At 47.4% G+C, this 143,505-nt stretch overlaps 2 protein-coding genes across 3 annotated transcripts in view; one reads left to right on the top strand and one right to left on the bottom strand.

The window, feature by feature from the left end:
* Positions 1–50,255, top strand: part of Pfdn1 (prefoldin subunit 1) — a 59,013-nt gene extending 8,758 nt beyond the window's left edge. Inside the window, exons 3-4 of the mRNA XM_028886748.1 lie at positions 15,019–15,103; positions 49,897–50,255. Of these exons, the coding sequence (XP_028742581.1) occupies positions 15,019–15,103; positions 49,897–49,980 (169 nt within the window). The 3' untranslated portion in view covers positions 49,981–50,255. The remainder of the gene's footprint in view (positions 1–15,018; positions 15,104–49,896) is intronic.
* A 996-nt stretch (positions 50,256–51,251) lies between these two features.
* Positions 51,252–113,340, bottom strand: Cystm1 (cysteine rich transmembrane module containing 1). Of its 2 annotated transcripts, none has more exons than XM_028886751.2 (3): positions 113,152–113,296; positions 91,494–91,711; positions 51,252–51,742 (listed from the first exon to the last, which is right to left on the bottom strand). In XM_028886751.2, exons 2-3 carry the CDS (start codon positions 91,690–91,692, stop codon positions 51,636–51,638), a joined length of 306 nt encoding a protein of 101 aa, XP_028742584.1. In that variant the 5' UTR covers positions 91,693–91,711; positions 113,152–113,296; the 3' UTR covers positions 51,252–51,635. The 2 variants fall into 2 exon arrangements, with proteins under 2 accessions (XP_028742584.1, XP_028742582.1); XM_028886749.1 differs by lacking the exon at positions 51,252–51,742 and adding an exon at positions 62,913–63,096 and having other exon boundaries at positions 113,152–113,340.
* Between the last annotated feature and the right edge of the window lie 30,165 nt (positions 113,341–143,505).

Genomic DNA, 143,505 nt, shown 5'->3' with positions numbered 1-143,505 from the left:
TTGCTGGTGGGGAGTGTGGGCTATTTCTACTTGTTGAAGTAATTTTACGGTTGATCTTTGTTGCTTGAAAGATCTAGAAGTGTAAGCTTAAGTTAAACGCTGCATAGGTAGAAAGTAAAATAGTAGGTGCACTCCCGATAGCCAAGAGTTAGTTGCTTTGTAAAAAACGCCCAAGCAAGTTTTCAGCTAATTAGGGTAAAGAAATCTAAACTCTTCACCACAGCTCGGTCAGTTTGCCTTTTGTCTAAAACCGTAATGTTGTCCATGCTGTTGTCTTATTCGTCGGTGTGACTGTTGACATGTCATTTCACTGTGACGTCCGGTAAGGGGAGGACAGTGGTTTCCGTACGTTAGATATTAACGTAGGTGATAGTTTGCCAGCTCATGTTTGCAGCCCTTTTATAGTTTCATGTGTCTCTATAGAGCTTATCTTCCAGTTAAAGTGAGGTCACTTTAAAATTGAAGAAAGTAATATTTTATTCCCAAGAGGTAAGAAAAAAATTTAAAAAGTGTAGCACAGCAGACATTGTTGACTTTGTTTATACTGCTGTTGTGGTACAATAAACATAATCTATGCTTTTGCTCTTACCAGAATCAGGTTTAGCTATTTATTATTATTTTTAAGGATTTATTTATTTGTGCATTTTGTCTGCATGTACACTTCCACAACAGAAGAGGGTGTCAGATATAGTGGATCCACAGTTATAGCTGGTTGTGAGCCTCCATGTGGTTGCTGGGAATTGAACTCAGGGTCTGTCTGGAAGAGCAGCAGCCAGTGCTCTTAACTGTTGAGCCGTCTCTCCAGCCCCAGGTGTAGATATTTGATGCTAAGTACAGAAGGGAAAAATGTGTCGATTACTTTTGGTGGGAGAGCCCTATTGCAAATGCAAATTTGTAAGTTCCTTTCATATTCTCTCCCGAGGGATTAACCTGTATTTTAGGGTTTTAGAAAGCAATGCAAAGATGATTTTTAGAGGTAATCTTTTTATCTTTTTACTTTAAAACATTTTTACTTTTAAAAGAAGAGAGGTCCTTGCTGTTCAGCTGCTTTGACTAATAGAACCCGACTCACCCTTCTTAGGTTTTATACAGAGCCATTTAAAGTCCTGGCTTCCATTGCTCAGAGTTCTGAGGAAAAGCAAAACATCTTTTCCCGCTGTGTGTTTGGGAAAAATGACTCCAGCTGTGTTGATGTCGAATCTGTATAGAACCCCAGATGGGCGCATCTCTGGAGAGAGGGGACCTTTGAGTAATCTCCCTCATTTTCTTAAGTTGTCAATGACTTAAAAGTCTGATGCTCATTATGACCTGTTCCCCTGCTGTGTACAGTGACGTCATTGTTTTCAGGCTGCAGAGCCTAGCAGACATTTGCGTAAGACTTACACAGTCTTGTTTCTCCTGCAGAAGACGTCTTTAATAATTCCTTACTGTCTTCCCTCCCATCTCCTCCAGAATGTAAACATTCCCACTGAAACACAGGAAATTAGCTTAGAAAGTGTTGTGCTAATTAGAGCCAATTGTTAAAAAAGTCTCTTGTCTTAACTAGTGCGAACACGCTAAAATGAATTGTTATTTATGTGTCCTTCTTATGGGGTGCTTATTTTTAGGCTTTAAGGTTTTTTGTTGTTTTTTCTTTTTTTAAGAGTCTAATTCACTCATTCTGTTACTTAGCATCTACAATTCCTGACACCAGCAGACGTGACATAGGGGCTGGAGAGATGACTCAGTGGTTGGGGGCACTGGCTGCTCGTTCTTCCAGAGGACCAGGGTTCACTTCCCGCACCTACGTGGTGGCTCACAACCATCTGTAACTCCAGGGCATCTGATGTCCTCTTCTGTCCTCCATGAGCTCCAGGCCCACACGTGGTACATGTAGCAAAACACTCAAACACATAAAATAGAAAGAGCTTTTTAAAAAAAGACCCGATAAACGGTTTGGTTTTTTTTTTGTTGTTGTTGTTGTTGTTGTTGTCTGTCTTTTCCACAGAAGGGATTAAACATAGTCTGCCTTTGCCGTATGAAGGTAGCAGGCATTCAACGACGCAGCAGGACCCCGCGGTGTGTCCAGGTTGATGACAGACAAGAATCCACAGAGTTAGCTCAGGGAGGCGTCCAGTGCCACTTGCAGACGCTTGCAGCGACCTGTGTTACTCTGTCGCTGAGGAATTGTATTCGAGCTGACTTATCTGAGAAAAAAAACAGTCCATTTCAAGTTGTACTAAAGAATTTTCACTGCCGCTTATGTCAGAGGGACAAATTTAGGGACAGCTTGCTGTCTAATCTGAATGAGATGGCTGACATGCTTGTGTCAAGAACTGTGCCTGTTCAGTGAAATTCCCAAAAAGGAAAGAACTGACCTAGAGTGTGAGACCGATGACTTGCTAGCATTCTCTTCTTTCTTGATACTTGTATCCGGAATTGCTGGGATCTAGGTGTGATGACACACTCCTGTAACCTGTTGCTGGGCCCTGGAGCTGAGACCACAGGACTGAGAGTGAGTGGCGCGTGAGAGAATAGCTCATCGTCTTGGTCAGGAATTCTTTTTTTTTTTTTTTTAATTTATTATTATAAAGGGAAAACATTTAATGGGGTGGCTCACAGTCCATTATCATCATAGTGTGACATGGAGTCGTGCAAGCAGACATGGTGCTGGCGAAGGAGCTGAGGGCCCTGCATCTTGACGCACAGGCAACGGGAAGTGAACTGACAGTGGGTGTAGCTTGAGCACAGGAGACCTCAAAGCCCGCCCCCACAGTGACACGCTGCCTCCAGCAAGGCATACCTACTGGTCAGGAATTCTTACTACCTCTCTCTCTCTCTTTTTTAATTAATTTTTTTTTTTCATTTTACATACCAACCCCTGTTCCCCCTCCCCCTTCTCTTACTCCCCCTACCTCCGCCCATCCATACCCCTATCCCCTCTTCATAGGAGGTCAGGCCTCCCTTGGGCAGTCAACACAGGATGGCGGACCAAGTTGGGGCAGGACCAAGCCCCTCCCCACTGCATCCCGGTTAAGTAAGGCATTGGGAATTGGGCTCTAAAAAGCCAGTTTGTGTACCCAGTTTGTGTATCCTGGTCTCATTGCCAGTGGACCCACAAACACATCGAGCCACGCTATTGATTACCTCTCTTTTAAAAAAAAATTATTATTTGTGTGTGTGTGTGTGTGTGTGTGTGTGTGTGTGCGCGCGCGCGCGCGCGCGCGCGCATGCATGTGCACATGTGCAGGAAGATGTCGTTGTGTCCTCTAGAGTTCCAGTGGCTGTGAGCTGCCTCATGTGGGTTCTGGGAACTGAACTTGGGTTCATTGGAACTGCAGCAAGTACTCTTGACCACTGCTCGGTCTTTCCAGCCCCTGTCTCTCTTTTTTAAAATAATCATTTTAATGAGTTAATTAATCTCTTGTATGTGGGAACACATGTGGTAGTCAGGACAGCTTGAGGGAGTCACTCCCCTCTATCCACCACGTGGGTCCCAGGAATTGAAGTCAGGTGGTCAGGCCCGATGGCAGGTGCTTTTACCTGCTGAGCATCCTTCTTGTCTGGAGGCATATCAATTACCTTGAAATGGAGCGGGTGTTTGGAAGACATTATTAGCCTTCTGGCTTCAAAGAGAACTTAAATTATTCTGATATCAAAACTTTCAAGCATCTAGAGCCTAGTATTAAAAATCTGTCTCTAAATAGGTAAGAACTCATGACTGCTCTCTGCCTATCTTTTGATGTTGTCTGAGAGTAAAAGATTTGGATGGCAATGTGCATTCTATTTTTTGTTTTGTTTTGCTTCATTTTGAGACATCTTCTCACACAGTAGCCTAGTCTGGCTTGGAGGAATTTACTGTGTAGATCAGGCTAGTCTCAAACCAACGTTGATTTTCCTGACTCAGATTCCCAAGAACTAGGATTGCTACACCAGCTTCCAATATACATCCTTCATGTATGTTTCTGACTTTTGACATATGTTAGAAATACTTTTTATAGGGGATTGGAGAGATGGCTCACCAATTAAGAGCACCGGCTGCTCTTCCAGAGGACCTGGATTCAATTCTCAGCACTCCCATGGCGGATCAGTTCTGGGGGATCTGATACCTTCATACCAGTGCACATGAAACAAAGTTAAATAAATTATCAAAAAATACTTTTTGTGACTTTCTGCTCTTTTATCAGTTTTCTGTCTCTATATGTCTATCAGTACTCATAGAATAGTAACATTTTTCATTATCCTTGAGTATATTTTTTCCAGTATTTTAAGCTGCTAGTGAAATAAAGATCACATCTTAAGAAAAAAAGAAGTAAGCTTTCTTACTACTTACTTCAACATTTGTGGTTTGATGAGGCCAGAATAAAAGTGGTAAACATCAGAGGTGAGTGTTTACCAGAATACTTAGAATGCCAAATAGTAACCCAAAATAAACATCTGTTTGAAAATAGACTAACGTATTACGGCTTCCATTTCAGGAGTAATGGTCTTGACTTAAAAATAGACGGTGTTTTTAAAATTAGTACAGACTGAACCTTGCAGTGTACCTTGCATATCTAGATCACAGGGCGTTTGTAGGTGGGGCCGGGGTCCTCAGGAGCCGTGACTGTCCAGTCCCTGCCGTGGGTTCTCAGTCTTCACTTCACCCACCAGGAAGGAGTCCAGTGTGCTTTTTTTTTGTTTTTTCGAGACAGGGTTTCTCTGTGTAGATTTTCCCCCCTCTTTTATATTTAATTGTCTTACTGGGATTCATTCTCTCTCTCTCTCTCTGAGACAGAGTATCATATGTAGCCCAGGCTAACCTTGAAGTTCCTTGTGTGTGTCTGTACATGTTCGCATGCGTGCCTGTGTGTGAAGATGTAGGTCCTGTGAAAGCAGCACATGCTCTTAACCACCTGAGATCCATCTCCCCAGACCTACCCCCCCCCCCTTTTTTTTTTGTCCCGAGACAAGATTTCACTGAACCTAGAATTCAACAGTTCATCAAGACTAGTTGGTCAGTGAGCTCCAGGAATCCTCCTGTCTGCCTCCCCAGCCCTGGGGTCACAAGGTGTGCAGTGCTAGGTCTGGCTTTTTACGTGAGTGCTGTGGGTCTGAACTCAGGTCCTCATGCTTCCAGAGTGTGTCTCCAGCCCAGACTTTAAATCTGTGACTCACTTGCCTCGACATCCTAAGTGCTGAGTTTATAGGTGTGTGCTACCTACCATACCTGGCTTACGGTTCAGGAGTTTGAACCCAGGACTTTTTGCATATCAGGCAGGTGTCTAATGACTCAACTACATCACCAGCCTCCAGATGTCGTCTTCTATACTGACAAGTCCCCCATTTTTACTTTAACTTAGGCTGCCTTCCTGAATTCTGAACTTGTTTATCCAGCTGTCCGCTCTACGTCTCTGTTGGTGGTCTAATATGTATGTCAGGGTTAGCTTGGCCAACATAAAGTTCTTGTCTTTGTGAATAAGCCATGTTGCTCAGTCTTCCTCATTTTAGCAAATGGCTTTTCCATCCTTCTAGTGCTGCCACGTCTTGGAGAATTCCTTTTTTATTTGATCTTAGAGCCAATCCAATAGCAAATACTATTGTTTCTCTGAATTTAGCCCATAATCTGACTCTTCTACTTAACACTACCCCAGTCAAGACTGCCCTGGATTATAACACTTGCCTCTGATTGGGCTCTATCTTTACCATTGTATAGCTTTCTTTCTTTCGACCTCCCTCCCTCCCTCCCTCCTTCCCTCCCTCCCTCCCTTCCTCCCTCCCTCCCTTCCTTCCTCCCTTCCTTCTTTCCTTTTTTCTTTTCTTGGAGTGTGTTTTTTGTTTTTGGAGACAGTGTTTCTCTTTGTAGCCTTGGCTGTCCTGGATCTGGCTCTGTAGACCAATCCAGCCTCGAACTCACAGAGATCCACCTGCTTCTGCCTCCCAAGTGCTAGGATTAAAGGCATGTATCACCACTGCCTGGCTTTGGTCTTATTTTCTATAAACACGTTTTAGAAAAGATTTATTTATCACTTTATTTTATGTGTATGAATGTTCTGCTCACATGTATGTCTGTGCGCTATGTGCATGCCCAGCGTCCATGGAGGTCAGAAGAGGGTGGTAGATCTCCTGTAACTGGAGTTATAGATGGTTGTGAACCACCATGTGGATGCTGGGAATTGAACCCCAGTTCTCTGCAAGAACAAATGCTTTTAACCACTGAGCCATCTCTCCAGCCCCTGTAGCATTCTTTTCAACAGAGCAGTCAAAAATGTAAGTCAGATAACCCTAGTATAAACCTATTACACAGATTTTCACTATGTAGTCCTTGGATGTCCTGGAACTGGCTTTCTAGACCAGGCTGACTTCTACCTGCCTCTGCCTCTCGAGTGCTGGAATTAAAGGTGTGTGCCACACCCAGCCTATTATGACATTTCAGTACAAACTTGCAATATGTAATGATTGGATTAGAGAAATTGGCACATGCTTCAGACATAATCTCTTTGTTTTGGTAACATTCAAAATCATCTATGTGTTTTGAAAGATTTCATTACAAGTTATTTCTCCTTTTTTAGTGCTAATTAAGACATCGATGCCTTCCTCTTTAAAGCTTAGCTTCCCTTAGTTCCTCCATTGTAGAAGAGGCAGTGGAAAGAATGTAAGAGCCTGAGTATAGGGAGAAGGGCTGTGAGGCTGTGAAATGCATTTAAGTGCTGTAATTTATTTATACATGTGGCGTGTGTGTGTGTGTGTGTGTGTGTGTGTGTGTGTGTGTGTATGTATGTGTGTGTCAGGGTTAGGGACATGCAAGTGTATGGAGATCAGAGGGTAGCTGGTGGGAGTTGGTTCTCTTGTTCCAGGATTGAACTCAGGCTGTCAGTCTCGGCAGCAGGTGTTTTTCTCCTGCCCGCCATCTTGCCAGCTCTTGTATGATATTAGAGGGACCAGCCTTAATATTATACATCCCAGGGGCTCAGGAGAGAGAACTACTAACGGCGAGGATTATTTTCAGGAAATAGAATCTCAGCACACCGAGCTCTATAGTCCACTTCCTTTAATTCCTCTGGCATAACATCCTTTATACACAGCTTCAGTTCTGTTCTCATGTCTAGCTCCTTTCTTGCCTAATTTCTCTCTATATTTATCTACTGCTTCCTCTAAGTTCTATCTTAATTCTCTTGTCTTAACTCTGCCTCATCTATGTCCTTTTCATCTTGTTCTTACCTAGCTAGTACTTCCCCATCTGACTCTTCCTCATCTTCCATCTCGTTCCTCTGGTCCTCTCTTCTAGCCCTACAACCTAGTTCTTCCCCATCTCAGTTTGTTCCTTTCAAGTTCTTACCCATCTAGTTCTTCCATTCTCTCTTCTCTTCTCCATATCCCGTGCCCTGGAAGTCCTGGTATATAAAGCCAGGCTTCCAGGGTCAAACGGAGGGGTGATAAGAATCACATTGAGAGGCAATAACCATTAATTATCATTTGCAACCCCAAAGGGAAGTGACCAATGGGGAAATGAATTAACTAAAGGCTAAATTCAGGTAATATCTAAGAAGAGGGATCTTATGTGCTCAACTATTAAACTCTTAAATGTCATTAGTAGAAAATGTTAAGAATTTCTAAGTTGCTAGGTCAATGGGAAAAAACCTGTCTTCTTTTTTCCTGTGGCTCCTATCTGTCCAAGCTATCTGCTGTTTTTCTGCAGGGTGGGGGAAAGTGTGCTCAGTCGCTAGGCAACCTGTGTACAGCTAGATGCCTCTGGTGATAGTTAAAGGGAGATCTGGAACCAGAGGTAAGATTTGGGAAAGGAGGAAGTAGAGCTTAATTGGTACATCTGCCAGACCTTCTCAAACAGGTAGCCTGGATGCTTAAGTCTGTTGTTCTTAGAAGGTATAGAAGTAACTCTGATAAGGTACTTTCCCCCATCTGGGGATGGACCTGGATGCAGCCAATGATGATAATTACAGGGAGGCTTGAACTGGGGTTCTGGCTGAGCATAGCTGTCAGCACAGAAGGTTATCTAAATATTCCTAGAGGTGGTTAGGTAAGGAGTTAGAGGTCCATAAAGCTAGTAAAGCTGTAAGAAAGGAGGGTCTGAGCTAAATTGTGTAAAGCTATTACTTAACGTCCACCTGACCTAGGTGGTGTCTCCTTGTGGAATTTACCTTAAATCAGGAGACTTGCATGTGGACTGTTATTACTGCTAGTCCTTGAAAGTGGCCAAGGGAGATTCCAGAGAAAGCCTTTCCTGAGGCTGTTCTCCAAATACCTGGAATGTGTATGTCCAGAGAGTGATCAGTCTACAATGTTAGCCCTTCTTAGGGAAAAGTCAATTGGGAAAACTATGAAGGCACACATGATTTTCATAACAGAATACAGCTGATATATAACAAGTCAAGTAACACCAAAAACTCCTTGGGATTTGGCTTCTTCTGGAGGAATTCCTTGATCCCTCCAGGTAGTGACTTTGCCATAACTAGCTGAGTTCTTATGATATATTCCTGCAGCCTTCAGCAGCCAGCCCTAATTCTCTTTGTAGTTGAGGATGACCTTGAACTTCTGATCCCCCTGCTTCCACTACCCTAGTGTAGGGATTATAAGCACCAAAGCTGGTTTATGGGATGATAGTGCTTGGACCCAGTGTCTCATACATGAAAGGCAAGTGCTCTACCATCTGAGCTATACACCTAGCTCCAGGGGATGATTTCAGTTCTCTGTATTCTCGGTGTTGACCCTTTTCACATAACAGTTGAAAATATTCTTTCTCGCCAGGCGGTAGTGGCACACGCCTTTAATCCCAGCACTCGGGAGGCAGAGCCCAGGCCTCTGTGAGTTTGAGGCCAGCCTGGGCTACCAAGTGAGTTCCAGGAAAGGCACAAAGCTGCACAGAGAAACCCTGTCTCCAAAAACAAAAACAACAACAACAAAAAAATCTCATTCTATAGATTGGTTCTTCACTGTTGGTTATTTCCTTGTTGTGCAGATGATTATTAGTTTAATGGACTAGCATCTTGTTTCCCATGATGTTGGAGGGGAGGCGGTCCTGTCCAGGAAGTCATTCTGTCTCTATTTCTTTTTATTTGAGACAGGATGTCCCACTTATCACTCAGGCTGGAATTTATTGTGTATTCTAGGCTGGCTTTGAATTTATAGTGATCTTCCTGTATGAGACTGCTGGGATTACAGGTATGAGTCCCCCCACCAGAACACCCAAACTGTAACAGTGTCTTGATGTTCCCTCTGCTTACCTCAGGTAGTTTAAGACTGATCTCGATCTTGGGTGCAGTTTTGTATGGGATAAGAGATAGGAATCGAGTCTGATCTGCTGCGTTTGTATTTCCCGTTTTCCCAGCACCATTTACTCAACAGGCTGTCTTTTCTCCAGTGTGTATTTTTGGTGCCTTTGAGAATTAGCTGGTTGTGGAGAAGTGCAGTTTGTCTGTCTTGCAGACAGGGTCTTTGTAGCCAGGGTTTGCCTAGAGCTCACTGTGTGCCAGGCTGTCCTCAAACATAATCCTATTGCGTTCCCTCTTCCAAGTGCTGGAGATTGAACCCAGGGTCTTACACATGCCAGGAGGGCAAGTACTCTGCTGAGTAGCCATGTCCCCAGCCTTTGGGCTTCTCTGGTTAATACTTTTTTTTTTTGTACTCTGAAAATGTCATGCCATTGTCTTCTTACATGGTTTATATTATAATTCTTATCTCTGAATATAATGTGTCATTTTTCTGGCTGCCCTTAAGACTGTCATTATCTTTGGTTTGCAGTAGTTTATACTTTGTCTAGTTCTTTGTGTGTTTTCATTTTCGAAACTGGCTGGGACTCTGAGTGTCCTAGAGTGGTGGTTTATTAGTTTTAGAAAGTGCAAGTTCATGATCTCTTTAATGGTTTCTTTCCTTGTCTCTTTTTTCCTCCTAGGTCTAACTACATTACATAACTTGAGGCCTTTTTGTGTGTGTGTTTTATTATTCATTTTTCTTACTTGACATAAATAGGAGAAGGTTAATTGTTTTTGTTTTTATTTATATTTATGTATGTGTATATGTGTATAACACATGTTTTTGGGGCCTGCAGAGGCTGGAAGAGGGAGTTTTATCTTCTGGAGTTTATCATAGGTGGTTGTTAGCCATTGTGGGTGCTGGGAACATAACTCAGTCCTCTAGAAGAACAAGTACTCTTTTTTTTTTTTTTTTTTGTCAGAGCTGAGGACCGAACCCAGGGCCTTGCAGTTGCTAGGCAAGCACTCTACCACTGAGCTAAATCCCCAACCCAAAAACAAGTACTCTTAACTGCTGAGCCATCCCTCCAGCTCCTATGGTAGTCATTTTTTTTTTTTATTGAGATGGGGGGATAGGGCATGTGTGTATGCCATGGCATGAGTATGCAAGTCAAAAGACCGCTTTGTGGAGTTGGTTCTCCTCACCTTCATGTGGGTTCTGAAGATCAAACTCAGGTCCTTCGGCTCCCACAGCATTTGTTTTATCCGCTGAGCTGTCTTGTCAGCCCCTAGAGTCCGTTTTATTAGCCTTTCTTATAGTTAACTTTGTAGTTGGATGTTTCTCTTCCACCTGCTAGTTCCAAAATAGCCACTCAAGGGCTGAATATTACTTATAAATGCTTGACAGATAGCTCAGGTTTGTTACTAGCTAACTCTTACACTTAAATTAGCCCATATTTCTTATCTATGCTTCACCATGTGGCCCATGGCTTGTTGCCTCATTTTCTACATGCCCTGCTTCCTCAGTGGCTGGCTGGCATCTCCCCTGACTCCTCCCTTCTTCATCCTAGTATCCTCAGTTTGATTGTCCCATCTAACTTCATCCTTCCTTGTTATAGGCCAATCAGCTTCTTTATTAACCAGTGAGAGTAATACATATTCACAGTGTACAGAGGGATTATTCCACAGCATAACTTGAATTGTGCCACTTGTCTAACTAGGAGCAACTGTATGTTAAGTTTTGAATTTAACAAATTTGGGGATCTGTAGTTGTTGACTACTTTGAGAAAGCTGGCTAATGGTTATTGCCGTGGCCCATGTGCCTGGGTGCTGGAAACCTGAGTGGGAGCAAAGGGAGACTAAGAAAGACAGGCACAATTAATGTGAAGCTGGGATTGGGCGGGCTGTGCTCTCAGATAGAGGTGCACCAACAGCTGGATACTAAATGTGTTCATTATGTACACCGTGAAGGAGGAGGTGGGCTATCTGATTTTGGTAGGAGTCTCTGTAGGGAAGTGTTGGGGGGCCATCATGTAGCCGTCCAGTAGAAGAAGGCTGAGGCTGGCAATTTTTGCAGATACTGTTTTTAGCTAAAGATTGGTCATTTCTCAGCATTTGTTGTTCTTGGACCAGGGGGAGCCTTGCCCTTCCCATGAATCTGAGGCATTGGCATCCTTGACATGACTCTGCTCATACGTGAATGCTTGTTCACACAGAGGCACACTCACTCCCCACAGGCGCTTTTTTTTTTTTTTTTTTTTTTTTTGATTCAATTTTTGTTGTTGTTTGTGTGTTTTTTGAGACAGGGTTTCTCTGTGTGACCCTGGCTGTCCTGGGAACTCGCTCTGTAGACCAGGCTGACTCGAACTTCAGAGATCTGCCTGCCTCTGCCTCCCAAGTGTTGGCCTTAAAGGTGTGTGCCACCACCGCCCAGCTTAGATTATTTTTTATTACTTTAAATTTTGTGTTTGTGTGTCTTTGGGGTGTGTGTGCACATGTGTCAGAGGCCAGAAGTGTTGGATCCTGGAGCTGGACTTCCAGGTGGTAGTGAACTCTCTCACATGGATGCTGAGAGTCAAACTCAGTCCTTTGTGAGATTGGTGTGCTGTCTTCATGGCTGAGCCATCTCTCCAGCCCCTCTGTAGATGGATGGATGTATATATTTTTAAGATTATTTTCTTTAATGTATGAGTGTTTTGCTTGCATGTATGTATGTGCACACGTGCATGTCTGATGCTCTCAGGGTTTGGAAGAGGGCACCAGATCCACTGGAACTGGAGTTATAGGTGGTTGTGACTCATTATATGGATGCTAGGAATCAAATCTGGGTCTCTAGAAGAGCAGCGAGTGCTCTTAACCACTGAGCCATTGCTCCAGCTCCTGGTAATATATTCTTTTTTGTTTGTTTGTTTTGTTTGCTTGTTTTGAGAGAGGGTCTCACTGTGTAGCTCTGGCTGTCCTGGAATTTACTATGTAGACCAGACTGGCCTCAAGTTTACAGAGATCTGTCTGTTTCTGTCTCCCAAGTGCTGGGATTAAAGGTGTTCACCACCACCCAGCTTCAACTCCAGAATCTTTACTTATTTGTTTATAGAAACAATTGGGCAGTATCTCTGTGAGATTCTCTTTTAGAAACTGTGTTTAATGCTTGTGATAATAAGACATGTAATAATAAGATACATTGTCTCCAAATTATTCACTGCCTCTTAGATCATAGATAAATTATTTCCTAAGGACTTTTCAAAAATCTTAGCCTTTTGGAGATCTTTCTAATAGTTGTATAGAGTAGAGTATTCGCAGCACTGTTTGAATTGAGGGCTCAAAAAACTTTCCATACATTTTGTATATGAATTTTTTACGTAACAACCATTTTAGGCAAACATTTGGGCTTAGAAAATTCTCATCTTGTTTAAAATCTGGATGGCCGAGATGTTTTAGGCTCACAGTAGTAGATTGGCTGGGTCTGACCTGTGAAGTTGGCCTGGCTAACATAGCGACCTTAGGTATGTGTGGCCATGGACAACATGTTTCTGTTGTTTACTGTTCTTGCTTTCTAGTGACTTTATTTTCTGCTCAAGGGATTTAGTATCTGTTCAGATAACTTTCTTTTTAAAGGCCACATAAAGTAATGACCTCTAATCTTAGCCTTGAAAATTTCCCAGACCTATGATTTGAAATTCTACTCAATGGTAGACAACCAGTGCTGTTTGAAAATGTGTATTTTACTTTGAAAATTACTTCCATGCCTAAATGACTTTAATTAGCAAAATGGGGCATGAATGTCGTGATTGGCAGCTCCTGGACCTTGCCTTGTGTGATGCTTGTCATGTCCTGTCACTAAGACCCAGTGCAGTTCAGAAGAGCACTTCCTGAGCAACGTCACCAGATTCTGAGTGAAAACTCCCTTCAGTGTGATACAGGCTTATCTGAAATAGCACTTGTCTTTTGGATCCAGTAAGAACGTTTAGACATGATAGGTTCTATAGGGAAAGACCTACAATTAATCAATTTTTATGAGTGTGAACAGTCTTTCCAGGACACAATAAACAAAAATAGTTAAGATAGCTGAACTGCAGGCGGTGTGGCGCACGCCTTTGATCCCAGCACTCGGGAGGCAGAGCCAGGTGGATCTCTGTGAGTTTGAGGCCAGCCTGGGCTACAGAGCAAGATTCAGGACAGGCACCAGAACTACACAGAGAAACCCTGTCTCAAAAAGGAAAAAAAGGAAGGAAGGAAGGAAGAAAGAAAAGATAGCTGACCTGGGGACTAGAGAGGTGGCTCAGCCATTAAGAGCACCTGTTGCTCTTACAGAGGACCCTGGTTCATTTCCCAGCACCACATGGTAGCTCACTACCATTTTTACCTGCAGTTCTCGGCATCCAATGTCCTTTCTTTTTTTTTTTTTTTTTTTTTTTTCGAGACAGGGTTTCTCTGTTAGTTTTGCGTCTTCCTGAACTCACTGGTAGCCAGCTGGTCTCGAACTCACAGAGATCCGCCTGGCTCTGCCTTCCCAGTGCTGGGATTAAAGGCGTGTGCCACCGCCGCCCGGCTCCAATGTCCTCTTCTAACCTCCACGGATGCCAGGCACATATACAGTGTACACAGAGACACACAGGCAAAACACTCATACACATAAAAGTAAAATAAATTAAAAAAAAAGATATATGGGCAATTAGTGACATGATAAAGAGTTCATGGGATTGCATTGATATGCATGGTAAGGTGTATTCACGAAGGAGAAGAAGAAACAGTTTTTCTCGGTGTCAGATCTCTAGTTGCCTGGTAGTCTCCTTTCACTGTCTAGTAGCCACGATCATAGGGCTTCTTGGTGAGGTCCCACCTAGGCACAGTGATGTTTCTTTGAAGTTGGCAGAGAAAATTACATGTGGTTACCTTGATTTGTTTGACTTTTTTATTAAAAAGAATGTTTAGTTCTTTGCTGCTGAATCCTTAAATGCAAAGAGGTGAAATCATGCTCTTAAGTAATTGCAATTGTTACTTGGAATCCATTTTGGCCCAGTTAAACAATCCTGAAAGTGATTTGAGTAACTGGGGTTTTTCCGTGGTTCCAGTAGAAGAGAAATGCTTCTTTCAACTCTCTTACTTGAGGCAGTGAAACGGTTAGTTCTTCCATTCCCTGCAGCAGGAATTAGGAACATAACGCCCCAAAACAGATTCAGTGTTAATACATAAAGCTTCCCCATATTTGGATCCTCAGCAGTGGTAAATAATGTGCCCGACTGTGAAATGGAAAAAGTTAAAACTTTGTGTTTGTGCATTTTGAGCTTTTCAGAGGTATTACACACTCTGGGAATAATAATAAAAGACAGGCAGGCTTATAGAATGCCTTTGTGTGAGGAGCTCATAGAGACACTAAGGCATTGATCTTAACACAGTACTTGATTGTGACTTTAAAAGGTCATGAGTTACTGCTGTTACAAAAAACCAAGGAGATGGAAGGACGCTGCAATTTACAAATACTGCTTTAAAAAGTCTACACAAAAGTTAGACAGCTCAAGTTACCGGAAGTTTTGGTAGCTTATATGTTGACTTTATGATGGTTTTTTTGTTTTTGATGCTTTCGCCATATTTTTCTATCTGGAAATATTTTCAATGTCAGATTGTCTCTTAAATAAGAAAGCAGAATGTGCTTTTAACTCTTTATTTTTCCTTGGCCAAGAAAGCTTAAAAACCATCATGGTTTCCAAAGTATTTAATGTAACAGGTTTTGTTTTGTTCCCCCCTGAATCTAGAGCTCATCCTTTTGTCTTGTTAATATCTGTGGCGTGTAACTATTGATTTTTGAATACAGTGGCCATGTGGCTTAATTTTCAACTGTTTTGTTTTCTAGGTTTATTTTACAATCCAAGGAAGTAATTCACAACCAGCTGTTAGAAAAACAGAAAACAGCAGAAGAAAAAATTAAAGAGCTGGAGGTATGTCAACTTGTAGGGGAAAGAAGTGATGACCCCATGTGTCATATTAAATGAAAACACATGGCTGACAGTTTAGGTCATATTTCCGTTTTATCTAATTTATTTTAATTGTGTTAAAACCATGGAACAGCCATATTCATGGCAGTATTTGAAGATAAGAAACAAACTGTCTTTTTTTTTTTTTTTTTAAACTGTGGGCAATTTTAAAGATAAGGTGTTGATTTAAATGTATTTTCTCCATTGCCCTTTACTGGACAGTTTCTTTAAGAAAAAAAAAAGCCATAGACAAAAGAGTGCTTCATTGTTTAAATAGTAGATTGTGTCAGAGGGGCAGACTAGTGGGCAGTAGTTAACAGCTGCTGGGGGGCTTGCTAGACTGTCTCTTTTACATGCAGTTCTTTTGTCTTAGATTGGGGTTTTAGACAGTCATGAAGTAGGGAGCCATAGTTAATAAACAGTCTGAGGGGTGGTGTGTACTCCTTCAAGGAAAACAAACAACTTTAAAACTTGGGTAAACGATAATAGATTAGGAAAGTGCTGGGAAACTCAAGCTTATTACAGTTTCCTTATGTGTTGAGACCTTTGATGGGATTTTTTTTTTTCTGGGGCTTTGGTGAAGGGTCTGTCCTCTATATCACAGAGGTTAGATTAGACCCAAAAATTGGCTGTTTCTTAGGCACCAAGATTTCCTGTGGTCAGGGTGGACACACCATGATTTCATAGGTCGCGTGATCTAATTTCTGTCAGAACTGTTGAGGCAGTGGTTTAGAATGTGATTCAGTCCTCTGCTGAATTGAGGAAACATCCTCTCTAGTCTGTGGGGATTTCTCAGGGCACTGGTTTGTCATGGCCTGGGAGTATCTTTTTAGACTTACTTTAGCTTAACTGATAGCTTAAACTAACTTGATATATTAGTGGCTTGGAAAGATGCAATGTAAAAATAAAACAAAACAAAAACTATAAAGGAAAACCCCATCAGCCTATTGTAACCTCATCTGTTGCCTTTATGCCTTGCAGCTGCTTTAGAGTAGATATCCTTTCTGTTGGTTTCACTCAGAAAAAACCAAAAGTATTTAAAAAAAACCCAAATGAAACTATTTCATATAGGTTAAACAAAAAAGTTGTTTTTTGCAGCTGAGTAAATCTAGAAATCGTTCTGATGAATAAACAGCAGAGTACAATTTTTTTCCTCTGTGTGTGTGTGTGTGTGTGTGTGTGTGTGTGTGTGTGTGTGTATTATGTGTTCATGTGCATGTGTGTTTGTGTTATGTGTTTGTGTGCATGTGGGGCCTGGGGACAACATTCTCTGTCGTTCTCTAGTTTTTGAGGCAGAGTCTCTCACTGAACCTGGAGCTCACTGATTTGTCTAGACTGTCTGGCCGGCCACTCCAGGAATCCACGTCTGCCTTCTCAGCTCTGGTGTTAGCGGTGGACACCATCACACTTGGCTTCTTTCCATGGGTGCTGGGGATCCGAACTCAGGTCCTCATGCTTGTGTGGCAGACACTTTGCCAACAGAGCCAGCTCCTCAGCCCCATCTGGTTAATTGTTTTATGGAAACAAACCAGAACCAAAGCCACTGCTACGTGTCTAAATTTTGTTGTGTTTTGGCTTTTGAGACTGAGTTTGGTTTAGTCCATACTGGACTTTTAACTTGCTATGTAGCCAGAGATGACCTTGAACTTCTGATCTTCCTGTCTCTGATTCCTAAGTTCTGAAATTGCAAGTATGTGCCGACACTCTTGGCTTTTGAGTGTTTGAAATGTTATGTAAAACTATATATTAGGTGGTTACTGTAAAGGAAATGACTTACGGCATAAGGGTAAGATGATTTTTTTTCTTTCAAAATTATATTTATTTCTTTGTGTGGTGGTGGGGCATGCACATGCTATGGCTTGTGTGTGGAAGTCAGAGGACAACCTTCAAGAGTCGGTTGTCTCCTTTGCCCTGAGGGACCTAGAGCTTGAACTGAGGTCGTCAGGCTTGTTGGCGAGTGCCTTTAACTGCAGAGCTGTCTCACTGGCCCGGGTTGAATAAATGATAAGTATATGTTAACTATTTTGTGCAGAATTTATCTGATTGTCTGTTTGTTTGTTTGTTTGTTTGTTTATTGTTGTGTGTGTGTGTACTATGACACTTGTGTGGAGATCAGGGGCAGCCTTTGAGAATGGTTCTGTGGGTTTTGGGGTTCAGACTCAGGTGGCCAGGCTTGTGTGGCAGGTGGTATACCCTCTGCTCTTAACCGTTTTCTGTGTAGCTTTTTTGATACTGTAGCCAGTGGCTAATCAAGATCGTGCTCTTCCGAGTGTGGATTAGCGTGCGCACCATTAGCTTTTATACTTAAACGTTTTCCAAGGAGGCTGAGGGATGTTCGTGAGTTTGAGCATGGGCAGCTCCTGCAGGACGCCTCTGTTCAGTCCCAGCACCCACGGCAAGTGGCTCACAACCACCCAAAGCTCCCGATCTAGAAGATCCAATGCCCTCCTCTTGCCTCTGTGTGCCTCTGCATTCAGTCTCTCTCGTTCTCTCTCACACACACAGGTTACCAAGGTAAAATCACCACAGGTGATGCCAGCTCACTGCCCAGTTGTAATGAGCACTAGGGAGTTTACTTGCAGAGCTTTCCTTTCAATCTCCCAGACACTGCTGGGTAGCTTGTGTTTTAGAAGCAAGTTAGGGCCATGGGGCCTATCTGAAAGGCTGATTAAAGCTACAGAAAACTACCAGGGCTAAATCATCTACTCTAGGAAGTTAATTTCCTTCTCAGATCTTTAGTTTTGCATGTTATTTATATTATAAAAATAATATGTCTACACTAAAAAGGCAAAAAATTCAAACAACAGAAAAAAATTAAATATGAAAAAATAATCTTCTTGCTTTCCTGTATTCCTCTGTTACATGCACAGTTTGGTATGTCTTATTTTAAACTTCGTTCAGTGTAAATATTTTTATACATAATACATATATACACCATACATTAAAAAATAAAACATTGTTCTATGTCACTTGATAATTGTTGATAGCTTTCTGGTTTAATAATGTAAATTTGCATTTGATTTCTTTTCTTTTTTTTTTTTTTTTTTTTTTTTTGGTTGGTTTTTCAAGACAGGGTTTCTTTGTGTAACAGCCCTAGCTGTCCTGGAACTCACTCTGTAGACCAGGCTGGCCTTGAATTTGGAGATCTGCCTGCCTCTGCCTCCCAAGTGCTGGAATTAAAGGCGTGCACCACCACCGCCTGCTTTTTAAAGATATATTTATTTATTATGCATGCAGTATTGTGCCTTCAGGCTGGAAGAGGGAACTGGATCTCATTACAGATGGTTGTGAGCCACCACGTGGTTGCTGGGAATTGAACTCAGAACCTCTGGAAGAGTAGCCAGTGCTCTTAACTTCTGAGCCATCTCTCCAGCCCTGCATTTGATTTCTTAATTCCCATTTCTCCCACTGTTGCTGGCTCTTACTACCTCTACATTCAATTATTGCCGGAGCCTTATGTCTGCATTAGCATACAGACAGGCCTTGAAGATTTCCCAGATTTTGGTAACAATAAAGCATATATTATTAAGCATATATTATAAAGGTTAAAATGATCATTTTGTTTTTGTTTCCCAGTGCCTATGAGAGTTGTGTTTGTATCATACTTTACCATAACTAGCATCTTATATCATTTTATTTAGAAAATGCGTATGCCTTAACTTTTAAAATGCTTTATCAGGGCTGGAAAAACACGTCATTGGTTAAGAGCACTTGTTCCTGCAGAGGATCCAGTGTGGGTTCCCAGCACCCACATGACAGCTGCCGACTATCTGTAACTCCAGTTCTAGACCCCCTCTGACCTCTGTTGTCACTAGGCACATAGACATCCATGCAAGCCAAACACCCATACCACATAAGATCAATAAATTTTAAAAGAAGATTTAAAAATGCTCTGTTGCAGGAAAGTGTGAGTGATCATTTGAACCTCTGGTGAGTGACTCTTTTTCATGCCGGAAGGTCTGTGTTGAATGTAGATGGTTGCTGACTACCAGGGTGGTGGTTGCAGAATGTTGGGGTGGCTGTGGCAACTTTGAGAGACAATGAAGTTTGCCATATTAGGGCTCAGTGGATAGAGTGAGTGAGTGAGTGCTTGCCAAGCATACCCAAAGCCCTGGGTTCATAAACAGCATAAACTCAGCACTCTAGTTCTGTAAGAAAGTTCTGCTGTAGGCAGAATGCTTTCAGACAGGATCGTGTGTCACATTTAAGAGCCAATCAATGTAGCAATTTTTTGAGTCAAGTAGCCTAGGCTAACCTTTAATTCACTGTATAGCTGACAGCAACCTTGAACTTCTTTTTTTGAAGTTTTTATTAGTTTTAATTTATGTGTATGATGTTTTGCTTGCATATGTGTATGTACAGCATATGCATGTGCTTGGTGCCTGAGGAAGACAGAAGAGGTGTCAGGTCCCCTGGGACTGGGGTTTCAGATGGTCATGGGCTGCCATGTAGGTGCTGGGATTTGAACCCAGGTCCTGTGCAAAGAACAAGTGCTCTTGACCTCTGAGCTATCTCCCCAGCCCCAACCTCGAGCTTCTGAATGCTGAGGTTACCAGCGTGTTTATCCACCACATCCAGTTTTATGTGTTCTGGCTTACGCTGTGCTGGAGATCCATTCCAGGACGCTGTGAGTGGTAGGGAAGCACTGCCAGCCGAGCTCTGTCCCCAGCCAGCCTGCAGACTTCGGGTAACCTTGATGTTTCAGCTTTCTCCTGCGAACTACCCGTGCTCCTAATGGCCTCGAGGACGATGAGTCCTTTCAGTTTACCCTGTCCGGGTCCATCAGAGACGGGCCATCTGGGACAGCTGTGATGTACAGCTGTGCTCAGGCCCTTGTCCAGGCACTCCTCTCTCTCTTCACTGTTGCCAGTGAACAACAGTTATCAGTTACAGTTGCCATCTTATGTGGACATCGTTTGTAGTGTCCTAAACAATTAAGACTAGCGATATCAAAGGTCACCAATCTTGGCTCAGCAGTTAAGAGCGCTTGCTGCTTTTGCAGAGGAACCAGGTTCAGTTTCCAGCACCTGTCTGTAACTCTAAACGGCCGCCTTACGCACCGCATAAAGGTGGTGCACATACATGCACGCCAGGCACAAGCCTCATGTACAGGAAATAAAAATAAATAAATCTAAACTCTGAAAAAGCTTGCTGCCGAGCTTAGATCACCAGTAGCAGAATAATGAGTGAGGACGTCGGAAGTATCCCGACGAGCACTACAACATGACACGGACAGAAGCTAGCATATACTGTTGAAGAAGGGTGTACACGTCCAACGCAGGCTTGCAGGAGACCTTGGGTGTTAGACGAGGTCAGTGAGGTGGCTCAGAGAGTAGAGGTGACTGTTCCTGGGTCAGGTGACAGTTCCTGGGATCCACCCAGGGCACCAGAGACCAGCGCCCAAAGTTGTCCGCTTGACCTCCACACACACACACACACACACACACACACACACACACACACACTCACACTCGCACACACTCGCTCTTTCAATAATTGTATTTTAAAAAAGTAAATAAAAGAAATGCACTAGCCACAAAACAGTGACATGAGATGCCTTCACTTTCCATCTCTGTCTGTAACCCCTGATTTTTGTTTTTCGAGACAGAGTTTCTTTGTGTACCAGGCCGGCCTCAAACTCACAGAGATCTACCTGCCTCTGCCTCTGCCTCTTTTTTTTTATTTTTTTGCTTTTTGAGACAGGGTTTCTCTGTAGTTTTGGTGCCTGTCCTGGATCTCGCTCTGTAGACCAGGCTGGCCTTGAACTCAACAGAGATCCGCCTAGTTCTGCCTCCTAAGTGCTGGAATTAAAGGTGTGTGCCACCAATGCCTGGCCAATGAACCCTGTTTTTAACATCAGCCACTACATTCTCCTTTTCTTTCCTGAAGCAGTTTTTCCTGGGGGAAAAAAAAATCCTTATTTTTTTTTTTTTTTTTTTTTTTTTTTTTTTTTTCCCCTTTGATTTGGTTTGGGTTTGGGTTTTTGAAACAGAGTTTCTCTGTGTAGTCCTGGCTGTCCTGGAACTCACTCTGTAGTCCAGTCTGGCCTCAGACTCACAGAGATCCTCCTGCCTCTGCCTCCCAGGTGCTGGATTAAAGGCGTGCACTACCTTGGCCTGTTTCTTAGGTCCTTTGTAACTGCACATATTAATAGTCTGTCCCTGCGTCCTGAAGTCCACTTGTGCACCTGAACAGACTCACACTAACTGTAATAACTGTAGTAATTCTCTCTGCTTCTGATTTTTCTTCTCTTACTCAGTTAGTGATGAGAGATTGGTGGGATCTCCTTCTCTGAGTGTATTGAGGAATATACCTTTCATCCGTCAGTCTAGTGGACAGTGGGACTTACAGACTGTTGCAGGTGTGAGTGTCCATGGTTACTGCTTGCACACCTCAGAGCACACATTTGATATTTTTAGGGATTTCTCAGCCCTTCTAAGGTAACACTCCACTGGTTTCTGGCATCCATCGTCGGAGTTGTCAATCTAATTGTTGTAAATGTGTCTCTGTGCTTTTCTGTGTTTCCCAGGTGCTCTTTCAGGGTCTCTGGTTGTGTGGACTGTTGAGGCTGGACCCTCTCTATGCTCGCTTTCCGCTTTTAGGCACATCTGTATGCTCTTTTGCGCCGCCTTTTCCTTCCCTCTCCACCAGGGTTACCACCCTTTCCACCGCCCTGGTTAGCTCAGCGGTGACAGAAGCAGTGAGGAGATGCAGGCCTCTGGCCCTCGGCTTAGTGCCGTCTCCGAGGCAGAGTGTTGCAATATTAGGGTTGTTGCAATACTCCGTAGCCCAGGCTACACGTAAAATCCAAAACATTTTACTAAATCCTGAAGAAAAGTGATGCGTGAACTAGATAGGAGGTGTCTGATACTGCAGCTGGCTTAGCTCTCATCCCCGATGAGAACATATTTTGGAGGAATTCCACAGTTTAGGAAATTGTACTCTTCCCATCCCGTTGAGGGTCATGTTTTCCAGAGCACAGGTGGCATTTGGATGGACGTCCAGTTTTTGCTGTAAGTACCTCATTTTTGAGCTGGCACTGGCTGTGTGATGGGACCTGTCTTTGGAGGTCCTTGGAATGTTTTAAAAACATAGAGCATGAGGGCTGGAGAGATGGCTCAGTGCTGAAGAGCATGCCCTTCCCTTCAGGACCTGAGTTCAGATCCCTGGTCAGGCCTCTCCCAACTGCCTGTAACTGCAACTCAAGGGCATTGAGACTTCTGGCCTCTCTCAGCACCTGCACTCACACGCACACCCCCTCCCCACCCCCACAATTAGAAATCAAATCATTCTTTAAAAAAACCAACACAAAACTTAGGCCTAGACTCTACCCAGTTCATCTGCTTGCATAACTCAGTTTAGAATCCATTACAGTTTTAGTCTATTTATTTTGTAATGAGATTTGGAATTCAAAGAAATATGTATTAAATATAGTTTAAGAATACTCATAATACTTACAATAATACTCACAATACTCATAATAATTAAAAGCTGAGAAATCAAATATGGACAAGACACCCAGAATGTTGGTTTCTCACCCCCTGTTACACTGCCATTCCCCTCTGCCCCCTCCCCACAGGCAGCTGCCACTCTTTTTGAGACAGGGTCTCACTTTATATCCCTGGCTGGCCTGCAACTTGCTATAGATACATCAGGCTAGCTTCAAGCTCACAGAGATCCTCCTGCCTCTGCCTCTTGAGTTCAGGGTTTAAAGGTGTGCGCCACCATGCCTGGTCACTATCTTACCTTTCTTCCCCCCTTTTATTCTCAAGACAAGGTTTCTCTACATAGCTCTGTCTGTCCAGCTCCTCTGTTAGACAAGGTTGGTCTAGAACTCAAGAGATCTACCTGCCTCTGCCTCCCAGTGCTGGCATTAAAGGCATGTGTCAGCATGCCTGACTTTAAAAAAAAATTAATTAGTTAATTATTTTCACTACCCTAACTTTTGAGGTAACCATTTCATTTTTCAAAAAAGATTTATTTTGCTGGGCGGTGGCGGCGCATGCCTTTAATCCCAGCACTCAGGAGGCAGAGCCAAGAGGATCTTTGTGAGTTCGAGGCCAGCCTGGCCTACAGAGCAAGATTCAGGACAGGCATCAAAACTGCACAGAGAAACCCTGTCTCGGAAAACCAAAAAAAAAAAAAAAAAGATTTATTTTGAGGCTGGAGAGATGGCCTAGCACTGGCTGCTCGTGCAGAGGACCCAGGTTCAGTTCCCGGTACCCATGTCAGCTCAACCATCCAAACTCAGTTTTAGGGGTCTGACATCCTTTTCCAAATTCCAAAGGTACCAGGCATGCATGTGGTTCACATACATGAGCACATGCAAAACATTCCTACACATAAGATAAATTAAAAAAAAAAATCTAAAACAAATTTTTAAGTTTTATTTTAAATGATTTATGTATGTGTGTGTGTCAGCGTGTGTGTGTGTGTGTGTGTGTGTGTGTGTGTGTGTGTGTGTGTGTGTGTGTGTGTGTGTGTGTGTGTGTGTGTACATGGGAGTGCAGGTGCCCGAGGGGGCCAGTGTCAGATCCCCTGGAGCTGGGATTCCAGGCACTTCGGGATGCTGGGAATCAGTCTGGGTCCTCTGCAGGGGCAGTCAGTGCTTTTAACACCTGAGCGTCTCTTCAGCCCCAACTGTTTCACTCTTTATGGCCCAGCGAGGTTGTTCAGCCATTAAGAGCACTGGCTACCCTTCCACAGGACCCAGGTTCAATTCCCAGCACCCACGTGGCAGCTCACAGCTGTCTGTAACTCCAGTTCCAGGGGATCTGGAGCCCCTTCTGGCTTCTGTGGGCATTAGGCATGTACATGGGACACAGGTAGACATCGAGGCAAAACACCCATACACATAGAATAGAAATTTTAGTATTGTTACCTGTCAATGTGTCCTAAAAGTACTGTAACTTAACCTCTTATTGGACTTTATAAACAAAATTACTCTATATTCTTTTTTCCCTTGTTTCTTCTGCGTAGTGTGTGTGAGGTTTTGTTATGCTATTGGAGGTGACTGTTGACTCTCCTTCTGTCTGGTTTGTCCTTATATCACATCATATAGACGTTCTAGCAGACAGTCCATTCTTCTCCTTAGAGAGCTCAAAGTGCAGGGCAGCTTATGTCACAGTCTTGCTGAGGAGGGGGCCTTTTTCTTTTCTTTCTTTTTTTTTTTTTTTTTTTTTTTTTGACCCTACCCTTGATTTTCCCCCCAGCAGAATTTGAGTCCTGGAAAGAAATAGAAAATGTGTCAAAATTAACTACAAACTTCTAGCTTTCAGTAGTAGCTAGATAACAAGGCACTTATAGCTAGATTTCTTTTTTTTTTTTTTTTTTTTTTGGTTTTTCGAGACAGGTTTCTCTGTGTACTTTGCGCCTTTTCCTGAACTCACTTGTAGCCAGCTGGCCTCGAACTCACAGAGATCTGCTGCTCTGCTCCCGAGTGCTGGGATTAAAGGCGTGCGCCACCACTGCCCGGCTAGATTTCTTTTTTTATTTTTAAAAAATGCAAAAGCTGAGTTTCCAGCCAAGTCCTTTGTTTTCACTTGGAATTTTGGACTATGTGATGTCTTCTGGTGCTTCGTACATTGAGATTTCAGATGCGGCTGGCTAGTTCTTGGTAGAGTTCATTTACATTCTCAGCATTTACAAAAGTGGGTGTTCATTTTAAAATAGTTTTTGATTATTTAAGATATAAGTGTAAAAGAGCCTGGTGGGTGGAAACCCCAAGTTGATGAACTCTGTGATCCTTGTGTCCTGATGTCATAAGGAGTAATGTAGCTCAGGGTCACCTGCTGTAGCCTTCAGAAGTGGTGTAGACATAGGTCTCTCAAAGCCCACAGATATTCTTGTTTTCATCAAGTGTTCCCTGTATCATTATTATTCCCAGTGCCTCAGTGTGTGTGTGTGTAAAGTTGGCCAAGTAGAAACTTGGTATATCTCATATCCTCAGTAGAAATATTTTTGGTCTGAGAAGAATTTAGATGTAAAGAGTTCAAAAGGACTGTTCCTTTTAACTAGACAACTCTTATTATTTATCTATCTGTAAAATACACATTACAGATATTTTATATATGCACATACCTTTGATTCGCTTTGATATGCCACCACGCCCGACCTCTGCTTTTGTTTTTAAGAAAATACTTGTGAGCGTGGAACAGTATTTCAGTTCAGGAAGCCTTATCAGTTTCCACTGGTGCTTTATTCTGAAATGCTGTTTTTATATGTGACTGACTCCAAGGGGTCAAACTGTGTGATGCTGTAATGATGTGGAAAATGATTCTTTCTTATGGATGGAGGAAGTGGTGACTTGGTTGTTGTTTTTTGCTGGTCGTTTCTGATCCTCCCCTCCCCTTAGCTGTTCCAGGCTGCTTTAGTTGTAAGGCGGTGTCCACTAGCTTGCTAAAAATAACAAGCAAGCGGAGGGAGTCCTAAGACCTTTGCCGACCAGCTACAGTGTGTAGTGTGCAGTTTAGGTCACTCTAGGGAACCTGGCACCGTTCTCTTTGAATGGGTTTGTTTGTTTGTTTGTTTGTTTAAAATACTCACAGAAACACTGAGCGCTCTTCCGGTCTCAACCCCATAGGGCTGTATTCTCACGTCTGTTTACAGCGAGAGCCAGAGCCTAGGGGCTCAGAGAGCGTGCCGTGACTCAGTTTCGTGCTAGAGACTAGCCATGCAGTCGTGGTCTTGTGCTCAGGGCTCTCGATAGTGGGCATGTTCTGCAAGAGAGGGAGCGCGTGTGTGGAGAGAGAAAGCTGGCAGGCAGATGAAAAAGAAATGTACTTGGTCCTAACCAGGTGTTTCGAGTCGGGTTGTTTAAAAAGAAGTTAACCACTCACGTGACTCTAGTACACCTGCATTGTATTTAAAAGTGTAAACATTATTTATTTTGTATGTGTTTGTGTGTGATCAAGCACAGGTCCTGCTTGCTGTCGTTCACCCGTGGTCATCTGAGGAGAACTTGACAGAGGAGTCAGTTCTGTCCTCCCTGGGGACCAAACCCAGGCCCTGCAGCAGGCTCCTTGCCTCACTGAGCCATCTCGCTGGCCCATCCTGCATTTGATTTTCTTTTCAGCTATTTTTTTTAGAGCACTTAATTAATTTTACATTCCAGTGAGTTTCCTCTCCCCCCACTCCCCCCCCAGTGCCCCCCACTCCAGTCCACCCCTCCTTTCCTGTTGGAAAAGGGCCGGCCTCCCGTGGATACCGACAGTCAGGGCACATCAAGTTGCAGTAAGACTAAGCACCTGGCCTTGTATTAAGGCTGGCCAAGGCAACCCAGTATGCGGAGTAGGGGCCCAAGAGCCAGTAAAAGAGTCAGAGACAGCCCCAGTGGAAAGCTGTGCCTGGCTTTGTCTGGGTCTCTGGTCTCCACTTCTAATTGAAATAATTCGGTCAAGGAGATCCAGCAGTCTGCGTGTCTGTGAAGCTGTTGAAGGATCCGTAGATGCCTCTCCTGTCCCCTCTGTGTGTCACAGAGGTGGAGTGTGTGAAAACCAGGAAGACTTTGTTATGCTTCTGGTGTTCTACATTTTCTCTTGACTTAACTGACTGAGGACATCCTTGGGTTTTCATATTCTCAGGTTACTAAAGTCTCATCTGAAATCCTTTTCTTTGCATAATTCCTGTTTTGATCTGGAGTGGGCTAGTGTCTGAGTTTGATCACTTGAATACCAGAGCCAGAAAATGGGTGGTTTTTACAGATTTTTTTTTTTGGACGGAGGACTTGGGCATGTCTGAGAGAAGCCTGATGTTCGTGTGAAGCTTTGCACTCTGAGTCCTTGGATACTGCAGGCTGTGCTTGCGTTTACAAACCCCCCTCTCTCCTTTCTCTCTCTTTTTTTTGGGGGGGGCACAGACTCTCACTATGTAGCCCTGGCTTTCCTGAAACTCACTGTGTAGATTAGACTGGCCTCCATGCCTGCCTCTGCCTCCCGAGTGCTGCGATTAGAGGTGTGCTCCACCATGCCCGGCTTTTACTCGTCTCTTAAATTCCCTCCCTGCTCGCTTCAGTAAATAGTTTGCTGTAGGCTTCTGCGTCATCCAGGTGGGAGGTGCTGGCCTCTTGGGCTCTGGCGGTGGCTGTACACGTAGTCAAGTGGATAAATTTGAAGGCAGAGAAAAGACGATTGTGTCTTAAGTATGAAAGAGAGGAGCCAGTCATGGCTGGAATTTTGCCCTGTGATCCTGGAATCATCTCTTCCTCCTGCATTTTACATTCGTTCTCTTGTTGGAGAGGGTCTGGGACGGGTTTATGAGATGGAGACATTCTCCATCCTTTAAGGCCTGGTGGAATTTTTTGGTTTGGTTTTGTGGTTGCCTCGCTGTGTAGCTGAGGAAGAAATGAGCTCCTGATCCTTCAGTCTCTACCTCCCGAGTAGGACTGTAGACATGTGGTACAGTGCCAGCTGATAAACCGGAACTTTGTACAGATCTGAGCTCTCTGGGGGAAGTGTCACTGACGACTGGGATAGAGCAGGCAGTAAACAGCACAGTGCCATCAGGTTAGGGCTGGCGGTCTCATCTCCACAGCTGGAGGGGGCTGAGGCGGAGCAGGGGACTTAAATCACAGATGATGGGGGCCCTGCCATGTATAGTGGGAAGGTCTGGGGGGAGTTGGAGTTCAAAGGAAACAGGCACCCACCGTCACTTTCACTCACTCTGAGCGCTGATTCTGAGTAGGCAGCTGCTCCTGTGCCAGTGTGATTCACTCGCGGTGGTTTGCACACACTGTCCCACGTGCCCTGGGCTCACAGAGGTGAGCCACTGTAGTTATTCCACGTGTTCATAGGAGCAGATATTGCTAACCTGTACACCGGTGTTTCCTGGTCAATCTTGAAGTTTCAAAACTAATTTTAAAAGGAAACTGAGGCAGGACAGTCAATTTTGAAGTTAGCCTGGACTGTACAGTGAATTTTGGGCTAACCCGGCTTACGTAGTTCTCCCAAGTGGATATAATACAATTTAAAAAAAAAAATAAGGAGGAGGATTGTCTTAGGGCTAGAGAGCTGCTCAGTGGTTAAGAAGGCAGGTGTACTGCTTTTCCAGATGGCTTGGCTCAGTTCCCAGCACCCACATGGTAGCTCACAGCCATCTGTAACTTCATTTCCTGGGGATCCAGCACCCTCTTCTGGCCTCTGCAGGTACCAGGCACACAAGTAATGCCTGTAGGTTTAACATTTAGGCAAAACTCTTGAGCCTATAAAATAAGAATCTTCAAAATAAAACATTTAAAAAAGAATCGTCTCGAGGATCCAGGCTGTGTAGCTCCTGGCTAGAGTGCATTCTTAGTGTGGCAGTGGTCCCTAACTCCAGACCAGCAACAACAAAAGGATTCTCCATAAACTGAGAACTCACAGACAGCATTGAAAGTTACAGAACTTGGGGCTGGAGAGATGGTTAAGTGATGAAGAACAGAGGCTGTTCTTCCAGAGGACCACATGGCAGCTCACAGCCCAGTCCCAGGGCATCCTGTGCCCTCTTACGGTCACCACAGGCACCAGGCACACTTGTGGAATGCAGACAAAACACGAATACACAAAATGAACAAATTAATTAAAATATCAAATTAATAAAGTTATGGAACTAGCTTAATTAAAAGAAAAGAATAGCAGGGCGTGATGGTGCATGCTTCTAATACTGTTACTTGGAAGGCTGAGGCAGGAGGATGATTGTGAATCCCAAGTGGGGTGTCAGGATTCAGGCACTGAGCCCTGGGTTACTGCAGTGAAATAGAGACTCCAGAGAACTGAATGAGTGTCTGCTGTGGGCAAGCTTCTGGCTGCTGGTGAGAGCATCTGTGCTAAAGGATAGCTCCATCCTCAGTTAGAGGTGTTTCTCCGTGGGTCTGTGCTAAAGGATAGCTCCGTCCACAGTTAGAGGGGTGCTTCTCCGTGGGTCTGTGCTAAAGGATAGCCCCATCCACAGTTAGAGGGGTGCTTCTCCGTGGGTCTGTGCTAAAGGATAGCCCCATCCACAGTTAGAGGGGTGCTTCTCCGTGGGTCTGTGCTAAAGGATAGCCCCATCCACAGTTAGAGGTGCTTCTCCGTGGGTTTTAGAGCAGCAGAGCCTGTCTGCTTTCGTTTGCTTGTTTATTTCTGTTTTGTTTTCCTGTGTGTGCGCACCTTGGGGTGCTGGGAATTGAACTCAGAGCTCATACGCTAGGCAAGCACTCTACAGCTGAGCTCCAGTCCCAGTTCGAGGGCTGTCAGTTTTCAGCCCTGACCTGCAGATACCTTTTCTAGCTTTCCATCACTTGCACTGACCCTGGAGCTGGCCACACCTAGTTTGGCTGAGGGAAGCAGGTTTGCTCTTAGTTAGGAATGCAGAAGGTGAAAGTTGACATCAAGTTAGCTTCTGAGCTGAGTGTGTGTTCGTGGGACACATGGGAGGGAATCACAGAAGACATTAGCATCTCTTTTTTTAAAAAATAATTTATTCATATATTTTTATGTAATTTGCATGTATGCCTGCATGACTGAAGAGAGCATCAGAGAGAAGAGAGGCTCAGATTACATGACAGATGGTTGTGAGCCACCATGTGGGTGCTGGGAACTGAACCCAGGTCCTCTGGAAGAGCAGCCAGTGCTCTTCACTGCTGAGCCATCTCAGACATTAGCATCTCTTTAGGGGCCTTTTAGGCTTCAGAACTAGAGGTGTGCTTCCTCTTGACAAAGGAAATGCCACCTCCACAAATTTACTGATGATATCACAGAGATGGCACAGTTTTCTGTTTGTTTGATTTGTTTATTGAGGTAGAGGTTCACCTTGTAGCCCAGGCTGGCCTGGAAAATCTCTGTCCTCCTGCCTCAGCCTTTCGTGTGTTGGGGTCTTTCACCCCACACACTTAAAAAGAAACAAGTCCTTTTCTTTCTGTGCACAGTCACACATGTGCATGTACATCTATGTGCACAGTCACACATGCATGTACATCTTTCTGTGCACAGTCACACATGTGCATGTACATCTTTCTGTGCACAGTCACACATGTGCATATACATCTTTCTGTGCACAGTCACACATATGCATGTACATTTTTCTGTGCACAGTCACACATGTGCATGTACATTTTTCTGTGCACAGTCACACATATGCATGTACATCTTTGTATGCACAGTCACACATATGCATGTACATCTTTTTTTTTTTGTTTGTTTGTTTTTTGGTTTTTCGAGACGGGGTTTCTCTGTGTAGCTTTGTGCCTTTCCTGGAGCTCACTTGGTAGCCCAGGCTGGCCTCGAACTCACAGAGATCCGCCTGGCTCTGCCTCCCGAGTGCTGGGATTAAAGGCGTGCGCCACCACCGCCCGGCCGCATGTACATCTTTCTATGCACAGTCACACATATGCATGTACATTTTTCTATGCACACTCACACAATGCATGTACATTTTTCTCAAGATTCAAGTATGTACTAAAAACCTTCAACTTTCTCGAATAATTTGTCTACTTTTGAAGAGTCTTAGCCTGTCATGGCTGCTGTTTGCTGTGACACACACTATTAATAGATGAGCTTGTGAACTCTTGGAGTAGGATGTGTAAGAACAAGAACTCTCTCACTTATTACTGTGTTGAGTAAATTACTGCTTCTGAGCCCAAATACACTTGTGTGAAGTGTTCTGGAATGGAGGTGAGAATAGAGAGTAAAGAAATTTCCCACCGGGAATGGAACTAGTTGAAAGTGGGATGAATATTGAAGCCTCATCTTCTTTGTTTGTTTGTTTTTCAAGACAGGATTTCTCTGTGTAGCCCTGGCTGTCCTGGAACTCGCTCTGTACACCAGGCTGGCCTCGAACTCACAGAGATCCACCTGCCTCTGCCTCCCAAGCGCTGGGATTAAAGGCGTGCGCCACCACCGCCCAGCTGGAGCCTCATCTTAAAAAGCAATTTTACCTTCCTTGTTGATGAGGTCAGGTTGAAGGGGTGGTGTAATGTGCAGCGCTAACATGGCTCTGATAGTGCTCCAGAATTAGGTGTATAGTTGAAGGGTGCGGCAGCCATGGGTCTGCAGAGGGAGACGGAGCCTGTCCAGTCAGAAGGAAACTGTGTGCTTCGCAAGTGAGTCTCCTCTCCTGAGTCAGTCAGCAGTGCCAGTGGTTTCTCAAGACCATACCTAATGGGAGTGGGGCAAGGAGGAAGGCATGTCTCCTTATAAAATGTGTAAACTGCTTAGTGCTGAGCCTGCACGGGAATACTTTAGTATTTACTCATGGTATAAGCCTGACACCGATTTTTTTTTTTGTTAGGTTTTTTTTTTTTTTCTTTTATGTTTTTTTCAAGTCAGGGTCTCAACTTGGTAGTCATGGCTGTCCTGAAACTCGCTCTGTAGACCAGGTTGGCCTCAAACTCACAGAAATCTTCCTGCCTCAGCCTCCTGAGTGCTGGAATTAAAGGTGCTGGTCACGACACCTGTTTACTGATCATGCATATTGTCATCTAGTGTTTATAAAAGCTTTTTTTTTTATTGGAAAAGAATCAAGACACATAGATATGCAAAATTTAACTAACGTTGGGGACTGGGATGTATCTCAGTTCTGAATTTGGTCAGCAGTGCCCTTTAGACCAGGTATGGGGTCACAGGCTTGCCATCCCAGCATTCAAGAGGAAGGTGAGAAATTGAAGGTCGTGGCTAACTAGTGATTTTGAGGGAAGCATGAGTCATGTGTCTCAACAAACAAACATGTACTTACCACCCAGAATTAAGAAGGGAAAGCTTTTCCCTTTGGCCGTGCTGGAGATTGAACCCCGGGCCTTGCACGTGCTAGACCAGCCCTCTGCCACCGAGCCACACTCCAGCCTCAGTATTTTCTAGTGTTCACTATAGTTTTGGTTTTTACAAATCCAAAGCTGGATGCAGAGACACACACCTTTCAGTACTCTGGAGATAGAGGCAGGCCAGCCTGGTCTGCAGAGTGAATTCCAGGCCAGTTGGGGCTACGTAGTGAGACAAAACAAAACGACTTAAAAAGAAACCCAAACAGCCCAAACAAACAACCCCCTTCCTACCATACACACAACCCCCCCCCCAACACTGATGGGATTGGAGTCTTTGAAAATGCCCCCCCCCCAACGTTAGTCTCATTGTTTGCCAGCAGCAGCTACCGTCAGGAGTGCTGGCTGTTTTAGTGCCACATCTGCATGATGGAGGACAAGTCGTTCATAGTTAACAACTTCGTTTTTTCACGTAATAGCAGGATTTAAAGCTCTAACTACATAAGTACATGCAGCTCGTTGATATTAAACTGTGGTAGTAAATTCCACAAGAAAAAGTAATTTTCTGTATTTTATTTATTCGAAGAATCTACTGTTGGTACCATAGTTTACCCCACATGAGTGTGGCGATTGGGTCTTAAGACTTCTTTGAGAGACATAAACTCCTAGAGCCGTGATTGTTAGGGCTGGCTGCTGAGTTTGAAGATGTAAATGTGGTATCTGCTCCCCTGATTTCTTAATAGCCATGGAGAATGGAGAAAACTGTCTGGTGAATTGGTGTCTTTTGCCCATAGTTGGGAAATAAAGATCACATGTGCTTTTCAGGGCTAGAATCATTCAGAGAAAGAGAGGGATATCAGAGTAGGAACCCAGGATTCTGGGTTCTAGACCCCAACTGAAGCTATCATTCTCTTTGGCTCTAAAGAAATGAAAATTATTTCAAAGATCTCTCTCTCTCTCTCTCTCTCTCTCTCTCTCTCTCTCTCTCTCTCTCTCTCTCTCTCTCTCTGTTGGTTCTCTCCCACTTTGTGGGTTTCAGAGATTTGTAGCAGGCACCTTTCTTTACTCTGAGCCATCTTACCAGCCCAAGAAGTGGGAATTCTATGGAATGCTTGAATGTTCTAGGATTTTTGATCTTTTTATAAAATGATAATTCTCTTAAAACCTCAGCTCTGAGCTGGGCGGTGGTGGCGCACACCTTTGATCCCAGCACTCGGGATGCAGAGCCAGGCAAATCTCTGTGAGTTTGAAGGCCAGCCTGGTCTACAGAGCGAGATCCAGGAAAGACGCAAAGCTACACAGAGAAACCCTGTCTCGGAAAAACAAAAAACAAAAAAAACCCTCAGCTCTGAGTGGAGATTATGCATGGTTTCTACACAGCCCAGCATCTAGGGGTTGAAGAAAGGGCAACACGAACCCACCCCTTGAATCATGTTTGCATAGAGAATTGTGCCAAGAACGCGTTTATTACTCCCGAGTCATTATAAACTTAATTGGTATTATGTCAGCTACTTAGATCAGAGCTAATAGCACATGAAACTCAGTCTGTTTACACCAGCTCCATGGTAGCATAGGTGGGTGTGGATCTGGGGACAAGTGACACGGTGACGTTTGATCCATGAATGATTTCATCATGGTCTGAACTCTGTATCAATCACCCTGGACGGAGAAGTGGGTGATGTGGACCTGGTCTTTCCATCAGAGCACTTGGCTGGGAACAAGGCCCTGGTTGCTTGTCTAGCCTGGAAGTTTGCTTTAGAGACAGCAGTGTTTCCTGGGGTGATACGGACAGGTATTACTATGTGAGCCTCCTTCCTTTCCATTTGATGAAGCAGGAGCCAAGGTTTTTGGAAAGCTTTATAAATAGCCTTTGATATCGGAGTGGGTTTGTAGCCTCTGTTGACCCACACAGATCAGCCAGGCGGTGCCTGTGACTCATGCATCTGTGCTTGCCATGGCTTTGAGCTTGTTTTCACCGTCTCCAGGTCCTTTTATGGGTTTCCGGTTGCCGTATCTCTATTTTTTCAGTTGTATAAATATGTTAACTCAATTGGGGAGTAGTAATGTGATCACATGGAAGTTTCCTTGTCTTTGTTTGCTCATTGGCTCTCCGAGATCCCTATTAATTCATTAGTCTATATGCTTAGTGCTTCTGCTCACAGCATTCAAGTTAATTTTCAGAAATCAGTGTGTTGGTTTGTCTTCCTGGCCACTGTGTGCATGGGTCATTTGAGTTGCTGGGTGGCTGCAGGTTGCTTGGGTTATAGCTGGGGAGCAGTCTAGGAGCCCCTTTTCTGCTGCAGCAGGAAGCCTAACCTGTGTGGTGCACTGGTTTGAGAAGACTTTTCTTTTCTTTTTTTTTTTTTTTTTTTTTTTTTTTTGGTTTTTCGAGACAGGGTTTCTCTGTGTAGCTTTGCGCCTTTCCTGGAGCTCACTTGGTAGCCCAGCCTGGCCTCGAACTCACAGAGATCTGCCTGGCTCTGCCTCCCGAGTGCTGGGATTAAAGGCGTGCGCCACCAACGGCCGGTGAGAAGACTTTTCTTAATTGAGTTAAAATGCAGCTGACACAAAACTGTTGCTAACCATCACTGCCGTGATCCCAGAAGAGCCCGTCTTGCTTACTGCTACTGCTTCCTGCCTTCTGTCTCCACAGGGCGGCCATTCATCTTTTTCCTGTTTCTAGGTTGCCTGATTTTTCTTTAAAAATTTCACTGCACCTTTATTTATTCGTTGATGTGCACACACATGTGCATTGTGTATAGGTATACTTGTGCTGTGGCATCTGTGGTGAGTCAGGGGACAGTTTTTGGGAGTCCGTTCTCTCCTGTTGTGTGGGTTCCAGGAACTGAATTCAGGCTGTGGTGGCGCTTGGCTCCAGCCACCTTTACCTGCCAAGTTCATGTCCTAGATTATTTTGTATAACATGGCTGTTGGGGGTTAGCTAATTGTTTTCAGGGTTTATCTGTGATGTAGCATTTTTGAATACTTCCCCCCTCATTTTTGTCTGAATAATAATCCATAGTGTGAACATTCCATAATGTCTTAAACATTCGTGGGCATGTGCACTGTTTCTGCTTTTGGTCATGGAAAGTCTGCAGCAGGCATTCTCAGATTCCTTTTGAATACCTGGGTTTGTTTTCCTTGGTATTTACCTTCCTGTGAAAATTGTGATATGATTTAATGTTTGACCTTCTCCCAAGCTGTTTCCCATGGCATCTGCACTGCTTATATTCTTACCATCAGTACATGGGGTCCAGTTTCCCTGTATCCTCACCAACACTGGTTATTTTCTCATTTTGATTATAGTGGTCCCAGGGAATGTAAAACGGTATCACACTGTGATACTAGGTATTTGTGGTATTTGCAATTTTGTAATAAATAATGATGTCGAACATTTTTCATGTGCTGTTTGGTCATTAATATGTCATTTTAAAAAAGAAATGGCTCAGGGGTTAAGAGCACCGGCTGCTCTTCCAGAGATCCTGAGTTCAAGTCCCAGCAACCACATGGTGGCTCACAACCATCTGTAATGAGATCTAGCTCCCTCTTCTGGTGTGCAGGTATATATGCAGGCAGAACACTGTATACACAGTAAATTATTAATTTTTTTTTTTTAAAGAAAGAAATGTCTGTTCACATCCTTTGGTTTAATTTATAAATTTCATTTATTTATTATGTATGATGGTGTGGGGCGGGGAGTGTGGAGGTCAGGGGACAATTTGCCATGGTGAGTCTGCCCTTCACCTTGTGAGCCGGGATTGAATTCAGATCATCTGGTTTGGCGACAAGTGAGTGCACTTCTCACAGAGCTCTCTCTCCGGCCGGCCGGCCCGTCGCCTGTCTTTTTAATTGCTCTTTTTGTTGTTGAGCTGTAAGGAACCAGCAGTTCTTGATTTAGTTGGAGCAGAGATCCTGGCCACAAGTCCGACACACCTGCGGGACTCCTACCCCCAACTGAGCTGAGTCAGTCACACCCCCGCCTCTAAGAATGTGAGGTGTTGGCTCCTGCTTTCTCTCCCAGCCCTGGCACGCCCCAGCCACCCTGCTTTACTGTGCCTTCAGGCCAAACTCTACCAAGAACACTTGATTTCTGGATCCTTCCAAGGCTGACAGGGTAGAGACTGGCAGTCACTGGCCTTGGTATGACTGCTGCTGGAATTTGAGAATCCCTCCATCCTTTTTACTGAGACCTTTATTTTCTTTTTAAAACTCCGTGAAACAATTGATGGTGTCTGTGTATGTGTATGCCGTGTATGTGTAGGTGCCCAGGGAGGCAAGAAAAGGGTGTCTGATCCTCTGCAGCTAGAGTCGCTGGTGGTTGAGTCACCAGACAATGTGGGTGCTGGGAACTGAACTCGGGAAGAACAGAAAGCATGCTCAGTTGCCTAGCCATCTGTCCAACCCTATGAGCTGGTTCTTAATCTTGGAAAGACAAAAGTAATATATATTAAGAAAATTCTTGTGTGTGTGTGTGTGTGTGTGTGTGTGTGTGTGTGTGTGTGTGTGTCTCCATGTTCCTTATTGTACACCAAGTACTTGTGTTTTTCTCCTGTGGAAGAGGTGTGGTGTGTAGGCTGTTACGTTCATCAGCTGAGAACCGGATCACACAGGGTTTCTTTGGGGATGGAGGGAGTTCTCTGGACTGCCTTTTGCTGATCTCCAAGTACTTAATGAGATTCTCAGCCTTGGCCTTGTGTGGTCTCTGAGGACGTTCTCTTGGCTGCTTCATTTCCTGAACAAAGCAGTTCAGCCTTCCCAGCACTTCTAGGTGTGATTATACCCGTGCTTCTGCAGCAGTCCTGGGTCTTTGCAAGACCTGGTGTCTCACTGGGAAAAAACTGACACTTAAAATATTGCCTAATTTCTTTCATGAAACTTTGGGGTCAGGCCTCAAGGTAGAAAGAAGATTGTTAGAAATAGTATATAACACTCCCCCCGCTTCCTGCACAGCCCAGCTTCCCCTCCATCTCTCCTTTCTTCCTCTCTTCCTCCGATGGTTTTGTTATGTTTTCTGAGACAGGGTCTGATGTGTCCCTGGCCTGAGCCTTTCTAACCTTTCTCAGCCTCCTGGAGGGCTGGGATTACAGGGGTGTGACCACCTCAGGGCTGGGATTACAGGGGTGTGACCACGTCAGGCACTGCTGTGACATTGTCTCTGCTCCCGTTGTCTGATCTCCTGTCCATTCCTATTCCTCCAGCCATAAAATGTCGAATGTCTTTAAGGTTAAATCCCCCCCCCCACTCTTAAGAGTTTTATCCTTCCTCATGACTTCAGATGTCACATATATTTTCTTAATTTATTTTAACTTTGAACATGTTTATCTGTGGCGGTGGGTGTGCACATGCCAGTGTGTGTGTGTGTTGTGTGTGTGTGTGTGTGTGTGTGTGTGTGTGTGTGTAAGTCAGAGGACAGTTTGCAGGAGTGGGTTCTCTCTTCCATCACGTGAGACTTGTATCAAACCAGGTGGTCGTAGCAGCAGGCACACTCACCTACTGAACTATCCTGCTGCCCATACATACATAAATATATGTGTGTGTGACAAAGAGATTTCACTTATCTCTTGGTGGTACTGGGGACTGAATCCAGGGCTCCACATGTACCAGGCAAGCTCTCTGCTCTGAACTACATTTCATCCTTAACCTCCCAAGTTATACTCCCCAACTTTCTGTTTTATTTTTTTGAGTCAGGGTCTCACTATGTATTTCTAGCTAGCCTGCTAGCCTGGAACTCACTGTATAGCCCAGGCTGGTTTCAGACTCAAAGATCCTTTGGCCTCAGCCTCCTCTGAGGGCTGGGAATAAGGGCGTGCATCACTTTTTAATGCTTTGTTTGTTCATGTGTGTGCAGGCGCTTGTGTGCATGCACACATGTGTGTGGAGGCCAGAAGTCAGCCTTGGGTGTCATTCCTCATATTTTGAGACAGGGCCTCTCATGGCCTGGAGCTCACCAAGTAGACTAGGTTGGTTGGTCTGTGAGTAAGCCCCAGGGATCCGCCGGCTCTGCCTCTGCAGTTCTGGGGAGTGTGTACCACTGTCCATGGTCCAGCCCACAGGTTCTTGGGATTGAACTTGGGTTCTCATACTTGCACAGCAAGCAGTTTCCTAACCAAGCTCTCTCCCTGACCCTAAAAGCCACATCTTTGGCTGGCTCTCCTCCATGAACTTCAGGTCAGTCTGGTCCTCATCTCACACCCACCTTGGGTATGTTACAGGTGCCTCATACATAGTATGTGGAAAATAAAGTTTGTAGTCTTCCCTTGCAGTCCTGGTCCTGGGTTCCTCCGCTCAGTAAAGGTCACACCAGCCAGCCAGCGTGCAAGTCCAAGCGAGGTGTGTTGGGAGAGCCTTGCTGTCCTGTCCTCTTCCCCGACGTCTGCTGCCTAGTGCGGGTTACAGTGAAGGTCTTGGTGAAATTCTGTTATTACTCCTCCTCCTCCTCGGGAGTAGTTCTTAAGTCTCTCTACGTTTCTTTATGTTCACTGTCACCGCTAAGATACCGGCCCTTGTTTGTTTGTTTGTTTTGTTTTTTGAGACAGGGTTTCTCTGTGTAGCCCTGGCTGTCCCAGAACTCCTCTGTATACCAGGCTGGCCTTGAACTCACAGATCCACCTGCCTCTCCTCTTAAGTGCTGGGATGATGAGCACCACCATCGACTGGCTTTTTTTTCTTCGGGAGGTGATAAGATGTCTTTTAAAGACTGTTTAAGCACCCTCTAATAAATTTCCAGCACTCACAACGTGTGTTCTGTAAACAACATCTCTAAAGTACAGAACTCAGACAACTAACTGGTCCAGGATGCTCAGCTGTGACATCACCTTTGCTGCTCTGGACAGAGTCAGTCTGGGGGACAAAGAGACACTATCTTGAGCACACCTGTTACCTGTTCATGACTCATAGGCTTTTCTGAGGAAAGCTGTTTTCATTCTGAGCTTCAGTCAGAAGGAGGCTTTGGAAAAGATTTGACTTTTCTCAGCAGAGTTTAAAACCAAGTGGCTTTATTTTGCTTTTAAGATAAATACCAAAACTTTGGTGGCTTAAGACCTTGTATAATTGATTGGGCATAGTGATGTATGCCTTTAATCCCAGCACTCAGGAGGCAGAGGCAGGTGGATCTGTGTTGTGTTCCAGGCTAGCCTGGGCTATATAGTGAGTTCCAGGATAGCCAGAGCTATGTAGATAGATCTTTCCTTTAAAAAAATAAAGGAGAGAAAGAGAGAGTACCCTGAAGCGATTACTTATATTGTTCTATTATTAAGTAAAACTCGGGGTCAGATGTCTGGGTAAAAACTTGGTTGATCCAAGAAGCAACCAGTGACCTCCTTTCTTTCTCCTTCCTTGATCCAAAAAAGGCCCTTGACTCTTTCTAAGCCCCTCCCTATTACTTCCTGTATCTCTCTATATGTCCTTGGTCCTCCAAAACCTCGCTAATTCTGGTCAGCTGGTAGCTAGCTCTGCCCTCTGATTCATGGTAAACTCTATTGGCCGTCTCGGGAGTGTCAGAGTGTGATCAGAATATCCCACAACAAGACCCTGTATAATTTGACGGATTCTCGCTCGCCCCATCTCGGTGCTTTGGTTTGATTAATACCCAGTTCTCCAAACACACCTGCTCTGTTCTGTGTTCAAAACACCTCTGCCACAGCCTTGATTACCTCAGATGCTTCCTCCTGTAGACTGTGCCTTCCCTCAGAGCCCTCATTGCGTTCTGTGGCGGCTTAAATAAGAATGGCCCCCTTGGGTTCTATGTTTGAGCGCTTAGGGAGTGGCATTAGGAAGTGGTTCTGTTTGAGAAGGATTAGGGGGTGTGGCCTTGTTGCAGGAAGTGTTTCACTAGGGGCGGGCTTTGCGGTTTCAGAACCCACACCAGGCCAAGTGTGTCTTCACCTCTCCCCTTTAAAACATCTTTAAAATTCACCTGTATTTATTTTGTTTTGGAGTGCCCTTCCTTATGCTAGGAGTTCACTGTTGTGTGTGCCCTGCCTGGGACGGTGAGTACCAGTGTGACTTGCTCACTCTTCTTCTCCCTGTGCTCTGTGGGCCTGCAGTGTGCTGGCTGCTTACTGAGTGTTGGCTAAATGACTTGTGTACCAGTTCTTGTGCTAGGGGTGCAGTGTTCGCCCGGCAGACAGGTTGCCTACTCCTACAGGGTTTGTGTGGATATACAGACACACAGTGAGCTAGAGACCACACGGGGAGAGGCATGTTTAGAGTTTCTTGGGGCGGCCTTAGTTGAGTGTTTAGGGAAGGTTGTTCTTATCTTTTGAGACAGATCTCACTGTAGTTCTGGCTGACCTGGACTTGCTCTGGAGACCATCCTGGCCTCGAACTCACAGAGATCCGCCTGCCTCTGCCTCCAGAGTGCTGGGATTAAAGGCATAAGCCACCACACCTGGATGCTATTTAGTTTTTTAATTTTTAAAAATTGAGCGACTGGGTAAGTGCCATCTACTGAGCGAAGATGCCCGAAGAGAGTAAGTATAAATCAGTTGCCTTTGTTGTAAGCAGAGAGGATGTTCTATTACAAACACACAAACAAACAAACATGCGTGATCAGGCATGATAAGATATTTAAATGTCTGAGACTGAGAACGGCAAGGTTGGCTGAGCAGTAGGAGAAGAGTTCGGGACGACTTCTGGGAGCGACGAGGCAGCGGAGGAGGGCTCTCAGGAGGGAGCACTCAGCCGGGGAAGCAGGGATGTAGGAGGTGATGTCTGGCGGCCGTGAGAGCTAAGACAGTCATGATGAATGCCGGTGCTCCTAGAGAAGTCCCAGTGCTCGGGCCGCGGGCCCCCAGGGCTAGACTGCAGGTCCTGCGGAGGTCGATCAGAGAGGGCTGAGGAGCAAGTAGGAGGCGGGGCAGCTCTGAAACCAAAGCCGCTGTTAGGGGTGCTCCACTCGAGAATGCGAGCACTTTGGGATCCTGAAGCAGGAGGATCACTGTGAGTTCCAAGACTACAGAAAGAGGCTCTCAAGAAACAAAACAGGACTAGGCATGGTGGTGCACACCTTTATTTAATCCCAGCACTTGGGAAGCAGATGGATCTCTGTGAGTTCAAGGCCAGCCTGATCTACATAGTGAGTTCCAAGTCAGTCCAGCTCCATTGAGACTCTGTCTCAAAGAAAACAAGCAAAAGCTCCTGCCTCGGGGGCGGGGGTGGGGGGTGGGGGTTCCTGTCCCACACTTAGAATTTTTGCTAAGAGGAGGAGAATAAAGAGGCAGTGTCTACATGGTGCCCTGAGACCAAAAAAGTTTGGTTTTCAAGTGTGTATGTGTGTGCATGCGTCGTGAGGCTTGCCTGTGTGAATGCCACATGTGTGCAGATGTCCCACATCTGTGCAGATGTCAGAAGAAGGTGTTGGATTCGCTGGAGGTAGTTACAGGCAGTTGTAAGCCACCGATGTGGGTTCTGGGAACCAAACTGGGGGCCCCTACAAGAAGAGCAAGGATTCTTAACCTTTCTCTAGCTCCCCAAAGTTGTTTTTTTTTTTAACTGAATTTTATGATACGTGTACCTGAGTGTGAGCACACAGCATGGCACCCATGTGGAGGTCAGGAAGCTGCTGCCCACCCCTCTCATCCTGTTGGGCAGGGTCTCTCTTCCTCCTGTGCCGTGAGCACCCAGGTGATTCTCCTGTCTCTGTAAGAGGGCCAGGCTGTAGATCTCGGCCCCTAGCTGGGCTCTGCTGTTCTCGGTTGGTCCTGGGGACTGAGCTCGGCTTCTCAGGCTTACGCGGCAAGAGCTTTTCCCACCGAGCATCTTGGTGGCCCTCGGGAAACGTTTTCAATATTTTATTTTTAATGATTTTCCTCTTCAGGGAAGGATCTGAAACAGCTTAATAAGAAAGAGAGGCTGGCTGGGAGTGGGCTTCTGGGAAGGCATGCAGGATTGCAGTCTGTGCTGTCTATTCTAACAAGGGGAGAGGTGGGGCGCACGCATGGCCTGATTAGATCCAGCAGTAGAAAGCAGTGGTGGCTGGATTTTCTTTCCTCTTGGTGAACTGAGGGAGAATGGAGAATAGATTCGGGAAGACAGACAGAGTATGAACTTGTTTGGAGCGCAGACAGGTGGACACAGTGGACTTGAACAGGGTTTCTGGCCAGTGGATATCCACTGAGGGTCACGGTCTGTGGAACTGCTCCACACATTGGAACGTTTTCCTCCAGCGGTGCCCAGCCACTGTCGGCATGGGTAGTGACTGGGTTCAGCACAGGCTAACATTTCCCAGGGAAGCGCAGCAGAGGGAGAGGGCTGAAGAGGAAAATGTGTGCGTGGGGAGAAGGTGGGGTTTTGCGTTTTGTTTTTTTGTTTAAGATTTATTTATTTATTTTATGTGTATGAGTGCTCTATCTGCATGTACACCATGTACACCAGACGAGGGCATCAGACCCCCTCTATAGATGGCTGTGGCCACCATGTGGTTGCTGGGAATTGATCTCAGGTCCTCTGGAAGAGCAGCCAGTGCTCTTAACCGCTGAGCCATCTCTCCAGCCCACATTGGCTTTGTTTTGTTATTTTATTTTATTTTTGAGACAGGGTTTCTCTGTAATAGCCTTGGCTGTCCTGGAACTCTCTTCATAGACCAAGCCGGCCTCAAGCTCACAGAGATCCTTCTGCCTCTGCCTCCTGGGTGCTGGGATTAAAGGAGCGCACCACCGCACCTGGCCTGTTTTTGTTTTTTAATGAAAATTTAAAAATCCTTTGCTGGTCTGTGGCCTCTGAGCTGGGTAGGTAGGAAAGGGACAATGAGAGCGATGGGGCTGGGGACCGCCAGAGGGGAGCGCCAGGCAGCAGCTGTCCAGGCGTCTGGTTGTGGTCGTGAGAGCCCAGCCTGGAGGGGGCAGGCTGCTGTGGTTGTGGAGTCTAATGGATGCCCTGAGCTAGGTGGGAAGTGGGGGACTGTCGTCTGCTTTTCAGGCGAAGTCACTTGATGATGCGGCCTTCGTAGGCAGGACGGCAGAAAACCCGCAGTGAATGGGGGCTCGCCCAGGCAGTTGGGAGTGGGGTGCCGTGAATGTCTGGCACCAGGATTGTGGGAAAAGTAGGCAAGGCTGTTCCATGAAGTGAGCTGAATGACCGAGTGAATGAAGGGAGAGATGAGTGGAAATCGACAGCTTTGTTCGCTTTCATTGAAAGTTCAGAGTCACTGCGCTGTCTCGCTGCGATGCTCATTCCACCCTGGAAAGCGCCGTCTTTTTAAGGAGAGACGCTTGGCAAAAAAATGGTTGGCAAATTATTGCTTCTGCTGAGCAGGTCTGAGCTTCAGTCCCTTCCCAAAGGCCCGCTGTGCCCGTTAGTGAGGTCACAGCACTGGCTCATTGTCCATGGCCACTTGTGTGTTACTGGGACAGACAGCCCCATAAAACAGAAGCTATTTATTATCTGGCCTTTTATTGGAAAAATTTACTGACTCCTGATTTGGAGCAGTGGCTCTGAGACTTCAGCAGGTTTTGGAATCACCGGATGGCTGTAAAAACACAGATTACTGGCCTCAACCCAGAGTTTCTGATTCAGTGAGTCTTGGTTGGGGCCCAAGAATGTGCATTTCTGACAAGTTCCCTGCTGCTGCTGTGCTTCTGGGGTGGGAACCACATGAGAACCACTGCCCTTCAGGTCCCTTCTCCCCTTAATCTTTGCTGAACCAAAAGCCCCAGCCTGTCTCCGTGCCGGCCGGGACATCTGGGTTTTCATCCTCGCTTTAAGCCGCTTGCCTACTGCTGATGGCCCTTTGGATGGAGCCTGTCCGTCTGCCATGGACAAGTTGCCCCTTCTGGCCCTGCGCTCCCTGTAAGCTTTCCTTCGCCCTGGTCTCTTCCAGCTTTCTTGGAGCTTAAATGGGAGTCTTAGGCAAGGCAGCAGTTGAGGTCACATGACCTGGGGGTGCTGAGGGTCTAGCCACTGGTGTAGAAGAAGAAAGCTTTCTCCCCCTGCGATCCGGCTCTGACGTGCTAGAGCAGTGTAGCCCTTTGTCGTGATGGATTGTGTCGAACAGGGAGTAGAGGGCCCAGGCGGCTTGGGGTTCGACCCCACGTGGGAGCAGCATCAGCTTCTCTTCAGAACTGCAGTCTGTGTTTCCTGAACAAGTCATGGGTCCCTGTCCTTGAGCAGAACGGCCTGCAGAGGCTGTTGCTAACATGGTGTCTACTGTGCCTTGCTGAGGTGCTTGCTTCCTTTGAGCATGTCCCTCAACTCAGTGCTGTGGTTCCTCAGTCGCTGCGGGGCCTGGCATCTTCAGTGGGAGTTCACAGAGTCAGATCCTGACTCCTGTCCTTGAGATGCTCTCTTCGACAGTTCAGGTTACAGACATCCTTGCTGTCCGAGATGCTCCCTCTGGCCGTGGAGGCCTCTCATTTTGCCTCCTACTTCCTGTCCTGCCTTCTGTGTCTTCCCTTTTCTTCCTCTCCCCCTGGCTTTCCACATTGGCTTCCTGTCTGTCAAGACATGCTCCCTTCCCCACAGCACACCTTGGCCTTTTCCCAGCTTCGTTAGAGTGGGCACTGCCGTCCCCTGACCAGCTACACTCCTGAAGACTGAGGAGACGAAAATCTGCGGACTGTGTTTATGTGTGCCCGTCTGCATGTACACCAGCGTGTGAGTGTGGGTGGAGGCCAGAGGTCAACACTGGCTGTCTTCGTTAGTTGCTCTCCACCTTAGCCTTCGAAGCAGGGTCTCTCAGTGGGCCTGGAGCTTGTCCATTTGCCTAGACTGGCTGGCCAGTGGAATCCAGGGGTGCTCCTGTCTTCCTCTCTACTACAAGGATCACGGGCATGTGCTGCCACACCCAGCTTTATAAGTATGTGCTGAGAATCCAAACTTGACCAACTGGCCACCTCTGCAACCCATGTTTTTGTTATTTCTTTTTCCTTCCTCTTTGTTTCTTTGTTCTTTCTTTCTCTCTCTCTTTCTTTCTTTCTTTCTTTCTTTCTTTCTTTCTTTCTTTCTTTCTTTCTTTCTCTCTCTCTATCTCTCTTTCTTTCTCTTCCTTCCTTCTTTCCTTCTTTCTTTTCTTTCTTTGTTGTTTTTTGAGACAGAGTTTCTCTGTGTAGCTTTGGTGCCTGTCCTGGATCTCACTCTGTAGACCAGGCTGGCCTCGAACTCACAGAGATCCACCTGGCTCTGCCTCCTGAGTGCTGGGATTAAAGGCGTGCGCCGCCGCCGCCGCCGCCCGCCGCCGCGCCGCCACCACCACCACCCAGCTTCCTTCTTTTTTTTAAAAACTCACAATTGGGTGCTGGGTTCATAAGCATGGGCCACCATACTTGTTTCTTGGACTTTTAATCTGGGACATTGAGGGACAGATGAGGAGAGGCTAGCCTTTGCCTTCAGTTTCTGATGAGTAGGAAAGCCTGAAGCTGGCAGGGGTCTAGAGAAGCTGGAAGCCAGGATTCACCGTAAGGACAGAGTCTGTGGCTGGGAGAGGCAGAGGGTCTCAGAGGACACGAATCTTACAAAATACCTCAGGCAGAAGAGGCCTGAGTCGACCCTGCCTGCTGCCTGTGCAGCCTGGATTGCAGGCATAGGGCTAGCCGGAGGAGGCCTGCTTTGGAGCTAAGGAGAGAGCGACATTTGAGAGGCATAGTGAGGGTCATGTGGAAACCCTAGAAAGAGCAGAGCCTCAAAGAGGGGAACTTAAAATAGCTGGTGTGGCAGTGCACACCTGTATCCCCAACATTTGGGAGGCAGAGGCAGAAGGATTGTGAGTTTAAAGGCAGCCTGGGCTAAAAGAAAGAAAAAAAAAAAAGAAGGAAAAAAACAAAACCTTTCTTTTTTATGTCCTAAGGCATGAGAAACAGGAAGGGGAAAAGTACAGATTTAGAAGAGAGTTAGGGATCAAGTTCCTAAGAGAGAATCCTGTAGAGAGTCACAGGGTGAATTACCTCAGCAGTCTGTCTGAGAGACTGTGTCATGTTGGGAAAGTTCTGGGGACTTGAGTGTTGTCCCCCGATGAGACTGAAAAACCAGCCTCAGACTGTCTCCCAGAAAAAGAAACTTGGATCTGTGAGCAATAACTCCGGCCGGCAATGTCACTTCCCTGGCCATGCTGAGCCGCACAGGAAGTCTCAGAAATTCTTACCCAAAGAAGGTTCCATAAGAATGTTCGCCGCCACCCCCAGCTCTGTGGTTTGATGGACTAGAGAATTCCCTGGGGAAGGGTTCTGAGGGGAACTCTGAGAGACGGGTGTGTGTGTGTGTGTGTGTGTGTCTCTGCGTGTGTGGCTGCAGGAAGGACATGCCTGTTCAGGACTGCTGCTGCTGCTGCTGCTGTTGCGAGGTGTGGATGGGGGCGGGGCGGGGGGCTGGCTCTTCCAGGGGACCACTGTCCGAGTGTCTTACAGATTCCAGAGTCTGAAACCTGGGAACTTGAGAAGGTTTGCTTTATAGCTATAATAGTTGGCCTGCCAGAGTCTAAGGGCCTGCTGTGTTTGTGAGAGCAAGGCTCTGATGTCCCTGTTGGCATAAGTGAATATTTAGTTTAAGTCTTTATATCCAGGGGAAAAGATTAGGGGCCAGAGCCCACACAGGAAAGCCACTGTGAAGGACGGTCACTGTGTGCCCTTGCTCCCTCTGGTGCGTGGTCCCCATTTATTGACCGTGAGAGGGAAACAAGAACAGTGTGTGTGCTAGTGCTCCCAAGACGTCCTCCCGGTGAGTGCTCCACATGCAGCCAGCCAGCCCTGCCTCTAGACTCGAGGACCCAGGCATGGACAGAACCAGGTCTTGCCCACTGGACATTCCCTTCTCGGATAAGGTGATACTGGAGGAGCTGGGGTGGGAAGTGATTAGATCATGGGGATGGAGCCCTTTCAATGGGATCAGTGCTTTACAAGAGACTAAGGAGCTCACGTGCACACTGTTAGGAAGGAGGTACTGTCGTGGGCCAGACAGTGCCAACCAGATCCTCAATCTGCCTTGGTGTTGGCCGCAGCCGGCAGAACATTTGTGTTTAAAGGCCACACAGGCTATGCTCTCCAGACTTCGCAGCCCACAGACAAATAGCTTTGCCTTTCCTCTAAGATAGAAAGCTTTTGGAGAGAAAGCTTTGAGTGTAAAAAGAAGCCCCCGGCCACGATGTCGAGGTCAGGAGCAGAAGAAAGACACTTCAAAGGAGGCACTTCATGATACTTCTGAGTTCCAGATACTTCTGAGACAGGGCTAGCAAAGCGTGACCGACTCCAGGACGGTGCACAGTGCACAGTGCACAGTGCAGAGCCAATTCAAGAAAGGAGCTGACTTTCTGATCCTTTTAGGAATAAACTATAGAGAGTCGAGCGAGAAGCGGCTCGCTAAGTCTTGCCTCCTTCATTTCCTTTATCCTCTTTATCCTTTCATTTCTTTATCATCGCTTATGGTTTCCTTTGTGTTTTTGGTCGGTCTTCTCCCAGGTGTTTTTGAGAGAAGTAGAGACATTTACCAGTTGATGTGGCCAGAGGTGTAGCCACATAGGGTCCTTTAGGTTCAGAGGGGTCTTTGGTGTGCACTGTGTCTGGGACACACATCTTCTCAGGTACTGTGCTGATTTCTTAGCGACATGAGAAGTCACCACAAATTCAGATTGCAGGCTGAGTCCAGAATGAAGCATGGTAGACCTGTGCTTCCGGTGAATGCTTGCTCTGCCCTTCCAGCTTCTAGACAGAGCACTCAGGTCTCTCCTTGGAGCACATGTGACATCCTCCCCGGGTGTCTTCACATCACCTTCCTTCAAGGACATTAGCTGGATTTAGAATCCATAATGGGATCAAATCTGGAGACCTCTGTTCCCAATTAAAAGTGTGTTCTGGGGTAGTAGGGATTAGAACTTCAGGACACCTTTTGTGAGAGTTCACCTTCCAGCAGGTGCTGTGGTCTGGGGTGGATGTCATTGGGTTTAGTTGTACTTGAGGCTTAGATAGGAATTATTGAGTTAGTGATTGTTGGTTTTTTTGTTTGGTGTTTTTGTTTTGTTTTTAGAATTCTCCATTAAATTTAAACTGAAGATTTAAAGGGCTGAGTTTGATGGTGCACACCTGTAATATCAGTACTTGCAAGACCTAGGCAGGAGGATTACTACAAATTCGGAGCAAGCACAGGCCACATACTGAGTACCAGGATAGCCCAGGTCACACAGGCTGTTCTGCTTCTAGAAACAAAAACCAGGGTGGTGGTGGTGGCCTTTAATTCTACCATTTGGGAGGCAGAGGCAGGTGGATCTCTGAGTTCGAGGCCAGCCAAGTCTACAGAGCGAGTTCCAGGACAGCCAGGGCTACATAGAGAATCCCTGTCTCAAAAAAGAAGTTAAAAAAAGAAACAACAAAAATAAAAAAAACAACCAGACAATGAGATTTAAAGAGAGATAAACTTATTTAATTATCTTTAAAAAAGATGATTGAAGAAAAAAAATGTCATGGGATAAAAAAGCATTCATGCTGAGGGTTATAACCTGCATTTGTTCAGAAGCCTGGACAGGATGTAGGGGCCCTTATGATGTTCTAGGTTTATGGCTTTGCCATCTGTGACCTTGTTAGAGCAAAGGCAACAGACCCAGGTCCCTAAGCGTTAGCTGTGGCAGCGAGAGTCCTGCTTTCTCCACCAGCCCTGTCTGCACCTCCCATGAGGCCGGGTCCAAGGTGCCCAGGTGGTATGTGGCACCGTGACTAGCTCTCCTATGCGGGCACATTCTTCAGTGATGAGGCAGCAGTTATCAGTGTGTGCCTCTTAAACTCAAACTCAAAGGGTTGTTTATCAAAGGAAGTTCAATCCCCAAGCTATCACAGTGATAGGCTGTATCAGGGTTAGCAGTGCACTTAAACAAAATTCCTTAGCAACAGTACACATTTGGGGCCGCTGAATTGTCACCGTCCTGGTGGCTTTTATGGTACTCCTGGTGTTGTAAGGAAGTGGATGAGTCAGGGGACTGGGCTTTTCCTGCCCAAGAGGAGGTTTGACTGGAAGGTCAGCTGGAGACAGGCTCACACAGGAGCTGATGCAGGTTGGTGTCGCTTCTGCAGAGTGAGCCTTGGAATCAGTCTTATCTGGCCAAATGGGACAAGTTTAAGGCAGAGACCTGCAGAGCATACACCAGAGGTTCGATGCAAAGGGGCACGTTGTAGACACGCACTTTCCCTGTCTGTCCCTTCAGTTCCCAAGGGAGGGCCTGCCAAGCAGTTGGGATGTCCCCTGCCTTAGGCGTTCCCTGGGTCACTTTGAGTGAAGTGGGGAGGGCAGGAAGGAGGCTGCTGGTGGCACCAACCCCAGCGTGGCTCCCTCGGTCATGCGCATCCTGAAGGGAATGGTTCCGAGAGTCCTTTGGAGACGTGTGTGCCATCCCTCTAACGGGCACTGTCATGTCTGCTAAGTGGAAACAGCCACAGCTTGGTTCCCAGGGCAGGAGGCTGTGGTCAAGCCACCATACTTTTGGAATGAGCACAGGGCAAATATGCACACCCATCATTTCCTTTGACTAATCTCTGTGGTCCTGTCCTGATGTGTCTTCTGAAACTGTGTTTCTTTGTTGAAGTTGGGATGTTTAATTGAGGACCCAGATGGGACAGAAGGGGAGCTTCTCTAACTGCTTTACTAAACTGTGTGTCATTGCTCTGGATTGCGGCGGTGGCGGTGGCGGCGGCAGCAGATTCAGTAGATTCAGTAGAAAAGCAGATTGCACCCTGACTCATCTGCCTGCCTGAGCTGTGCAGCCGACTGCCCTGGGCTCGCCGGACGGTGTGTGCATGCTGTCTGCTCAGCACACCGGCAGGGGCTGTGGATGCCTGGCTCAGGCCATGGAAAACCCTCAGAGGAGACAGCCCATCGAGGGCCAGGAGCTCTGTCCTGGAATTGTCTGGCCTTTATCTGGTGTAATCTCATGTGCTTCCTTTTGGGTAAGGGTGCTATGGCCTGCCCTCTACGGGGCACTGGTGCTTCCTGTACCAGGCTAGGTCCTCCTGCTGCCCGAGGGGAGTGCTGTGGGCAGGGGAGCTTACTTGCCTTTTATTTGGGGAAGGACACCAGAACCTGTGGCTGTAAGGGCTGCGCCTGCCCACTTTGGTCCTAACCCTTGTCTCTCACATCACAGCAGAAAAAGTCCTACCTGGAGCGGAGTGTGAAGGAAGCAGAGGACAACATCCGAGAGATGCTGATGGCGCGGAGGGCGCACTAGGAGCTGCTGGCAGCCTCCCTCCACCCGACCTCTCCCATCCTGGCAGGCGGGGGCTCCGCAGGCTCCTGTCCCCCGCGGCCCCTCACTCTCTCCAACACCTGGAGCCCCCTTCGGGCCCCACCCGAACGTCTGCCACCCCTGCCCGGGACACTGTTCTCCGGGGGCAAGCCAGGAGCTCTCCACGGAGGGGAGACTGGAGGCCGATGGAGAAGGCTGCCCAAGCCTGCCACGAGGCATGTGGGTTAGACCAATAAAAGGCTGCGTCTTGCTCTGTGGCATCTGCTTTTCTCCAGCTGAGGAGGGAGTGAGAAGCAGGGGTCTTCCTCAGCTCTCGTTCCTCTTCTCTTCCCTTTCTGGGCCTTGGACGGGTAGTTCGCGGGCCTCCATGGGGCATAGGAGGGAGGAGGAGGAGGAACATGCTACAGTTGCCCTGAGATCTCGTCCCCATTTTCCCCCCAGATTCCCAAACCAAATCTGACAGCAAGCAGCATCTCCTTGGCTCTGTCTGGTCTGGCCATGGTGGGCCAGTGGTTCTGCCTCCTCGCATCCCCCAAGGGAACAGTGAGGAGGGAGATGGCTTGCACATTCTCGGGACAGCTCAGTCATCGTATAGCTTTCAGGAATTTTATTGCAGGTTGGTTTAACACAACTGTTACTGAAAACTAGATGTCAACTTAAGTCAACATTCAGAACTCGTCCCTTCCTGCTGCCCCGCACTTGGCCACTGCAGGAACTCCAGTTGCTGAGTCCAGACAGGGTGTTAGGATTTGGTGGTGGTGGTGGGCTTTGTGCCTCAATAAATTGGGAGTGTTGATCCGGTGTCTAACGAGATAAAATTGTGGGTTATTTCTGAGATATGACACTCACTGTTTGGCCACAGGCAGCCCTCACTTCCTGATGCTGGACACACACGTCCCTCCCTCCCTGCACCCTGTCCTCTCCACTGCTGCTCTGCAGCCACGGAAACTCTGACTTGTTTTTTGACAGCTTAGCGACACCCTGTGGCCAATTGTGAGGTGAACAGGTTGGTTCACTTGTTTAGGAGGGGATGGGAGCAGGAAGACCCTGTGACTGTGGAGTCCTGGAGAGCAGCCCGGGCAGGCTGTCACCCAGAGCTATGTTGGCAGATAGGCCTGCCCAAGCCATCTGTCTGTGAGGAGATTCTTTATGAACTGGACAGTGGTCACAGCCGAACTGCTCACCTCTTACAAGCTCTGGTGGACAGAATACAACAGAGTCCAGCCCCAGGTGGTTTAAATTATCTAGACTAATTCAGACAGCAGGGTTTGGACAGATTTATTGAAACATACAGGGTGTGAGCAGAGAGATCTAGTGGTGTATCACATATTGCCATTACCTTGGGTGTATAATTTAAACATTATAAATATATATTTCATAACTAAGCCTTTGGCCAAAAAAAAGTAAAATTATTTAGCACATTTGTTAAGGATCAGTAAGAAATGACTTTTGAACATTAAAAAGATCAAGTCACTGAATGAAACAGCAGTACCCCTCACTAATCTAAGACTCCGGAGGGCTGAAGGGAGAGGTGTCTGCGCAGAGCTAGCCGCTTATTTCAGCAATCAGAAGAGTGGGGGCAGGCACACCGATCGGAGGCAGGCGCAGAGCGGCCAGGCAGCGGAGAGCTGGGCTCATCAGGTGAGCATGTCCCAGAGGCAGCAGCAACAGAGAGCAGTCCAGCAGGCTGTGAGGCAGGTGGATGGGCCCAGGTCATCTCTTCTTTGGTCTTCTACCACATACACTGGAGAGGGAAAGGAAAGGAGCGTGAGAAGGGCCTGCTGTAAACCCGGGCCCTGCAGGGCCCTCCAGGACCAGAGCAGATGCACAGCTGAGGTGCCCTGCAGCTGCTTCTCCTGCCCTTGCCAAGGATGGATAGAGGAAGGGCGGCTCACCCCTCCTTCCTCTCCCCGTCACTCGAGGACAGCGTTCTTCCTCTAGAGATGAATACTAGGGACACTACAGAATGACCCTAAGCCAGGGCAGTGAAGCTGGCGGACCCTAGGCGGCGGCGAAGGCAGGAAGTCCTGGCCTGCTCTGCAGAGCTCGTGGGCAGGGACACTCCTTCAGTTCAGCGAAGCCACCACAATTCAAATCTGTGCCTTCAGGAATAATTGGGAGTTACAAACAAACACTTGAGTGCTGCTCAGTAGCAAAGTACACTGTGAAGCGGGCAGGTCACGTGGGGCTGGAGGCCTTCAGAATGGAGTTGAAATCTGGGCCTACGCTGTGTACGTACGCCTCAGTTTCTCTTCTAGGGCCCTATTCTGAATGGTGGGTGGCTGCTGCTTTCACCTGAGAACAGTCATCAAATCCATAAGCAGTAAGGACTTCAGACTTGCAGAGCAGTGTGGCCTTCAGCTCCAGTTTTGTGTTTTCTGTCTATTTTTATACCTTGGCCACTCTGGAGCTGGTATAGGAGAGTGCCCTGGCTTGCCAGGGATCTGGCACAGATTGAATGCCAGACCACTTGGCCCCACAGTCTCCAGCTATCACCCATTGGGTGGTTGCTCACAATGCCAAAACTTAGTCCAAAGCCCACACAGTGTCATCCAGTCCTCCACGTCTTTGAAGGACGGGCATGGGGCACCAGGCACAGGGCTTCCCTCCTGTGAGAACCAGTGGACCTTGAGCTCGCTCAGCTACATCAACACAAATACCAAATCCTGCTTCCTTCACTGCTTCCTCTCCAGATCAGCTAGGGTCATTCCTCACAGGGCTCAGTTCACAAATTCCTAGAAACCTGGGGCCTAGAAACTTCCAGCTCATTCCTCCTAGACTGCTGACGGAGGTTAAAAGATGCCCAAGGCGCCCGTTTCCAGAGGACAGAGTCTTCCAAAGCCCTGACTCCCCTTCCCCCACACAGAGGCTAGGAGGACAGGGACGGGGACAAGGTGGGGTCTAGCCGCCTCTTTCTTGCTTTCGAGTTAACCAAGGCATCAGTGGCCCAGGAGCAAGTCTGAAGGAAGTCCTTCCCGATCCTCGTAGCACGGCTGTGGGCCTAGAAATGGTAAATCTTCCAACAGTACCTTCTAGATGCCCACCTGCTCATGGGGGAAGGCCTTGTGTTTCCAGAGGGTGTCTCCTGTACTGAATAGCAAGGCCTGGTCTCGGCCTCAGGATCTCTGTCCACCCAGGGGCCTCACAGCTCTGTCTTCTGTGTTTCCACTGTCTGTCACCTCTGTGAGGGGATCTGCCTGAGAGTTCTCACACCTTCCCGTCATCGAATCAATCGTGTATCCCTGCTCTGTGGGCACGGACTGAAGCTGAGAGTACCAGTCAGTCATACAGCAGGTCATGCAGCGGAGATGGCTCCAGCCCGGGTGTCCACACCAAGTCAGATGGACTGTCCTGGCAAATGCCTTCTCTAGCCAAAGCAGAGTGTGTGCTGCTGGGTACCTTTGTAAGCTGTGCCAGCTCTGTGGGATTTCCCCCCATACCTCCCTCAGTCTTTTTCTTTTAAAAGAAGGAAAGGGGGTTGGGAGTCAAAAGCAATGGGTGGGTGTGGGTGCGGCCTGGAAGGAGGTTCTGGCACTGCAGAGCTTGCTCAGTTGGAGATCAAGCGCCCCCTTGTGGCCAGACTTGAGACAAAGGCTGGGTGCTAGGTCCTGTGCTTACATTCACACCAGCCTAAGTACTAACTTGGTTCATTCACTGGGGACAGAGATCAACCTGTTCAACCATTAGCAGGGGCCTCTCTGCTGGTCCCCGCAAGGAGAGTCTGCAGGGCTCTGTTTCTTCTGACCAGGCTGGGCGATATCAGATGTAGGCTCCTGTACTGTCTTGCCTCTTGTGTTGAAGCCATCCCTCCCCCTTGAACCAGCGTCGGTTTTCTCAGCCCCAGTCTGGTATGGGGTCTACAGAGGGACGGGTACCTAGAACTCTGCAATCTGGGTGCAAATGCAAGGTTGGTGGTGGGGTAGGCCTAAAGGCCAGGTGAGGGTCAGAGTGGTGGGAACAGCCCCAGAGGCCCTGGGTGCAGAGCAAGTTTGGGAGGACTCTGTCTATTACAGGAAGGACAGTTACCCGTCTTGCCTTTGTGCTAGAAGGAAGGTAAACAGGCCATGCTAGGAGGCACAGAGCTTCTTCTGTGACCACGTGTCTACTCACCTCTCCCTGGGGCTTTCTCCAGGGCCACCTGACACACTACACTAGAAAGTCCCTTGGTCCCAGGATAGGCTACGACCTCACAGGTGTCATTTACGAGGGCAGGCAGTGGGCAAGTGGGACGGGGCAGGAGTGAGTCACAAGAATGTGAGCAGAGGCTTCTCAGGTGATGTCAGCTGGCATCTGAACCTTCACTGGCTCGGCTCTGACCTTCTAAATGATTAATCCGAGGCCCTGGCATGCTGCTGGGGCCTCAGTGCTCACAGACGCATGCTCGTGAGTGCATCTGAGCGGACTGACTGACCTAAGAGTGCCGAGGAGAGGCACGCCGTCTGCCCTCCCTCACACAGGGGTCTGATGCCACAGGCCTTTTCTACAAGGAACAAGGGCCTTCAACAGGAAGTGAGGCTGCACCTTGAAGTGTCATGTCCCACACCAGTGACAGGCTGGGGCAGGGGTCCTCAACGGTAAGGACCACAGAGCCACAGTACCCCCCTGAGAAGGGGAGTCTGAGTTGCCATCTCACACACACACACACACACACACACACACACACACACACACCCGTGAGGCATCGAGATAAACAGAAGGCGGCTAACTAGCCCAACCTTCCGGAGGCTACAGAAGATGCCAGAATGCCTCTACTGCGTAGCCCAAGGCAAAGGAGAGATCCTAAGCATCTTCATTGTAAGTAGAACCTCGGGCAGCACAGCATGGTTTGCAGCCCTCGTGCAGGGCAGGGGAGGGGAGGGGAGGACATGGAGCCTGAAGGGGCTCTGCCCTGCCTCACCCTTTGGAGGATGTCCATGCCAGTGACATCACTTGCTGCCAGTACAAAGGGGTCCCACTGCTGACAACAAAATGCTCACAGGTACCTGCTTAGCCCACCAGCGGCAAGTAAGTGAGGGAGGGAGGTGGGCACGTGCATGGTGACCGGGACTGCAGCGGGCAGACCCGGCCTCCCCACCCCCAGGACTCAGCTGGGCAGGCTAAGTCTGCGATGTTGACTCTGGACTCCCAGGCTGAGGGTGGAGAGGTTAGGAGACGCTTCCACACGCTGTCTCTCCCATAGGATATGGTGCGGTCAGGACTCGGCACAGCCTCAGCCAAGTCTGGGACCACAGCTACCTTCGCCTGCTGAGCCTGGCTGTTCCCAGCCCCCTGTGCCTTCCCTGCCCCTGTATCTCTTCCTTTTTTATTAAATTTATTTTACATACCAACCAGTCCCCCCACACCTCCTCCCATTGCCTCCCCCACCTCCTGTCTACTCTGCCCCCATCCACTCCTCCTCTGTCCAGAAAGGCCTGCTCCTCTATTTCAAGATGCCCCCGGAAGCTTCAGTCCTGGTCTCCTAGATTCCTTTCCTCTCAGTGTCCCAGGATACGCTGAGGCGGAGCGGCCAAGGAGGCCGACCAGCAGCTCTCCACTGATCTAGCAATCCTCTGACTGCCAACCACTTGCTTCCATGTGAGGCCAGGGTTCATGGACTGGTTTGGGAAACAGTGCTGACCTGGGCATGGGTCCTGTGCCCAGCCTGAGTGAGTGCCACCATCCTATCTGAGAGGCTGAGGGAACAAACCTAGTGAACCCCTGGGTCATCCAGATGAGCCCCCAAACAATCCCACCTTTGCCCAAGGCTCAGGCACAAGGTCAGCGTGCTGGATAGCAGTCCACCCCCAGCGCTGTGAGCAGAACACCGGACGGTGACTTCTGGATAAACAAACACCTGAAAGCTGAGGGGCAGGCAGCACACCCCTATAAGCTCAGCACTCGAGGCTACACAGTGCAGCCCTATCCGAAACCCTAAACCACAACTGAGTGCATCTGTACGGACAGTACCGCACCGCCCCCTCTAGCCAAGCACAGGACAGAGCTGGCCACAAGAAATCTGAGACTCCGTGGTGAGTTAAAGGTGGGTCCTCACCTGTTCATTCCACCCTACTGCCTCCTAGACATCAGGACGGCTGGCCTCAGAAGACAAGCAGTCTGGCTACACATGCCATGGGATGTGACTCTTGTGACAGGAGAAGGCTGTCTCCTTGCTGTGCCTCCTCCCTTTGAGGCCAACCAAGGGTCAGCATGGTGGTCAAGATCTAGCTTGTGCCCTGCTCCAGAATGCGCTCTGGAGTCGGGGCCCATTTCCCAAGAAGGACCTGCTCCAGTGGTCAACTGTGACTGTGAACTTCCTCCACGCCTCGTGAATGGGTGCCCTGCGGCCCCGCAAGAGATCTCGTTTAGCTCTTCCTCTGCTGCCTGACTCCTCCCTGGGGCTGAGAATGGCGGTTATATACACAGGCTCCAGTGTCAATTCTGACCGCCACAGACTCACTAATAATAATATGGAACAGGTCAGCGTTCTGACCTCCTCACAAATCACAAAGTAACACGTACGAAGGGCATTAGGAACAAAATGAGGGGGTGAAGTGTTTGCTGGGACATCACATGGGGTTGAGAAGGGAGGACATCCCAGGAGCTTCAATGAGATGACACTCTATGGGACAAATTATGAAAGTACAGGTTTTCTTATTCTGGATCTGTGGAGGAAGGGGCTTCTATCAACCTATATTAAGACGTGTTTCTAAGTGTGCTTCCATGTTATTAAAGGGTGACAAAGCAGTCTAGGCACAGGAGGAAGCGTGTGTATGTGTGGGGGAGGGAGCACAGATGATTTGCGATCATCCTTTGTGTGGCGGCCAGGGTAGCAGGCAGGCCCACAGCTTTAGCTGGTGAGATCCTGCAGGGACCGGAGAGGGTAAAATATCCAGATGTTTATTTCTTTGGATAAAAGGAAGGAGAACCTCACATAGACACGAGACATCTCCCTGGGTGTGGTGTCCACAACATCACTAACACACCAATACTACGTTCTGACGAGCACAGGAGACTGGGCAGTGACATCAGCATTTAAGGGGCAGGGAGCTGGCTCGGTCGGTGAGGTGCTTGTCACACAGTTGTGGGAACCTGAGTTCCATCCCCAGCGTCCCTGTAAAGAAGCCAAGTGCGGTGCCGTGTGCCTGTTACCCTCGCACTGGAGAGGTGGAGACAGGACAGTCTCCGGCGCTCACTGGCCAGCTGGTCCACTCAAGGGTGAGTCCCAAGGTCACTGGACAACCTCGTCTCGAAAGGAAAGAAGAAAGGACATTTAGAGCTACTGCGCTCGGGTCTTCACGGTTGCGTGGCAAGCACTATACAGCCTCCTCAGCTTCATTTCACTTTGTTTTTTTTTTTTTTTTTTTTTTTTTTTCATTTTCTATTACTTTGGCTTTTAACTCATGGTGCAGTCTCTCAGATCTGCCTGCCTCCCTCCCTGCGACGTCCCCCCCCCCCCCTTTGTAACCAGGGTCTCTCACTGCACCTGCAGCTCACCAGTTGACCAGATGGGCTGGGCAGTGAACTCTAAGATCCCCCTGTTCCCACCTCCTCCCCAGGGCTGATGCCACCACACCCAGCTTTTTGGGTGCTGGGAATGGAACCCTGGTCTTCACGCTCGCATGGCAAGTGCTTTGCCGACAGAGCTGTTTTTTAAAGGCTAATCAAATGTGAGCAGTCTGAATGAGAATGTAAAATCTTCCAGCAAGCCTTGGGAGAGCAAGAGGCTAGAGCACCCCAAGTGCTTACTATTCTCCAGTGAAGATGATGCTCCAGGGTAAGCAGGTAGTACTCCATGTAAATAGAGAAGGTAAGGGCTTTGGTTAGAAGTTCGGGGACTTGACAGGGTTGAGTTGAGGTGCCAGAACTATTCTTCTGTAGCCGAAGGGCCTCTTTGAAAAGCCTCTGCCTGCTCTACTATGAAAGAGAGGACAAAGTTGTGGAAACTACTACCCAGGCTAACACAGCAAGATGCTGCTGAAGAAGAGGTAGTATTACTAAGGTCAAAAATAAAAGCTTTATATAATAAAGGCTTTATATTTGTGCACTCAATTTCTTAAGCACCTTTCAAGAGTGTCTTTCTTTTCCTTATTTTTATTACATTTTTAAATGCTGGAAGTGGGCTGCATGCCACTGTGTGTGTGTGTGTGTGTGTGTGTGTGTGTGTGTGTGTGGAGGTCGGAGGACAACCTGCAGGATTTGGGTCTCTCCTTCCACCATGTGGGTCCTGGGGATCAAACCCAGGTTGGGAGCAAGCACCATTACCCACTGAGCAACCTTGCCAGCCCAGAGTGGCTTCCTTGACCTGGTGGACATTACACTGTTTTGCCTGACAGACACTGGAGCGTGGCGAGCCCCCCAGTACGGCACAGTACATGCAAATCTTGGCTTTGCAAACTCCGCAGCAAACACCACAGCAAAGCCCTCACACTGTGCCTGCCACACCCTGCGCATCAGCTGCCCAGGGCTCCATCCAGATGTGTGGATAAAATGAAAGGCTTACACTTTGACTTAAGTAAAACAAAGAATTCATTTTGCTTTTGTAAGTCAGAGAATTTCCCGTGCTGTTGAGAGAAGGAAACAAGCCACAAAGAGAATCTCAGATGGCCATTTCCTGCCCCAGACCTTGGCTGAGCACTCTGATCTGCCCCAAAGGGAAGAGACCCTTAGCAAATAGTGCTTCACATTTAGTGAGACAGAAACCCAGCTTCCTTTGATCCTGAGGTCAGCCAGAAGACTTCATGGGGGCCATGGGGGAAGAAGACCAACTCCGAAGGGCCTTCTGGACCACGGCTGACACTCAGCTCAGACTGGAGGAAATGAGTGGGGACTGGGAAGATGTCACTGTGGGGATCAAATGGGAAGGAGGCAACAAGTCTGGAGTTCCAAAGTGCACTTGGGAAGGAGACTGACCACTGCTGAAAACCCAGCCACGGGTAACATTACAGCAGACAGCAGAGGATCTATGTCTCCTGTTACAAACAGATCCTAATGCAGGAATTTTGCTGCTTCGTGCTTTGAGACAGGGTCTGTGTAGCCCTAACTGGACCGACCACCACTCACTATGTAAACCAAACTGGCCTTGAACTCAGAAATCTGACCACCTCTGTTTCCAAGTGCTGGGACGAAAGGCTTGTGCTAGCACACCTGGCTGGCTCTAATGCAGTGTTTAGAGAAATAACTGTGACTGTGTCTGTTAATAGTAGGCAGAAAGCATTCAGATCCAGCCTGCTCATGCCTACTGCACAACAGCTGTGTGTCCTGACCGCACGAACCCTGTACCTCATATGCTGCCAGGTTTCAATAGAAACCTACGTCATCAAAACGGGCCTTAACGCCAGTCACCACGCACAGCAAGTGAATGAAATGAGCAAGTTGCCTGTGTCATATAAAACAAGCGAAAGATCCATTTAAATACCCGTCAGGATGGGGTCTCAGCCAGGGCTACACAGTAAGACCCTGTCTCAAGTAAATAAGTGAAAATAAGATCAGGCTTCACAGTGATCTAGATTTAATGCCAATTCCAACAGAAATCACAAGACAGATCATAGATAAAATGTAAGGAAAAGCAAGAGAACATGATCATGAAATCAAGATTCCCTATATAGTTATAGTAGTCAAGACAGTTAACTGTACTGATGAATGGTATCTATGTCTCCATGGGTTAAGAACAGAGACCAGAAAGACTGGCATGAACTTGGCTGGCTGGCTCACAAACATGCAGGGCAGGCTCTGAGGAAGGGGAGCTTCTTCATAAAGAATGCTGAAAACCAAACAATCCTAAACTATCTGATTGATTGACTGACTGACTGACTGATTGATTGATTGATAGATACAAGGTAGCCTTGGCTGTCTTGAAACTCACTCTGTAGTCCAGGCTGGCCTAGAACTCAGATTTGCCTGCCTCTGCCTCCCAAGTGCTGGGATTAAAGGTATGTGCCACGTCTGGTCCCACCCCAGAACTAAAGCATTACATTTTATTTAAAAAAAATTAACTTTAGCTGGGCAGTGGTGGCCCAAGCCTTAATCCCAGCATTCTTGGGACAGAGGCAGGTGGGTCTCTGTGAGTTGGAGGCCAACCTGGTCTACAGAGTCAGTCCCAGGACAGCCAGGGTGACACAAAGAAACCTTGTTAAAGGAAAAAAAAAATAACTTTAAATGGATCATGAATCGAACTATATAATAAGAAAATTTTAGGAAAAACAACAAAATCCTCATTACCTTAGTTTAGCATTATCTATAAAAGAAAATTTGGTAAACTGAATTTTATCAAAAATAAAAGCTTTTATTGTGTAACATACTGTTAGGATAAAATGGTAGACATAAGGTATAATCCCAGCATTGTGGGGTAGAGGCAGGAGTATCAGGAGCTCATGGTTATCCTTAGTTCCATCACCAGTCCAAGGGTAGCCAGGGCTACATGAAACTATCTCCAATAAACATACACAGCAAAAACCAAACACGAGGCTGGGTGACCATGCAGTGGTTAAGAGCCTTTGCTCTTCCAGAGGACCCAGGTTCAGTTCCCAGCACCCACATGGTGGCTCACAACCATCCATAACTCCAGTTCCAGGAAACCTGAAGCCCTCCTCTGTCCTCTGTGGACACAGGCATGCACAGTTGCCCATACACATAAGTGTAGGCAAAACAGTCACACATAAGATAATTTTTTTTTTTAAAGCCGGGCATAGTGGTACACACTTTTAATCCCAGCACTCAGGAGCAGAGACAGGTGGATCTCTATGAGTTCAAAGCCAGCCTGATCTACATCAAGTCCCAAAACAGTCAGTCAGGGCTACATAGAGAGACCCTGTCTCTAAAAAGAAAAAAGAAATACCTCAAAACAAAGACCTGCAGCGGATCCGTGCCATACTGACATGTCTAGGGGTCTTGATCAGGTTCCTGATTTCTTCCAGTTAAAGAATTAAAGGAGCCGGTAAAGCAGACACTTACATTCCTTTTTATTTATGGGAACTTGGAAGAAGGCAAATCTTATTTCAAATTAATGGGGAAGGGATATATGTTTTGTCTGTAGCTTATAACTTCTTCCCAGGGCAGCAAAGACACTGGGATTTCTCTTCAAGGCAGGTCAGGGAAGTTAATCTACCCCACCCCCACCCTCGGCCCTGGGTCTGGAGCTGGCCATGGAGAAATTCTGTGCTTTCCCCTGTCTGAGTAATAATTAGGAAGGAAGGAATTCTGCATGGAGAGGCCAGCCTGGCGGGGTTCCTCACTCAGTCTGTGGGTATTAGACCAGACCCCTTCCTTCCAGTCCCACCATACATACAGCCACTCCACTATAGTGACGTCTCCAGGAAAATCTAAAAGGGGGTTCAGAAAACCCAGTATGTAGAGGCTCCTAAAGGGTAATGAACTCAGGAAAAGGCACAAAGGCTCAGCAGCCCCTCCTCCACTTCCCCTGCATCTCTTCATCAGCTCCCTCCAACTGTCTGTAATGTCTTCATAATAAACCAGTCAGCAGGACCCCTGAGCTCTGTGAGCCACTTACGGAAAGGCTATGGGAATGATTTATGTCGCTGGTATCAGAAGCACCAGGAAAGCTTCCTGAGGCTTGGGCCTGCCATCCACTATGGGGCCAGTCCTGATAACCCCCACCCCACCCCCACGTGTGGATCTAATGCCATCTCCTGACAGCATCACCAGAATGGACGGAGTTGAGGACACTAGGCTGCTATCTGCCTCTGCTGCATAAACTGCTTGCTTGGTGCCTAGAAAACTTCCCACATCTAGTGTCAGAAGTGACCTCTGTTGTGACAGCATAGGGAGGAACCTGATTCAGGGTCTATTTTTTCTACCAACAACTCAATCAAAACCAGGGCTGTGGATGGTGGCACATGCTTGTAACCCAGCACTTGAGAGGCGGAGGCAGGAAAACTGAAGCTGAGGCCAGTTTAACTACACAGTGAACAACAGACCATATGGACCGAAGAGTCGATGTTAAGAGGACTGGAGAGATGCTCAGTGGTGAGGGTGTGAACATGAGGACTAGAGTTCAGATCCCAGCACCCCGGGACAACTACGTGTCCTGTGCCCAGCACTGCTCAGGGAACAGAAACTGTATCCCTGGGACCTACTGGCTTCCAACTCAGAAACAAAACCAAACCCAAAACACCAGCTCAGGTTCAGGTAGAGTCCCTACCTCAAAGAAATCGAAGGAAAATGATAGAGAAAGACATAAGAGGCTTTCCTCTGGCCTCCACAGAGATACACATACACACAAAGTTAGAAAAACAACACCTCAAAGCACACTATAAACAAGTTAAGAACCCGAGAGAAGACATTTGTAAGCCTGCAAGCTTATAAACCAGACAAGCATTGTATCAGAAAGAGACTTCTCAGCTGGGCACAATGGCACACGCCTTTAATTCCAGCACTTGGGAGGCAGAGACAGGTGGATCTCTGTGAGTCTGAGGTCAGTCTGTTCTACATAGTAAATTCCAGGACAGCCAGAGCTACATAGTGAGACCCTCTCTCAAAACAAGCAAACAAAACAAATCAGGCTTCTCTAAAACTGAGCAGGAAAAGACAAATTAATAGGAAAAAATACTCTACGAATATGTCCAGGGGGCTGAAGGGAGGGCTCCGTGGGTAGGTAGAGACACGCACCACACCAAGTTCACCTCCTGGGATCCACGTGGTGACCAGAGAGAACCAGCTCCTGCAAGTTGTCTCTGACCTCCACGTGTGTGTCACGGCACATAAACACACGGGCACATGCACACACATAAATATAAAACGAAATTTAAATATATAAACAATAATACATCTATACATGGTATCTGTTCAAGGTCAATGGTAATCTGGAAGGTAAAAGAGAAATACTATTTCACACCCATTTACAGGTGCTAAAATTTTAAAGTCTGCAGATTAGATTTTTTTTTTCCAAAGAAAGAAAAAAAAATTGAACTTGTGTAACACTAGCTGTTTATTCCAGTAACAGGAGCAGCAGCGGCGGCGGCAGCGGCGGGGAGAACTGGATCTTGGCTACTCAGTCCAAGCTGTCCAGGAGGCAGCAGCAGCAGAGTGCAGCCCAGCACGCAGCCAGGACTGCCTGACACCCGCCATCCATGTCCGACTTCCTTTCCCGTTCCAAAACGTACACTGGGAGGGGTGGGCGGGGGAGAGAGAGACCAGTTAAGAAGGGGCTTGGAGCACTGGTGGTCCGGCAGCACTTACCACACTCTAAGACTCACACAAAGCTGTCCGCTCCGTGAGGGCAGGACAGGGAGCATCCAGTGTCTGGCACTCATCAGAAGCTGTCAGACCACTGATTGCAGCCACCTCACTTTCCACGCGTTCTGGAACCCCACCCAGCACTTCATTCCAGGTGTGTGGCTTTGGGAAAGCTTTACCGTTCTCATTTAATCCTTACAACACTGTATTGCTACCATCGCGGTGACATGCCCAGACGCCTTGTGGGGGAGGGCATGGCCGTCTGGGAAGGGAAATTTGCAGGGATAGGATACAACTTTGCCTAAGGGGGAAAAAAATCAGTATCTAGACTTTTCCCTAGAGTCCAGTCAGCTAAAGGAAGACAAAGCACAGAGCAGAACACCAGTCTTTGAGGAGAGCTGGGTCGGTCTTCATGTGGCCAATAGCGTAAGAAAGGGAGGGATATAGAAATGCTGTCATATTGTGTATATGGAAAGGGCTACCCATGCTTCTGAGACAATGTAAGAAACTTAAGTGTCAGGGTATGGCGAAGAATAGAGGGTTTTACTTCACTGTTTCACTTTGCTTAAATCTAGGCTTATTGGATGCCAAAGCCACATTCAAAGGTGCTCCTCTAGCTAAAACGGAAGAGCGAAGGGGAGCAGAGAAGGAAGGTAACTCTCTGGTTTGGGCTGTCTTGGACACACCCTCCCGTCCTCTCTGCAAGTTCCAGACCTGGTGCTGACTGACCTGGACTCCTTCCCAAGTCACTGTCATTGAAGTCCCCCTTGGCCCAGCTGCACCCAATCTATGCCCCCCTCAGCCACACCGGCATCTCTGATCCCTGTCCCGTCCATCCAAAGGCCTCAATTCTAGTTGGGCTCCTCCAGACCTTGCTGCCTATGGGCCCTGGGTGAGCACAAGGGCTCAGGCCAGGCCGCAGAAGCCCGATCAGATTACCAGCCCTCTGCAGAAGCAGCTCAGGGCCTAGAGGGCGAGCATCCAGGTACTTGTCAATCCTAGGGCTGGGCCCTGTGAGTACAAATACAACCCCATGCGCCATGGCCCAGACATAGTACTGTCAGGGTTTCTATCGAACCCTCCTTCCCCTCCAAGGAGCACTCAATATCAGCTACAGCAAAGCCAGCCTTACCCTCTTTTCTCTGGGTTTTGTAGGGAGCTGAGAGCTCAGCTGAGCTGGGTCATGAGGAAGAGAGCACAGGAAGTGGTCTGCTGTGAACATCCAGGAGGATTCCAGATCCCGGATCCCTTCTCTGCTCACCTCAGTATAAGGTGCATGTTCTTCTCCCATCCTAAGTAGAATCCCTGCATCTCAACTCCAGTTTCGGTCACTCTCCACTGCGGCAGCCTGGTTCCTTAGGGTACCCTATCAGGAGAAACTCCAAAGCCTACTCACTTCGCATCCAAACTGAGCTCAGCCACTACAAACATCACCATTTGATGCTCCTTCTAGGTCATCCTCCAGCATGTGGAACACTAGGGTACTAGGCCCAGACACGGCCTTCGTAATTTATCATCACCATCACTTTTATCATCACTTTTATCATCACCATCACGGGGCCCACGCCCATGAAGCCCTGCACATTTACAGGTGGCCAGCATACTGTGGTCCAATTTTACAGAGAAGGAAACCACTTCAGGTAGAGTTACGTGATTTTGTCCAAAGTCAGCTGTCAGCATCTCCATGCCAGTCTCCCAGCTAATCCGAGGCACCATCCCACTGTTCCATTTAGCGCACCAACCCCGGCACCCACTTGCTCAATCCCACCCAGGCTCGCTCTCACAGCACTCTTTCCTTTACTGCCTGCACTGTTCAGACTCCATGGATCCTGTGGGTGTGGCGGGCCTCAGATGCCTCAGAGCAAGTGTCCTTCCTTGCACTTGAAAGACCTGGATCTGACCGGTCTGTCCCCGAGGCAGGCTGCTTAGCGGCATGACTACAGCACAGCCCCTTAGGGAGGCCTTGCAGTGACCACGGAGGAGAGCAGGACCAGCAAGGCTCAAGGAACCTAATTCCAGGCATGCGTGCAGTGCAAAAGCCAAGTACCAGGCTGGGAACGATCCAAAGAGAAGTGTGAAGTTCACATGATAAAATTCTGTTTCCAGCACGGAGGCCTGTGTTGGTAGCTGTGGAACTCTGTGGAACTCTGGTCTCTGCAAGCGAGGTGAAGGGGGCTGCTCTGAGGTAGCCAGTGTGCTTGGGGTTTATATCAGAGATTAAAGGCAAAGTCTGCCAGACAGGGGCCAGCATGGCTCACATGTAATGTGTGCATTAGCATATTCTCCCAGGGCCCGGCCAGCTCTGGTGAGCACAGGACATCCAAGCGCCTGAAATAGTAGGCCCTAGCCCTGGCCTGCAACATGCAAAAATGCAGCCCCTAACTACATTTTCAAGATCCCTCTGTCTTATCTCTCGGCCTTTCTCCTTACCTCAGGAACCTGAGGTACAGCAGGAAGTAGGAAGTATGGGGGGTGGAAGGGGCGGTAGGTTCTGCCAAGACTCTGGAGATAGAAATTCAGATAAAAGCAGAGAAGGAAGCCTTCTTACGTGGCAACTGTAGATAGAAGGATGTGATATCCCATTAGTTCTGTCCCGTCTCTGGCTCCTAACTTCCTCCAGAGGCAAGCCCAGAAACTAGGACTTCTCGGCCCTAAGCCAGGTTCACAGACATACTAAGCCTTCTCCGCCTTTTAGTCTTGGAGCTGGCTATAAAGAATGAACTCCCTCAGGGCCGAGCATGGTGGCACACACCTTTAATCCTAGTATTTGTGAGTTCGAGGCCAGCCTGGAACTCTACATAGTGAGTTCCAGACAGTCAGGGCTACACAGTGAGACCTTGTCTCCAAAAAAAAAAAAAAAAAAAACCAGAACACAAACAAAAATGAACTCTGGCGTACCTTGAGGTCAGAAGACCCTTCTCATTCCCTGAAGGTCCTGCCCAACACCCTGGAGGGCGGAATGCTTCGCTGACAAGCCATGCTGGTTTTCCTGCTCTGTGTGTGTTCTGTCTGACCCTTTAGTCCAATCATAGCCACACGGTTCCCTGTGAAATGTCTCCATAAGGCATTCCAAAGAGCAGAATTTGGGGCTTCTGGGCAGCTCTTCATGGCAGTCCCTGGAAGGGTCAGGCCTGGAGAGGGCACAGAAGTACCACTTTCTGCAATTTCCATGTGCCACACCTCTTCACCCATATCTCTGTACTGGCTTTTATAACAAGTCAGCAAACAGACGTGTTCCCTGAGACAAACAAACAAATGAACAAGAGGAAGGCTGTGGGACTCCTGTTAAAAGCAAGTTGATCGGAACCACAGGCAAAGTGAACAGACCAAGACTGGCATCTAGAAGGGGCATACTTAGAGACTGAGCCTTCAACCTCGCTGGGATCTGATGCCATTCTGGGTGGACAGCTTGAGAAGCAGATCAGGAGATGCCCAAGGCTGACGTCTGATGCTACAGAATCAGATGCCTGCCTGTTTGGTGGGAGAGCCCCCCATGTTGTTAGAAGTCACAGAAGTGATAAGGGAACATATGGAAAGGGGTGCTTTGGTTTTCCTGGGTGTCCTAAAGGGATGTTGTGTTGATTGTTTTTGCCAACTTGACACAAGTTAGAGTCACCTGGGAAGAGGAGGCCTCAGCTGAGAAACTGTCTGGACTGTCCACAAGTCTATGGGGCATCTTCTTGACGGATGATTGATTGGGGGGGAGGGCAGCTCACTGTGGGTGGTGCCCTTCCTGGTCAGGTGGTCCTGGAATGTGCAAGAAAGCAGGCTGAGCTAGCCATAGAGAACAAGCCAAGAGGAGCAGATCCCTAAATTTAGGGCCTCTGCTGGAGTTCCTGCCTTGGTGTCCCTCAGTGATGGACTGTGATGAGGATGTGTAAGACAAACCCTCTCCTCCCTGCCTGCATTTGACCATGGTCTTTATCACAGCAACACAAACGAGGACAGATGTCCTCAATCCAGGTCATAAGCCTCGAGACTCTGTGTCTCAATTTTGTGGGAGGATTTCAGAATAGTGATTTTAATAAAACATCAAATTGAATACAGTCATCTACTTCCTAGGCAAGTAATCTTGGGCAGATAGATGACAATCTCTTCTAGCCTCGGTTCCCTCTGCTGTAGGAGAGGGTAATAATCTTCCACAGAACTGCTGAATTGTTACAGAATTCTACAGAGAGGTGTTGGAAGATTATGAGACCATACATGTCAGCGTGGCGTGGCGCTAGCATACTGTGAATCACTCAGTAAACTCACTGAGCTCTCATTGTTATTCACATGACTGTGAGCTTTCAGGCAGGTCCCCTCCTAATCAAGTGAGGAATGCTCTTGCTGTGTAGCACAGGCTAGCCTTGAACTCTCAATCCTCTTGCCTCAGACTCCCAAATGATGGGATGACAGGCATGTACCGCCATGCCAGGCAAGAGTAGGCCTCTTTAGGCAGATCTAGATAAGAATAATACAGAGGGGCTCCCTTGGACTCTGGGAAGAAGCTTCTGAAGTCAACAGGAGGCCAGGGGGCAAAGCCACATGCTGTTCCAAAAGCAAGGGGCCCCATGTAATTAGAAAAGGACAGTTCCTGTGTGAGGAAAGAATGTGCCACCATGAGGGACGAGGGAATGCAGGTCAGAGCTGGTAGATGTGGTGATATATTGTGCACCCTAGTAAACTTGCCTGAGGATCAGAAGACAGAGCCAGCCACTAGATTAGACATACAGGTCAGGCAGTGGTGGCACACACCCTTAATCCCAGCACTTGAGATCTCATGCCTGTGCTTGGGAAGCACACATGCCTTTAATCCCAGAAAGTAAGATGCTAGGGCAGAGAAAGGTATATAAACTATGAGGAAACAGGAACTCACTCTCTTCAGGCTGAGGATTTCGTAGAGGTAAGAACTAGTGGCTGGCTGCTCTGCTTCTCTGATCTTTCAGCTTTCACCCTGATATCTGGCTCTGGGTTTTTTTTTTTTTTTTATTAAAAGACCATCTAAGATTCGAACAACAGGTAGATCCATGGGAGGAGGATGGAAGAATGTTAGCTTGGGGGTAGCCTTGAAATCAAAGTCTTGTCTATGTATCTTCCCTCGCTCCAACACACACACATCTCCACACAGTTCCTGTCATTTTTCCTTTGGCCTCAATATAACTGGAGTCCAGGTCACACCTTTGGAAAGCCCAACTCTTAGAAGTCCAGGCAAGACCCAGGCACAGGACTTCCAAGGGCAGTGGAGGGGATCTACATACTAAGCCTGAACCACGGGAACCATTGGGAGGGAGGCACAGGGGCTATACCTGAGGGACACAGAGATCGCTAGAGCCAGACTGACAGGTCCAAGCTCACCCACGGAGGGCCTGGGTATCCTGGGCACCCCAGCAGGAACCCTGCTCCTCCCATGGATTTTACCTGCACCTGCCTAGACCACCTGCTAGGCCTCAGCCTTTCAAAGCGCCAGAATGGGCGGTAGCACCTGTGAATAAACATGCCTGTCCACCTCCAGGAACTGGTCGGGCCGCATACCCTTTGAATAACCCTTCTTTCTCCTTTCCATGTCAAAGGAATGGACTGCAGGGCTCAGGGCAGAAAGTACCCCCGCTCTGAGTCAGCTCCCAAACCAGCTGCCTGATTCATTAGCTGGTTCCACCCAAGCTGATGCTGGAAACTCAGTTCAAGGTTGGGTCACCTCAGGAATATCCTCCTTACCCTCTGCCCCCGTGAGACCTCTGATCCTGAGATATCTGATTGCCCTCTAGCATTCAAGACGAACTCAAGACAAGAGCAGGGCATAATCCAGGCCACAGCCCTACAGGTCCCTTATCTAGCTCAGCTCTGCCTTACGCCCCTGCCTTCCCTGGCTCAGGCTCTATCAGCCCTGCTCCTAACTTGGAATGCCCTTGTCACCTCTCAGAATTGAGATTGCTGCTTTGTAACGAGTGCCCAAGATGAGACTGTCTTGTCAACAAAATACCACCTGGTTATTTTATTCTCCTGTTCCCGCAGCCATGTGCCAAGCGTGGGAAAAGGGGGCTGCTCCTCCCCTGCTCTGCACCATGTAGGATCTGGCAGCTTCCTGGAGGAGCCTTCCTTGCCGTCTCCAGCCCGTCAAGACTCTTTGGGGCCTGAGACTCCTGCAAGCAAGCTGTCGCTTGCAATCATGCAAAACCAGCCCTATCAGCTGAGCACTGGGGCAGAGAGGGCTGGGTGAACATTCAGATGAGAAAGGCCGACTCCAGGCCAGTCCAAGCTGCACCGCACAGCTGCAGGAAAGAGTGCGCTGGAGTAATGCAGACTATGCCGGTGATGCTTTCCTCTCTGCTCTTGTCAGAACACAAGAACACAGGACTATCCGAGACGTCCTCACATCCTAACGGGAGTCTGAGTTCTTGGTTCACATGCTGCCCCCGCGGGGCCTGAGATCCAAGGAAGGGTGGCAATGACGGGGGCTGGCAGGATCTCTGCACCATTCATGTAGGCTGTGTGGCCACAGTCTAGGTCCTCACCTCATGTCTGTGGCTATACAAAAGAAGTCTGGGTGGCTCATCTGTGGGTCTAGAGAATTAAAAATTAACACAGAAAACACCAATGACCATTAAGACCACAGCTTCACACAACCAGCCATGTCCATTTCCAGCACCAATGCCAGGTGAATACAGAGGGACACAAGTCCAGGAAGCCTTATCTGTGACAGGACAGCTGCAGCCATATAAAGCCCACTCCCATGTGGGTATGTCATTAGCCAGCGCAACCAGTCCAGTGGCAATTCCCAATGTCAAGGAACTTTACAGGTGGACCGGATTTCCTCAGGGAACATCTACATGTAAATCTACGATTCTCCATGTCCTCTAAGAACCAGCTGAAACAAAAGCAGACCAGAGCATTCAAACTGGGGGACACTGGCATGCCTACACAAAGCTGCCACGAGTAGAAGACAAGAGTCCCCAGGCTTCAGCAGCTCATGGTTTCAAGTCCCCAGATGGAGCCATTTCTAGGGACAAGCCCAAAAGAGAAGCAGGGTTCTGTCTAGTCCAAGGCCGCCCGCTGAATGTCAAGGGTACGCCCACAGTTACAAGGAAATCACCAACTCAAGAGCCCTCCATGGAAGGTGATATGTAAAACTACAGCTGCAGCCTGTTATGAAAGCCGATCAAATATCAAAATGTAGTGTGATGCTGAGGTGACCACTCATGGGTATACTGCAGTCTAAATTTAGAAGGTGAGTCCTCAGTAGAGAAAGGTAACTCATCAGCAACTAATCTTTAAAGATATCTTGCTTTAATATCCTCATCCAATATAACTGAATGAAAGGACCTGAACAAATATTGTATACCTATTATCATTATTTACACTATATGAAATTATTTACAACAGCTGAAAGGTGAACACAACTCAATATTCACCATGAATGAATAAACTAAATGTGGAATATATCTTCAATGGAATATTATTCAGACTCAAAAAGGAAGAAAATTTGGACACATGCTGTAACATGGATAAACACTAAAGACACGCTACACAAAATCAACCAATCCAGAAGGGCAGATACTACATGATTATGATTATATTTACCTGAAATACATACAGCAGTCAAATCCACAGGCAAAAAGTAGAATGGGGCTGTCAGGGGCAGGACAAAGAAGGGTATGGGGTCTGTTATTCAAGAGCTGCCAAGTTTCAGTTTAGGAAGAAAAGTTTTGGAGACAGTGACTGACCAACCATGTGAGTGCAGCTAACATTAGCCAAAGAGCTATGTCCTTAGACAAGGTCAAAAGAGCAGGTTTTATGTTATAAATATTTAACTACACATCCTTTCAAGGATCCTGAGTGGTATCAAAACCTACATTCTTTTTTTTTTTTTTTTTTTTTTTTTTTGGTTTTTCGAGACAGGGTTTCTCTGTGTAGCTCTGCGCCTTTCCTGGAACTCACTTGGTAGTCCAGGCTGGCCTCCAACTCACAGAGATCTGCCTGCCTCTGCCTCCCGAGTGCTGGGATTAAAGGCGTACGCCACCACCGCCCGGCAAAACCTACATTCTTTAGTCTTCTACTGATTCATGAGGCTTCTAGGGCTCTCCACATTCAGGAAGTCAGGACACACAGCTTAGTTCACAGAGGCGAAAATCTGGTGGTACAGGGTCATTTTGTCCCAGCACCAGCTTCGATTCTCCTCTGTCTTGTACCCCCCCTTCCCGCGCCCCCCCCCCTCCATGGCTAGCCTGGACTCCAGTCAGCCAGAGGCATGTCATGGTTACCAAAAAACCAAGTTTGTCTGGTGCCTGCCTGTTCTGCTGGTAGACTGTTCCCGACTGCTCCCCTCCGAGCACCGCCCAGTGCTCCAGGGGAACCGTGGCTGCCGACACTTGGCTCACTCAGTCTCCTACTTCTTCACATGCCTGCTTCTCTTCTCCTGACACAGCCAACCCTGGAGGGGAGGAGTCTAGAAAAAGAAGACACTGTCCCACACAGGGAGTCCCCAGAACACTCGGAGAGAAGAAACGGAGCGGGTGCACACAGGCACACACTAGGAGGCACAGGCAGAATCAACAGGAGACAACTGAAATTCCCAGTCAGGAAAGGGGCTTCTCATAATGAGCTGGGGGGTGATGTCAATCCTGTGTCTCTTTTGATTGGCCCTGTCTTCTTCTGACTAATACAGCCCTCACAGTCTGGTGGTCCCATCCTCCCAGGATGACATGGTGGGGAGGGTGGTGAACACATGACCTATGACTATACTGTATATAGCAGCAGGAAAGATGTTTGGAACCAGAGAACCCTGGGGGGGGGGGAGGAAGGAGGAAGAAGGAGAACAGAAACATGAAGTAACTTAGCAAGCCAGGCCTGGTGGCTGGGGTAGGAGGATTGCCGAACTTAAGGCCAGCTTGAACTTGAACTTTTAGACTAGCCCAGAGAACTTTGAGACCCTGTCTCAAAATTAAAATTAAAAAATGTTTTAAAAGAACTGGAGATGTAGCTCCAGTAGAGTCTGCCCAGGCTCTAATGTGGGTGGCCCTGAAAATAAGACTGCCACAGTGATTTTAGAGAGCTAACCAGAAATCGGAGAAATGGTCGTTTTCTTGGTTTTCAGGTCCTGGGTTACAGGAAAAGGGGAAATGGAGAGGTTACTTGGAGGGGAGCTGGCACTTTGGAACCTGCCAAATGGGCAGAGCTCACCAAGGAGGAAGCTGCTGGCTCTTACCTGCTGGTGTCCAGGCACAGAAGGGCACAGGCAGCCGTTATCAGCAATGTCAGCCCGACTCATATGCAGTGCCAGCCCCAGGAGTCTCATTCAAACAGTATCTGCCACATTCTCCAGGGGAGCAAACACAACCATATCATTTCTACTGAACACAAAGCATGTTTTATCTTAGGTATACAGCCCACAACTGGCTTCCACCCGGAGCAGATTTCCAGGTTACTAATTAACAGCTCCCGCAGATGTATTTATGCAAAAACACCCCAGGCTGTTTTCTCCCCTGACCAGCAGACATAATTATATGACAGTAAAAACAGCTCTTTTCTCCTGAATGCAGTTAGAGCCCCGGTCACAGTGAGTTTTGAGGTCAAGAATGGGACAGGATGACACTGTCAATGGATACGATGAGAAGGTACAGACCTCACTGGTAAGAACTGACTGGTCCATGCCTCACCTCTGTGTACTGAGCACAATGCCCAGAGTTAGGAACAAAGGTTATCCTTGCACATCTGGAAAGAACCATGTGGGGAGCCCCGTTAGTCACAAATGCTGTTGTTCTCGTAACACGATGACAAGCAGCGTCCACTTGAAGGTCAATGACGAAGGTCCCGAACACCCTCCCTTGCTCACACAGACACACTATTTGTCAAAGGAGAGGCCCCAGGTTTCCCCAGTGGAGAAAGGAGACAGAGGCCGTGCTGGGCTTTATGACTGGAACGCTGCTAGCCTAGGAGACAGAGCCAGCATTCAGAGAAACACCTTCCTCCCATGATCAGTCTGGCCAGCTTGTCACTGAGGCAGTCAAAAGAGCACCACCATCACATTCCCACTGAAACAGTCCACCAATCTGTGCCATAAAACCCTGAAGTGGTTTGGCCTTGGAGGTGAAGCAGGTTTACATGGAGTCTCCACTCTGCCAGGAAGGCTAGAACCCATTTGATTTCTCACAAACTAGTGAGGGGAACCCAGCTGCCCAGGGCAGTGGGCTTATTTATAGCCTCGCCCATTTGGGTTAGGGAAACTAGAAACAGAACAAAAGCACTCAGGACGTCCACCAGGTCCACACACTCACCCTGGGGCATACTCTTGGGCCTTCTGCAACATTCCACCATCTGCCTGTGCACAGCAGACCGGTCTCCCACCTGGCAACCAGCCCTGCCAAGGGACACTGCAGAGAAAGGAGAGCCAGCCCAAGGCCACTCCGAAGAAGCAATCGTTTCTCCCAGCTTTAGTTCCCATCTGTAAGATGCACAGTATCCTCACAGAGTTAACCCACGCAGGCCAGTGTCCAGGACACATCAAGTGTTCAGTGTACATTAGCTGCTGTTGCTACTCCCCAGACAGACACCCAAAGAGGGAAAGGCAGAGCCCCCCCCCTCCCGCCCCTCCCAGGGGTTGAGACATCTGGAAGCACCATGGGCTTTCCTTAAAGCTGGTAGAGCCTATACATACTTCAATACAACGGACTAACTTGTTTCTGAAGAACCAACGAGACAAGGAACTGAGGTATCAATGCCGGGTACCTGGGTGACAATCCAGGCCAGGAGTGCTGCCTCCCAGTAAGGAAAATTCACAACCACACACTGTCCTCCTTAGTACTTCTGCCCACAGTACCAGAGGGCCAGAGTTGGCTGGCATCAAGAATTCTTCTACCTACCCTCATCACTCTTCTCTCAGGACTAAAGGGGCAATGATCATATTTAGGAATCCTTTTGTCTTCAAGAACCTTGGTGAGCTTCCAGCTCCGAGTTCTACCTGGGTAAAACTGCTCAGGTCTTTAATGCCAGTTTCCACTCTGCCCATAACCCACCAGAGGGAATTCAGTGGGCCTAGCACACAGAAGACACCAAATGAATAAATGAATTAGCAGTTTGCTTGCTGCCTGTTTCTGCCACTGTAATTGCTGCTATTCAAGCCTCACTTGGAAGCAAGCTGCAGGTATATATTTAGCTGGTTGCTCTCTGAAGAACTATAAATATTAGTAAGAAAAAAGCACCCAAACCAACCAGCCTCAAGTGCTTAAAGAAAGACAGTTATCCATAAAACTTTTTTTTTTTTTGACAAGGCCTCATTACACAATCCAGGCTAGGCTCAAACTCACAACCCCCTGCTTCGGCCTCTAGACGCTAGAACTGCACGCTCACCTGCCATTCCCCTTCTCTCGGCAGACACGCTTCCAACAAGATCTGGGCACACCCTAACGTTTCTGTATGGGGGTTGACGGCAGCCCCGCACCAGGACCGTCACTTTAGACCGTGGAGAGACCGTGGGAGAGATCAAGCAAGCCAATGGAGCTCAGAGGAGGGGGTGGTGCTGAGTTGTTGGCCAGGGAGAGCCGGCCTTGAGCCACAGAATGCACCTTCCCACGGGGGCCTTTTCCAAACCTTTCCTTCAGTTCTGGAGCCCCGGAATATCCTGCCCACAGCTCTAGGAAATGCATGGTTACTCAAAGGCTCACAGAGGGTCTTGGAAAGGAGTTTGGGGGGGACTCCAGAGTAAGGGAAAGGAACTGTAGTCCTTCACAAATGACCTACGATACACAGGTACATGATATAATCAAAAAATCATTCTGCTCATTTAAGAACTCACAACACAATCTTTTGGGGTTGGTTGTTTGCTTGCTTTTTGAAACAGGGTCTCATTATGTAGCCCTGGCTGTCCTAGAACTCACTATCACTATTTAGACGAGGCTGGCCTCTTAACTCACAAGTACCTGCCTCTGCTTCCCAAGTACCCAAGTGGTGGGATTAACGGTGTATGCCACCATGCCTGGCCTTCACATGCCTGGCCTTCACATGCCTGGCCTTCACAATTCAACCTTGTACTGCCTCGGTAAAATCCTCTCAGCTAGGCAAGTGCTTGAGAGTTGGTGGTGTGGCTCTGTGGTAAGCATATATGAGATCCTGGGTACTATCTTCAAAGTTCAGAGAGAATCTAGATACTATCAAAATCAAATAAAGATGTAAGGAGATTCTACCTTCAAGAAAAGTATAAATGAAAGGCATAAAAATCTTTTCTAGGGGCCTAGCAAGATGGCTCAGTGCTTAATATCACTGTTTGCTCCTGCAAAGAACCTGAGTCAATTCCCAGCACCCACATGGTGGCTCACAACCCACTGGAACTGAAGTTCCAGGGGTCTGATGCCTTTTTCTGGCCTCACTCAATGGGCACCAGGCATGTACATGTTACATATACATACATGTAGGCAAAACACCCATTCACATAAAATAAAAGTAGATAAACATTAAAAAAAAAAAAAAAGCCTTTCTAGGCTGCTCCTATGGTCTCTGGAAAGGGATATCTTAGTTAAAGGGGAAAGGTCTGACGTCAAGAAGAAACCTGGGCTATACTCCAAGAACAGGACATTGTGAGAACACATGCAATCTGCTCTTCCCCCATGCTTCAAAAAGCTCCTAATGTCTAAAATGCCAAGAGTGAGTCAGACCAGCTCTAGGAGGAGGATCTTTTCCAATCAGTATCCCAGTCTAAAGGCATAAGCCAATTCCCCCAGCAGGGGAGGAAAAAGAAGAGCATCCTATTGGCTTCCCAAAACTCAGGATGGCAGCTTTGATGGCACAGAGCAGCAGGCTTCCTGGCGCAAGCTGGTCAGGCTTACCTAAGAGTTGATAGGAAACTATTCCCTGGAGACGAGCCCTACTCTTCCAGGAGTCGAGGCAGAGCAAGAGGATGAGGGCACAGCCTCGAGGACTCGGGGTCCATTCACTGCGTCTGTTTCTGTGGACCCCAGGCCCCTGCCAGCTTCGCTTGGCTCAGGGGAAGGTAGGCCTCGTCAGTTCCGTGTGCCCAAGGTCCAGCTCTTACAGACACATGGATTTAGGTTATGCTTAAAACATTTGCCATAGTCCATTTCAGTCAACTGCAAGTCCCTCACCCTCTCTGTGGCTCCATTTCCTCTCCTGAAAAATGGCTACACTGAGAGCACCAACCTCTGAGGACAGTTATAAAGCTCTTATGAGATACTCCCTGAGAAGCAGTTAGATAGCACCCAGCACAAAACAGAAGAGAAATCATGGCTGATACTGTTGTCATTCTTTCTAAATTAGTCAAGGGCTAAAAGGAAAGGCAGTCTTTCTGTAGTGTGTGACACCGCTTTGAGATTAAAAACAAAACAACTGGTCAGTAAGGTGCTTGCTGTACAGACATGGGACGTGAATTCAGAGCCGCAAGCCCCACATACAAAGCTAGTCCTGATGGTACAGTCCTATGACCCCGGCACTTGGAGATGGCGGCTATGGAGCAGGCAGAGCCTGGGGGCTTACTGCCAGCCAGTCTAGCAGAAGCAGTGAACTCCAGGTTCAGTAAGAGATCCCGTCTCGAGTAACAAGGCTGAGAAACAACTGGGGAAGACAGCCCAATATCAACATCACAGGTGAGGCACTTACTTGGTAGACTGGGGTGGCGGGAAACACAGTCAGCAGAGCAAGGCTAACCTCTGAAACGGAGCCCTCAGTAAAAACTGACACCCCTTCCTGAAGGCTCACATTCTCAGGGGCCAAGACAGCCAAAGTCAGCCTTGACAATTTAAAATGGAAACAAGAACATCACAACACCCAGAACGCTTGCTTCTGTGATTACAGGACTAGCTTCAACTCTATCCCCTGGACGAAGACCATGTATTAGATGAATTTCAAAAGGGGCTGCATCACAGACTGGAGAGACCATGGCTCAGCCAGGAAAGCCTGCTGCCAAGTCTGACGGAGTTCGATCCCCGGAACTCACGTGATGGAATGAGGTGAATGCTGGCCACGGGCTCTACCACTCACCCATTGCCGGCTCTTCCCCAACTCAGGAAGACACGGCTGTGTAACATATGAGGTTATTTTCAATGATTTATTTTTACTGTTTTTAATTATGTGCATGTGTGTGTATCTGTGTGCAGGTGTGTGTATGTGAGTGCAGAGGCCCATGGAGACTAGAAGCATCTGATGTCCCTAGAGCTGGAGTTACAGGAGGTTGTAGCCATTGTATATGAGTGCTGGGAACAGAACTCAGTCTTCTGGATGGGCAGTACTTTCTCTTAACCACTGAGTCATCTCTCCAGCCTCCACAAAATTATTTTTTTTTAAAGTGCCAGGTTTCTTGGTATAAGAACTCAGGCCTAACCAGAGACAGAAGCCCTGGGTGTTAGGAGAGATAACTAAGCTGGGCTTTGGAAGAAACCAGCTCTCCTGGCCACAGATGATTCTGGATTCAGCTTTTCAATTGCTACTGTCTGCCAGGCTAAGTCCACACTCAGTAGTACAGACACCAATCATTGCTGTTTTCTTTGTCAGCAGTCCAATGAGAATCATCCTGTGGCACATCCCAAATTGTAGAGCATCTCAACTCGGGGAGCCAGGACATTGCCAGAGTGCAGACTTTGAAAAAGGCATCATTCCTGGGGAGCCAGTTCTCCTGAAAGTGACTTTCATGAAAACCCACGGGAGACATCAGTTGTAAAGAGGTCTTCCTTGGGTTTCCAATATGGCTAACCACACTGACCACTGGGCAGATGGTGCTAGGTGGCTTCGGGCATTGTGCCACATGGGCGGCTGGTGTGACAAGAGCCACATTGCTCTGTGTAAGCCCTGGAGCCTAGGTCCTTGAAGTGCAGCTAATGTCTTATTATTATTCAGAAGGAAGTATCCAGGGGAGATGCCTGTCACCCCAGTGTCCCCAGAACTAGTGAGCTGAAGCATTGGTCCTGCTCAGTAGAGTGCAGCCTGCAAAGAGAAATTCCAACAGTGTGTGCTCAGCCAGTTTTTCTGAGACTGACGCACTCCATCTCACCCACAGCTTAGACTGCCTTAGTGTTTTTTTGCGATTTGTTTTCCTTGCCCACCAGACCCGTGTCCTCATTGTTTCTACCGGCCTAACTATAAAAAGCTATGTGAAAAGTGAAGGATATGTGAGCATTTTGTTCTCAAGATGAGGCAGAGTAATACTGGAGCAGAAATCTGGGCTGTATGTGGGTAAAGGGAGGCTAAGAATGCAGTGAGTGAACTGGTCTCAACAGCCCAAGCCTGCTTTCAGTCAGCAGGCACTGGATGTAGCCACCAGCTAGCCAAGGCAAAGGAAATCTACAGGGAGGAGGAGTTGTGTTTTCATACTCCATGACCTCCGAGAGCTGGGCAAGCCAAGCCCTTCGAAAAGAAACACACAGTATCGCGTATAAAGCATGGGTCCAACGTACAGTGTGTCTTGTCCCCAGAGAAGGGGAAAGAGGGGCCATCTTTAGTAGCCTGTAGTCCCCTGGTGTCCTCATAGCTAGACTGTCTTTTTGTTTGCTTGTATTTTGAGGCAGGGTTTCCCTGTGTAGCCCTAGCTGTCTTGGAAATCATTCTGTAGACTAGGCTGGCCTCAAACTAGGAGATCTGCCTGCCTCAGCGTCCTGAGAGCTGGGATTAGAACCATGTACACAGCCGGGCACGGTGGCACACGCCTTTAATCCCAGTACTCAGGAGGCAGAGCCAGGCAGATCTCTGTGAGTTCGAGGCCAGCCTGGTCTACAGAGCGAGATCCAGGACAGGCAACAAGACTACACAGAGAAACCCTGTCTTGGGGGGGGGAGTGCCACCACACTTGGCTAGGCTGTCTTTACATAACCCACAGGTCCATGAGACTTAGCACAGTTACCGAGGAGACCACACTTAAAGTGCTGGGCCTAGCTGGTGCTAAGTCCTCAGGAGCCTCCTAACGGCCATCCTCATCTGCCTCTGTGAAGTTGCCCACTGAGTGCCACCTGAGAGAACTCACCAACAAGTCCTTTACAAGTGTGTGCTATTGCTAACGCTGTATTTAGAGGCTATTCCTTCAATGCAAAAGGGCCTAGAAGTTAGAAAGCAGCTTGAAACTAGACAGATGTGGGTACCAAGTCAGGCAGGCTCAACTAGCTACTATTTCAACAGACTGTAGGAAAGGCATTTTATCCTCTCTCTCCTCTGGGGCTGCCGCATGGGTTAAGAAGGATAATGTTCACAAAACACTCGAATAAGGTCTGATTAGACACAGTGACATTTGTGACTGGCCCTAAATAACAAGATACACATAACGGGCGTCTACTGAAAGAGTGTGACTCCAAAGTTATGCACTTCTTAATCTTTTAAACTTATTTGTGTGGAGGGGTAGGTGGGGGCCCTGAGGAAGTTCTCTCCTCCACCACACGGTCCTGGGGCTCAAACTCAGGCCATCAGGCTTGGTGGGAAGCACATTTACTCACTGTGCATGTCCCGTAATGTATGTATGCATGTATGTATGTATGTATGTATATGTATGTATGTATGTATGTATGTATGTATGTATGTATGTATGTTTGTGCATAGGAGGCCACGTGATACACGGAAGCAAGTCAAGCCTTTGACCAGAGTCCCGAGGGCCACAGCAAGACCTTATAGATTCTGTAAGTCCCTGGTCTCACATGGATATTGCCATGTGCCCTGAAGGACTGTTTTTAAGAAATCAGAGATTAATCAGCCCAGAACCAGGGACTGCAATAGGTGCTCTGTGAAGTGGCCAGCGCCAAGGATCCAGTCAGACTGCTGCAGCTGAATCTCAGCTCTACCAGATCTTTCCTGCCCAGGGACATGCTGGCCCTTGCACTTATCCATATGGCAGCGATAACAAGAAGGCTTACCTCAGGGAGTTGCTCTTAGGACTAAATGAGTTCGCATATAAAATCACCCATCATACGTAACTAGTCAGCAAATATTTGCTCTGTTATTTAGCTATTATTTATTCTTTAATAAAAGAACTACTTAATATTTAATATTAAAAACAGAACAAAAACACTGGCCTGAAACTTTTTGTTCTAATGGCTTTAATACAGGAATTGATAGCATCCAGCTCTCTAGCCCCAGACTGCATAGAAACTCAGAAATGAAGCCTGTCCAGACCAGAAGTTCTACATAACTTCAAATTTCACCAGCAGGCCAACAGGACACGTCCTGTGTTTTTCAGGAGCTGACAAAGCAGGATAGGAAGGCCTTTTCCTTCTCTGGGCTCAAAGGCAATGATCCACCAAAATGTTTAATGATCCAGACTCTACAGCAGTGGCTCTCAAGGGAGGGTGATGTGGGCCCTTGGAGGGCATTTGGTAAGATCTGGAGACATAACTAGAGAACCTCTGCTGGCAGCCAGCAGCTAAAGCACAGGAATGCTGCTGATCATACCACAATGCTGCAGGAAAACACCCATAAAATATTTCTGGTAGGAGGGTCAATAATGCTGAGAAATCCTGTCCTACAGGAAAGTTGCCTGTAACAAATACACAATGGTATCCACGATATAATAGCACAGTGTCAGCCGGATACAAAGGACATGTGCATGTAAGCAAGAACTGCCCAGGAAATAACATGAGAATGAATGGAGATGATGGAGTATCTGGATCATAAGTGGAATTTTTTAAAGGTCTAGGACTATTATTAGTCTGTTGAGACTGAAAAGAGGGGGAGCTGGAACGCAGTAGGTTATGAATGCCCACAGCTACACCTCTTGGTTCAGCTTCCTCAGACATTCACGACTGCTGGTGTCTTAACAACGCTCCAGGCTCCGCTATACAGTAAATGCTCTGTTCTAGTCTCAGACCAAAAGTGAATAAGGGACAGGAAGGAAGTGTCCAGTCTTCTCTGCAAAGTCAAGCTGGCTTTAACAACTTAAAAAGGCTCTTCCAGTTTCCCTCTGTGCTGTCCTACATATCTCTAAATGATTCGTTTTCTCTCTCTTTTATATTTTTAAAATTTTCTGAGACAGGATCTTTCTGCATAGCCCTGTTTGCCCTAGAACTTGTCATGTAAAGCAAGCTGGCCTCAAACTCAGAGTGTGCCTGCTTCTGCCTCTGCCCTCTGCCTCCCTAGTGTTGATAGTAAAAGCATGCACCACCATGCCCAGCTAATGGTTCATTTTAAAATCACTTCCAAATAGTTACTGGGGAATCCAGTGGTCAGTCATATTGGACAATATCTACCATGAAGCTTTTAGATCAGAAAAAAAGAATTCTTTAACTAAAGGCAAGGTTATGAAACTCTGAATGAAGACAGCAGAATGAAGGACAGAAACCTAACTCCAACTGGGAGGTGGCCACAGTCATGTTAAGGACCAATGCCACAGACCCATGGGAAAATGCAAAGTCTTTCCCATCCCCAGGCTCAGAATGGCAAAAGCCTTTCTCAGGTTCAAATGTGAATGTTTAGGACAATTGACCAGTGTGTGCAAAAACTAGCAGCTGTGGCTTCTTCCTCCCAGATGTTTACAAAGACTGGCTAACCCTCCCCCCTACACACACACACACACACACACACACACACACACACACACACACACACTGTGCTGTATATAGCAACCATGCTGAGGTTCCAGGTTGTGTGGCAGTTGGAGCCATTACATCAGCGTGCACACAGCCCATGTGAGCCCAGCATTTCTGTACATATTTCTGTCCTTTCCTCATTCCCTTGATGCTCCAGTCAGGATAGGAACACAAAGAAGTCACAGGGACTACCTCTATCCAGCCCGTCAGAGAGGGGTGAAGATGTCCCAGGCAATACAGAGGAAATGGTATTTGTAAAAGCTCTGTGGGAATGGGTGAGACCAAAGAACAAACACTGAGCCTGAAGCAGGGTACACCAGGGCTGGTCTCAGGTCCTCTGAATGCTGGCTATTATTCTAAGAATAGAAATGCATTTGAGGGAAGACTTGTGGTGTTTTATATTCAGCTCCTCCCACCTGTCACATGCAGTGACAAGTCCATGCAGTGGGTAGAGCCTCCACCTTGGGAGGGCAACGGAACATTGCAAGGAGGCAGGAAAGGGCTTCCTTCCACATCCAGGATCAGAAAGTTTCTCTGGTGCAGAGGAAGTTTCTAAGATGACCATGAGGATGAACTAGGGTCAGAGCCCCTATCAAATGCCACAAACCTTGGAAGGATCCCATAAGCAACCTGTTTTCTTCCAGCTGAGAGGCCAGAGCAGGTGGTCCTGATGGCCACCAAGAGCTCCATGTCTCCATTCTAGCAAAAGGATGTGTCCAGACCCATGTGCTGGGTCAGGCAGCAAAAACATCTGCACCTGTGACATGCCCAGATACCATCTTAAGAGATGCTGTTCAGGCCAGGGGGAACTTTCCCAAAGGATTCTACTAATATATCCTTTGAGCTTTGGAACACTCAAACCAATGTTCTGGGATAGGAGTTAAGAAATAGGAAGGTGGGAGCTGAAGAGATGGCCCAGTGGTTCAGAGCACATGCTGCTCTTCCTGAGGATCTGAGTTCGATTCCCAGCACCATCAGGTGGCTTAAATTGCCCGTAAGCACAGCCCAGAGGGATCTGACACCTCTGACCTCGGTAGGCACTTGCACTCATGTGCACATACCCCTCCCCATACACATAATTAAAATAATAAAAATAAATCTTTAAAAAAGAGGCCCAAGTGCAACCACAGACGGATCTGGAGTAGGCCGGCAACAATGGAGTAAGCAGAGTCCAAAGGAGCTGGCCGCCTCTCCTGGAGGTGGGGGTGGGGCGGCCAAGGCAGAGCCCAGGAGAACAGGCTCCAAGCCACACACTGCTATCAGATGCCTGCTCCACCCCGCTAGCTCACAGACCAGCGTCTTCACCAGGCTCCTCCACCTTCTGCAGGTGTAACTGCCCTGCCGATTAAATGATGAGGCTATGTGTGCAGGGCTCAGCACCAGGCCTGATGCATGACAGTGACCCAGGAGGTTCGGTCCAAGTAAGACCAGAGGAAAAGGGAAGGCCTGGGACAGAACTGCACAAGACACCCTAGGGGTCCTCAGAATCCAGCAGTGACCCTAACATGAAGACGACCCTGGTGACAAAAGGCCAGCCTTTCTCAAACAACAACAACAAAGACACACGGAAGCCCTGCCCTTCAAGGAGCTTACATTACATGGGGGGAAGGGACAGCAATGGGCCGGTAAGCAGTGTCCGGGAGGGAGCAGGTGGACAGACGAGACGGGATGGGACGGGACGGGGGTGGGGGGGGGATAGTTTGAGTGCTGTACACAAGGGACTAAGGGAGAAAGAAAGAAGCAACTGGAAGGCTGTTCTAGCTGTAACAGGTAAGCAAGAACCAAAAGAGAGCAAGGCTTTGCGGCAGACACAGCCTGGGGATGGGAACAACCTAATTCTAAACTCCAGGCAAGTTTCTTAAACTCTCTGGCCTTTGACTGTACCCCACCTCCACTTGCAAGTCTCACAAAGGCAGTTTCTTCTTTTGTCTCTTCTAGAACAGTGCTGAGTACATGGTATAAATAGGTATGTATGGACATGCAGAACTGACATGCACATACATACACATACACTCAGTAATATGTGTCAGGTGAATGGAAATGTTCCAAAGGTGGCTGTGAATTTGTTAGGTGACTGGGCCCCTCCCCATTCTGTCTCTGTAGTGAGGCCTGGCACCTGCCCAGGGTGGCCGTCCAAGAGCACAGCAGCGAGCAGCGGGCTGAGGAGTGGGAGGGTGGCAGCAGCCAGCTCACACGGGGCCTTGCTGGGTACCCTGCAAGGACCCTGGCTTTCACCTGAGTGAAATGGAAGCTACTCGGGGGTCTGGGTAGGAGATACACAGCCAGGCGACAAGCAGAGGGAGGGAAGGCCAGCTACAGGCTATGATTACAGGGGAGGTGACTCGGGGACCATCTCCTGTGCCCCAGGCCAGTGGATCCTGCAGAGTAATCTGGAACCAGCAACCAGTCTCTCCTTTCCAGAGCACTCCCTGCTGCTCCCCCACACTGCTCTTCATCTACAAACAAAAGCTAAACAGTCCACTGATGTGTCCTTTGCCCAGGAAGTTGCATTCCTTGATTTATTTTTACCATGGGTCTATAACCCCATTTTTACAGGATAGGAAGCTGGCGTCCACAAACTAGATAAATGCTACTTGGAGTACTAAATTAATGTGGCTTTTGGTGTCACTCTTCAGTGTCCTTGCGGAGACATTCTGTCATCTGACACCTACCAAAAAAAAAAAAAAAAAAAGGAAGCACCAGACTGTCTGGCCAGGAGGCTTCTCAGGGAACGAGAAACTGCCTGCTCCGAGTTTCTGAAGAAAGACAGCATGAAAGGCTCACACAGTGCAGGCTGCAGCCCCACACCCTGGACAATTAGCCAGAGGGGTCAGAAACATCACATTCCAGTCCCTTCTATCCCCACACGAACTGATGAAAGTAGGTGAGACCTCAAGAATGGAGCACATAAAGAGAAACACGTGTCTCCATCGCCTCCCCACAGTTCTGACTCGCTTTTTATTAGCCAAGAGAAGGCAACCCCAGAAAACACACTCCCATTCCTTCCCTCAGATTACAAAGGACCGAAATGGGGTCAATGGGAGGTTCCCAACTTAGAAACCTAATTCCAGGGCCAGTTGGGCTTTGTAGCTCCACATGGGCATCCCAAAGGATGGTGCTCTAAGTAAAATCCATTTTAAATCAGCACATTGTCAAATATCACAGTTCTGTCCTAGAAGACTAGGTATAAAACCAGGTCTTGTGGCTAAACAGCAAGAGAAGGATCTCAGAGACAGAATGGGGAGGGGCCCAGTCACCTAACAAATTCACAGCCACCTTTTGGAACATTCCATTCACCTAACACATATTTACTGAGTGTATGTGTATGTATGTGCATGTCAGTTCTGCATGTCCATACATACCTATTTATACCATGTACTCAGCACTGTTCTAGAAGAGACAAAAGAAGAAACTGCCTTTATGAGACTTCCAAGTGGAGGTGGGGCATAGTCAAAGACCAGAGAGTTTAAGAAACTTGCCTGGATTTTAGAATTAGTAAGGGGATACGAGTCTAGTTTACCAGATGCTAACTTACTTCTGCTATCAAGAAACTAATATCTAGCATGGTGGTGCATGCCATTGATCTCAGGACTTGTGAGGCAGAAGCAGGCAGGATCTCTAATTCAAGGCCAGCCTGGTCTATATAATGAGTTTCAGGACAGCTAGGGCTACATGGTGAGACGCTGTCTTTAAATAAATAAATAAGTAAATAAATAAATAAATAAATAAATAAGGAGAGGGAAGAGGACGAAGAAGAGGATTAAATTTTTGGCCTTTTGGTTTTTTTGGGTCTTGTTTGTTTGTTTGTTTGTTTTTCAAGACAGGGTTTCTCTGTGTAGTTTTGGTGCCTGTCCTGGATCTTGCTCTGTAGACCAGGCTGGCCTCGAACTCACAGAGATCCGCCTGGCTCTGCCTCCTGAGTGCTGGGATTAAAGACATGCTCCATCACTGCCCGACACTTTTGGCCTATTATAATGATCAGATATTTATTTTATATGTCTGTGTTGTGAGGGACAGTTTAGAGGGAGACAAGACCAATAATTTCCTTTGGTGGGTGCTTCAGAATGTCTGGCAAACATGTGTTGGGTTTCCAGAGCTCAAGGAAGACATGTGCTTGGATTGAAATTGGAGCCCTCTATTTTAGTCAAAATTGAGTTAGTCAGGAGTTATGGCTCACACCTGTAATCCCATTAAGCAGGAGGAGGACTGTCTTAAATTTGAGGAGGCTAGCCTTGACTACAAAGTAGGACCCTGTCTTAACACAACCATACCCTCCCAAACAATCTTGGTAAACCACTAATGGTTTTGAGGTATCAGTTTCTCTAAAAGGAGGGAGTTGGCTTAGGAAGAAATGATAAATGGGTCCATGTGAAAACTCAAACTTAATAATGGCTGCCTGGCGCGGTTGGGTGAGGACTTAGAAGCCGAATCCTCGCACAGCAGGACAATTGATAATGGATTAGTGATGTTTGCTGTGACTCAGAACCTGAGTGGCCCTGCTGCTATGATTAACCTGGGGTCATCTGAGCAGGATTCTTTCATCTCTCAGGACTGATGTACCTGAGCAGGAATCATTTTAATCTCATAAAGGTTAAAATCCCTCTTCATGACCTTCTCACAGTTTACAGAACTCTCCTTAAAGACAGAGTGCTTATTTCTCTGCAGCCATGGCAGGCCTCAAATGTGATCCTCCTGTCTCAGCTTCTCAAGCAGCCAGAATGGCAGACATCCACCACCAGGTCTGGCCCCTGTTTTCTGATACAAGATTAGAGATACTGTTATGTTCAAATTTTCACTCAACTGTTTCTACTATTGCATGTTCATAAGAATCTACAGCTGTACAGGAATTCGCCTGCCTCTACTGGAACGGTTTCCAAAGACGTCCTATTTTGCAAAGTGATGCTGCCATGCCCTCCTCAATCAAGGAGTGGTCCACCTACCCTCTCTTGGAATGGAATATACGCTAGAGAGCTGTAACTGCTTCACTAGAAGAGTGGGCTGAAGCCGGGTATAGGGGTGCGTGCCTGGAACCCTAACATTCAAAAGGTGAGGCAGGAAGATTGCAGGCTGAAGACCAACCTGAGCTACAGACACACAGCAAGAACCTGCCTTGCAGAGTACAGCAGAGAGAAATACCATTCTGGGATTTCTGAGGAGCAAAAAGGAACATAACAGACTACCACACTGTGATTAAATGTGGTTTAGGGAAATCTAAATGATCTGTACTACTTCTGCAATGTTTACGTGCATCTGGAATTATTTTAGGATCAAGTTAAATAAGTATTTTGTTTATTTTTAAAGAAAGATTTGGGACCTAACTACCAAATCTTGTAGGAAGGAGGGACGGAGGGAAGGGAGGGAGGGAGGGAGGAGGGGAGGGGAAGGGAGGGAATAGCAGAGGCAGAGACCCCCAGTGCACCAAAGTGTTTCAACCACCCAACTAAGATGTTTGGTCAGTGACTTATTTATTTATGGGTTCTTGTTAAAATGAACCGGAAGCACACATTTCCACCCAAACTGAAATACTTGACTGAGAATGTGGCTGAACTGAATGAAACCTTTAAGAGAACTACGAAGTCACGCACAGCCAGTGAGCATGGAAAGCCCGAGGCTGGTGGGGAACACACAGAATGAGGGCACCCGGGTCCAGACTTAAGAGTCTTCTTGGCCTGCCTGGCAGTCAGTCTGCCCCCGCTTCTCTCCCTGTCTGCCTGCACTTGGAAGAGGAGCAGCTGCACTTCTCTGCAGTGCGGGGTAAACCAAACCAATAGCACGAGTTGATCTTGATGCAAAGCCAGCAGGAATGTTTATGCGACTTACTATAGGACAGAAAGGGCACACTGGTGCCTGGCATGGTGGTGCAGGTCTGTAACCCAGCATTTGGGAGACAGACACCAGGGGATTAATGCGTTCAAGTCCATCCTCAGCTACATAGTGAGTTTGAGGCTAGCCTGGACTACATGAGACCCTGTCTCAAAATACAGGCAGGGGATGGCAGGGAGCAAACACACAGTTATTATGGTCTAGATCATGCACAGGAGAAATTAACTAACCTTTCCTGCAAAGTCCTATTTAATTACAATTATGATCTCTAATTGCTCAGAAGACCAAAATGTATACTAAACTTCCACTGGTGGCAAAAAGCCTTAAATTCTGGTCTGGCAAGATCCAGCTGCCAAATCAGTCTCATAGTCAATCGATCCTGTGCTGGGATCCTTCATACTCTTGGCTAAGTGCTTCTGTCTTGAGCTTCCTTTTACTCAGCATTCTGCTCTTATTTACCTCCCCACACATCTTAAACATATCTCAGAGGTCCCTTCCCTCTATGTTGTAGGAGGGTTTCTGCTCCCTGAAACCTCTGCTCCCAGACTTCCTTTTATTCTGTTTGGATCACCACCTTTTATCTTGGAAGCTGTCTTTCCTCAGGCAGCTGGTGGTTCTCCATTGCTCATTAGTGATAAGGCTGAGGTTCTGTTACATGTACCCTTATGGTCTTGACTAAAACAAATAGTGAGGGCCTAACCTACTGGGTAAAAGCAAGGCGACTTGAATTTGGGCCCTGAGGAGCTAAGCTGGACATAAAATGAACAGTGAATTGGAGAGAGGAGATACTCTGAGTCCATTAGTGTACAGTGATGTACATGGGAGGAGAAGTTCTCCTGGAGACGTGGCTGAGGTGATGGCAGGTTTCATGCAGATATTTTATTTTGATCTGCAGAGATGTGTAGGACAGGATGGGACAGACTGGGAATGAGGGATGGGTGTCAAACAGTAGTAACAGGCCTAGTCCACATAGAGACTACTACTTCAATGATGGATTTTTAAATTTTGCTGTATGTATGTCTATGTACCACATGCATGCCTGATCTCTGCAGAGGATAGAAGAGGGTAATGGATTCCTCTGGAAATGTAGTTACAGATGGTTGTGAGCTGCCATGTGACTGCTGGGAATGGAACCTGGATCCTCTAGAAAAGCAGCCAGTGCTCTTAACTGCTGAGCTTTCCAAACCCTCCAATGGTAGACTGTTTAAGCTAATGTAGTTATTGGCTGAGATACCTGGTAGTCTTGGATATGAATCTATTTAATTCATGGGAGAGATACGAACAGCAAAATAAATCTTCCAAGACTGGGAACTAGTCTACCCACTGAAGAGAGATGTGTACAGAGTGGCTCATGCAGGCAAACCAATACTCTATTCATGAAAGTGAGACCATCTTGGACATCCCAGCCCTAGCCAGGCTAATAGCTGAATTCAATCACACCAGAGACCCCACAAGAAATCACATGAAGTAAAAGAATCTTCCTGTCTGTCAGCTCACAGAATAATGATAATGCAATCATCACTGTTTTAAGGCATTGAACTTTGGGGTGTACTGTCCTCAGACTCTACCTCTGTAGCACGGGACTGACGGTACAGGCTTGTTGTCAACATTGCACAAGAAATACTTGTTGTTATAGCTAGGAAAATCGCAAGAGATTCTAAACCTAAGTCGCAGGCATGCCCTTTGGGAAGCCTTATTCCCACAGGCACTGGCACTTACGTGACTTTCAAAGGCTGGTTTTCTGAGACAGATAAAAGGTTTTTTTTTGGTTGGTTGGTTCTGTTTGTTTTTTTAGTTTGGGCTACAATTTCTTACTAAAAATCGATTTATTTGTTTGTTTATTTGTTTGCGTGTGTGCACATGCATATGTCACAGCTCAAGTATATGAAGATGAAAGAACATCTTGCGAGAGTAGGTTCTTTCCTTTCAAGGTGTGGGTTCTGGGTATCAAACAGGTTGTGACACTTGGCAGCAGGCTCCTTTGCCCACTGAGCCATCCTGCAGACCCTTTACTACACACAAGGCCTGAAAAATGAACTGTGTATCATAAATAGGTGACCAGAGAAAGTTCTAAGAGTAGTTAGTTGCCCATCCATAGATCACATGCATATTAAGCCCTTAATTATTACTAAAAGTCGATTAAGAATGGCTGAAGGACAGCCTCCTTCCTTTGAAGAAGAAACCATTCCTACCCGTGCAGCATTAACAAAAGGAACTGCAGTATGCATTGAACTTCAGTAGAAAGAGCTGGAGTAGATAAATCTAAAATCTTCTAACTGGAGAGAAAAGGCTTCACTTTCCAGACAAAGCTCAGATACATGAACAGGACAGCATATGATCCTGACCGGCGATCCCAGAAACAATTCCAAGAAGCAGGGGTGACACGGTCCCCAAAAGGCTCACTCTATCAAGAACTCAGCCCAGAGTGCCAGCCACAGGCCTGGGCCCCAAGAGAGAAAAGAAGCTGACCAGCTGGCAGCACCTGCTTTGTTTGGGTACACAATGAATGCAGGTAGTTAATGATTCACAATCGCAGGAAAGAACGCTAAATTGCTTTCAACTGCATTTGTGAATTCAATTATGATTGGTAACACTAAAAGAGTCTTTTAATCTTAAGAATAAAGAAGTTTTTTTTCTCAAAATAGCTGACATCAATACTAATTAAACCAACAAAAGAGAATCAAATCTGCATTTTCTGCATGAAGTCCACCAAACCAAGGACACACTTGTTCTAGACAAACTGAATAAATCTCTGAAATCATCAAACGCACACTAGAGACTAAGCCTGGAAATGGAAAGATGACCACGATGTGTCCTGGGTGAAGGATGAAATAAATGCCAGACAAGCACTGGGCAGAGTCTACAGACAAGCTGGATGCTGAACTAATTCCTTTTACATAATCCAGTGAAGTACAAACCCCTAACTGGACACCGTGGAGAGTGCATGTCTAGATTAGGCACAAAATATGATGGGCAGAAGGTCTCTCTGGGGGTAGAGCACTTGCTTAGCATACACAAGGCTCTAAGTTTTGCTCACAGAATCATTGCAAGGATTAAATGCTGATGTACATAAAGCTTTTGGGAAGCCATTTGGTATACACTAAGCACTTGGTAAAATTAACTTTTTAAAAGCTGAAACAGCTATGAGAGCAGCTATTCTATAAACCAAAGGGTTCTAAATAGTCACAAGACAAGTATGTAGAACAATGCTTCTCACCAAGTTTTATTTTTAATCCCGCACTGAATGATAGTTTTTGTAAAGTTTGATTACATGCTTGACTGTCAGGAACGTCAAGTTGTTTTTAAGCATTTGCTCTCACTCTCTTTAGTCCTCACAGTCCAATAACCGTGGAACTGTCCAATGAACTGCCTTGAGTAGCACTGTTCTAGCATACAGGAAGGACTCAGAACTAACAACTGCAAGCTCAAGTAGCAGATTACACAGAATTATGAAAACCAACCCTAGCAGCAAGACACGAGGATGACTTGAGGGCCAACAAGCTCGCAGATAAAATAACCCCAAAAGAAGCTAAAACAAAATAAAAACAGCTGCAAGGTAAAGTATCTTTCCCCATCATGCTTTGTGACAGTGGTTCTCAACTTTAACGTGACCCCTTTGGGATCACATATCCTACATATCAGATATTCACATTACAATCCCTAACAGTAGCAAAATCACAGTTATGAAGTCGCAATGAACTAGTTTTATGGTTGGGGGTCAGCACAACATAAGACTGTATTAAAGGGTCGCAGCATCAGGAAGGTTGCCAACCACTAGAGGTAGCCCCTAGAGAGCAAGTTGGCCAGTAAGTCATCTCCAAGAGGGTACAAGAGGCATGACGGAAGAAGACGGAACAGACTGGTGCCTCTTGAGTGAGAAACCACTCTGATCCATCAGCACCAAACGTCAATCAGAAATCACAAAGGTCAGAATTGTCTTCTTTGCCAACAAATCATGCAAACACTCTCTGGTGGTGTGACACTGAAGACATGCCCATTCCCATATTCACAGACACCCACCTGTGGTCTTAGGAGGCTCCTGAGGTCCACCCTGCCAGCCGTACTGTGGATATCCTTGATAGGGGTACCCCTGAGGAGGTGGGTAGGGGTACCCCTGAGGAGGTGGGGCTCCCATAGGCCCCATCGGCTGTGGTGGGTAGGGTGGGTATGGGGCTGTTGGGCCGGGGCCCGGATATGGTGGAGGGTTCTCTGGGTTCATCAGGAACCTGGCAATGTACCTAAGAGACAAAGAAAATAAAAATGATTTGCATATGGAAATCATTAGGAACCATTTTCCAGCTGATGAGATCATTTACCAAATGTCTTAAAGATACCTCAAAGACTGGAAAATCTCTAGCCTTGTCCATCCCGGTTCATTCTCATCATAACCACCAGGCTATTATCATACATATCTGTTGTTCCCCTTCTGTCTTCTCTTCTAGATTGTAGGCTGTGACAATGAAATCAATCAGTTTTGGATCACCACCATGTCCTCAGAGGCCTGCCTAGTGCCTGCCCAGTGCCTAAATAAATGTGTTGAATGAATAACAAGATACTTTGTTTTGAAATTCCCTGAAATGTCCACGAATATGGTTGGACAGCTTTAAGATAGCTGAAAATCTAATAGCACTGTCGACCAGATCAGTAGATGCCGGTCCAATACTAGAAAACCCTCCCATAAACAAGGTTAGCCTACAGCAGTATCTCCTAATAGTGCAGCTGGCAGTGACCAGACACGCCCCCATGCCTCGGGCTCTGGGATAATATGGTTCTTTCCAGACCTACTGCTCTAAGCAGTGAGCTGTCTATGGGGAAGCCGAGCAAAAAATTTCCCCCCAGCTTCCACACTCCCAGGAATCCTCCTCACTTGTGTTCACAAATTCCTGTCCGCAGCGGTTGTTTCTATGAGGGAGGCTATATTCCCCACCCCCTACGCCCATTAAATATTCTCTTCATTGGGCTTGAACCTGTGAGGCCAACATATTGCTTTCATCATCGCTACAATCTCCACAGTGCCTGGCACAGAGACTTCCAGATTAAAAGCAAGCAAATCATAACTTGGGAACAACGTATATTCCACGTGAGTCACAAAATGACGTGATATCTGTGATACTGTACTGCCTTACTGTTAGCCATCTCCTAAACTAATATTTAACTTTTCACCTATCTGAGTATCTTCTAACCCCAATTAAATAGTAGGAAAGAGTCTAATCATTACAACTTAGTAATCATTATTAATTCTTCTTTAGAATATGTCATCAATATTAAGTGACTTCATGAAGGCCAGAATAGTCATAAGGTTCCCTAGGGATTCTGGATTAAAACAACAGATTTTTCTCTTTATCTATATAACTTCCATATTCCTCCTTCCAAATAGCTATTGGCTTTCCCGCTAGATACCATCAGTTCTTCTGATAGCTCATGTGCTTCAAGAAAAGCTCATCTCATCCCAGCTCAATTGCTGAGCCCATCAAGGTCAGCATCTCCCTTTGCATCACAAATGATTCACAGAACTCAGAACTAAGCTGGTCATAAATGCCATTTCCTGGTCACAGGGACTGGTTCTGAAGTGGTTCAGTCAGGAGAAAGCTCTTAACATGCTTACCCAAGCTCCCCTTGCCATTGACACAGACACACAAAAAAAATCTATGAATGTTATAGCCTACAAAATTGCTGCCAGCCAATCAGCAACTGTGCCAGCCTTAAGACCAGTGGGCACCTCACACAGGCAAATCAGAAAGAAGGTGGAATTCCAGATGAGTTTACAGAAGATCATAAATCAAAGACTGAAGCCCAGCCTAACCTACTTGGATAGAGTTTCTAGTCCTGGGAACCAATGATAAGCATGTCAAGTAACAAGCAATGACATATAATTAAATATACATTTAGGAGGTGGACTGAAATAGTGGGGAACAGATATCAGTGTGGCTCCAATTCTTCTCCTGGGCAAAAGGTTGAATGCTAGAGTAATGGCACAAACCCAGCGGAGGAAGTAGGGGTGCAGGGAGAGTCCCTTGAGGGAAATTACAAATCAATGCTAGTATGGAATCAGTGTTACAAGTGATTCTATTTGACCACATCTGCATTATGCCTCCCATTTTAAAGACTTACTTACTTTTCCAGAGTCTGCTAGGGACTCAAAAAGCAACTAGTGGGGCTGAGGAGATGGCTCAGTGAGAGAGGTGAGGTGCTTGCTGCTTTACTCAAGCAGGAGGACCTGAGTAGGAGTCTCCAGACCCACACAAAGTCAGGCTCAGCGGCACACACGAATGTCTGCAATGCTGTTGCACACAGCAGCAAACAACAGAACGGACGGTGTGTGTGTGTGTGTGTGTGTGTGTGTGTGTGTGTGTGTGTGTCTGTTTCAAACACTGTGGAGGGTAAGGACCAACCCCAGAGGATGTCCTCCACACATGCATCATGCAAGTGTGCATGTGCACACACAACACACACACACACACACACTGCACATTCAAGAACAAACAACAAAAACCACCCTTGATTTTTCCTGTTCTCTGCCAACATGGCAACCCATCCTGCACTAGGAAGCCTTTTCTCACCGTGACTAATACTACAAGCGTCACCTGAAAGTAGACACACAGAAACACTGAACACTTGTGTATTTTGTTTCTTCTCCTACCAGGAAGTCTGGTTAACGCAGAAATCAATCTCATTAACTCACATATGACCACACCTTTATTTACTTACTTACTTATTTACTTATTTTGGTTTTCCGAGAGACAGAGTTTCTCTGTGTATCCCTGGCTGTCCTGGGACTCACTCTGAGGACCAGGCTGGCCTCGAACTCACACAGATCCACCTGCCTCTGCTTCTAGAGTGCTAGAATTAAAGACATGTGCCACCACTGCCTGGCTCCTGTTATTTATTTATTTTAATTTTCCGGAGCTGAGGACTGAACCCAGGGCCTTGTGCTTGCTAGGCAAGCCCTCTACCACTGAGCTAAATCCCAACCCCCCCATTATTATTATTATTATTATTATTATTATTATTATTATTATTTTGGTTTTTGAGACAGAGTTTCTCTGTGTAGCTTTGCGCCTTTCCCAGATCTTGCTCTGTAGATTAGGCTGGCCTCGAACTCACTGAGATCCGCCTGCCTCTGCCTCCCAAGTGCTGGGATTAAAGACATGTGCCACCACTGCCTGGCTCCCATTATTTATTTTAAATCACCAAAGTAGAACACCGCCAGCCAATGTAACTACTCTGTCTGAAATTTATTCTATGTGACCTAACTCCATTAGAACTGTGTTTTAACGATCCACCCAGCATAATGACCTATACATAATGACCATTCTCGTCTAGGCAAAGTCAGAGGCGATCTTTCCCTGAAGATAAACAATGGACAGTGGAGAAGAAAACATGGAGAGACAGAGCTGCCACACCGCCATACTTCCTGACTCTGCTCAACTCATCCGTGTGTTTTCACCCTCACTGTCCTGTGCCGCTCTCTCCCTGAGGCCCTCAAAACACTACTCCACATGAACATGCCTTTGCCTCCAGTCACATTTCCCCCTCATTTTTGATGTGCTTTCCCCCTTTTGTTCAAGGAGGAAAAGAGAATCAGTTCTTTGAGACACCTACAGAAAGCAGAAGCCATACAGTGGCCCCAGCAACCACGACTCCCTCCGCTACACACACACACTCCTGCATTTCTCAGGCAGCCATCTTACAGACACAGAGACGGTCTACGTCCAGTTTCTTCTACACAAAAACAAACAACAAAAATCCACTCACAATAAAGGAACATCAAAAGCCACAGAAAGAGAATCTGAACTGTATCAAAGGTCTAGAGCTAGGATTTGAAAAGCAGGACTTCACTTGGGGCAAACTTCTGTTCTCTGGCCACTAAAGAAACAAGCCAAGCCGGGTGGTGGTGGTGGCGCACGCCTTTAATCCCAGCACTCAGGAGGCAGAGGCAGGTGGATCTCTGTGAGTTCGAGGCCAGCCTGGTCTCCAAAGAGAGTTCCAGGAAAGGCGCAAAGCTACACAGAGAAACCCTGTCTCGAAAAACCAAAAAAAAAAAAAAAAAAAAAAGAAACAAGCCAACCCGACCAAGATCCCCTACTACAGACACATGCATTACAAACCTCACTGCATTCACACAGTACTAATGAGTTTTAAATTTAAGACACTGGACCTTGTAGTTTGACTGGTTTCCCTCAAAAATTTGGTAAAACATAAGCCTTGCTAAAGTAGAGTATTACTAAACGCCAAATGTAAACAGTATGAAGCATTAAGGACAAACAAGAGCTTCCCAGGGAGGAGCTGAAAGGATGCCACAGCCAGGATCCATTAATAGACTAGACTGCCCACTGTTCTCCCGAGATCTCATTCAAGACACACACAAACACAATCACAAGATCACAGTCATCCTGCAGCACAGCGAGAGGGCAGAAACTATTTGAGAAAATGGTTCACAGAGATAAGATACTGTAAGGCCTCATCAAAATAGATAGCCAAGAAATACAAATATAACAACCTTGGAAAATACCATTGTTACAATCTACCTCATAGCTGCGGGCACTGCCCCTGTGGGTAGTATGGTGAATGTATTTCCTCCAGAAAAACTGAACAATCTCAGTGGTAAAAATCAGATACCAGCCAGGCAGTGGTGGTGCACACCTTTAATCCCAGCACTCAGGAGGCAGAGCCAGGTGGACCTCTCAGTTTGAGGCCAGCCTGGTCTACAGAGTGAGTTCCAGGACAGCCAGGGTTTCACAGGGAAACTCTGTCTCAAAAACAAAACAAAACAACTCTGATACCAATACAGGCGAGGCCAACAAAGCAACGACTCGGGTCTACTGTGGCAGACCATCACAGAGGACTTCTGACTCTTTATTGCTTCAGCTATTCAATGAATGGACAGAGACTATCAGACACCAAGGGTGAGGCCTTCAACATAAAAGGGGCTGGCGAAGCGTCTCAGCGGGTGAAAGTTCTTCCTTCCAGGCCTGATGACCCGAGTCCAATTCTTGGAAAGAAAGCACTGACTTTCCGAAGTTGTCCTCTGACCTCCACGCTGGTATTAAATAGATAAAACAGGGAAAGAAATCACAACCCACATACCTAAAGAAGAAAAAGTTACTCCGGCACACCTACATAATTAGTTTGTCTATGGGTGGGTTCTGTTTCCATGTATACACATGGGGTCCAGTGCTGAGGATTGAACCCACAGCCTGGCATATGCTAGGTAAGTGCTCGACCATTAATCTCCACACTCAGCCAACAGTTAGCTGCTTCTGAAACACAACGTAATACTGTGCAGGAAATTGTAGGAGCTGGAGAGATGGCTCAGTTGGTAAAGAGCTCACCAGGAATACATAAGGACCCGAGTTCAATCCCAGAACCCAAGTAAACAGCTGAGCACAGCAGCCATGGTTTATAATCCCAGTGTTGGGGAAGAGCAGACCACAGGATCCATGGGGCTTCCTGGCCTGCTAGTCTAGCCAAAATGGTGAGTTCCTGGTTGAGTGAGACCCTGCCCTAAATAGAAGATGGAAATGGAGAAAAGGGGAATATGAGACAGGGTAACAGGATGTGAAGAAAACTACTCAGTGTGTGTGTGTGTGTGTGTGTGTGTGTGTGTGTGTGTGTGTGTGTGAGTGAGTGTGAAACTGTCAAAATTAAAAAATAAAGTTGAGTGCTAGTGGCTGATAGTGATATACGCCTTTAATCCCAGCACTCAGAAGGCAGAGACAGGAGGATCTCTGTGAGTTCGAAGCCAGTCTGGTCTATAGAGCAAGTACCAGAGAAACCCTGTTTCGAAAAACCAAAACCAATACCAAACCCAAAACAACAACAACAACAAAAAAACCAACCCACAAATAAAATAAAGGATGGAGACTAGAAAAATATATCAACCTCTGACCAACCCATGTAATATACACATGTATACCACCCACACACACACACACACACACACGCACGCACACGCACGCACACTAATAAACTGAATTCAATTTTTATTGCAATTATCTGAATTTATTATGTGTATTTGTGTGTGTTGTGAGCATGAGTGTGCCATGACACTTGTGTGGAGATGAGAGGACAACTTGTGGGAGTCAGTTCTCTCCTTTTACGTGGGTCCCAGGAATGGAACTCAGGTCATCAGGCTTGGTGGTAGGTGCCTGTAACTGCTGAGCCATTTTGCTAGCCCCTAAATTAAACTTTAAAAAAATTAAATAGAATGAGTCCTAAAACAAATTCACATAGTACAGTTACTTAATTTAACAGAAAGGCACCACTGCATTCAAAAAGGAAAAGACTGTGTCTCCAATAAACAGTCTGGATTAATTGGCTGGGGGGGGGGTGATTCCTAGCTTTATATACAAAAATAACTCACAGTACATCATAGAGCTATAAATAAAAGCCAAAGCATCATACTTTTAGGAAAAAGCATGTCATACGTTGAATTTATCTTATGACTCAGCAATTCTCTTTCCTGATAACCAGTTATGCCTTACTTAACTACAGGGAAGTTTCTGAGAAATCTGTGCAGCTACAGAGCCATTTAACTAAAGTATGCATTCTGAGGACTGTGCCAATGGTGATTTCCTTACTGTGAAAACTACAGAATATCTTTTTACAAACTACAACTCCTACTGTATCACCACTAAGCAGTTTAAGGGGACCACTGTGGTATATGCAGTGCAGTTAGTACAGTTGGTGGTCAAAACGTAGTCAGCATGTTCCTACATGCTGAAGGGAAGAAGTTCACACACCTACCACAAGACAGGTACACCAGAGTAGCTTCTGATTATAATCGCTCCAAAGTGAAAACTACACAAATCACAGGGCAAACAACAACCTAGTAATAATAAATGAAAGAACTATTACTGCAACAACACAGTGACTCCCAGAGACAGGCGAACAATATCAGCTGGATGTTGTTTAAGCACCATCACTGGCGTTCTGTGATCAAGTACTACCACTGATATTCTATGATCAAGTACCTTGCCTAGCCCTGGCTGTCCTGGATCTCGCTGTATAGACCAGGCTGGCCTAGAACTCACAGAGATCCGCCTGCCTCTACCTCCTGAGTGCTGGGTGATCTTCTTATTGAAGTCAGGATATTTCTAGCCTTAAGTATCCTTCCAGACAACCTATATACTTGTCTTTAAAGTTAAAAAAAAACAAACAAACAAACATGAGGACAGTGACATTCCAATGAGGGCTGGAATTTCCACACAAGACCTGACAGAGCTTAAAAAAGGATTCTAAACACACAAAAACAGAGTCGTGCTGTTTCTTGGTAACCTCCTTTTCTCAGGTAGGCTCTGTTTGCTATCGGCAGGCAGAGACAAGACTCTTCTAAGAGACAGAGACAGCTTTCTGGCTCAGTGCCAGTGGCAAAAAAAAAAAAAAAAAATGGGCACAACTGTTGTTTTGTTGTTTTTTTTTTTTTTTCTGGGGGACCTGCCACTCAGCTTCCAAATAAACACACACAGAGGCTTATTCTTAATTATGAACACCTAGCCTTTGCTGGCTTAGTTTCTAGCCAGCTTTCCTTAACTTAAATTATCCTTTTGCCTCTGGGCTTTTTCCGTTCTCTTACTTCCGTAAATCTTACTCTTACTCTCGTGGCTGGCTGTGTAGCTGGGTGGCTGGCCCCTGATGTCCTCCTCCTTCTCTGGCTGCTGCGCTCTTCACTCCTCCATCTTTTTTCTCTTCTCCCCAGATTTCTCCTTCTATATATCCTCTCTGCCTGCCAGCCCCGCCTTTCCTTTCTCCTGCCTTGCTATTGGCCAGTTCTTTATTAGACCATCAGGTGTTTTACAGAGGTACAATAACACAGTTTCACAGAGTTAAATGCAACATAAACAAAAGTAACACACCTTAAAATAATATTCTACAATACAACTCTTTTAAGAGGCCCTGCCACACAGTTGGATCTCTGTGAGTTTGAGGCCAGCCTGGTCTCCAAAGTGAGTTCCAGGAAAGGCACAAAGCTACACAGAGAAAACCCTGTCTCGAAAAACAAAACAAAACAAAACAAAAAGAGGCCCTGCCACCAAACACTTAAATGGGGTTTATGAGCAATGGGCAGTGCACTATTTGGTGGCAGCATGAACTCAAACCTTGAAGGTTGGCTCTCAGGGAACCAAGAGTTCCCTTAAAAGTAAAGTTCTTTAAAAAGGAGTAAAGTAAAATAAAGTAATAAAAAGATATAATAAACCACATAAAGATGGGAAATATACAGAGTCTGGATTCTGTATACTATTGTGTTGTCTTTAGATTTTCTGATTGCAAATGAAGAAAGGGACAGCTGCTAAGACACATTGGATTATGAAAGCTGATAGATTAAAACCTATATATTTTAGCCGGGCAGTGGTGGCGCACGCCTTTAATCCCAGCACTTGGGAGGCAGAGCCAGGCGGATCTCTGTGAGTTCGAGGCCAGCTTGGACTACCAAGTGAGTTTCAGGAGAGGCGCAAAGCTACACAGAGAAACCCTGTCTCGAAAAAAAAAAAAAAAAAAAAAAAAAAAAAAAAACCTATATATTTAAAAAAATATCTTGACTTCAAAATGGAAGTTAAAAGATGTGTTACTTTGGGGAGAGGTTATCTCCTCTTTTACTTCCACAAGAAATGAGAGGCTATGGATTCATTCCAGATTGATATGGATCAGATTTAATCAGGGAAGACCCCCTGAAGTCCTGGCTACAGACATAAAGAAATAAACCTAGAAAAACTACAAAACATGTAATCTATATTTTACCTGTCCAAATATAAAACAAAAATCATCTTTAACTGATTTGTGAACACTATATATTCCATACTTGTATGTTCCCTTAAAAAGTTTATGTATTTTCAGAACAAATAGACCAGACACTAATAAAAATGAACTGCTCTGGTGATCCAGCATCTCAAAATGCCTCTATTACAGTCTCCTAGAATTCTGCATCCAGTCGGACGGTAGTGGCACACGCCTTTAATCCCAGCACTGGGAGGCAGAGGCAGGCGTATCTCAGTGAATTCGAGGCCAGCCTGGTCTACAGAGTGAGTTCCAGGCAGGCTCCAAAGCTACACAGAGAAACCCTGTCTCGAGAAAACAAAACAAACAAACAAACAAAAAAAAAAAAAAAGAATTCTGCATCAAAACACCTACAAGGCTACGGGCTGAGATGATCCAGCCCCACAAACTACTCCAGCCAACACCTAACAATTATCCTGGTTTTCTCAAGGTTCCCCCAAAGATGCCAGTGCTCCCAAATAATAAGAATTAGTCTAAAGAACAACACCCACATTCCCAAGAGATGGGATCTAGGTGGGTTTTGGTTATTCAATGGTTTATGAATATTTGTCATTGTTTAGGGGGGTTGGTTACAAATTGTTATTGGTCTTAATAAAAAAAGACTAAACAAAAGAGTTAAATTCAACAATCTCTAAAGGAAAAAAGGGGGATATAATATAGAAATGATGAGATAAAAGGGTAGATTATTGAATCTACTTTAATCCAAAAAACTACTATTAATCTCAAAATATTTTACATTGGTATGGATTTTAATTTATTGACACAAATTTCAAGTTATTTTTGCTATATTATATTTATCTTCCTACTCTTACATTTTTGGTTGTGAGCCTAGCCTTTAACAGCTGAGCATCTCTACCTTCCTACTCTTATTTGGGGTATTGTGCTTATGCAACTCATTTAAACATGTAACATATAATTAAAAATACAGATTAATAGTCTATAATATCTATAATAGTCAAACTTATGCCAGGTATATTTTCAAGGTCATAAACAGATATTTAAATAAATGGACTTGAAACACTTCAAAGACCTACAGAATATGGCATTTAATATGTTTAATAGCTTAAGGACTTTCATGACAGTGAGACAAAGTCAGCTCCTGGCAGCACCAATTTACTTCAGAGAAGATAATGGGCATCGAAGAACCTCCATATGGAGTTTGCTTTCTTTATGGCAAAAGCTAGCCATTTGGACAAAGAAACTGCCCTTGCCTCAATTACTGACTAAGTATACTGTCCAAACTGGACCAGCAGGATACAAAAGAAAATGACTGCCAAACTTTGCCAAGACAAGACAGTCCTTCAAAATTCCTTGCTTCTCAGATATGTCTGCCAGATATACCAGGTCTGTACGCCAAAGTTGGATGCCCCAATGTTATAGAAGAACCTAGGGTGACTGTCCAGATGTCCCTGTCTTTAGATAATATTACAGCCTTCTGGGGTCTGATGGAGTTGAGGACTAGATAGTCATAGTTAAAGTTTTCTTTAATTATTATGGAAGGTAAATTAGGTATAAAACTTTAGTCACAAAGATAAGATAAATAACAGAGTATTTTCTCTAAATTTGCCAAATAAAAATGGACTGGATATTGTAACTATAATTCTTACTTAATAATTGTTTTTGTTGTATTTAATTTTACTATGCTAAAATTAAAACCTTCCTTTTTAATTAGACAAAAAGGAGGAAATGTTGTGGAATAATCCTTTTGTACACTGATTTTGTACAAAGATTTGTCACTTGAACTGGTTTAATAAAAAGCTGACTGGCCAGTAGCCAAGCAGAAAGTATAGATGGGACAACCAAACTGAGGATGCTGGGATGAAGAAGGGTGAAGAGGAAGCAGGTGAGAGGAAGCAGGGTGTGTAGAAAATGAGGTAATAAGCTGTGAGCCATGTGTCAGAGGGTAGATAAGAAATATGGGTTAATATAAAATGTAAAAGTTAGCCAGTAACAAGTCTGAGCTATTGGCTGATCATTCACAATTAATATTGAGTCTTTGTGTCAGTTACTTAGGAGCAAGCAGCTGGTGGGACAAAAACTTCCGTCTACAGGACAGCTTAACTTAAAAGCTTCCATCTCTTTTAGCTGCCCTTTTAACAGGACCTTTGTAAACAGATTGTTTTATATTGTAGGCCCCTCAACTTTTTTGGATCTGCATCCATAATTTTGTGTGTACATTGTTGAGCTTTAAAAAAAAAAGGTCTAGAATTATTAGGTTTCATGCAGTCATCTATCTCCCTGACTTACAGTTTTCACTAAAATGCTCACTTAATTGTAACTTTGGTGTGTTAACCTTATGTAACTCACAAACGTCATTTATTCAGCCCATGAAAACTTCCCAGAACATCAACTATAATTTAACACTAGTGGTTCCAGCACTATTGAGACAATGTGAACAAGATTCAGTTCCTGTTCAGACTACAGAGACAGACAGACAGCAGCAGCAATTACAGACCAGCCTATAGGAGGGGAAGCACAGAGAACTATGTGCACAAAAGTAGACAAGTAGACAAGTCGGTTTCTAAGCAGAAATGATGATCCTATCAAGACCTAAGCAGACACAGAAATTTCAGTTACTCCAATTCCACACGTTAGTCAGAGGCAACAATCTGGGAACTACCAAAGAAAAAACAAAGTACATTTCAGGCCTGGATAGGGATCACTATGGTAGGTGCCTGTTGTACAGAATGAGGCTCAAGGTGAGGATTGCTGCTGTGCTAAAGACAGACTCAGGACACTCTTTTTTATACACCTCCTTTTATGGTTACTCTTTGATGTTTTCAAAAAGCATCTTAGAACTTTGTTTATGCCTGCTTGCAGGTTACCACCAGCCAACCCAATCACTTACTTACTCAACCACACTATGAAATACCTACTGAATGTCAGGACCAGAGCTGGGCAGCGGAGAAGGGTTCTAACATGAGCTTACACTTCTCCATTAGTCTATGACTGCATCAGGAAGGAAAATCTGATTGATTTCTAATTTCAAAGGTCTTGTTAAGTGGTCCAGCTACTCAGATTGGACAAACTCAAGTTATGAGGTCCTGGGGCTGCATCTCAGAGCTACACAATGTCACTGAAAATGAGGTACAAACAGAACTACCCTCAGTAGGAAAGTCAGACCACAACAGTGAATGGGCAGCCAGCTGAGGAAAATGATCTCAGATGCAACCCACACTCATAAGCAAAGGTGTTTACTGAAGGATTCCTACCTTCCTAACATCTCTCTCCTTCCTTCCGACATCTCCCTATGTTGCCCAGACTGGTCTAAATTGAGTTCCTCCTGCCTCGGCCTCCCAAGTGCTGGGTTACAAGTGTTTGTCACTGTGCCTGGGTTATATTTAAAATTATATCCCAAATAAAGAAATGAACATTTTATCTCTTGATAAGCAGCCCTACCTTCAGGAGGTTCATCTTACAGATACATATCACAGTAGTATGCTAAAAAAATCTCAAACTTTATATATATATGCACGTTTATTATATTTTCATAACAGCGACATAACACATACACAGTATACATAGCATCCTAGAAGTTCATCATAGGTGAAGGCAAAATAAACCCAGGTACTCCCAAACTATAGAACCAACACTGCTGAAACCCTTCAAAACAACAGACAGAATTACATGGACCAATGCTGTGGAATAACAGCAACAAAGCAAAGCAGCCATCTGCAATACAGTGCGTGCACTTAGCTATCTGGATTTAAAAACAAAGTTTTAAGCCAGGCGTTAATCCCAGCATTTAAGAGGCAGAGGTGAGCAGATCCCTGAGTTTGAGGTTTGGTCTACACAGTAAATTCCAGGCCAGCCAGCAGTAAGATCTCCTCTCAATCAATCAATCAATCAATCAGTAAATAAAAAATTAAGTTCTGCCAGGAGTGGTGGTACATGCCTTTAATCTCAGCACTCAGAATTAAATATGCCTAGCCCATATGGCATATTTAACAATAAAGGTTCAAAATCCCTGCTGATTATCCCTGACTAAAAGCCACATGAATTTTAGGGAAAAAAATAATTTATGTCTTAACTTATTGAGAAGGAAAGGAAAGTGGAAACTCTTCCAGTAACGATGTGGGAACACCTGGCTCCAAGGCAGGACCCCGGACTGCAAGCAGTCTGCTAGGTTCCCAGGCAACGGCCTAGTTCAGCCTTCACTGTGTTCGGTCCTCTGCAAAAACCACGGGCTGTCTGAATGCAGGACTCCCTTCTGCCTTGAGCTTCCAAAAGGAGTCTCTAGGGCACACACAGCACAGCCCTTGCCTGACAGTTTAAGAACAGCTGGCGAACCCACACCCGCCCTACTTGGAGCCTCACTCAGCCAAGCAGCTCCGCTCTGGTCAGTAGCCCCCCAGTGCTGTTATCTGAAAGCCTATGGCTAGCTGCTCCTCAGTAAAAAAGGATGGGGGCCTCTGAATAACATCCAGTCACAGGACAACTGGAACTTCAAACAAGGCAACCCTCAAAAGAAAACCGAGAGAAAATGAGGCCCAGCAAGAGAAAGGATCAAAAGAGGGGGCAGCAGTGAACAGAAGGGAAGGGGGAAGAAAGCTATTAACAGAGAGAGTGAGTCAGGGAAAGGAAAGGCGAGGTTAGAGCATGGAAAGCCAGAGAGAGGAAGAACTCTGCCCCCTGCCAAGTTGAGAGGACACACTATAAAGGGACAGGGGCCATCCCTCCCAACAAGCCTGATAAAGCCACTTCCCAGGTCAGGTCCCCCACCAGCACAGCCCCTGAAAGGCAGGTTCCACCAGCCTCCCAGAGCATTAGCATAGGCTTTGTGGGAAAGTTGACATTTTGATGGATTAGTAAAAGGCCCCTACCGCTTAATGTGCTGGCAATTTAACTGAGCACTCCTGACTCCTGATGAATACCCAACCGGCCCTCTTTGCTCCACCATGAAAGCCACTTTTCCAGCCCTCAGAGAGAGCCACTGGCTCTGTCAACACAGCAGGCAGCTCATAGCAGACAACAGTAAATCTCAGTTCACACCTGCAGAACCATGGATACCTACCACGGGAGGCTCCCAGAGATCACACCACCCCAGCAGCACGCCCCAACCCCTTCTTCTGTTCTCCTAAGGTATGAGCGCATGGATAATAAAGACTAGAAGAAACAAACGCCAATCGACAACTCTCCGTCACTAACACCCACAAAGAGCACTCTAGATGCAAAAAGACGAAGGACTCCAAGCAGTTAGGGGCACTGGGTGAGACTAGCAACTGATGGGCCTGCCCTCGACACCAGGAAGAACCTGATTTTTCCAGGGGCACACTTGCACAGGAAGGACACCACCACATGAGAGCATCAACAGAGCCAGGCCCCGACCTCAGGCCTGACTTAACACACAGCACCGCCACCACTGCCTCTCAGGCCTCCTTATGGCAAACCACATCAACGTGGCAGTGCTTAAAATAAACAAACACAAAAACAAGAAACACAAAACAAAGACAGAGGTTTCTATATCATAATTCTTTTCTTTTTTCTTTCTTTCTTTTCTTTTTTTTTTTTTTTTTGGAGACAGAGTCTTGCCATGTATCCTCGTCTGGCCTTGAGCTTGCAATCCTTTTAACCCAGCTTCCTGAGTGGCAGGTTTGTAGGTGTGTGTTACCAGAGCCAGCGACCTAATCTCAGCAACTAGATTCCTCATTCTGCAGTTTTCTTCCTATCAGACTGACACACGAGTTTCAGGACAGGGTTTAAGGAGCCGTCTCTGAAGGCCTGCCTACACCAACCAGCCCTACCATCCATCCACCGACAGCACCTGGAGAACTCACCATGGGTGACTCATCGGGTGAACATGTATGCACTATGATTTAGAGAACATACGCAAACAACTCTATTTTAGCTTCTAATATTCGCCTTCTATTTGTGGCAGCTGGTACAGTACTTTTCAACTTGGAAAGGCAATGATAGTTTCCCTTGTAAATAAGATCTGAAGTTAAAAATGGCACACATGTAGAAGCCAGAGGGTAATTTCTGTTCTCTCTTTCCACCAGGTGAGTCCTGGGATCAAAATTTTGAAGTTTTAAAAAGATGAAATGAGAGATAGTTACATAGCTTCACTATAAGCCAATTAAGAGGATAAGAGTCAGAAGTGGGGCAGTGGTGGCACACGCCGTTAGTCCCAGCACTCGGGAGGCAGAGGCAGGTGGATCTCTGAGTTCCAAGCCAGCCTGGTCTACAAAGCAAGTTCCAAGACAGGCAGGGCTACACAGAGAAAACCTGTCTCGAAACTGCCGCCCAACCCCCCCACGCAAAAAAGAGTGTAAGAGTTGGGCTAGAGATAAATAGCTCAGTGATTAAGAGCACTGGCTGCTCTTCCAGAGAGCACAGGTTAGATTCCCAGCACCCAAAAGGTAGCTCCTGACATTCTTTAACTCCAGTTCCGGGGGATCCAATGCCCTCCTCTGAACTTCATGGCACCGGGCATGCATGTGGCACACAGACATACATGCCGGCAAAACACGCATACATATACAAAATTTAAAAATAACGTCTTTAAAAATAGCAAAGAAGGCGTAGAGCTAGGACAAAAAGCACACATATGGAAGACAAGTGAAGTGTGAGAGAGACTTGAGGTTTCTCTTCTTCACTTGAGAGCTTCTGTCCCGCTAGTTTCATAGTTACCCCCAGACAGTGAAGAACACCAAGAACCGTAACTCAAGAGTCAGCAGAGGCAGAGGGCTGCAGAGACGGAGCAAAGGGAGACTCACAACGGCTAGAGTGTCCCCAGCCGGGGCTACTGTGGGCATCAGGAAAGCATCAAGCATCAGGCTTCCTGAAGACTCGAGACAGCCATGTTCCTAAGTCTGCTACGTAGGCATCTCTCCAACTGCTCCTGCCTACAGTCCTGATGCTGAAACGAAGGGGAAGAAATCTAGGTTTTCTTCTCTCCGGATATTTCTGCAGCTCAACTGTTCACCATCTGCTCTTTCTCTTGCCACTGAGCATGTCTAGGTAGTTTTCAAATGTGATATATTTCCTGGCAATGCTCTTGGGACTAGCTAACAATCTTAAGCACAAGTCATCAAGGAACTAATGATAGGCATCTCTGAATAAAGAAAGCATTTACTCCCTAATGAGGACATCAGGTAAAGCAAACCTTCCTCCCATCACAGCTACCAACCACGCCTTTAAACCATCTAATTGAGAGTTCAGAAAGCTGTCAATCACCCTGCTGCCTGCTGCCCAGAGGCCAGACTCAAACCATTCCTCTCCCTTGCTTTAGATGTGAGGATCCTACCAGTTACACACATTTGGCTCTGAGGCCTAAATCAATCCCAGTGTCCCTCCACTTATCATGAGGTTACATGCTGACAAACCCATCACAAGCTAAAAGTATCATAAATTTAAAAAAATACAGTGAATATAGTAAACACCATAGCTTGCAACACTTAACATTAGCCAGCAGATGTACAAAATCATCCAAAAAGTGCATTACATAATAAACTACTGGGAGCCGGGTATGGTGACACATGCCTATAATCCCAGTTTGGGGGAAGTAGAAGCAGGAGGATCAGATGTTCAAGCCTAGCCTCAACTATATGGCATTTGAGACCAGTCTGTGCTAGATGAGACCGTCTCTTTTTTTTTAAAAAAAAAAAAAAAAGTGTGTGTGTGTGTGTGTGTGAGAGAGAGAGGGGGGGGGGGGGGGGGGGAGGGAGAGGGAGAGGGAGAGGGAGAGAGAAGGGAGGCAGGAGTATTAAAAAACTCTTGTTATTTATTGAACACTCTATTGGGGAAAAACCAAAATGGTTATATGGGTAAGATTTTGTCCCACTGTAAAGTAGAAAAATGTTAACTTGAACCCTGGTAGGTAGATCAGGGTAGCACTATTCCACATTTCCTAAAAACTTCCTGTAGTAGAGTAGAGCCCTTTGGATACAGTTCTCAAGGTGGCATGAACCTTTCTAGGGTGAGGCTGGAGAGCCAACTCATATCTAGTGCCCTTGCTTCATTCTGCTGCTTTTCACTGCTGAAGTGAAAAGCCAATTAGTTGGCTTGGACAAAATGGAGCTTTGAGGCCTGGGACACAGTGTAAGTAAATTGGTTGCAACTCTGTAGGTTTGGTCCCGGGTTTCAGCACCAACAATGTATGTAAATTTGTTGCAACAACTCTGGGGAAAGGTGTCCTGATTATCTGGGGAATCAGGCAACACCTTGAGCTGCTTAGGACAAACAGCTCTGAAGGTTGAAACTGCAAGGAGACAGTTCAGCCCTTGAGGGCGAGGTATCCCAGACACCTTGAGCTGCTCAGAACAACAGCTCTGCCCTGAAGGTGTCCCGGACACCTGGAGCTGTTTAGCACAGCTCTGATGGCTGGAACTGCAAAGCAGCAGCCTGACCCTGGAAGGGAAATTTTTCTGACTTCTCAGTAAAGTCAGGCCTGGAACTGCTTCAGCAGGTAAGAGTATCCTGACTGTTCCCGGAAAGTCAGGCTATACCTGGTGTGATGGGGGATGGTCTCCCCACAGGACATAGCAATCTTGCTCCTCTCCTGGAGAGCCGCTACAGCTGAGCTTTGCTCAGCCCCTACTTAAGGAGGCTTCCTAGCAGAGCTCTGCTTCTCTGGCCTAAGATGTTGCTTCTTTTGCTTCACTGTGCAAAAGGGGAAACCCCTGCAGAAATGTAGCCATCTCCTCCGGCTTAGGAGAAAAGTGTTACTTTTTCAGTTCTCTCTTGCTCTATCCACTGACATCTCAGTAAGGATCTTCTCTACGCCAGTGAATGAAGAATTTCACACCCAAAACTCTTTTTTTGTTTGGTGGGGTGTTTTCAAGACAGGGTTTCTCTGTAGTTTTGGTGCCTCTCCTGGATCTCCTCTGTAGACCAGGCTGGCCTTGAACTCACCGAAATCTGCCTGGCTCTGCTGGGATTAAAGGCGTGCCCCACCACTGTCCAGCCAAAACTCTTTTGAGAAAGAGATTTATTTGGGAAGGAGGAGTCCAGGAGAGTAGCTGCCTCTACCAGGGTGGAGAGAACAACCTTCCCCCCCCCCCAAATGACCTAGGCAGGCAGTTTACATAGGATGTCTTGGGGTGGAGTCAACCAGGGGTTGACTTGGGGCCAGGGTTCTCCTGTCCTGATCTGTGATTGGTTGGTTTCACAAGTCAGTTGGTCAGGGGCAGAGATGGCTCTGATCTGACTGAGCCAAACTGTGTGTCTTTCACTGGTCTTCTCTGAGCCATAGTTCTGGGCTCCAGGGTCAGGGTGGGTTTCTCAACTGGTCCCCTTTCCCTACACACAGCACTAAACTTAGCTTGAGGAAACAGGAAGTCTCTTCTGGCTAAATTTCCCTCAGGTAAGAAAGCTTTACCCAGGCAACAATATCAGAAGTCTAAGTGCTGATGTCATAGCTCCCTAGTGTCTCTGGAACAACAGGAAGAGCCTGAATCTCTCTATAGCCAGACCTGTGGCTGAACAAGATAGGAGATTTCAAAATATGACTATTTCTATCCTCATCCAATTTAGTGAGCAGTAATCCCAATTTCTACCTCTGAAGAGCTTTAAGGACTGAGACCATTTCCAGTAACAATCTTGCTGTCAGAAGATGCTGGGTAGGAAGCTGCCCAGCCTCACAGCCTGCTGTTACTGGCTTGAAAGAACCAACTCGTGGTAATAGGGAAAGAGTATAAGATAATGAAAACTGTGTGCTTATTTGCACATGAAATACAAACAGGTGCTTAATCTCAGGCTCCAGGTCTTGATCACTGGCTGATTAGTAACTAAGCCCTTAGAACTCTGGGGAAGGGGGGGGGCCCGAGCAGCAAAAAGGCCTCTAAGTGTAAGTGGGATGTTAGCAAAAGTCTGTAACTTTTACCTCTTTTTAAAAAATCGTTACGTCTCAAAATACACCACTCACCCAGGAATTAAAATGCCCTGCTTTGGAGCAATTCGAATTCCATATAGCTTCTCATTAATTCTCCTTATATCTCTGTGAAGAGGGTACTGACCAGGACAAGAAGGGAGAGACAAAGTAACAAAGATTAAGGACCCATATTTTGAATACCCATTAAGGTATTCAAATATACCCATCTGAGCCTCTCACCTTAGCCCAATTCTTCTGATTACTCGGCTCAAACTCAGTATGTAACCCATGACAGCCTGGAACTGACAATTTCCCTTCTCTGCCTCTTGAATACTGGAATTACAACACCAAACAATTTTTCCCACTTTGGTGCTGGATCGCCCCTATGTGGGTCATGGTGTATGCTTGGCAAGCACTCTAACACTGAGCTCTATCACTGGTCCTTGGCCCCGATCCATGTAGGGAAAACCATGTGTCTTGAATACTGGAAGGCCAGCCCTGGTGTTTATCACAGCTTGTGTTTAGGAAAACACACTAACATTTTTTTTCCCTGACAATGAACTTTTAAGTCTCTACCAGTTTGGAAAACGTGGGGGAGGCAAGGGTGAATGAAAGTGGAAAATTTCCAAAAAAACTCTCAGCCTACTTAACTGTCCAGACAGTTCCCCGTGACTGTGTCTGGGAAGGGGAGGATGGGAAAGCCTGTTTCTTTCCAGAGGAGGCAGAATTAGTTGGACAGCTGAAATCTGATCAGAAATTTAGAAAACTGTTAACAGGGGAAAAAAATGATGTTCCCCAAGGCATCTAACCACTCTTTTTTGTTTGTCTGTTTTTGTTTTTCAGGACAAGAGTTTCTCTGTGTAATTTTGAGCCTTTCCTGGAACTCACTTTGTAGACCAGGCTGGCCTCGAACTCACAGAGATCCACCTGGCTCTGCCTCCTGAGTGCTGGGATCAAAGGCATGTGCCACCACCACCCAGCTCTAATCTTTCTTAAGAGGTCCCTGCAGAGACTCTTAAGAACCTCTGTGGCCTAGCTGGATAGTGGTGGTGTGCGCCTTTAATCCCAGCACTTGGGAGGTAGAGGCAGGTGGATCTCTGTGAGTTCTAGACCAGTTTGGTTTACAGACTGAGTTCTAAGACAGCCAAGGTTACACTGAGAAACCCTGTTTTGAAAAAACATTAAAAAACAAAAACAAACAAACAAACAAAAAACCTCTGAGGCCTTTAGGCACTTTGCAGTTTTGTGGTTGTGTCTGTTTTAAAATCATCTATCTTAGGACTTCTTTTACAGAGCCTAATTTCACTAAGCTGGCTGGAAATTCACTTTCCCTGTCTCAACCACTCTAGATAAGCTCTCCAGAGTGCTGTGCCAGTTTCTGCATTTACCTGTAAACCAGCTGAGGCCACCTTCCTAAGTTCTCAACAATTCCCTAAACTGTTTTTTACTGTACAAGATCCCTGGAGGTCCAATTTTGTTTTCTGAAGTGAAACAAATACAATATAAATTGGTGGGAAGGTTTGGTCATTTCAGTTCTTTAAAGAAAACAAAGGATTTGATGGTGTTTTAGCAGCATCAATATCTTTCAGGAATACAAAAAAATTATAAATCACCAAATCATACATTCAAAATACACTTTTCTGGTTTCTCGGGAAATCAAGATGGAATAGCCCAATTAATATTTAAACAAAGCTGGGTGTTTATGGTGTATACCTGTAAACCCAGTACTTGGGAGGTCAAGACAGGAGTATATGAGTTTAAGGCCTTGCCTCAAGGATATGCGAGCAGAAGCCAGCCTGGACTACATGAGACTCTATCTCCTCAAAATCAGAACTAGAACCAGACACACAAACACCATCCACATACAAAGTTAACCAATCTTACTCAGAAAAGACCAGAAACTGACGGAAGTTGAGTAGAAAAAAAAAAATAGTGACTGGAAAGCTGTTTCCCAATTTACATCTTACTCAACATTCCACAAGCATGGTTTGGTGGGAAGCCCTTTAGTGGCTTCCCACATTAAAAACTCCTGCCAATCAGTTCGGTTTGAGTTTCACCCTAGGGATAGGGGTATTTTTGAAAGACATTCCGAGGTCTCTGAAGGGCAATGTGCTGGGGACATTCCAGTCTCCATGCAAATCGAAGGAAGATTCTCTCTCTCACCCAGTCATTCTACCCAGTCAAATGGGATAGAAGAAAATAAGACACAATTGGGTATGTCCCTTCGAGAATAAAAATTAAAATGTGCTGAGTGTTTCCGGCACTTAGGCTGCCTGAACCCTCCCTCACCCATGTCTGTTATCAACACATCAGAGTTCAGACAGGTGTTGTCAAGTCTATTCCGGAATATCACACCAACCACTTCTGTGTCTCCCCATCATAGGGTCCCCCCTTTCCCAACCCCGTCTTCATGGCTCCCCACTACATACAATGCCTCAGCTCGACGCTCAAGCTTTTTCCCAACAGGTCCCAACTTAATGCTCCAAACTCTCCATCCCTGATGGCCCCAGCACGCACTCCACAGAGTTCAAGACTCGGGTTTCCTTCCCCAGAGGTCCCCTCTTTCCCTGTCCTCACTTAGGACCCTCTCCGGTTTCACCTCCTCAACAGGTGTACACTCGGATCCCGACCCTGAGCTCTTAGCAAGCGCCCACATCTTCGGCTCCGCGTCCCCCCAGCTCCGCGCCTTTGCAGCTCACTCCGCGGCGGGTCCCCCACTCCCAAGCAAGCTCGACCCGAGCGCGCCTCAAGCACAGTCGCAGAAATCCAGAAATCTCGCAGCCCAAGGCGAAGAAATCCACCCAGCAGCTTCCGGCAGGCATCCAGGGAGGCAGGGTGGGGCGAGCCCGCTCGGCTCCCAGCCCGCGGACTCCCTCGCCCAACGGACCCCGCAGACCACGGGAGACCCTCAGTTCGCCACGGGGCGCCGGGCGGTGGCACCGTGGGATGGCACCGTGGGGTCCCTCCTCCTCAGGAGCCGCTCGCCCCAACCCGCTTCGCCGCCGCGGGTCCCGCCAGCTCTGCCCGCGCAGCCGCCCGTGCCTCACCGCCCCGGGCTGGCCGCCCCGGGCGCCCCAACCCCGGCAACCTCACCTCTCTGCTCCACGAAGTGGGCCGGGTGCTGACCCGTTCTTGACTGAAGAAGACTGGACCCGACGACGCCAACAGCAGCGCACCTGCCGCGAGCCACTGAGCCGCAGCGGCGCGCCTGACGTCAACCCGCGCCTCGGGCGCTGGAAGCCCGGAGTCACCTGATCTCCCTGGCAACGCGCGAGGGGGCGGGGCCAAGCGAGGGCGGTGTCACAGCGCGAGCCCCGCCCCCTCCGCGGCTCCGCAGCGCGGTGGGGACTACAGCCTGGCCCTTGGCACCTTGCGGTCCCCCCGGGCTGTCTCTAGAGTTCTTCTCCAGCTCCTTGCGAGCACCCCGCCCCACGCTGCTAAAGCTGAAGACTGGCAGAAAGGGCAGGGGCCCTGGGGTCTAGCTCGGTGCACAGCAAGTAGGGTCGTTGTGAGCTGATGCTGCCCGGCCTCTTCCCTGCTAGCTAGGCTCAGGAGCCGACTTTGGAGCTGCACTTGAGAGGATAAAGGGCTGAGGCTGATGACTAAATTGCACTCTGGCAACTTCCCATAAACCTTGCTGCAGTAGTGTGACCAATGCTTGAGAATGTAACGAGACTAACTGCAGGAATAGGAAGAGTAGGGCCTGGACCTCCTGGTCCTCAAGGTCTCCTATTCCCACAGAGAAAGAAATCCCTAAAATGGTCCCCGAGAACACCCTATAACAAGTTTCCTCGTTCTGCTTGCAAAAAGAAAGAACTTAATTTTTCATTTTGGAAACTGATTTTTTTTCTGGGCGGGAGTATATTTCAGTGGTTGAGTGCTTGTGAAGCATGTGCTAGTCTAGATTGACTCCCAAAACTTGCAAAGAGCCAGGCGGTGGTGGTGCACGCTTTTAATCCCAGCACTTGGGAGGCAGAGCCAGGCGGATCTCTGTGAGTTCAAGGCCAGTCTGGGCTACAGAGTGAGTTCCAGGTTCCAAGCTACACAGAGAAACGAGAGAGAGAGAGAGAGAGAGAGAGAGAGAGAGAGAGAGAGAGAGAGAGAGAGAGAGAGAGAGAGAAACTTGCAAAGAAAAGGAGGATGATCCAAATTCCTCATCTTGATTGTTATACTGGTATCTTTACACCTCTCTGACTATCCAGTCTTTCCAAATAGACTATGAAAATGTAAACAAATGAAATGAAAATGAAACACTCCTCCCCGCCCCCACCCCGTTGGGGGGGCTAAATTTGAAAGCCTTTCACTTCTTGCTGACTTTCATTTCAGCTTTCTTCTCCCACTCCCTGAACCTCTACGGAGGTTTTCTATACGTCCTCCCAGCCTTTCACACAATAGGATCTCTTTGACCAAGAAGTTAATTTACAACTAACTTCTACTGAGTGCCCTTTGGGGCCAAGCTCGTTGAGATATAGCATTGGAAGATCAAGAATACATAGGTAGCCTGACCACAGTTCATACCTTTTAATGCCAACATTCAGGCTGAACCTGGAAGATCTGAGTTTGAGGCCAGACTGGGTCACACAATAAAACCAATTCTCAAAAGAAAATAAATATATATTTTTTCTTATAGTACCATTTTTTCACTTTGTATATTTTATGTACTATGTATTTATTTTGAAACAGGATCTCATGTTTCCTGGGCTGGTTTTGAACTCCCTGTGTAGCTGAGGCTGGCAAATTTCTGATCCTCCTGCCTCTACCCTGAATTCTAGGACTGCAGGTAAGTACAATTGTGCCTGGTTTTATTTGATGCTGAGGATCAAACCCATGCTGGGCAAGAACCCTAACAACTAGTCCCTCCTAGTTTCTACATTTATTTGTTTGTTTGTTTAAGAAATAGCACATAAATGGAAGACAACTGTGGAAATCGACACATCACGGCTCTGAGAAAGAGCCCAGGAAGAAGAGAGATTGAAAACACAAGACCCTGGAAGATGCCAGGGTGGGAGGGTGAGAGGATCAAGGCAGGTTCAAGGTCAGCCTGTGCTACAGAATGAAACCCTGGTTTGTTTGTTTCAATGGAAAAAAAGGAAACATGAGCCCAGGCAGAGAACCGTGGGGAGAAAGACAGCGGGCACTGGGCGGGCAGGCCTCGGGTGTTTGGCAGAACTGAGGAGACCTTGATCTAGAAAATGAGTCAGAGCTGGGATGAGGGGAGAGAGTTGGGCCAGAGGAGGTTTGAGGGATCCTCAATGGGGGTGGGGGTAGGGAGAAGTGGGCAGTAGGTTTGGAAAGGGATTTCTGAAAGGGAAGACAGGGTAAAGGCATGCAAAGAGCATCCAAAAGAAGGAAGTCTAGCTGGGAGGTAGTGGCGCATATACTAGGGAAGCGGAGACCGGTGGCTCTCTGTGAGTTTGAGGCCAGCCTGGTCTACAGAGTTCTATGACAGCCAGGACTGTTTCACAGAGAAACTGTCTCAAAAAATAAATTAAAAGGAGGAGGAGGAGGAGGAGGAGGAGGAGGAGGAGGAGGAGGAGGAGGAGAAGAAGAAGAAGAAGAAGAAGAAGAAGAAGAAGAAGAAGAAGAAGAAGAAGAAGAAGAAGAAGAAGAAAGTCTGACAGGCCAAAAGAGTGGAGCCTGAAAGGAAGGAAGGGATGGCATGGGGAGATGACACCACACAGCACCGGCTGCAGCATCAGGACCAGATGATAGGCTGACGGACTCCAAGGACTAAAGGTCATCCAAGTGGACCCCCCACAACTATCTCTGGAACATCATGTAGTTTGAGCTGCCCTTTACAGAACTGTGAAGTAGATATGGGTACATCCATAACTACGTCCTGACAGTATTCAGCAGACAGGCACATCTGGAACGGTAGTGCATGCTCCTCTGGAAAGGAAGGAAAATCTCAAGTTGAAGCTCTACACCAAGACTCTGTCAAAAAAAGGGGGGGAGGGAGAAAGAAAAGAGCTTTGGTTTTTGTTTGGTTTGATTTTTGGTTTCTCTGTGTAGCCCTGGCTGTCCTGGAATTCACTCTATAGACAGGCTGGCCTTGAACTCACAGATCTGTCTGCCTCTGCCTTCTGAGTGCTGGATTAAGGAAAAGGGATTTGTGATGGCTATTCTTGGCTGTCAACTTGACTACATTTGGAACTGACTAAATCCCAAGCATCTGGGTACACATGTGAGGGATTTTTTTTTCTTAATTAAATCACTCCAGTGGGAAAGTACACCTTTAATCTAGACATATAAAGGATATGGAAAAAGGAAACTTGCTCCCTTTGCCTGCTTGCTCTCACTGGCAAGTCCATTCCTTCCCTGGCATTCAAGCCTACTTTAGGATTCTGGTATATACTGAAGACCAGCTGAGACACCCAGCCTTGTGGACTGAACTACTACTAGATTTTTGGACCTTCCATTAGATATATTTCTTCTGTTAGTTCTGTTCCTCTAGAGAACACTAATATAGGTTTTTTCTTTTTTTCTTCCCTCCTTCCTTCCTTCCTTCCTTCCTTCCTTCCTTCCTTCCTTCCTTCCTTCCTTTTTGTTTATTTTGAGACAGGGTTTCACTGTGTAGCTTGGGGCCTTTCCTGGAACTCACTCTGTAGCCCAGGCTGGCCTCGAACTCACAGAGATCTGCTTGGCTCTGCCTCCTGAGTGCTGGGATTAAAGGCGTGTGCCACCACTACCCGGCTGGCTTTTTCTTTTTGTCTGGAATATTTCTAGGCCCTTGCTAACATGTCTCCTTGTCTCTACTCTGGGTGAGCAAGGTGGAGATGGAGGTAAGTGCCTTGTGGCGTCTGCTTAAGACTGGGACATATGAGGGCTGTTCTGGGGGAGAAAAGATGCCAATGCATCTTTTCAGTGAGGCCCCTGATGACTCCCCTTTTCCTGAGTTAGTGGGGGTGACAGTGAGGGAACCATTATCAAAAGGAAAACAAAGCGTTCCTTCCCCTACCTCCATCGCTGATGGAAGGGGTACTGCCATGTGAGTCAAAACTCAGGCTTGCTGCTCACAGGGTCCAAGATTAGTGGCATGACCAGTGGGCACAGCCACATGCCTCTCCTCTAGGATTTGACCATGCCCCAGGACTAAACATTAGGCCTTGTGTAGAAGCTTCTGGACTTTCATCAGATTTCTTCACAATGGCGGTGTGTTTCTGTGCCTGGAAACAATGTGTGGTAAAGCATATTTTCTGGGAAGTCCACACGTGTTCATCTGTAAGAATCATCCAATGATTGTGGAGGCGGTGTGGTACAATGAGGGGAATCTATGCTTTGGGGAAGTCTCACTTCTATCAGTAAAAAAAATGATGATGCTACCTCACAAGATCATCATGAAGTCTAGGTGACAGGCAAAGAGTCCAGATTCATAACTTTTGATTTTTGTGGTTCCTCACATGGCTAGTCAGGTGATCTCTCATTGAAATACACTTCCAGAGCCTTCAGCGTGTTTTAAAAGCCTATTACAAAAACCATTTTAGGAGTTATGGATGTAGTCTGGCTGACAAAATGGGCCGCATGCACGCTAGGCAAGCATTTTTTGATACCTAGCATCTGGCATAAGCCAGGCATGGTGGTGCATACCTGTAATCATACCAGTTAGAATATAAAGGCAGAAGGATTCAAAGTTCATCCCAGGCTATAGAGAATTCAAGGTTAACATTCTCTGGAAAAAGAAATTAACAGTGTTTCTTGGACTAGAGGTATGGGTACATTGGTAGAGTGCTTGCCTGGCATGCATGAAGCCCTCGGTTAGATTACCCAGAACCGCATAAAACTGGGAGTGGTGGTGCCTAGCTGTAGTCCCAGAACTTGGGAGGTAGAATAAGAAACATAAGAGTCCAAGGCTGTCGTCAGCTACATAGCAAGTTCCAGACCATCGAGAATACATAGACCCCATCTCCAAAGGAGAGGGGAGAGAGTTAGTTTCTAATCACCCTGGCTGGGTCTTCCAGACATCCAACTCCTGCCGAAAGACCAGACAGCATGGGAGTTTGCCAGGCTGCAGTGAAACTGAGTTGTAACTGCCATATCCTTGGCACCCTCATTGTTCATGGAATGAACGTCATGCCAGTCACAATGGCTACGGTATACTCTAAGGGATGATCTGGACTACAGCCTTGAAACAGGCAGAAACTGGTAAAAATGAGCATCTGGGTCCCAGGGGCTCAGTTAGTGAACAGATGAGGGAATGAGCAAAGGTAACCAGGAATTATCAGATAATGGTATAAGATCAGCCTGACAAGTGCTTTATTGAGTGGATGAAGGAATGGATGAATGATTTGACATATAAGCAAAGATGGTAAAGAATGGAAGAATGGTAGACACCCATAAACAAATGTAAGCAGACTGAAAACCAGGAAGTTCTGGCAAAGAGAGACAGAAATGGAATTTTTGAGATAATGGATTCTTCTGATAGGCACAAGGGGTGTGGATCTGGACGGACAGGATAACAGTGAGACTGTGACTTTCTGGCCACATGACCAAGAACAAGTGATTTAACTGCTGTGCAAATAGTGCCCTCAACTAACAATGGAGATAAGATTGCTAATTGCTTTACAGAGTCCCTGAGGATTGAGAAACCCATGGAACCGAAGCCTGGGGCCCAACATATAAAAAAAGTGCTTCAAACTATTTTTATTACTAAGGCTAGGCAGAAGAAGGTATCGAGTATAGAAATGAGAAGGAACCACTCAAGTTCCTTCAACTGGGAAATGAGACATTGTTTTGTGAAGAAAAGAAAAAAAAAAAAAAACGTTTGGGAGCAGAACTCGGGTTAAGTCAGTAGAACCATGGCAACAGTGTAGCTTCAAAGGATTATGGGCTGGCCAGGAGCTGGAGCTACCACTCCCAAGAAAGAAAGCCTGCTCCTCCCAACCCCTGTGTGTCTCTGTGTGGGAGATGGAGCCTGGCACATGGCATCCTCAGTAATCCTATTAGTGAATGTCAGTAGGCACACAAATAGAGCATCTTTTTGGAGCTTACAGGGCCAACGGCAAACGCTAGAAAATTCTCTTCAGTCAAACACGGCAAATTTTAAAGTTCTGGAGAAATATACCGAGACCTGGCTCATCTCAATGCCACTCCCACCCCCAAGGTAGAAGATGTGTGGCCAGACATGCACAGAACCCAGGGGGAAAATGGCCTGTGTCTCCTTCCATGAAGCGGGATTAAAGAAATGAGGGGGCACCGGGTGGTGGTGGTGGTGGCGACGGTGGCGGCGGCGGCGGTGGCGGCGCGCATGCCTTTAATCCCAGCACTTGGGAGGCAGAGGCAGGTGTATCTCCGTGGGTTCAAGGCTAGTCTGGTCTACAGAGTAAGTTCCAGGACAGCCAGGGCTATTACACAGAGAAACAAAAAAAGCCAAAAAGAAAAGAAAAAAAAGAAAAGAAAAACAGGGCGGGAGTGGGGGCAGTGCGGAGGGTAGGGGGGGGGGGGGATGGGGGAGATCACTTCTAGGCTGGTAACACACACCTGTAAATCCAGCATTTGGAGGTGGGGGCAGGAGGATCAGAAATTTAAGGTCAGCCTCAGCTACAGAGTTGAGGCCAGGCTGGGCTACGTAGCCTGTGACCTGTCTCAAAACCAAATCAAAACAAAACTACTGTTTCCTAGGCCAGTGCGCGCGCGCGCGGAATTTAAAGTGCATATGAAGGAGAAAGACTCAAAGCCATTGTTAGCCTCGGGTCGTGGTTTTCAATGGGTCTCAGTTTTGTGCCTTTTTCCTATCTACATTTTTCAAATTCAGATTTGTTAGTCAGAATGGTCTTTGCTGTGAGCTCTGAAACACTAGTCAAAGCACTTTAAGAGGAAGTGATAATATGTGAGTTCCTGAAACCAAAAGTCCAAGAGTTCACCCGAACGCCAGGTGTACCTGGATCCTGGTGAAACCGACAACAGGCATCTCCTCTGTGGTTCTGTTTCCTCCACATCGTCTTCCTTCGGGACTGGTCAGGTACTCAGTCCTTCTGGGTCTGAGCACCTGCTCCCAGCTGAGAAGCTTTCCACAGCACTGGGGAAAAGCTCCGGGGTGAAATCTTGGGTTTGAATGGCATATGGAACTGGCTTTCTTCTGAATGTATGGTTGTAGGCAGGGGTGTGAAGCCTTGGCTGCTCTGTGTTCACCTCTGGAGCTAGAAGTAAACTCATTCTCCTAAAATTCCACAGGAGGGAAGAAACAGCTTCCCAGGGAAAGTGGAAGCTTAGTAACCAGAAGTAGGAGCTGACCCCTAGAGGCCACCAACACCAACAGCATAAGTCTATTGAAAGTTCCAGAAGGCTTATGTCATAGAATACTCTAGTAGGCTTGAATTCCCTTGAGAATCACCCACCTTCTCTGGTGTTCCAGCAAAGGAACAATCTAATGAGGAGGCAACTCGAGCACTCAGAGTCCAGCCACTGAGAGCAACGGACCGGCCTTCGGTTTTACGGGAATAGACTTCTCTGAAAGCGCGGCTTCAGAGGGAGATGCTTCAGGAAGCCCTAATGCTCTAAGTGTGTTTGTATAGCGGCCATGGCTCTCAAGGGCAGCACATAAATGCATGCATTTCTAACTGTAACTCTCTGAAGCACTGATTCCTGACCTGGCTTGGCATCCTGATAGCGACTTAGAAAGCCAGCCCTGGAGCACAGCACATTTTTCTCCTGGCTGGGTCTCAGCTGACTATGACAAAGAAGGTTCCCAACAACTCTGAAACATCTTCTGGCCTTTTAACCTTTTAAAGTAGCAAAAAAAGGAAAAACAGCACATAGAATTTGGAAATAATAAACCCCCCCGGTTCTTTTGCATTTATTTTTATAAAATAGGCCAAGGATAATTTAGTCTGTAACACAAGAAAAGTGAAGTCTGGGAGACTTACATATCTAACACATTTGCTGAGTGACTACCGTGTGCCAGGGATTATATCAGGCTGGAGATGTAGCAACAAGGGAAATATTTTAGCCAGGTACAGTGTCTAAAATGTAATCTCAGCACTGGGGAAGTGGATGGAGACAGGAAGATCAGGAATTCAAGGCCCTCCCCTGACACATGAATTTGAAACCAGCCTGGGATATACGTGACCCTGTCTCAAAGGACAGAGAAGCAAATATCTGTTCAGGAGAACATGGAGATTAAGTGGCAGGGCTGAGGCTGGAATCCACAGGCCCACATCTACCTTTGGCTTTAGCTTACGTCTAGCCTGCAGATGGGAGATGATTGGGAGTGGTAGAGACCATAGTGAACCAGAGAACAAGCTTTATGCAAAGGAAGCAACTACTCTATTCAAGTAGCAGCAGTTTGTTATGGGGGACCATGCCCAGTGTGGCCAGGCGCTCTGATTTGTTGACGTCTTTTTGAGACAGGGTTTTACTGGTCAGTTCTAGCTGGCTTGGAACTCAGCATGTAGAACAGGGTGCTCTCAAATTTCTGTTGATCTCCCTGTCTCTGTCTCTCAATCGCTACCATGTCCAACTCAGATTTTTGTAATCTGTGTGTGTGTGTGTGTGTGTGTGTGTGTGTGTGTGTGCGCGCGTGCGCCGCGCGCGCACTTGCCATGTGGAGATCAGAGACAAACCTCCATGATTGGTCCTCATCGTCCACCTTGTTTGAGGCGGGGGCTGTGGATGTTGACCCATGCACACCAGGCTAGCCAGCCCATGAGCTTCCGTCTCTGCCTCCTCTCTCGATGTAGGACTGCTAGAATTACAGGTGCGTGCTACTCTGTCCGTCTTTACACGGGGATACAAACGCACGTCTTCACACTTGTGTAGCCAGCACTTTCTTTACACACTGAACTGTCCCACCAGCTCCCATTTTCTTATTTTTCAACAAAACCCCGCAAACAGGATTTCAATGGAAAAACAACAAAAGCAAAGCAAAGCAAAGCAAAACAACAACAAAAACAAAACCAAGTTGCAAAATGCTGTAATCGTCAAACAAAACCTGCTGGGCTACAAATCTGTGCCCCCTGGCTCCCTAGGAGGCAGGATTCCAGACTGCAAGCCTGAAACTACCTATGAGAAGAAGCCTGCAACTCTGGGATGCTTACATCTCTTAGGTTGATTTTTTTTTTAAGGACTAAGGTAAGAAAGCAGAGTCCTTATTAACCCAAGAAGCAAAGGGCTTTGGGAAAGGTAACATGGAGGGAAGGAAGGAACAGCTGGAGCATCCAACCCGTGTCGTGGAGGAGGTTGGCACAGAACCGTCTTACATGGGGCTGACAGGCCACACTTCTCTGAAAGGGAAAATTTAACTTTAGGGCGGGCTTCATGTTATATCTGAGGTCCTAATAATGATCATTATGCTGTCAGCACGCAAGACTTGGTTCAAAATAATTCTCCTCTCATGCAAGTCACAATCTACCCACTTCTTGGTCCTTCTGTGTCGCCTCTGCCTGGGGCCTCCTACACTCAGCAAGGTTTTCATCCTGCTGGCCCACTTGTCAAGAGATGGTAGCAACAGAGAAGCATATGGAGGGCTTATCCGGGATGGACTATAGCTGGAATTGGTCTCTGGTGGTGGCAGCGCCTCTTCCTAGCCTGGTCTTTTGATAGAAGAGGAGAGAGAGACATAGAATAGCTTGCACCACCAATAGAAGAGCACCAGCTGGACATGATGGAGAATATCTGTAATCCCAGCATGGTGGGAGGCTAATGAAGAAGGATCAAGGAGTTCAAGGTCAGCCTTGGCTATATATGGAGTTCAAGGTTAGCCTTGGCTATATATGAAGTTCAAGGTCAGCCTTGGCTATATATGGAGTTTAAGGCCAGCTTTGGCTTCATGAGGAGACTCTGTCTCAACAAAACAAAACAAACAAACAAACAAAAAATCAACACCCTAGGCTGGACAGATTGGTCAGGGTTTGAGAATACTGGCTACTCTTGAAGAAGACACCCCCTCAGTTGTCAGTAACTTCAATCCAGGGAATCTTGTGCCCTCTACTGCTCCATGAGGGCTCCTGAATACACATAGTGAATATTAGATACACACAGGTGCACGTGCATGCGCGCGCACGCACACACGCGCGCACACACACACACACACACACACACACACACACACATTTGCATCAAGCCAAGTGTGATGGTCTATGCCTGAAATCACAGCTTTATAGAAGCTGGTACAGGAGAATGACCCACCAAGCATTCAAGGCCAGCCTAGGCTACATAGTTACAGGTCAGCCTGAGCTACACACACTGTCACAAACAATCAAACAAACAGGCAGATAGACAACAACCCAAAACATCCCTCCACCAGCAGATCATAACTCTGCAAGAAAATATTCATAGTTAAAAAGTATAAAGGAATCCCCATCCTTGGATCTTAACAAGATCAGAAAACCTCTGTTTACTACAAGAATTGTTTCAGAAGGAAATGAGATACGGCACAGGAAAAAAAAAAATCTCATTTCTATCGGCTCTCAAGATAGTAACTTTACAGCCATCTGCCATGTGTGTCTCATCAGAGCAAAACAGCCCCGTGGAGCAAGGGGGACAGATTTGCTGCTGCTGCTGCTGCTGCCTCCACCACCTCCTTCTGTAGCTTGGATAAAGTGAGGACACGTGGTACTGCTGTGAGATTCTTCGAAGATGCAGGCAAGTGCTGCTGGCTGGAACCTTCTACTTCTGTTTGCACCACCAGGCTCCCAATTCCCACTCCTCCGGGTCTGAGATCCTTCTCATAGGAAGCCACACAACACACACACACACACACACACACACACACACACACACAGAACTGGGATAACTTCTGGGAGGCAGGGACACAGCTTATACCCACACCCAGCCTTCTTCTTGTGAAAATCATTCACGATTACCCTGTGGCTTCTCTTAGTTGGGGGAGATAGTGCAGTGCTACGTAGGGCTGGTCTCCTACATCCTCACTTTGGGACCCAGAACCATTAACTGAATCTTTCTGAGCCTCAGTTTCTTCATCTGTTAATTGGGAATAACACGAGTACCAACCTAGAAGGTTCAGGTTCAGCCACTGCGCGGAGGCTCCGTGGGGCAAAAATGTGGTCCAAACAGCTCCCTTCTCAGGTACTTGTTCTCCAGTTTACTGTAGCCACACCCCCACCCCAGAAACCTCCTGCTCATGCCATTCATACCTTACAAGTTAAAAGGCTATGCCACTTAATTGCTGTGCCTCTTAAGTTTGTTTTTGAGACCGGATGTCACGTATCCAGGCTGACCTAAACTCGCTAAGTAGCCAAGAATGACCTTGAACTCTGATTCTTCTGCCTCCACCTCGAGTGCTATTATTACAGGAATGTGCCACCACGCTCCGTTTAGGCAGCCCTGGGAATCAAGTCCCTGAAGGATGATCGGGAACCATTGTGGTGCAGATGGCCAGGACCAATCAATTGCAATTCTTCAGCTGCAGAGGTAGGGACGGACACCAGCTCTACTGCTGTCCACATCACACCCAGGGCCTTATGGGAGATGGCTGGCTTTACCTGGCTCCCTGGGCCACTGCAGCCTCAATCCAGATGAGAGTGTGCTCATTCTGCCTCCCATTCCAGGAAGCTGGAGAGACTGAATTGGCAGCCACAAGGTACGGAGTCCACCTGCATCAGAGAGAGTGTGAGCCACCACATCTGGCTGGTTTACTTCTTCCTGAGGTAGAGCTTATGTTTGCCAAGTTGCACCTCTTTTAAGGTGGGCAGTTAAATGAATCTGGACAAAGTCCCTCATATCCATCATACCACGCAAGTATAGACTATTCCCATAGACTGTCAAATGTTCCTGCCCGTTTTCATGTATGCAGATTCTTAGGTTCCTTACTAGACCCAAAGCTCCTGAATCCAGGGTTTGGAGCCTATGGATCTTCCCGGGAGTAAACATACACCAACGCTGGCAGTTACATCCTCGGGCTCCTCAGACTCTGCAGCTCTTTTCCCCAGCCCAGATGGGCACACTGATGAGTGGCAGAGTTCATTACTTCCCCAGGACCCGCCCCCACGCCTTCTCCATGACCGCACACTACATCCGGGGTCCTACTCTCTGCCTGCCTGGGCTAGAGATCTTGCTTGAAGTATAACATCACTCTGATATTCGCAGACTTAGAGTTCTTCAGGGGGGTCCCATGCCCTGCAAGATCGAGGCTGAGAGAAGTTCAGAGCCTCCTGTCTCCCACAGGAAGCACTTCAACAGTACTTACAGCACGGGAGGTCTGTGAACGTCCCAGGTGGCCTCACGCCTGTAGGCATCTTAGACATGGTACCCTCCACTGGACTGACCCATCCCCTCCGCCACCCTCCTGTTCTCAGGTAAAATGTCACCTCTGTGAAGGCTTCCCAGATGTCCCCAGGTAGCACTGGCTACTCTCTGCTCTCACCCATGACTCGACTATGTGCCCATGTGTTTCTGCTCACTAGACTGTGAGGGATTTACAGTTTCAAATTCTTAAGTCTTTATCAGGGCTGGTAAGTCCCTGCCGGATCTGGTTTCTGCTTCCTCTCTGTCCTCTCTGCCCATCCCGACCTGGCCAGTTACCACGGCCTCCGACTGCGCCCAGTCTCACCAAACTTCTTCCTGATCCCAGGCTTTTGATCTTTAGTGCTCTTCGCCTGGAATACCCTCCACCTTGTTTTGCATGGGTGGTTCCCTCTGGACACCCACTGCTCAGATGTCATGCCTTGAGACTCCTTCCCTGGCCAGCCAATCAAAATACGCCTTTCTTCACCATTCTCTCTTACAATGCCACATTTCCTTCCTGCTAGGACTTATTACACGATACTGCTATTCATTAATTCAGCATTATTATTATTGATTTGTTTGTCAAGATTGGGTCTCCTGTACCCTGGGCTCTGTCGCCCTTCCCTGGTTTGGCTTGTTTTAGAACTGTGACTGGAACATACTCACACATCACAGGCACTCTTCTGTCTGGTTTCTCTGAGCTAGTGTCTTTTGAGGTTCTGCTTGCTTTCTGTTTCTGTAACAAAACACTGACCAATACCGACTCGGAGAGGAAGAGTTTATTTGACTTACATTTCCGTATCACAGTCCATCATTTTCAGTCCTTTTTTTTTTTTTTTAAAGAAAAAAAGTATTGGCGGGCAGTGGTGGTTCATGCCTTTAATCCCAGCACTCGGGAGGCAGAGGCAGGCGGATCTCTGTGAGTTCGAGGCCAGCCTGGTCTCCAAAGCGAGTTCCAGGAAAGGCACAAAGCTACACAGAGAAACCCTGTCTTGAAAAACCAAAAAAAAAAAAAAAAAAAAAAAAAAAAAAAGAAAAGAAAAGAAAAGAAAAGAAAAGAAAAAAAGTATTATTAATGCTTGTTTTCTTTGAGACAGGATCTCACTATACAGTGCTGGCTGGCCTGGAACTCACTCTGTAGACCAGGCTGGCTTCAAACTCACAGAGATCCCCCTGCCTCTGCCCCCTGGTTGCTAGGATTAGAGATATGTGCATTTGAAAGGCTGGTATTTCAGTCTTTCAAAGTTTAGCTATTCTAGCCAGGTGTGGTGGTGCACACCTTTAAACCCCAGCATTTGGGAGAGGCAGAAGCAGGGTGAGAACTCTCTGTGAGTTCCAGGTCAGCTAGAGCTACATAGTGAGACCCTGCCCGCCCCCAAAAAAACTTACCCATTCTAATTGATGCATGATATTACATCATTATCTCATTGGGATTTTAATGTACAAGTCTCTAACGACCAATGACGTCGAGAAGCTTTCCATGTATTTATTAGAAGTAGCTCTGAGGCACTTGTTAAACTCTTTCATCCATATTTTAATTCGGCTGTCTTAGTACTCTGAGTTATAAGGTTTCTTACTAACTAGAAATCTTTTGTGGAAAATTATATATTTGGGGCTGGAGAGATGACTCAGTGTTCAGAGCACCCACTGTATAAACACGAGGCTGAGTCCTGATCCCAGCACCCACATACAAACTGTCTGGTCCCTCACATACCTGTCATTTCAGCTTTGCAGGGGGCAGAGGTCAGAAGATTGCTGGGGCTTGCTGGCTGCCTGACTACGGAAAAAACAAAAACAAAACCCAAAAACCAACCCACAGAAGACCCAAGCTGCCACAGAGGATCTCTGTTAGTTACAGGCCAGACTAATCTAGTGAGACCATGTCTCAAAAATAAATAAGAATAAATAGAAAATTTTAAAAAATGAAAACATTGGGGGCTGGAGAGATGGCTCAGAGGTTAAGAGCATTGGCTGTTCTTCCAGAGGTTCTGAGTTCAATTCCCAGCAACCACATGGTGGCTCACAACTACCTCTAGTGAGATCTGTTGCTCTCTTCTGGCATAAAGGCATACATGCAGATAGAACTCTCATATACATAAAATAAATAAATAAATCTTAAAAAAAACCACCAAAACAAACAAACAAACAAACAAACAAACACCCCGGGAAATCCTGTCTCACAGGAATAAGGCAGAGCGCCTTCTTTGGGCCTCTGTGCACACTGGCACTTCTACACGCACTAGTCCACACACGCACAAATATATGCAAGCAGACAGTGCGGCTGCTTCTAGTACAACTGTGACCTACACGTTCACTCTTCTGTCTTCCTCTCTCTGCTAAGGATCAAACACAAGGTCTCACACATGCTACACAGCAGCTACTGAGCCAGGGCCCATGGTACTCCTTCAAAAGACCATCAGTTGTGGGGTCTGTTTTAAGCACTGTGTGAGGTCAGGATTGAATTGCAATGCTTTCCATATGGATAGTGAATAATTCTTTTAAAATTGTATTTGTTACTATGCCATGTGTGGGTTTGGTCTGTGTATGTATGATGTCGTGTGTGTGTGTGTGTGTGTGTGTGTGTGTGTGTGTGTGTGTGTGTGTATGTGTGTGTGTGTGTGTGTAGGTAGGTGTTTGTGTGTGTGGGTACTCTTGCCGAGGTACTCCTGTGGAGGTCAGAGGATAAGTCTGTGGCGTCATTTCTCACCTCCCACCTTTACATGAGATCTGGGGTCAAACGCAGGCCTTCAGGTTTACACAGCAAGCTCTAACCACTGAACTACCTGGTCGGGCCAGAGAGTCAATGATTCTACCACCATCTGTTAAAAAGTCAGTACCTGGTGGGGCCTGGTGGCTCAGATCTTTAATCCCAGCACTTGGGAGGCAGAGGCAGGTGAGTCTCTGCTGAGTTCAAGACCAATTGGTTCACATAAGTTCCAGGCCAGCCAGGACTACACAGTAAGACCCCCAACTCACAAAACCAAAAAAAAAAAAAAAGAAGTCAACACCTGGGGAGATCTATAGGGAGGAGGTGGGAAGTAAGGATAGATATGATCAAGATACATTGTATACATGTATAAATTTTTCAGAGAACAAATTAAAAATGTTATTTTTTTTTTTGAAGTACGACTTCACCTATAATTATTCAATTTTGCATCTTTGCATTATTATTGATCTCTCCCACTGGTCTTCTATATATTCGTTCTGGTCTAACCTGGGCTCTTCTTTATCTCTGCCACTTCCTTGCAGGCAGAGAAATCAAGGAAAGGGCTTGCTTGATGCCTTGTAGACGCAGTAGTCAGGATCACGGAGAGCAAGTGATCACCGCCGTGACGACTGGGTCCCGATCCCGCAGAAACACAGCGCAGAGCAGTACAGAGAGGACCTCCGAGTGTCCAGTGAGCGTCAGAGGAAGCCCTGCATTTCACCAGCTTCCAGTGTGGGCCAGCCCTCCAGGCTGCACGGCAGGAATCCAGAGCGGGCGCGAGAGAGGATGCAAGTCCTAAATGGGGCAGCCAGGCCAAGGAGCTCTACCAGTGGGAGGAAATGAGAGGCACAGGATGAGAGGAGGGTCACAGGGGTTTCCCAGACACATCCACCCCACAAGTACTAATGTTTTTTGTGCGCCACGTGACATCTTAAACACTGGAGATCCTTGTTAGAAAGCCAAGCTCTCTTCTTAAGGAGAGAGGAAAGAAAAAAGGGGAAGTCCAGTGATTATTATCACATTGGATGTGGCAATGGATGATTGTAACCTCAGGATGCAGTACACCGAGGCAGGAGAATCTGCAGCTTGGGGTTAGCTTGGGCTATATATACATAAGTTTCAGGCCAGTCGGAGCTACATAGCAAGACCCCCGTATCAATAACCAAACACACAAGAGAGGCCCTCCCCAGTGCAGCTGCGACTTTCACACTGCGGGGGTGATGCAAACAGTGTGACACACCATCTTAGGCCTGCTTCTTCCTCAGGTGACATGAAACTCGTGTCCACACAAAACCTACACACAAATGTAAGGGTGCTGGAGAGGTGGCTTGGTGGTTAAGAGTCTTGAAGCTCTGACAGAAGACCCTAGTTCGACTCCCAGCACCCACATTGGGCAGCTCACAACTGCCTGAAACTCCAACTTCCTGGATCCAAGTGCCCTCTTCTGGCCCCTATGAGCACCTGCACATATGTACACACACACACACACACACACACACACACACACACACATGAATGAACACATGTGAAAGTTAAATTAGGCCCATTTTCAACTAAGAAATATTGCCCTGATGTTAATTTTCTGGTTTGTCCTTATATTACAGCCATATACTATAACACTCTTGGGGGAAGCTGGCCAGAGGTTAGGAGCCTGCTGGTTCTACAACTCCACTGAGAATAATTATTTCAAAATTATAGACAAATACATTTACTGGTCCGTTTGAAAGTAACGAATAAGGGCTGGAGAGATGGCCCAGGGGTTAAGAGTGCTTGCTGCTATTGTAGAGGACCTGGGTTCAGTTCCCAGCCCTCAAATCAGAAAGTTTATAAATGAAACAGCCAGGTTTTATGCCTTTAATCCCAGCACTCAGGAGGCAGGGCCAGGTGGATTTCTGAGTTTCAGGCCAGCCTGAACTACAGAGGGAGTTTCAAGACAGCCTGGGCTACACAGAGAAACCCTGTCTGGAAAAACAAAAAGAAAGAAAGAAAAGAAAGAAGGAAGGAAGGAAGGAAGACCCCACCACATGAGTAAGAAACAATACCAGACTTGTAAAGATTTACACTTCCTTTATATTTACGTGTGTGTGTGTGTGTGTGTGTGTGTGTGTGTGTGTGTGTGTGTGTGAAGATGCCCTAGGGAGCTAGGAGAGGGTGTCAATCCTCTGGGCTGGAGTTAGAGGCAATCGTCAGCTTCCCGATGTGAGTGCTGGGAACTGAACCCAGGGCCTTGGCAAGGCAGCGAGCGCTCTGAACCACAGAGCCATCTCTCCAGCCCTTATAAATCACTTTCAAATGCTTCAGTAAATGTATGTCTCTATACAGAGATGTCATTTAAAAATATGACAGAATGCCACCAACTACTGAATCGAGGTGGTAGGCATACAGGTTCACTGTGTTAGTCTCTTAACTATATATTGGGGAATGTTCATAATAAAAAGTTAAAGGGAAAAAAAACTGAACCAATGAAACGCACATTAATGAGGAAGAATCTCCAGAGCACTGTGGCAGGTCAGAACGTTGGGGGCAAAAGGCTCCTTGAGGGTGGGGGACAGAGCTCGGTGACAGAACACTTGCCTAGCAGGGGCCAGGATTCAACCCTCGGTACCGGAAAAAACAAAATAACTAGACAGAAGCCTGGGCCCTGGGCAGCGAGTCCCAGAGGGCAAAAGCACCTGCCACCCAAGCCTGATGACCTGAGTCTGAGACCTGGAACCCACTGTGGAAGGTGCAAACTGGCTCCCGAAAGAAAGAGTCGTCCTCTGGTCTCACAGGCCCACCACTGCTCTAAAAAGGCTACCCACTGTAAGACTGCATTCAGACGAAGGAGAAGCTACAAGAAGAGGATGGGAGCAGTGGTGGTCAGTAGTTAGGGCTGAAGGGCAGATTAGTCCAAAGCACAGAGGAAGACTGGAGAGGCGATGACGTCATGATGGCGGCTACACAGCTGCTTTCGTGCATGCACAGGACCGTGAACTGGAAAGGCAACGGCATGCAAATTGTGCCTGTAAGAAAAGCAGAAAAGTGATAGAGAACATACCACGTGTAGCGGAGAAATCACTGAAAGACAAGTTGCTTGACGGCAAGAATCTCGCCATCTTGTTCCATGTCTTCTAGAACAGTGGGCACCTAGTAAACTCAGAAAAAATATTCGTCAGTATTCACAGCAAAGGGAGTTGTTACATCTTCCGTGTTTTTTCCCCAAACGAAATCGCTGTGTTCCGGGGGCCCTCTGGCTGTGAATCGCCGTGGAGGCCACCTTGACTCAGCTGGCGTTTAAAGGGTGCTTGTTGAACCTGTCTGTGGTTGGGCGTCTCATCCCGTGGGGTTTCATGTATTCCCCATCCTCTGGAATAGCGCTCTTCAGTGTCCTGTTGTCTCTGGGTGGAGGCCATTTATGGGGCCAGTAACAGCTTCAACAGATGGCACCCCGATGTGAACAAAGACCCCAGGCCAGGCTTCCCTTCTTCGGCGAACTGCAGGTCAAAGCCTTATTTTCTCCTACATGCTAGAGAGACAAGGGGTGTGTGTGTGTGTGTGTGTGTGTGTGTGTGTGTGTGTGAGTAGTGGGTGTGAGAGAGAGAGTGTGTGTGTATTGTTTTGAGATAGGGTCCTTACTATTTATTTAGCCCAACTGTCCTTGACCACTTAGCCTTCCACCTCAGTCTCCCAAGTGTCATATTACAGGTAAGTGCCATCACACCAAGCAAGACTGGCCTACTTTAAAGAGAAGAAAGGTGTTAGCAGCTCCCTTTGCATACTTGAAGTATGGGGAAAACACATTATTACATTGCTTTACAATACAACAGAGTTCGTTGTTTTTTAGGGACTCAGGGTCAGGTTCCTTCAGGAACTCTGTTATCTGCTATTCCCACATATCCTTTAGTGCGGTAGCTTACTGTACAGGTGGTGGCCTGTCGGACAGGTAAAGACCTAAGTGAGGAGAGGCAATGCACCTTTGGCTGCATCCCAGGGAGCTCAGACAGACAGCAACACCCCCACCCCTCACCCCATTACCTGCTCTGCAGAGCCCTTGGCCGCCTCTTCAGCATTCTTCAGGGACAGCTTTGTATGGAGTTGAGAGTCCCTGTGGCTGCCACAGAATAGGGATGTCTTTTCTACAGGGAGTGAGCGGTCCCGCCTAGGTCACGTGTGGGAGCAAGGGGAAAGACAGACTGCAAAAAACACCAGCTGCTCTTTCTGGCTTTTCCAAAAACACAGGCATTAGGGACCCAGATTTTTATCAGTCTGGTTCATTATGAAGGAGGCGGAGGGAGGGAGGGAGGAGCAGGCTGTGTGTGTGGAGGGAGGAAAGAGCTGCTGGGGTCTGGGGTCCAGTGACAATAAGGATGACGGGAACAAAATTAAGACGCTGTGTGCCAAGTACTGTGCTAATTATCCCAGATAACCTCTCTACTGCTACTGTCCTTCCCATCTCCAGAATTAGAACACAAAAATCACTGTGTGTGTGTGTGTGTGTGTGTGTGTGTGTATCTGAGGATCCAACCCAGGACCTTCACATGCTAGGCAAGTTTTCCACTGCTGGGCTACCCCTGCAACCCAACATCGTGTTTTCCTTCCATGCTTCCTTTCTTTCCTCTTTTGTCTAGTGGTCTAGACTCTGAATCTAGGAGCTCACCACAAGATAGGCAAGCTGTTAATCACTCAGCTATATCCCCGACCCTCTTTTTTAGGTTAAAAAAAAAAAAAAGGCAAAGAAAAGAAAAGAAAAATTGAGACAAGGTTTCCTTAAAATGTCCTGGTTGGTCTTGAACTTTCTATCCTCCTACCCTGGCTTTGGGAGGTAGGAGTTGGGCTTCCAGGCCCTGCCCCAATGATACATTTTTACATGCACAAACTGGGATATAAATACATTGAATGGGATCAGGCAGGGTATACAGTAAAGGAATAATAGTTACCTAAGGAGTGCTGGCCAAAAGCGGCAGCTCTAGTTTTTATTACATTGCATAATACCTTTTACATTGGAAATGTGTAACTATGTGTGAGCAATTAAAAAACAAACAAACAAAACCCACAAAACTGGGCGGTGCTAACGCCTGTGCACAAGGATCCGAGAACTAACCAGGCTGGATGGAGTCTGGTCGCAGACTGCAGATCCCAGGTCTTAGGCCTCACAGCCTTGCAGGATCCGCAGAGTCTGCCTCCTGCTGGTGCAGGACGGCCAGCTAACTCCCAAGAGCCACCGGCCACAAGCTGCCCCGCCCTGTGAGTTTCCTGGGGAGCAGGGCCAGCACGGCGTCTCGGCCTTTGGGGAGCCCAAGGACGAGTGGCCAACCCTGCAGCCCGCCCACTGTCGCCAAGAGGATTCCTGGCCAATCAGACCCTGGTGATGCCATACTCCAGGGATGAGAGTGGCAGGAAATCAAGGTCAAGGCCCCGGACACAATGAAGCCATTGTCGGTCCCCAGTCAGTTGACTTTCAAGCAGCGGTTCCCGATGCACCACCCTCGCTCCTTCTCTCCACCTCTGCCCCTGCCGGGAAGTCACCCAAACCTCCTGCGGGTTCATTAGCCTCTGCGCAAGGAGAGCGGCGCCCTGGATCCTCTACCCCAGGCGGCGGGGTCCAGCCGCCCTATGCAGTGCCCGCTCCAACCACCAGGTGGCGACACAACACCACATTCTGGGTTGGGGAGGGCGGCAAGGAGCCAGCTGCTCAAAGGCTTCAGGGTGTGGAGGACCCTGCCCTTCCTGTTTTATCCCAGAGCAACCCCCACCCCCAGAAAAAATCACGTTTGCCTTCTGTCGCCCTTTACTCTGAAGTCACAGTGATCTCTAGTCTCAGCTCTCTACTTGAGCAAATGGCAAAATGGCCGTGGGCTGCAGCATCCCCCACCCCCTCCAGGAGAGGAAACCGCGGGAAAGCCCCGGTTGTCTGCGGCCCCGGCAGGAGGTCCTGACTGCTTCTCCGGTCCAGACTAACCAACTGACTGATTAGCCTGTTGCATGAACGTATACATGTTATCCCTGGCCACTCACCCGTCTAAACCCTGTCTCTGATGTTCTCAATGTCTGCTCTCGTTTCCCTTCACATTATGGTTGTTTGCAATGGGACCTACGTTTGCCTAATTCCTACCACTACAGGTAGTTTAAGAACGGGCTCTGGGGGTGCTTTTTGCTCCAGTGTCCAGTGTACTGTAGGTATTCTGTAAATATCTGTCAACTTAATCAGTTAAGATGCCCTGTGGGGCAGTGAGGGTGGAGGTTGCCTTCAGGGTCAGAGAACTCGGCATGCATGAGTACACGTAGCCTGCCGGATAGCACCTCCAGTCCATCATCACCTTAGACTGCATGTCCCAGAGGCACAAAGATTTGGGATTAAGATATGCCCGCCCCGAGTTTCACCTCCACTCACTCACTGGATGTGTGCTAGAGATTTTTGCCGATAGGACCTTTCTTAGATTCAGCCTCCTCGGGTGTGAAATGGACACAGAAATGCTATTTCCAAGGGCCATTGTGAGGTGCTCAAAGCGCAGGGCTTGGGACCTAAGGACTTACAGACGCCAGTCTTTGTCCCCGGGGCTGCTCCTGAAGAAGGAACTGGTAATTCACGCTGCAACCTCGGAGCTCAAGGGCCGTGGGGGTGAGGAGCGGGTCTGCGGGGAGCAGGCTGTTTTGCTTTGGTTTCTGGTGTGAGTTGGTCCAGGAAGTCCGGATGGTGACAGGTCCACAGACAGGTCTTGCCCTCTGCTTGAGGACAGCTCTGTTTCTGCTGTAATCACTGCTGGGGCGGGGTGGGGGTGGGGTGCTTCCTGCGGCCTCTCCGCTTCCTTAGGACACGGGGCCTGGACCAGCCTCCATTTCCTTCACTCATTTAACATTCGGGTGGTATGTGATGTGCCGAGCCTTGGAGAGCATGGTGAGAAGGGCCACTGCAAACCTGCTCACAAAAATCATACAGCACGGGGGTAGGGTGACGATGCAAGCCGGAAAGGAACAGTAGTTTTAACTGCATTAGGGGGCAGAGTCTGGTCTGGGACATTCCCCGAGGGAGCGAGACAGAGCTGCCAGAGGAAGAAGGGCTATCCAAGAAAAAGTCCTTCCTGGGAACCACTATGACAACCCAGTGGAACTCAGCTTTCCTGGGCCTGGTGAGTGGTCATATGGGAGGAGGCAAAAAGCAAACACTCCCGAGGACGCAGGCTGCCAGGAACGCACTGCCCTTGCTGGGAGCCCCGCACACACCCACAGGATGTTAGGCCCCAGCTGGGCCCTGGGGAAGGAGTAAGAACTTTGAGGTGGCCAGGAAAAGCCTGTCACAGGTTCAAAAGGCAGGGTGGGGGGCTGAGCTGGGCACTTCTGGTTGTCGCTGCAGGGGTAGGGAGTCACCCAGTTGTGGGTATCCATCAGCACCAGCCAGAAGCACACAGGAGCAGCTGACAAGACAGTGAATCCGAGTCAGGGTACAGGGTAAGTATCCAGCTCTGCAGCTTGCAACCTAATCCAAGCCTGGGTCTCCTTGTCGTTCACAGCACCGATCTCGGTGTGTGTGTGTGTGTGTGTGTGTGTGTGTGTGTGTGTGTGTGTGTAGATGCACACCCAAATGTGAGTGTGCATGGAGGCCAAGGGTTGATTCTGCCTGTCTTCCTCAACTACTCTCCATCTTACTTTCTTTCTTTTCTTTTTGAAACAGGGTTTCCCCTGGCTGTCCTGGAACTTGCTCTGTAGAGCAGGCTGGCCTTGAACTCGGAGATCTGCCTGCCTCTGCCTCTTGAGTGCTGATATTAAAGACAGGTGCCACCACCACCTGGCTCCATTTTATTTCTTAAATCAAGGTCTCTCAGAGATATGGAGTTCACTAATTCTGCTAAGTTGGCTGGCCAGCAGCCCCAGGGATCCTCACGTCTCTGCTTTCTTTGGATTACAGATGCTTGGACTACAGGCATGTGCTGCCACACCTGGATTCCTTTGTGTGTGTGCGCTGGACACTGAATTCAGTCCCCCATGCCTGCATGTCAAGCACTTTACTGACTTGGGCATCTCCCTGGCCCACAGAATAGTTTTGAAGGTTTAGTGAAATAGCCTGGTATGTGGTGGACACTTGATAACAGTATTAGACAGTTTTTAGTGAGTGCTTTGAAAAACTTGTGGGTGATGATGTGCACATGAGTGCAGGTGCTCTTGCAGGTCCAGGGCATCAGGTCCCCCGGGAACTGGAGTTGTATCCTAGGTGGTTGTGAGTTGTCTGGTGTGAGTCCCCTGCAGGAGCAGTGCTCCCTCCTCCTCCTCCTCCTCCTCCTCCTCGGTGTCTCCGTCATCCACACTTTTGCCACCGTGTTCTACCAGTTCGGAGACCAGGAACCGGAGACTCTGAAAGGCCTAGAGTCCTACAACTAAAAGCAGAGGCATTGAGATTTGAACTCAAGTTCCTCTGGCCCTAAAATCTGGACTCCTTTTGGGAGGTGAGGGCAGATCAGCGGTTGCCTGGGAAGAAACTGAGTCCCATTAAGTCATATGTTTTTGTGGATGCCACCGATGGGTACAGATCTAGAGAAGGGTGGACCGTTCCATTCTTTTTTTCTCAAGCAAGTCTTCCTATGGCCCCAAGAGTTCCAGAAACGACAGAGGAAATCACCGGGCCAGGTGGACACCGAGTCCCAGGGCTGAAGCTGTCCTGGGGCACCCCAGACCCCTGAGCATGCCTCTTCACCAGCTTGTGCTGCAAATCGCTACACTGCAACGCCAGGCGTTTGTGGGACTCTCTCCCTCGGTTGGTCTGGGGCCCTTCCTCCCCACTTCTGAATGCAGTCATCCCAACTAACAAAAGCAACTATGGCTACTCCGCCACGCCCACGTGTCCTGTGATGCTGGCCAGGCTGTGCCCAGCCAGTCCCAGCGCCAAGTTGAGCTCAGCCTCTTCTCATGTGCCAGAGCAAGCTGGCTTTGCTTCCTACCCACCCCTCATGAAAACCTAAGTGGCTCTCATTTTTGAGACACTAGAATTAAACAGCCCTGGGGAGAGAATGAGGGTCTGGGAACAGCAGACTCTCAGGCAGCCACTGTGTTCTCTTCTCTAGCTCTGGACACTCCTAGGCTGGGGAAGGATGGGTGTTTTGCAATGCCAGAATGATGCCTGGGAAGCTTTGGTTTTGGGGGGGCAGGGCACGCGATGCTGGTCCCCTGGGAGAAGAGTTTGAGTGGCCATGTAAGTTCTGGGGTCAGGGAGGCCGAGTATGAATCTAGCTTCTGTTACCTATGAGGTGTATGACCTTGGCGAATCCCTTTACTTCCCTGAGCCTTGGGGTTACCCCATCTGTAAAGCAGGACTAAACTCTCACGAGGGTTGTGCGGGATTTAAAAAGGTAATGAATGAAAAATTGGAGAGCACAGCCGGGACACAGCAAGTATTAGTAAATGATATCCTAGGATAATGTCACTGAAGCGGCGGGGGCCCGCGGCGGCTGCTGCAGCGGCTGCTGCGGCTGCGGTTGCTGCTGCTGCTGCTGCTGCTGCTGCTGCTGCTGCTGGAGAAGGCTCTGAGATGTGTTTTTGTGGTGGTGGGGCGGTGGGATGTCCTGATCTAGACTTGAAGCTGACAGCTCACCTTTGGGCATCATACCGGAAGCTTAGAAATCTTCAGAGTCACTTTCTTAGTTCCTCCTACAGCCCTCCAGAAAGCGAGATGTCCTGGCTGGCCCGAGAAGTGGTATGGGGACTTTACCTTTGTCTCCACCGATGCCAGAGAGCCCCGCTTTCCTGTACCAGGGAAAGGCAGCTCTGGGGTAGGATGAGGATGACTGTGGAGGCTCCCTCCCGAATACAAGAAAGGGGCCATCTCTGTGGTTTAATTTGTCTGTCCAGCTGGCCCTCTGACCCCGCCTTTCGGGGCGTGGGCTGTTGCTCCCTAGTCGGGACCTGAGTCCTTCTCCCCTCCTGAGGAGGAGGGCAGCGGGACTGGACCTGGAGCAGGCCTGGGCTGCAGCACCTTTCCAGAAACAGCGGCTAAAGCAGGGCCTCCCGGAGCCGTGGTGACTCCGAAGTCCCGTTCGGTTCCGGACAGGATCTTTGTGTTCCTCCCCGACTTGGGGTCTTTGGCTCTATGCCCACCCACCCCTCCAGTTCTATCCAGTTCCCCTGAACCTGGAGAGAGGGGAAAGCCCTGGGCCCCCAGCTGTTGGAGGGTTTCCGAAGTCCCCACTGCGGTGGATCGATCGGCTGAGTTGCCCTGGGCGAACTCGCGAACTCGCAGCGGGCGGGCGGGCGCCAGGTCCGAAGGCTCCGGCCTCTGGAGCTGCCGATCAGAACGGGCGATTAGGCTGGAATGTTCCCGGGCTGGTTCGCAGTGAGGTCCGGGAGACCACGGGAGGTTCCGGCTGCCCCTGCCTCCTCAGGCTTGGAAACCCACAGGCCCTGTCCCTGGGCCTTGATTTCTTACCTGCTCATCTCTCTTCTTGTCTGTCTATGCCACCGACCCCACTTCGGCAGCCCCCAAAGGCTCGCCTACAAAGGGGCTCTTCTGCGGGGAACAAGCACCTACCACCCACGTCCCTCTCGTCCTGCTGATTACGCCTTCCCTCCGACTCCCTCAAGGCAGCTCCGAGGATCTCTTTCCCTCTCCCTCCCTCCTTCAAATGGCCGGGCTCTTCCCGGCATCTTTCACAAGTACCTGGGGCTTTCTTTTACTTCAAGTGGCCGTCATTATGCTGTCTCCAGAATACTTGTCTTGTCAAGGATCTGTTTCATCTCACAACTGCTACTGGCCAAGGATGGGGTGGGTCTCATCTTTGGTCCTAAGTGTGTAAGACTTCCAAGTGGTAGGTGCCCAAAGAGGTCCACGCAGTGAGTGGTGGCCAAACCTGGTAACTTTAAGAGCACACAGTTGAGCTGTGGATGTTGAGGGGAGGGGCAGGCACAGGGGAGACTCATTCCCTTCTGGAAGATATGAAGGCGAGGCCTCTTTCCCCCTCCATTCTCCTCATCCCTTTGTCTCAAGATGAAAGGTGACTCTAAGGAGCGAGAGTGGCCCCTCCTGCTTTCCCTTCCCTTTCCACGTTCACAGAGGAAATGGGGGCCTCTGGAGAGGGGAGGGCAGCTCTGAGGGGTTCCAGTTGCAGCAGCTCTGAACTCTCCATCTCCATGTCCAATCCCCCTCTCCGGGGCCACTCTTTGTGGTGCTGTGGGGGTGCCCTGTAACAAGTGGTTGTGGTATACAGGGGGAGTTACTGGGACTGGGGAGTCACCGTATGGCTGTGCTGACCTCCAGATTTAGAGGACGCCTCTGGTTTTGTGGATCCTCAGCCATCTTACTCTGCCTACCTGCTGGGTGCCAGGGGAGTTGGGGGGGTCACTAATTAGGCCCCAGGTGGGGGTGGCATCAGGTAGCCCAGGTGGCTGGGGAGTCAACCACCAAAACCATGGAATCTGAGAGTCATCACTGCTCTGCCCAACACCTGAAGGACCCAGGGAGACCATCACTGTGGAGACAGAGGGGGTGTGGGGACGGCAGAGGATGGCCACTGCACTCACTGCTGCTCTCCAGTGCCCCTCCCATGCCCAGGGACCTGGAGGTAGGATGGCAGAGGGCTGGAAAGCATCAACTCCAGAAGCAGATAAACCGTGTAAACTGGAGCAAGAGACTTCATTTCTTTGAGCCTCATTTCCTTCTTTTGGGTTTTAGTTTTTACAAAATTTTTTAAGACAGGGTTTCTCTGAATAGCCCTAGCTGTCCTGGAACTTGCTTTGTTGACCAGGTTGGCCTTGAATTCAGGGATCCACCTGCCTCTGCCTCCGGAGTGCTGGGATTAAAGGCGTGTGCCACACACCACCAGACTGAGCCTTATTTCCTAAGCTATGAATGTAACAACAGTAGACATCTCTCAGAGGCCTGTAAGGGTTAAATAAATAAGATTAAACAACTAATTAATTTAAAAGGATTAAACAAGAAGACTTATGCAATTAGCTCTGAGTATACACATTAAGTGAACAACTAATGGTAATATACTCTTTTAATCCATTTTTTGTTATGTTCCCAGCATCTACCCAGGATTCCTCAGTGCTGTCTAGACTAACAGTGAGTCTGTTTAACATCCACAGTACCTTACAGAGAAGCTCAATGTGCTTAAATAAGGGTAGCACCAGGACCACTGGGGGCCAAGGCAGGAGCCATTCCTGAAGGAGGGATGCCTGGGCTGTAATGAGAAAAGGAAGCAGAGTGAGTCTCAAGGCTGTCTCATCGAGGCCAGGCTGCTCCTGCACAGCCACTGTATGGTTATGGGTACTTGTATGTCTGCAGAGGGACCCAGCCTTTCCCAGGCAGGCCACCCTGGAGCTGTCTCCTAGACAGAATAAGAGACTATACACAAAGACTTAGGGCACTTGGCGATTCTGGCCACACTGCTGCTTCTTAAGGTCTGAGGCCTACGTCAAGTTCCTAGTACTCTACAGAACACCTTCCCATCCTCTAGCACACCATGGTGAGGAGCTCGCCCTTGCCCTTCTGAGGACTCTTGCATGCCTGCTCAGGGGGAGCAGAGGAATTCTCAGCTTTCTCCAAGCCAGTCTGTGGAGGGCTGGGCTATTGAGTGAGGGCCGCCTCTTGCACCTTGGTATTAGTGCTTAACACAGCTGCCTCAGCAGTGTGCTCCTTACCTGGGAGCAGGGCAAACCCATGCCACCAAGACCCAGGCCAGACTGTGGAGTAGGAGAGAAACACAAGCCAGGCAGATCTTGGGATGGCTGTGTTGCTGGAGGGGTCCCCAGCCTGGAGCTCTGCTGCCCAGGCTCTGCCACTATACTGAGGGATGGGGCTTGGAGACCTATCTTAGCCAGACCTTGAAAACCAGCCAGCCCGAGAGCCAGGGGAACGGGGACTAAAGGAGGAGGCAGTGTACAGATACCAGTGTTCACAGACCCACTGCTCCCGTCCTAGAAGTGCTTTTTAATGAAGAGTTCTAACCCTAAGTCTTCTGGATGGAGGACCAGATGAGTGATATGCCATCCTAAGTTGGCCAGGAAACCAGTAGGGCACTGCAGCCTCCAGAGGAGGACAGACACCAGGACAGGTTCTATCAGGGGTGGTGCCTGCCACCAAGACTGACTTCTTCTCTCCCCACCCTCATTGCATGTGCTCCAAGCAATCTGGAATTCTTTATCATTGTTTGTAGTTCTCCACTGATGTCTGCATCCACCACAGACTGGTAAACATACTGAGTGACGCCATTAGGACGTCAGGGGCTTTACTTGTCTTTAGTACTGTTTCAAAGCTGCTTGGGGGGGGCACGTCTCTTGTGGACATCCTGATGTGCAATGGAGTGCCCTTATTCAGGATCCTCCTGAAGGACCTGAGTATCTATCTGACCAGTCGTGACTCAGAACATAGGTTGATTTGGCTCTGCCCTGGCATTCCCAGGGTGAAACCCATTCTGAATGCTTGGGCATGAAACCAATGTCTATGTGAGACTCTAACTAAACCAACCCAACCCAAAACGTAGGTGACTGATCAGCAGGCAAGCCGAGAGGTGCTGCTTCAAGGGCTCCCTTTAGAATGAAACATCAACTTGACTTCATTTTTGGTAAGGAAGAATCTCTGCAACAACAGAAGTATAGAAATGCCTAGAAGGGATGAAGGTTAGTGTGGACATAGAGAGTGCTCCCCCAGCTCTGACTCTGGCAGTTTTCATAAGGATTGATTATGAAAACTGTGATTCCAGGAACAGAGTATTTCTCCATGAAAAGAACCTCTGATCAGGCTGTCTAACGCGGCCCTGGAGCTGTTGTGAGCTGCTGGGGTGTTAGGCTGCAGCCTCGAGACGACTCAAGGAGCAACCCTGGAATGTAACTGTAAACTCACCCCGCCCCGGGTTTTGTTTTCCTCTATAACCTAAAGCTGGACGTAGTTGGGTTGGGAGGCTACTGCGGCTCGGGTGGCCTGTGCCGCAGGAGGCCGCGCGCTCGTGGGCGGGGGTGGTGGTGGTGGTGGTGATGGGAAGTGGGGGGCTGCGGGCGGAGGCCCGCGCTAACAGGTGCGCGCGGCACCCGGGAGGGAGCTGCACAGCGGCCAGCGGCTGGCGCCGGGTCCGCCCCTCGCACCGGGCGAGACACTGGCCCGCGCGGCCTCTTCCCAGGGGCGAGAGGAGGAAGCGGGGAGGGAAGCCGCGTCTTTCTTCGCCCCTCCTGACATTCCAACGTCCTCGGTTGGCTGCGCCCCGGATGCGGCCTACTCGGCCGCCGGCTTCGAGGTGTGGGCGACCGCGCGGCTGGGCCCGGGCGACCAAGGGGGCCGGAGGGGCGGGAGACTGCGCCAAGAGCCCGCTCGGCAGCCGCACGCGCTGTGCCCGGATTTCCCGGGCGGTGTGACCGCATCCCATCCTGGGGTCTGGGAACCCCAAGCCATGAGGTGCGACCAAGGGCTGGGCTTGGATGGAGGTCGCGGAAGGCAGCGCCTTACCCCGCCGGGCCTCTCCCGGGCGGGCGCAATGCAGGCGCGCCCCGCCGCCCCGGAGCCCGCATTCGCCCCCTGGCGGCGCTGGGACACTCAGGGCGCGGCCGCCTCCGCGGCGGAATTGAGCTGTCCACAGCAGCACTGGGCGCCGCCCGAGGTCACGCCAGAATCTGGCACCGAGCTGGGGACCCGGGAGGCAAGCGGCCTTGGGGAGGAATAGGGGCAGATGATGGGACACAGCCATCATGAGGCTTGAGGTTTTCTCTGGGTCTATATGCTCCAAATCCTATGTAAGCCTCTCCACTGACGTGATAGAGGACACCTAGGGATCTCATCTTCCAGCAGTTTTTCCCCCTCCTCATCCAATCTCCTGCACTCACTACCTGACAAAGGACAGCCCCGGCCAGACCTCAACCCAGACCCGCCACACCCAGGAGAGCTCTGAGGAAGTGAGTGTCAGGACATTTCCTTAGGAGAGGCACAGCATTCCTTTGAGTGCCCCTGGGGAGAAAGGCATTGTCCAGGCTTTAATGAGAGTTAAAGCTTTCATCCTACGGGTGCTTCCAGTCTCTTAAGGCCGATACAATTGGGGGACAATAGACACAGTAGGGAGACGACACAATTGGGACGCAATAGACACAGGCCTGGCAGCAGGTGCCTGGGGGGAAGAACGGTGAGATGGATGGTGAACACCAGAGCTATCAGAATGTCCCAACTGCAGAGGATGTGCAATGAGAAACTGAGAATACTCTTGGCCTGTCTGGAGTGAAATGGACGGCTGACTGCGAAAGGGGGTGGCCAAACCCAGAGGCCCAATAAAGGTATGGTTGAGCCTTGAGAGATTTGAGGAGGAAGCCTCTCTAGGGGAGGCAGGCAAGCATGCTGGGAAGGCAGAGATGGGACGGCCGCCACGGAGCACCATGTACTGGGAAGTACCAGTCCTGGGCTTCTCTTAGAGTCTGGTGGACTCGAGGGTATCTGTCAGGAAGGAAGAAACCCTGGATGTGGGGCAGGAAAGCAGCTCCCCATGAGGTTCAAAGGCAAAAATGCTGCAAACCAATGATGCAGCCATTCCGGTTACAGGGCAGCAAGAAATGAAGACCAAGAAGCCTCCAGGGGAGGAAGCCAAAAGCCTGACTGAGGGGACCAGCAGGGGGCGCAGGAG

This window comes from Peromyscus leucopus, chromosome 19, assembly GCF_004664715.2.
Source record: "Peromyscus leucopus breed LL Stock chromosome 19, UCI_PerLeu_2.1, whole genome shotgun sequence".
In the NCBI taxonomy this organism is placed as follows: domain Eukaryota; kingdom Metazoa; phylum Chordata; class Mammalia; order Rodentia; family Cricetidae; genus Peromyscus; species Peromyscus leucopus.
This window is presented reverse-complemented; position numbering and strand designations above follow the sequence as displayed.

What these genes read in the sequence shown, in the direction of transcription:
- Cystm1 (XM_028886749.1), bottom strand. Translation starts at nt 91,692, where the DNA reads ATGAACCCAGAGAACCCTCCACCATATCCGGGCCCCGGCCCAACAGCC. An exon ending in GGAGCCTCCTAAGACCACAG is followed by an intron (nt 63,097 to 91,493) that starts GTGGGTGTCTGT and finishes CACCCCTCCCAG; the next exon opens with TGTACGTTTTGGAACGGGAA.